At 39.4% G+C, this 144,179-nt stretch overlaps 3 protein-coding genes across 4 annotated transcripts in view; 2 read left to right on the top strand and 1 right to left on the bottom strand.

The window, feature by feature from the left end:
- Positions 1 to 29,673: 29,673 nt before the first annotated feature.
- Positions 29,674 to 102,826, top strand: stat6 (signal transducer and activator of transcription 6). The gene is made up of 20 exons (XM_002939709.4): positions 29,674 to 29,965; positions 64,160 to 64,298; positions 64,768 to 64,900; positions 66,756 to 66,839; positions 70,526 to 70,702; positions 71,774 to 71,922; positions 76,343 to 76,471; positions 77,557 to 77,745; positions 80,299 to 80,386; positions 82,023 to 82,145; positions 89,909 to 90,001; positions 92,180 to 92,380; positions 92,632 to 92,726; positions 93,036 to 93,172; positions 93,925 to 94,071; positions 95,949 to 96,012; positions 97,373 to 97,468; positions 98,503 to 98,589; positions 99,421 to 99,546; positions 101,500 to 102,826. Exons 2-20 carry the CDS (start codon positions 64,174 to 64,176, stop codon positions 101,618 to 101,620), a joined length of 2,364 nt encoding a protein of 787 aa, XP_002939755.1. The 5' UTR covers positions 29,674 to 29,965; positions 64,160 to 64,173; the 3' UTR covers positions 101,621 to 102,826.
- A 2,141-nt stretch (positions 102,827 to 104,967) lies between these two features.
- On the bottom strand, positions 104,968 to 128,989 carry nab2 (NGFI-A binding protein 2 (EGR1 binding protein 2)). Its single transcript, NM_001126669.1, is given in 8 exon segments — positions 104,968 to 105,223; positions 105,678 to 109,915; positions 111,765 to 111,959; positions 115,208 to 115,322; positions 115,714 to 115,765; positions 117,739 to 117,872; positions 120,182 to 120,977; positions 128,582 to 128,989. Coding segments are annotated over 7 exon segments (1,449 nt in total). The 5' UTR covers positions 128,635 to 128,989; the 3' UTR covers positions 104,968 to 105,223; positions 105,678 to 109,811.
- A 14,052-nt stretch (positions 128,990 to 143,041) lies between these two features.
- Positions 143,042 to 144,179, top strand: part of nemp1 (nuclear envelope integral membrane protein 1) — an 11,431-nt gene continuing 10,293 nt past the window's right edge. Inside the window, exon 1 of one of the 2 annotated variants that reach the window (XM_012957067.3) lies at positions 143,042 to 143,139. Coding sequence is in view for 1 of the 2 variants with exons in the window: in NM_001039743.1 (NP_001034832.1) it covers positions 143,368 to 143,467 (100 nt within the window). In the remaining variant the exon portion in view is untranslated. 2 annotated transcript variants of the gene reach the window in all.

Raw genomic sequence — 144,179 nt, 5'->3', positions numbered from 1 at the left:
TAATTGTGCTCAATAAGGCACCAAAACACATGTTTTTTCACAGCAAAACAAAACACTAGTGCAGTATTTTTTCTGGTGCATGGTAAAAAAATTTAATCACTGGCGAAAAAACTAATTTTGACAAAAACTACTACTGTACTAAGCGAATAAGATCACTCATTGCTTAAAATACTGTTGACTGGTGTTTCTTGATCTTTTTCGATGACAGGTTCTGCTATGGGACAGACCTGAGATTTGCTTTCTACTGACAATACTGTCACTATGGTATTAATGGCCCTAATCTAAGCAACTTTTCAACTGGTCTTTCTTATATTGTATGTTTTTATAATTATTATCAATCCTGTTATGTCTTTTTCCAGCCTATAGCTAAAAATGCTGCCTGGTTATCATGGTACAATTATGAGATCCTTTATCCAGAAACCCGTTATCCAAAAAGCTCAGAATTTTGGAAAGGCCAGCTCTCATAGACTCCATTTAAATCAAATAAATCAAATATTTAAAGAAATGTTTTTCTTTTACTCTGTAATATTAAAACAGGGCCATGTACTTCCCAGCTAAGATATAATAAATCTTTATTGGAGACAAAACAATCCTTTTGGGTTTATTTAATGTTTAAATGATTTTTTAGTAGACTTAGGGCCGTGACAGAAAAGGAGTTTAGTTGCCTGCAACAAATCTCCTTTGTTGCGGGCGACTAATCTCCCCGAAATGCCATCCCACCGGCTAGAATGTAAATCGCTGGTGGGATGGCATACGCGGCGCAGCGATTTGGCGAAATCGACGAAGTTACCATCCCACTGGCGATTTACATTCTAGCCTGTGGGATGGCATTTCAATGAGATTAGTCGCCCGCGACAAGGGAGATTTGTCACGCGACGACTAATCTCCCCATCTGCCACGGCCCTTAAGGTATGGAGATCCAAATTACAGAAAAATCCCTTATCTGGAAACCCCCAAGTCCCGAGCATTATTGATAACAGGTCTCATACCTTTACATAACCCTGGTAACCCTGAGAACTGGTTGAATGTGAAGGTTTAAGTGTGATGTTGTATTTATTTATTCAACAACACACTTGCTAAATTTTTTTGCTTTGCTTCCAGGCTCTCTACAATTCATCTTAAATGTTGATTCCATGACTGCTCTCCAATTGCCGGGGGGTCCATGCCTGAAATCTGCAGACCAAAAAATGTAAATCATTGGAAAAGCACAAAAAAAAATGAATACCAAAAACAAATTGTCAAAATCCTTCTGTCTACACCATACTAAAAACTGATTTTACATTACACCAGTCCTGTTTGTAAAGAGAGTTAAATGTTCATTATGCACATGTGAATAATGAGGCTCACATATTTTAATATTTTAGGGACAAAGCTTTCTTATTACTTGGTTTAAAGTTTAATAAAAATCAAAGAATCCAGAGGCTTTTTGTTACCTAATCGATACATATATGAAATATAAAACCTCAGAGTATTGACATATCTTTATACAATGCAATTAAAGATTTGCAGTAGCCCACAGAACTGAACAAAAGCAAATTTCCACTTGGTTACTATGGGTTACTGCACCAGGGAGAACTCAAGCAAGTTATTATCGTAGTCTATTGTGGCTGCTCCTGATACATTATTCTTTTATGAATAATGAGGCAATTACAGAATAAATGATTATTTGGCTATGCGAAGATGAGTGATATCTCAGTTAGTGTATTTATATTCCAAGTGGAAATGTACTGTAGTAGCATAACCTTCTGCTGCATAAAGAAGTCTTTGTGGTGCGTTTGTGGTGAGGCATAAAGCTCTCACGGCCATCTGACCTCTTGTCTTGCTTTGTCTATTATTAATATTATGCTTCTTCCATTGCTTTTATTGGTTTGTTTCTGTTTTTTCCCCTCTGTTGTTGAACTTTGCTAATATTTTGCCACCTTCTGAATAAAATACAATATTACATGTGTTACGTGTTATGCACCTAACAGAGAGTTACGCCTCACAGAGAATAACCAAACCCATTTCTAGCTTGATACAAGTAGCAGCTGCTATTCTCCCTGTGCCACATATAGGCATAACAAAGGACAGTTTTTGGCCCATGGAGTTCCTTGCTGGCTGCAACCTTGGACAAATATCCTTTCTGCCCAGTAGGCCATGGGAAACATTAGATAAATGTAAGGGGTGCAGTGTGCAAAGTGCAGTTTCAGACACAGATATGCATTGTTACTCATAATGTAGCATTTTTCCCATAAATGCTATGTGGTGTTCCTGCAGTTGCACCCAATGCATCGAGGCAGTTACAATTGCATATGCACTTTCATGTAAATTGGGTGCAAGGCATTTCAGAATGAGTTTAGGTCAAGTGTAGGGTAGCCCCAGGATTCCCCACTGACATAGATATAGTTGCACACTAGTGATGTGCTGGAAGGCCTGAAACCCACAGTTAAAGGTAGCCATACACGTAGCAATTACTATCTTTCCTGTGACCATTGGTAATAATAATGAAAATGATAATATCGTTGCATGTATGGGCAGCTTTACATAGGGTTGAAAAAGACCAGGCAAGGCAATTAAATTAGTCTGGCAAGATCTGTTACGCATAAAACCATGCTGGCACAAACTTATAGTATTGTGATTTGCAATGTATTCAAGTACCCTATCCCTTATTACCCCTTCCAGAAGCTTTCCTACTACTGATGTCAGACTAACAGGCCTATAGTTTACAGGCTGACATTAGCAATTCGTCCTGGACCTTTGTTTACCTTTGCATGTTCAAGTCTCTTGGGTGGCTTCAGGCCAGCATTCACACATAGTTTGCAGGTTGCTGGCAGGTTATGGCCATCTTCCCATGGAACCTGCAACCTTATTATACCGATGGTGAGCTTTGTTGGGCTAGGAGCGGGTGGCTTAGGGTCGGGTGTAGGTGCATGGAGGCATTGGCAATGTCAAGAAAGTGATTGGATAATGTTCGCTCTCCATTTTTGAATCACTTGCCTTCCTAGTTACTCCCAACTGATCTTTCTTTTCAGCCCACTCCTATTTACCTTCTAATCAGTCAATATATAACAATTTCCCAGAACCTAGTGTATAGAACCAAAACAAAAAAGAAAATGAAAAACAAAACCAACACAAATTAAAAACAGCTGGAAATGATATTAAAGGTCACATGTTTACTAACAGTGTTATGCAACTCACTTGTTTTCAAGTGACCAACAAAGGAAAAGGTCTTTGTGTGGGCCCTGCTCAAATCAAAATCATATTCAGTGTCATCAGAAACAGCTTGGTTGGCCCGTAGAGACAGAGGAAAAATCGTGATGATTCAGTGTCATCAAAAATGGCCAATGTGCTCCTTGAGTCAGAGGAAGGTTCATACCGCTGCAATGATCAAATGCTTTAGTCAGGCCTGTACTGAAATTCAAAATAGACCCTGGCATTTCAAGTAGATATGGCACAAACAGCCCCCAGCAGCCCACTCAGAGCCGGACTAGGCTGGCGGGGCACCGGAGAAATACCTGGTGGGCCACGGCCCTATTAAGCCCTGCCAGCCCAGTCCAAATACCCGCTGTGCTACCCTGGCCACTAATCTTCCTCCCCCAATGCATGCGAAGATAACTACAGTATACTGTACACACACTCGGGGGAGGGGGTTGGGCAGGCAGCAGGGGGCCCCTGGGGGTGTGTGTGGGCTATGGGGGTGTGGGAGCCCCTAGGGCAGCAGCCCCTGTGGGCTCTGTACCCTCTAGCCTGACCCTGAACTCACTAAATAGTACTGTCTATGGCATCTTACAGCAGCCCCTCTGGCATTTGCGAGAATCCACAGATTACCAGTCCGGGCCCAACTGTAGGCCATCCATATGTTTAGTTAGATAGTACAAAATTGGATATGAGGTCTCCCAGTCAATGACTTGGATACCAAAATGTCTTGATGTGTTGTATATATCTACAATATACCCAAAATTTATTTTGTGTTGATTATTCATTTTAACAAGAAGACTAAGGACTAAGGAAAATAATGAGTATATTAACTAATTAAACATTGATTTTGGGGACAAGCTTTTAAAATGTGCTGAAGAGAGGGCCGTCTTGTTCCATGTGTGAGAGAGTTCCAGCTTGTTCCGTGTGCGAGAGAGCACCGGCCTCTTTTAGCCCCAACATTCAGCGTGAAGGTAATTATGTAACCTGAAACCCAATTCAGAGACTGAAAAATGTTTACTCTTTTTATTCCTACCGCACTTTGGGATCTGTTTGTTACTTATTTGGCCCCTTTTCTGCATGCCGTTTTGCTGAAAGTTATGAAACTGACAGAAAATCACATTTTGTCCTACCCCAGCCCCAGACTTCATTAAACCAGGTTGTTTGGAAATGGCTCTCTGGCAGGGAACGAGTTGATGTTTGATGCCTAATTTAAACCAACTGTACAGACATGGCTGTAATATACTACATGCTTTCCTGGGGACGAGATCTGTTTTGTTTAGTGGTTGTTCCACTGTGTGTCTCGGAGCTTACAACTGAACAGTACAACATGGAATTCTCAGCTTTTCTAAATCCTCAGCATTGGGAATTGGGTTGTACCAATCACATTGTCACTGCTGCTCCTGATCAGCTGCCTAATCAGTCATTTGACTTATTATATTATATTGACTTAAGGCTATGGTCCATCTCTCCTACTCATTTGGAATTTGTAACTCAATTGCGATGTCAAGAAGTATATGAGTTGTATATGAGAATTTTAAGCTTTTGTACTGATTTGGGTCTGGCTTATTATCTATTACACTGCTGACTTTAGTTATATCAAATGCTGAAAAATGGAAGACTCTTTATACAGCAGGGCGTGACCAGTTTGGAAATATTTCACGGCATGCTGCCATGTTTTTTTTGTGCGTGTCAGTGCCTCTTACTGCACACAAACAACCCAACACACAGAGTGCCAGGCAACTGGGGTTTAAACATTTCAGGACGGGCAAACAGAAAATAGTTTTTTTGGACATCATGTGAGAGATCCCAGGTACATTCTTTGGGAAAGGGCTACGAATTGGGGCAGCCCCCACATGCCCCAACTATGTCCGAGAGCCCCGGCAGAGAAGCAGCTGTGTTCAAAGGGAAAGTAAACTTCCGCTGTGTGCCATAAAGTCATCACTGCACTGTGCAGGCAGCAGCATCAAGAGAGAGAGAGAAGGAGAGAGAGATTTCTGTTATAGCAAAAATAAAACGTGACACATGATACAATGCAGTACTTGCTTGAACCAAGAACACGCAGTTCATAAAAGTGAGCAAAAAAGATTATTTCTGCACATACTGCCAGTCTGAACATTGCACCAAAAGACTATGGTTGGGATGTATTAAGCAAAAATCAGACAATGTGTAAAAAATAAAAATGTTGCCTTTATTTTGTGATTGTATAATTGAAAGAACATAATAGGAAACATACAAGAATGCTATTTATTTGCTCATTGTGTGCCTTATTTTGGAGCCACTAGTATTGACTATACCCTCCTTTATATCAGGGTTGTGGAGTACTAGTCTTCTAGTTGTTGTTGACAATGAGGGCTATAGTTCAACAAAAGCCACATTTTAAAACAACCCTACTGTAAGGGATATAGCACCCCCTGTTGTAAAATATAAGGATATTATAAGTCCCAAACAGAGTGTGTTTATACAGGGCATGGTACTCTGAGGTGACATCCTAATATCATATTATTTATTATAATACACAGGGGTCAGTGAGTTGTGTGACAAAGATGACATCACTAAGCATCAATTCTAACCAATGACATCACTAAGCACTGATTATAAGGATATCATTTGCAGGATATCTATAGCTCTTGTGTATTATATAGATATTATATAATAGCCCTGTACCAAGGCAAATACACAGCTATCCTTGCCTTTTTGCCTTCCCCTTTAATTGTAATAATTTTGCCTAAGGATGTTTCTTATAAAAGATTTGGGAGCTACAGAATTAGGCGGCCATTTAAAGTTGTGACAGAAGGTACCCCCTATAACATTATTTTCTTATAAAAAGGGACACATAGTTTCTTTAATAGCAGTACAGATATCTACATTCCCCCATGAACACACAACACCTTCAGGGCAGGTAAAGTTACATTGCCAATAAATACACATAGGTGTGTGTATTAAAGCCATACTGACTCCCATATTTATAGGGAAATGCAGGAAGAAGTCCACTTTCTAAGCATCCAAAGTCAGTTGGGCCTGGAAATATGTCTGGCAGTACCATGAAGGATGGGTCCAGAGGATGACTTGGGCATATCTTTTTACATGCTGTCTATATGTCCTTAAGTAGGTGAGGTTAGCACACAGCTATATTTGTTTGGGGGAGCTGCAGGGACCCCCCTAGGGAATCTTTACCCTAAGCCAACCAATGCCTTAATGTAGCCCAGGTATCTAAAGTCTCAAACCAACAGTTGTACTTAAAGACCTTAAGTGACAAAAATGTGACTCTTCTGGGAATATTGGGACATATGGGCCTGTGCCTATCCACCCCCAATGGACCACCCTGCATACTGTATATGGTACCGTGCATTCCCCTCCTTAAAGGTCGCAATAAAGCATCTGCTTTTCCCATTTCCATGACTCAGATACTGTACACTAATGAGGAAAGGGGTTAAGGGAAAAATATGTTACAGCCACATGATGTCTTTGGCCCTCTCTCCCCTCCTCCTTTTGTCCCCAGAACATATGGGGCTCCTTTTCCAGTGTTTGTTGAGCAATCCTCTCACCGCAGGTCAGACCAGAGTAAGAACTGCCTGGATGTCTCCCAGATGTGAATTCTTTGTAGGATGAGAGAGAACTCAGCCCCTCCCCAATTTCCTGTGTCTGTCAGATGGAGAAAGGCTGTGTTTCACTTTCAACACTTTTTTAACCCCTCTGTTGCCAGCCAATGGGCTTCTCTGTTGGCACGCTATGGGTTAATTTGGCCCTTGCCCCAGGAGAAGAGACGGCACGGGCAAACTTTACTAAATACGTATGCTTGCCACATGCCCCAGCCTCAAATGTCACAACTAGTTTATAAAGAATCCAGCAAAACAGATTTGTTGAGTAATTTATTTTAGTGTATGGGGAAGGGGTGGCTGGCTCTTGCCTTTGCTCCTGTTGGTGGAACGGGTGGTATGTGAGTGTATGGAGGGGCTGCGTTGCGCATCCCATGAGTGCACTCTGCAGCATTGATCCAAGAAAGGAATGGCAGTAAAGGAAACAGCCCACTCTGCTTTCCATTTTAGATTTATTTGAACACTTTGTAGGCAGAAAGAATCAGAGCACCATTATATGAGTAAGGAATGCAGACTGCTGCAAAATATCAGCCTGACAATTTGTTGGATCCTTATGGGAGAAGTAATGGGAAGAAGACCTTAGGATGTATTTAGGGGGTATCATTCATATGGCATGAATCATGTTATTCTGAAGAAAAACAGCTGCATCATGTATGGCAGGGACATGCGCTTTCCTAATAACCAGTATTTGTTTTCTCAAGTCTAACTGAACTAACCCAGTAAAATCCAACTTCTACTTGGTTGTAGGGACTTTTAAAAAATGGGGAAAAAAGGGCATCGGCTGATAGTCCACTAGTATAGGGGCGGCCCATCATGTACCATTTTATGTGGAATCATGGTTAATTGAAGTTTCCCACAGTAATGGCAGGCCCCGAGCCACTGATTCCAAAAGTAATTTGGACATTCCATTAAGACAGAATATTGATATTCTATAAGACAGATCCTAATATCAGCAAATATGTTGTTGCTACGTAGGATTAGGGTGGTAGTGCCACAAACTGGTGTGGGAGGGCTATAATGGGCTCACCAGTACCTTAAAGCTTTTTAAATATATACACATACAGGGTTAATTTGTTCTCTGCGCAAGTTATTTAGCTCTGCAAAACATTTATAAATGAGTCCCTCTCTGTATGTGTTTATTTTTAAACTAAGAGCACAAAATGATATTCTAACCCCAACCCCAGTTGGTTATTGGTGAACAGGGTTTGAAGTCAAAGTGCATTTGGGGGCCCGCAAAGCAGTCAGGGGTGATTCTGCCTTAAGGGCAGGGGTCCCAAAGAATACTATGTTCTCTTACAACCACTCACATTTGAGTTCATATGCAAGCAGGCAGAACAATTACTATGACATATAGGATATGCCTATATACTCAAAGACTACTTCTTGGAGCACTCGCACAGCATCTGAGGAACTGGCACTTATTGCAGTGCCACCCACTTTATCCTGCAGCACTAATATTCTCCAATTTGTCTCTTGAATTCTTAACTTATTTCAACTGTACCTTGTATCTATTAGTATTTAATATCATACTTTGCATTTATCTATTATTGTAATAGCCCCTGTTTGTTGTATTAATTTATTGTTCTACTTACTACAGTGGTTCTCAACCTCTGGGTCGGGACCCCTTTGGGGGTCAAATGACCCTTTTACAGTTGTCGCCTCAGAAAACACATATTTCCGATGGTCTTAGGAACCGAGACACCACTCGTCATTAGGAAGGTTGAGAACCACTGACTTACTACTACTTACTACTACAGTGCTGCATACATAAGTAGCAATATATAAATAAAGATATACATACATGTAAAAGCATTCATGAGGCCTCTGAGCTTACAGTCCTTGCATTCATCATATGCAAGCGGTTTGCTGGGAGTAGCTTGGATATTTTTTTACACAGCAACAATAGCTATAATCAGAAGAATTAGAACTCTTGGAATGGTTTTGTACATAGCACCGGGATGCCAATGCATTTGAAAGCTTCAGTGTTTCAGCTGCTGGTAAATCACTTTGCTGTAATTAACTGGAATGTTACTTTGATACATTTGCCAACTGGTAAAGTTGTTTCTTTTTGCTTGTACAACCATGCCCTCTAGTGTCCAAAAACTTGTACAGCATTCTGTAAAATGGTCATTGCCCGATAGATTTATATCAGTACTGTCCAACATTCCCATGCAGTGTGCTGATTCTTATCCAATCCTTATTGGCCTGGACTATAAAGAAATCATTATATTCATCATCATGGACCTGATGAGCAACATTTCTGCGACTTTTTCTGTGCATACAGCTTTTTAATAAACATCATTTGAGAAAATTAGTTTATTCAAATTTTTAAAAAGAAAAAAATGAGACATGTTAGAGTTTTAGTATATAGATAAAGTATATGATAGGAATTTGTACTCAGCTCTTCTAAACCCAGGCCTAACCCGGATCAAAGTTAAGAAGGTACTTTAAGTAATACTGACACTAAGAAAACTACTATTCAAAATGTATATGTTAGTATAAATAATGGAATATAGGTCATGATGATAGTTTTTCACTGATAGGGCTGCTTTTGTAAGTAATTGTTAATTGAAGTTCCTAAACCTGACTGTCCCTTCTCAACCTGTCAGTTATAGTTTGTAAAGCTTAGAGAAACATGGGGGTTCAGATGGATAATGTAAAAGCATCAGGCACATACTTTTATGGCAAAATAATTACTAGACAATGTTATGATAAGGGTTTAATTTCTGGTGTCAGTATCACTTTAAGGACTCATGCTGGAACTGTGGCAATAATGGTAAAGGGTTAATGTTCTTTATCATTATTTATTGCTGGTTTATATGCATGAGTCAGTACAGAGTGGCATCATGTGGTACTTTTCTGTACAACAATTTTTTTACAAGTTTAACTAAAAATAAACCTCATCTGCCGAAGGGTGATGGCTTACAGGGTACTGTTTAGGATTACTTATCATAGTATTTTTTGCTGCATTAAAGCTGTCTGCTCATAGAACTTAATGTTATTTTAGTTTTTGCATTCCCATGAAAAATGAGGGCAAAATAGGGTAAACAATTTTTATTAAGGTAGTATATCTCTTAAAATTGACAAAGCTTTAAACATCATTTTTTAAAAATCTTTAACATAAGCATAGGGTGGAAATAAGAAAAAGTCTTCTAGACCACCGTTCTATTTGGCTTTATGCCAGCAGCCTGCTTGAATAAACTTTCACTATGCATAGGGGTCTAGGGAGATGTCCACCCAGTGTTATCAGAGATAAAACTGCTTTCCTGTCTCTACAGGGCCAGCTCATCATCCACAATACATTGGAACCCTTGTTGCTGCCGTCATCCTGTAGTGGCAGCACCCAGGGTCTGTCATTGTCATCCTTCCCTAAATCATCACAAGTGGCACCCACACCCAGCATGCCAGCCTGTGTCTTAAAAGCAATAGCCTACTGCCCTGCTATTTGGGACTTTGCCAGACATCCCTTACTGCATGCTAACTGACAGGCCTACAGGCTGAAAGGAACTCCATGGCAGAGCAGGTCCCCAGAAATGTTATAGTGTTATTGGAGAAAGGGGCAGGGCTTGTGGGGGAGTAGTGAGCTTTGGTTGGATTGTTGGCTGAGTTTCATTGAGAGCCTTGGTTGTGAGTGTCCTGGTCTTTTTTATTGGGGCCCCATTTTATTTGTTGGCAGCACCCTCTGCCCAGATGCCCAGTTGACCAAAGGGCTCATAATTGGGGCTCCTGGCAAAGGGAGAGCCTTGCTAACTTAGTAAAAACGGGGCCTGTGATTCCAGATGGCAACCCTGTATATAACTATTATATCCTAGGTGTAACTGTTGTTTCTAACTATGTACGTCATGTCAAAATACCTAGTAAATAGAATATGCACAAGTCTCCAAATGCTGAAATACCACTTTTACAGCAAGTGAGGGCCTCACTGACTGATATGCTCATTGTGCTGCAATAATTGTAAGTGCAACTTTTATGTATTAAACAAATTACTTTTGATTTTACACTATGGGAGTGCGCCTCTCTGTTTCCAAGTGGATCTAAGGAATGATGCCAGCAGAAGAATAGGATGACAATGGTATCCAGAGGCAGTGGAAAACAAACGTGTCTAAATACTTCAATAGATATGAGATAGGGGTTCTAATAAAGGTTGCTTTCATGGCCTTGCAGCTGCATCATTAATGTTATTTTTTTCTCCATCCCCCCTCCCTTCTTGGACAGAATTTATCTTTTGTAAAAATATATTCTTCCTTTAAGAACATCTGGTCTCCCCATGTAACCAGGACGCTGTGCCCTTAATTATCTCACACGCAGAAACCTATTTCCATTCTATGAACAACTTCAAGTTGCTTCCCAGGCAAATCTTATGCATGATTCTATCTACCTCTTTTGCAGTGGTTGTGGCTGGTGTCATACTATTGGAAACTTGTTAGTTATCCAAAAAATATAATGTAATTTTGTCATCCTTTGTATTTATACTAAGGTTTTTAAATAACCTTTTCATGCTTATGAGTTAAAGCCACCAGATTTTATTGATTTCATAAAATGTAAGGTGAATTTTGTTACTCTTATATTACAGTATATTATATATTGTCATAGATTATTATTTATTATTATTATTAACATTTATTTTTAAAGCGCCAACATATTCCGCAGCGCTGTACAATAAGTGGGTTTCATACATTGGACATACAGAGTAACATATAAAGCAATCAATAACCGATACAAGAGGTGACAAGAGCCCTGCCCAAAAGAGCTTACAATCTACAAGGAGGAAGGGTTGAGACACAAGGTGTGGGAATGGGCATGACCAGAGTTGTGAGAGGTGTGGCACAGGGTATTGCTAAACTAGATTAGGGTAAGCCTCTCTAAATAAATGCGTTTTTAGAGATCTCTTGAAGGCAGAGAGATTGGGAGAAAGTCTGACAGTTTGTGGGAGCGAATTCCAGAGAAGGGGGGCAGCCCTTGCAAAGTCTTGAATGCGAGTGTGTGAGGAGGGAATGAGAGAGGAGTTGAGGAGCAGGTCAGTAGAGGAGCGTAACAAGCGGGTTGGATGGTACCTAGAGATAAGTTCAGAGATGTAGGGTGGGGCAGAGTTATGAACTGCTTTGAATGTGAGAATCATTAGTAGTGATGGGCGAAATGTTTCGCCAGGCATGAATTTGCGGCAAATTTCCGCGTTTCGCCATTGGCGGATTGTTTTGCGAAACGGATGAAAAAATGTGCGCGTCCAAAAATTGTCGCCCGCGTCAAAATAATAGCCGCGGGCGACGAAATAATAGCCATGCGACAAAATAATAGCCGTGCGACAAAATAATAGCCACGTAACCAAAGAATAGCTGCGGCGACAATTTTTTTTGACGTGCGACATTTTCCCATGTTTCATCAGTAGTCGTTAGTTTGAATTTTATCCTGGATGGTAGGGGAAGCCAGTGCAGGGATTGGCAGAGTGGCACGGCAGAGGGATTGGCAGAGTGGCATGGCAGAGGGATTGGCAGAGTGGCACGGCAGAGGGATTGGCAGAGTGGCATGGCAGAGGGGGAGCGGCTGGAGAGGTGTATGAGCCTGGCAGCAGTATTCATTATGGACTGGAGAGGGAACAGTCTTTGGAGGGGAAGGCCAATAAATAGGGAGTTACAGTAGTCCAGGCGAGATATTATAAGAGAGTGAATAAGAATTTTGGCAGCATCTTGGGTGATAAATGATCGGATTTTGGAGATATTTCTTAGGTGAAAGTGACATGATTTGATAAGTGATTGGATATGAGGAGTGAAGGACAGGGCAGAATCAAGGATAACCCCAAGGCACCGGGCCTGGGAAGATGGGGTTATGGTGGAATTGTTAACCGTTATAGATACCTCGGGAACAATGTGGGCGTGGGATGGGGGAAAGAGAACCAGTTCAGTTTTAGAGAGGTTTAATTTGAGGTAACGTTGGGACATCCAAGTGGAGATAGCGGACAGGCAGGAAGAGACGCGAGTTAGAAGCTCTGGGTTGAGATCAGGAGAGGAAAGATAGATCTGCGTATCGTCAGCATAGAGGTGGTACTGAAAGCCAAAAGAACTGATTAATTTGCCAAGTGAGGAGGTATAGAGATTGGCCTAATTAGGTGTTGCTGATTCATAGGAACAAGGAATGTGATTCTGAGAAGTACAACTGGGGTCAAAACTAAAAACCATCAGAAACCTCAGTCTTAAAAGGATCTGACAAGACAGAAGCAAAGAACCAAATAGAGATGGGCAATTTAAATGTGCATAGCACCAAAACTAATTTGCTTTCACACCTAGGGCCATCAGTGTGGCATGTATGAAGATGCACATGAATGGAGGGGCACACTAGCAAAGTAAGGGAGGTTCTTTACTTATTTAAATGTAAAATCAAAATTGTGAGGTTTGATATAATATCTTATATTCTCATATCGATATAATCATATATTCATATATGCATGTACTTTGGTAACTTTGATATACTTCGATTCTTAGAATATCAGGTTCCATTTTAGAAATGTATCTCCATTTTTTAACTGCAAACAGCAAGGCTTGAACACCCCATAATAGTTGGTTTTCCCAAATAGTACCCTTGCATGGCTTGCACCTTGTGAAATATACGGTTTGAAAAACAACTTAATCTTCTCTGTGCACTGACGCATCTTTTTGTCCTCCTTAAATTCCTGTCCTGCACCTGCCATCCTTGAAGGCCATCCTTGAAACGAATGAGATCCTATTCTATTTTTTTTATAATAAAATCCTTTGTATCTGTACGTACACCAAAGGTATAAACGCTATGAGCATGTAAGAATAAACTGAAAAAGTTTGAACTTCCATTGTGGTTGCGTCCTTCTTGTTCCCGTAATTACGTCTTTGTCCTGGCAGGAGAGCTCCCTCAGGTCCCTACACTTACAGTCTGCGGTCAGGAACCCTAACAAAAATGGTTTTAGGAGTCTGTATATACAGGAAAAAGATTTCAATTTTTTGATATTAAGTTGCCAAGTTAAGTTGCATGGATTATTCGATTTGCTGATATAAGATTGTCAGATATTACTTAAATTGTATAATATGAATATTATATTGCTAAAAAATTCACACTGATCTTGTCAACTGGAACTAAGATCAATCAGGTTGATACTGAAGGCTGCATCCTGCTTCCATGACATAATACATATGCACACCAGCCAATCAGGTTTTCAGTGTGGGCAGATATTCAGATTGGTTGTTCAGAAGTCTTCAGTTGACTTTATTTATTGTTGCTAAAAGTTGCTTTAAAGCCACCATAATTACCTGGAGGTGTCCTAAAGGCTCTTTGGGTGGATTGAGAAGGAGGTGAGGCCTCATCTCTAGGGTTCATATGGAAGAAAAACTGCTGGTGAGTACATAAAACTTAAGCCAGGTAAAGGCATGGTTTGTATGTTAGAAGAAGAGGTGACTGAGTACTTACATGTGAGAGGAAAATATCCAGAAAGAAAGAATACCAGGAAGAGAGAATATGGGGCACTGAGAGATATTCTGTAGATTGAGCATGGGGATGAAAAAGAATCGTAAAAAGTATAAAAAACAATACTGGAGAATCAGCATAGGTCTTAGGGGTATGAGTAGGTCCACTGTGCATTGGGTACTAAGATGTAACATTTATACCCATCAAGATACAAGTTTCCAGGTAGAACGCATGTCCCTCAATATCTTTACAATATTATGAAGGATTTTGCAGCTTTGACTTTAAAGGTTAACTGTCACCAATTAGTGAGTCATGCATTTACACAGAGTGAACTGTTAGATTTGGCCTCCTAGGACCCTACAGAGAGCCTGTCATCAAGATCCCACTCCCAAAACAATTAGCTGTAGACAGTTACATAAATATAATAGATGTCATAAAAGCCCATTCTGGTTAAGGATGTGGAAGATACCAAAGAAGACTGACACTGGCCTATAAATGATTGGCTTGGTATTGTTGGCAGCACATGTCATGAAGCTTTAAAGAAAACATATGGGAAAATTAAGAATGTACTAGTGCATTATACTCCTTTAAATATAGAAGGATTGTGTTTAAAAAAGTTGTTTGAGATTTATTGAGAAATGCTTGTAAAACCCCACTAGTCCCGCCCATCTGTTCCACTTCCTGCTGGCTGAATTCTCTGGATGTTCAGGGTGCTCAGTACACTGCACTGTAGGATAGGAACCAATCAGCAGCTAGGCTCACCTGATAGGGAACTAATGCCTGTCTTTGCTTGTGTGACTGCAGGGCTGTGATTGGCTATCCCTCTCCAACTGTACTTCTGGCAGGGACCATTAGGACACACTCACCCAAGCGAGTGGATCTTCTCCCAATATCCCCACCTACGGGTGGGCGATATCAGAGGAATTTAGGCTAATTCAGTTGTTTGGCCCTGGGGCCAAACGATCGTATTATAATGACTGTAATGGGGCCAGGCGGTTTGGGGACTGCATCAACGAGCCGATGCGGTCTCCAAGCCGACTGAATTTTTTAACCTGTCCGATCGATTTCTGCCCGAATTCAGGCCAGATATTGGTCAGGCAGGCCTGTCGTTGCTGCTCCTACACGGGCCGATAAGCTGCTGAATCAGTCTAAGGGACCAATATCGGCAGCTACAATTGGCCCGTGTATGGCCACCTTAACAGTATCTTCAATGGTAAATTGCACACAAGTCACAACTCAATTTTTCCCATGGGAATGACGTCATTAGAGCTCCAATGTACGTCACAATAACTGTGCTAATGGGTGATTCACTAGGTGCAAGTTAGTTGCATGTCTATGGCACAGCATGCTAAGGTAACCCTGAAAGTAACTTGGATCTTTATCTTTTTCGCCATCTTGTTTTCTCCTTTTAATCTCCCAGTTCACCCTTTTTCTGCCCATTCACCATGTCTTCTTTCTTTTCTTTCTCTTCATTTATTTTCTCCTTCTGTTCTCTGTTTCAGGTCTACTTTTCATTTTCTTTCTTCTGCTTATAATCCTTTTCTCTCTACTTAATTTATGTACTCCAGTATTAATACCTTCTCTTCACTCCCCAGTCCTGGTTAGCTCCTGTTCTTTCTATTTTTGTACGGGCTACTTCTGTCTCCATTTTACTCCCCCTCTTGTAAAATTAGAAATTCTCATATATTATTCTCATAATATATAAATATTGCTGAACCACCATTTTGTGATGGTCTTGGTGGGCCTCCAGAAATCACCTGACCAGAAAATAGACAGAACTTGATTGGCTGATGCGATCTAACATATATGTGTGCCCTTGGTTTGTTTGTGTGCATTGTGAATCATTTGATCCAAGGGGCAGCCCTTACCCAATGGCACATACTGCTAAAAAAGTATATTTTTATGAAAATGGTTTATTTAGATGAAGCAGGGTTTTACATATGAGCTGTTTTATGCAATATATTTTATAGAGACCCACATTGTTTGGGGGTATAGCTTTCCTACTGCATTCTTGGGTGCAGGGAGAGGTTAGGCATGTCTGTTTGTATTCAGAGCCAATAGAGGACAACCATCATTTCATTTTTTCACTAAAAGTAATTTTGCTGGGTCCAGACTGGCAAACTACCATTTTAAAGCTAGAACAGCCGCTTTAGCATTGTAAAATCTATACCATATTCTTCATGCTAACATCCCACATATGTCATTGCTTTATGATGTTAAGTGGGGGCAGGAAAGTTCAACTTTAAGTTCAGTTTTATTATGTTATAGAACAGCAAATTCTAAGCAACTTTTCAACTGGCCTTCATTAATTATTTTTAATAGTTTTTGAATTATTTGCATTCTTCTTCTGACTCTTTGCAGCTTTCAAATGGGGGTCACTATTGCTCTGCCAGGCTACAGTTTTATCAATATTGTTCATTTTTGTTCCTTAGCTTTCTATTCAGTCTATGATGAGTTTCCCTTATATTCTATGACATATGGTAAAGGTTGTAAATATACTGTAGGTAGCACAAGAAGGAGCTAGACCCTGAATGCAAGACTCATTAGTGAAAAGAAGGAAGGGAACTTTAAAGAGAAACAGATACAGGTATCGGACCCCTTATCCAGAAACCCATATCCAGAAAGTTCCAAATTACAGAAAGGCCATCTCCCATAGCTCCATTTTAATCAAATAATTCACATTTTTAAAAACAGTTTCCTTTTTCCCTGTAATAATAAAACAGTACCTTGTACTTAATCCCAACTAAGATATAATTAATCCTTATTGGAGCCAAAACAATACTATTGGGTTTAATTACTGTTTAAATTTTTTTAGTAGACTAAAGGTAGGAGATCCTAATTACAGAAAGATCCCTTATCTGGAATACCCCAGGTCCCAAGCATTCTGGATAACAGGTCCCATACCTGTACAAGAATATTATACTGATAGAAAAGGAACATGTAACTAAGACAAATAAAAGTACAAAAACATCAAGATACCAATACCATGTATTTCACACTAAACTGACAGGGGATCTTCTCCTTTATATTAACTGTCAGTATGATATTTATGGGCATATTATTTGATGTGGATATTATATGGCATATTTTAACCATCTTTTCGATTTTTTTAATTTTTTTCTGTGATTTTGGAAATATTAGCATTTCTATTTCTATTCTATTTCTATTTCCAGCTTGCAGCTGAAAATACTGTGTGGCTGACCCTGACAACAACAACAAAAAAAAACAGTGACTGTGAAGGTTCTGTTTTATTGTTATTCCTTTTTCTAATTGCTTATCCTTCTTCCCAGGATCTATCCTTCTTCCCAGGCCTCTCTTCAATCCTGAATTTGAAACTGCTGCCTGGTTGTTCGGATAAGTAAGCCCTAGTAGCCAGATACCAGTTAAAATTCCTGGACTCAGCGTTAAAACCATACAAATACAAACTAAAGATTAATTTGTCTAAAACTATAAATTCAGTTTTAAGGAACCCTACCCCATTAAGCTGAAACCCATAAGGAACTGTCGCCCAAAGTAATTATTTACTTTATTACCAAGATGAGAGTTATCAACACTTGTTATTACTATTACCTTACATTAGATGGTGCTAGACTTCCATACTGCAATACAAAGCAAAAAGTAAAGCTGCAAAGGTTGTCTAATGTTTTCCTAACCAGAAAAACCTCAGACCAGTCCTCTTTCTTTCAGTTAACAATTTCCTCGACTACATCACAGTCAGAAAATGATCAGCAAGTGGTGCTGTTGTAACAAAATTCATTCATATTCAGTGTACATATTCCCCTTGATATTTTCCAATCTTGAAACAAATATGTACAAATATAAAATTATGTTTACCTGAGTAAATTATGAATTAAGCTCTATACCATGCATATATTGTGATGCAGGCTTCTATGTTATTTTGTTTAATCTATTATATCTGCTTACTCATAGACATAGGTGCATAAAACTATGGTTACGGGGTTCTGATCTATTGAAGGTCCATTTCTTCTATTCACCTTTGAAAAACAATTGTGCATTTGGTGTATCTGAACATTTACTAAAAGCGACATTTATGAAAACATGACAAGACAGTACATGGTTAATTACAGGTCTGTGTCCAGTATGAGGCAGTTGGCCAGGAAGAGAAGGCCTCCAGCAATGCAGAACAATTGTAAATAGCACATAAATCATGCACCTGTAGCCAGGGAGCCTTCAGATGATTGATCATTCAATAACCCTGTATTGCCTGTTTCTAAACCTTAATATAAGCAAGTAATGAGTGCAGCCTGCACAAAGGGGAACTTGCTTATAGATGCGCAAGATGCATGATATATGCATTAATGCACAAACACTGTAAATGCGCGGGGGGGTATAAAGAATACAAACACCACCATAATAATATGAGCCGAAACATTATACCTGTACTGTTGGTATAATAATTGCATACATAATATATGTTAATATATATATAGATAATTGTAGATTATAACCCACATGTAAATTATATATTTGTAGTAATATGTATATTATGCCACAAAATCATGCCACAATTATTTAACCCATAACACAATTCAGCACTTACTCTCTAATGAGGCCAAATGAAAAAAAGTACTAAAAAAACAAAAAGCCTCAATTTTTAAAATAAATCTATGTGATACCAGAGTAGATCCAACCCCAAACATGACATGGTGGAGTTTTAGTCTTAATTATGACCAGGTATTGAAATGTATTCACAATTTGCAGTGGGCAGTTTGCTGGACACGAGGATCTGAGATTTTCCTTGTTAATGAAAAGACCCCAGAACCTTGGGGTGTTGTCTACATATAATAAGAGATATCTTTTATTCTACAGTCTTTGTGGACTCTGGTCTGTATAAATGATCTAATCAAAAAGGCCAGCATTTCTACCACCAGGGAGAACAAAAGTGGGGATAGCAGACATACTTGCCTTGTGCCTCTGTAGAAAGGGAAGGGTTTAGAATAAATACCATTGACTTAAATTTGGAGCTCACTTTCCACAGGAAGGCTATTAAAGGTATTTAATTGTTTGAGGATGTGGGTAAGATCTCTCTGAGCTGAGCACAGAGCAGAAAGGCTACCTGTTTATGTTAGGGCCACTGCAAGGAGCAGAGGGAGCCCTTGACATAGCAGCTGAGAGTCTGTGGAACTGACAGGAAAGCCAGGAGGTTGAGAAATTGCCCCAGAACTAGTGTGCAGGGATACAGGGTTACACTCTGTACTCACTCTGTACAGCTGTTCTGAGCGCACTGAGCGTGTGAGTGTCACTAACATTTCTAACAGAATCCAACATGGGGAGCTCCTGTGACAACTTTGATGGCCTGGATCATTACTATTATAGATATGCCAAACCTATAGGCTGGTGCAATAAGTTCAGTATATAAAATATAGAATTTCTTGACATATTTATTCATTTATTTGCAGGCGAAGAATCAGTCCCTCCACTGGCATCAGAAGCATTGTCTATACCTGGGTGCAGGCGCACTTTCTTAGCTGGACAGGGGGTGGGGGTGACATCATGTGGGGCAGAGAGGAGGTTGGGCAGTGACATCACGAGGCGGGAGAAGTCAGGGCCATGACATCCTGCCCAGTTTTTAGATTTTGGGAGACCGGGCAGGAGGTTTTGACACGGCAGCCCTTCCAAAAACCGGGCTGTCTAGGTCAAAACTGGACAGGTGGCAACCCTATATCTGCCATGTCTGCCTGTACCCGGACAGAGACAATGCTTCTGCAAGCTGACAATCAGCCCCATATGACATTAGCCTTTAATTTATGAAACATAGTTCCAGAAATAACTCTTCTTAAGAAGCATTTTACCTTTGTTAGCCTTAACTTTCTATCTGTTTTTATTAAACTTAATAAAAAGAAAAATAAAACATAATAAAAAAAAATAATGAAATAAAACAAAAAAAGAGCATACAGTATCTGCATTATAGTGTATGTGATCCGTTACCTGGAAACCCGTTATCCAGAAAGTTTGGAATTACAGAAAGGCCATCTGCCATAGACTCTATTGTAAGCAAATATAAGCCCCAGGTCCCGAGCATTCTGGATAACAGGTCTAATACCTTTACATTTTTTCAGCATAGGAAAGAAAAATTGCTATTGTAAGCCCCCGTCAGAGTAGTGTATGACACACATATCCAGAAAAGACTCCTTGTAAAGAAGGATCTTACTGAGATCAACTAGGGATTGTTAATGGCACTTTAATTTCATGGCGCAACCAGTTTGCTTTAAAAAAATATTGTGTCACAATTTCCTTATTGACCTACTTCTCCTACTAGTGTCTCTTGTACCAATAATATGGCAGGTTCATATTTCCTTATTGTGGCCTTTAGTTTGTTGATATGCATCCGGAATGGTGATGCAGTTTGCCCAGTATAAGCAGGTTGTCGAGAACATTTCACAAAGTTGATTATACCCCTTGTATCTTGTGGAAAAGCATAAGGTTTGGTGCATGCAGTATATTTTTATGATATTTTAGGGTGACTGGAAGCTAGGGTTGCCACTTTTTTTGTTTGTAATAACAGCCTTCGGGTCAGGTGCGGGACTGTGACGTAAAGGGGGTGGAAATGGGTGGCCTGGAAGGGGAAAAGGCAAATGGGGCCAGGGAATGGGCAGACTAGGCAGGGGAATAGGTGGGGCAGAGGTGGCTCTGTGACTATAAAGTCTGATTACAAATTTACTGGCAAGTACATTGAACGTAAATTGGTAGCAGTGCTGGTCCTAGCTGGCAGGGGCATTTTGGCCCATAGCGCCGCCCTAAGGCTGCATTGTATTGCACTCTCTGCACAAGAGGAGACAAAATTTAAAATAAAAAAAAAAATCGAAATTTCGGCTTTTTAAATTACCACAGGTAGCTTTTTGCTGCACCTGGTAACTTCAGGGGCACTGCTGCCTAAGGCGAGTGTCTCAGCTTGCCTCATTGCTGCAGCACCCCTATTAGCTGGTGATTTACCAGATACGACAGTGCTAACAGTGTAGAGTAAATATAGTATTTCAAATAAATAGTACTGGTAAAGCAAGCTTCTTTATGACAGGAATTTTCTACCAATTAAAAATGCCAGAATTCAGGCTGCACTTTTTATCAGTAAAATGTCCTTTCAGACTCTTTCTTTCAATCCTCAACTTCCACGACTACATCATGGTCAGAAACAGAGCAGCAGATGGCGCTGTTGAAAAAAATGAATGTAATAAGTACTTAGAAAAGCACAATTTTACATTCTGTATTGTAACACCTTTTAGCACATACAATTTCAGGGGCCCCCATGACCTGGTATAACCTACACCGTTAGTTGCATCCCCTTTTCCCTTTACAGGTTTAACTGTAGCTAACACCATAACCTCCATTTCAAGTGTTTGTTGCAATCAGTTTGTAGAATTCAGGATTGCCAGATGATACTTCTGGAAATGATCTGCACATTTTGGGTTTCTTTTTGATTGTAATAAAGAATACAAAACAAACTTGCACAGATATGACTGTATAGAGGACATATTGTCATAAAAAGGTGTTGCAGACCTATACAGAATGCATGACTAGCAGTGGTAGTTTTTATGGCAGACAGTGGGTCTGCATCTGTAGCACCTATGCTCAGGAAAATGACCCTTCTGATACGTATTATTTTTGGATTCCTTACAGCTATTGCCAATGAATAAGCATGGCAGGTACATACTCCATTTATTTTATTTTATTTCCTGTCCTTTATATAGTGTCTACACATTTCTGCAGCACTTTACAGAGATTATTCATCATTCACATCAGTCCCTGCCCCAGAGGAGCTTATAATGAAAAGTCCATATCATATTCACACACCCTATGGTCAATTTTAGCCAGAATGAATCTGCCTGTATGTTTTTGGAGTGTTGGAGGAAACCAGAGTACCCAGAGGGAGCCCACACAGACAAGGGGAGAACATAAAGACTCATTACAGTTATATTTCCCTGTTGCTGCTAATAAGTCCTTAGTTGAGCCAGGACTCATATACCAACAGTGGTAGATTTGTCCTAGTGCAGTAACCCATGGCAACCAATCACATTTTTGCTTTTTTGTAAACATATCTAATCACTAACTGGTTTCTATATGGGATATTCCCCACGTGCAGATTTGCCAGTGAGCCCAAGCAGTGTGTTTTATTTCTCAATATGTATTTCTCTGCTTTGCTTGGTGTCTCTCCTTAGGGTCCCCCTTTGTAATCTAATTTTCATACCCCCTGTATTTGCTGTTAAAGTCAGAAAACTGTTGCCCGACCTTTATAGTTGTTTATTACAAGGTTACTAACATTTTTTTGCTGGACCCACAGGTGACTCCATATTTCTGTATAATACACAAGAGCCATGAATATCTTGTAAATGATATCCTTATAAACAGAGTTTAGTGATTTCATCAGTTATAATCGGTGCTTAGTGATATTGTTTCTGTCATATGACTGAAACTTGTGTATTATATATAAAATAATATATCAAATTCATTCTTTGATATGGTCATGGAACTCCTCAGTGACATAATATCCCTATATTTTACAACAAGGGGGTACATTATTCACTATAAATCTGTAACCTTGTTATGAGCTTAAGGGGCCCCAGTCTTAAAGCCAGTTCTGTGAGATTGGGGTGAGTGGTTTTTGCTGCCCTGGGTACCCCTAGGATGGTAACAGGCTGTCAGTTGCAATTGGTTCTGATACTGACCTGCAACATCTCTTCTCAGCATTATGGGTTTTTTTTGTTTCCTTTACTACATATTTCACAGAGAATTGATGATATGAGCAGCAGTTAATGTAGGGAGGTAGGGGGGAGTTCATAGTTGTGAGGGGATATACCTTAGTACTTTAGGGTTATGTAAATTTATGCAGAGGATTACTGGGTAATCCCTTTATTTCATAAAGTGCCAGCTGACTCTACCCAACTGATATCTGGCCAATAATCTGCCAGTTTTTGTGCAGCTTTGAAAATCTTGGGTAAAAACTACAGCATTGGTGCACTGGGGACCATACCAGTCAAAAGGTTCTAAAATTGTATATCTTATGTTTCTGTATTAGCTTTATTTTGGGATTATAATTTTTGTAAAAATTTGGCTAAGTAGAATATTGGTCCATAACAAGCTCTAGGGGCCATAATACATAGTAGCATAGTAATTTTGGTTGACAAAAAGACGTGTCCATTGCGTTCAACATTTTATGTCCATATGAAACCTGCCTAATTGAATGTTCATCAAGAGCAGTGCTGTCCAGCTTCTGTGGTGCTGTGGGCCGGAATTTCTCTAGCATATATAGTGGAGGGCCGCTAATGGAAGCCAGTTTTTACCACTCCCCTTTTTTAAACTGCACCCACTTCAAACCACACTCATGTTATTACAATAGTGGTAACACAGCAAAAACCTAAATGCCTGGTCCTCACTGCGGGGATATCAACCATCATTCAAATGTGAAAGAATTATATTATGTAATATTAAGACACACCCTTAAATCCACATGCCTCATTCTTCCCTGTGGATAGCACAGCAACCCCCAACACATAATTACACAACTAAGGGACCATTTAATGGATATTTCCAACTGCTAACAAATTCCCAGAACAAACCCCTGCCAGATTTTCCTGGCAGCTGCACACACAGGCAGTATAGGGCAAGCAGAGTCTGGCACACACAGTCAGCATAGGACAGGCAGAGTATGGCACACACAGGCAGTACTCTGCCTGTCCTATGCTGCCTGTGTGTGCCATACTCTGCCTGCCCTATGCTGCCTGTGTGTGCCATACTCTGCCTGCCCTATGCTGCCTATATAAGAAGTCACTTCAGAGTTCCATGACCTGTATAAAAGTGCTTGGCCTTCGGCTTTGTGCTTTTATAGGGTAAACTCAGTGAGTTATACTATTTAATACACAGCTTGCGTCACATACATCTTTAGATAGTGGGCTTGAAGAAAGTACATAGTTGAACTTCAGTTGTTGAAAAGGTCTGTGTGGTCAAATTTGGTATATGGTTCAGTGTACAGGTAACAAACAAGAGGATCCAAAGATAAAGCAAAGGGCACACAACAGAAAGGCACATATGGTAACAGAAGTCAAACCCACCCCGGGACTCTATATTCTATCAGCAGGCCAAGGTTGGCTGAGAGCTGGTTATTCAAAGCCAAAGAGTAAACAAACTGGACCAGGGCTAATGGCATCATTTTCTGTGGGACTGTGGTAACTGTTCTCTTGACCTTGTCTGGCTCATTTTCCCTGATTAGAATTTCTGCTGTGACAACAGCAATGACTTATAATTAATATGTTTTGAATACAGAGAAATTGTTGCAGTCTTTATCTATCTATCTATCTGTCTTTATCAGCTAACATTTATTGATGGGGTGCTTGTTTTGCAAGGAACACTTTGTTTTTATATTTTTGTAACATTCCAGTTGGATTCATACTTGGAAGAGACTTAAAAGCCTTTAAAGCACATCATTTTTATAATGTTTATATATCACAGTCATGAGAATCTGAGAAAAGATTGCTTTGCTAATCAGAAAGACCTGTGAATAATTTAATATACTGTATATGGAAAGTGTTGAGGTTACACGGTAACCATCACCATATTTTGGAACGTTTTTGGGAAGTCTTTATTATGGGGTATATTTACTAAATCGTAAAATTTTTAAATTTTTAAACAGGTAATGGATCCCCTACCCGGAAACCCATTATCCAGAAAGCTCCAAATTACAGAAAGCCTGTATCCAATAGACTCCCTTTTAATCAAATAATTCAGAATTTTAAAACTGATTTCCTTTTTCTCTGTAGTGATAAAACAGTACCTTGTAATTGATCCCAACTAAGATATAATTAATCCTTATTGGACGCAAAATAATCATATTGGGGTAAATTAATGTTTTATTGATTTTTTAGCAGACTTAAGGTATGGAGATCTAAATTACAGAAAGACCCCTTATCCGGAATACCCTTGGTCTCGAGCATTCTGGATAACAGGTCCTATACCTGTACTTTTCTTTTCAACAAAAGTGAAATCATAACCACGCCATTGGCAGTTAGGTAGAATGCAACGTGGTGAAACTTCGAAAACATACCTAGTATAACTCACAGTCACTGTAGCAATTTCAGTCTTTGGAACAATATAATAATAATATAATAATAATAATAATATAATATAATATATAATTACATCATGTTTTTTTGCCATTGTTATTATGGAACATTACAATTGCAATGGCAATTATGATATGTAGTAAATATGTAATATGCATATTACCATGAACATATAGCTGCCATATTGGCATGAACTTCGGTGGTAAAGGTAGAATTTGGCATCTTATCAAACATGTCACTCGAACTAAAGTAGAAAAATCACAGAACTGTGTCATCTGTAGACCTGTCAACCCTTTTCTTACATTGTTACCCACAACAACTGCAGTCACTGAATTTTCACTGTAATTTTATTTACCCACCACCACTGAAAAGCACCCTAAACTGTTGTTTACTGACATGGCCTGGGTGAGGTTGCGGTGTCTGTGGAAGTAACAGGGGTGCTGGGGTGGAATGGGGCATAACTAAGATGCATTAGGTTCATAATAGAAATGGATTAGTGTCTCTGCATATACAGTGGATTGCAAAAGTATTCGGCCCCCTTGAACTTTTCCACATTTTGTCACATTACAGCCACAAACATGAATCAATTTTATTGGAATTCCACGTGAAAGACCAATACAAAGTGGTGTACACGTGAGATGTGGAACAAAAATCATACATGATTCCAAACATTTTTTACAAATAAATAACTGCAAAGTGGGGTGTGCGTAATTATTCAGCCCCCTGAGTCAATACTTTGTAGAACCACCTTTTGCTGCAATTACAGCTGCCAGTCTTTTAGGGTATGTCTCTACCAGCTTTGCACATCTACAGACTGAAATCCTTGCCCATTCTTCTTTGCAAAACAGCTCCAGCTCAGTCAGATTAGATGGACAGCGTTTGTGAACAGCAGTTTTCAGATCTTGCCACAGATTCTCGATTGGATTTAGATCTGGACTGTGACTGGGCCATTCTAACACATGGATATGTTTTGTTTTAAACCATTCCATTGTTGCCCTGGCTTTATGTTTAGGGTCGTTGTCCTGCTGGAAGGTGAACCTCCGCCCCAGTCTCAAGTCTTTTTCAGACTCCAAGAGGTTTTCTTCCAAGATTGCCCTGTATTTGGCTCCATCCATCTTCCCATCAACTCTGACCAGCTTCCCTGCCCCTGCTGAAGAGAAGCACCCCCAGAGCATGATGCTGCCACCACCATATGTGACAGTGAGGATGGTGTGTTCAGAGTGATGTGCAGTGTTAGTTTTCCGCCACACATTGGGCCCGATTCACTAAAGTCCGAAATAAGGAGTGCTATTTATAGCATGCGTTAAAAATCTTATCACTTCTTATTTTTCGCTCGATTCACTAAAAGGACACTTGCCATAATTAAGAAGTGATGTTCTTGGCGTTATTTATCTTGCGACGACATATTATCAAGCAACGTGCTGCGTAAAATGTTGTGCGCTGCGTAATATATTGCTTGAAAATATGTCGTCGCAAGATAAATAACGCCAAGAACATCGCTTCTTAATTATGGCAAGTGTCCTTTTAGTGAATCGAGCGAAAAATAAGAAGTGATAAGATTTTTAACGCATGCTATAAATAGCACTCCTTATTTCGGACTTTAGTGAATCGGGCCCATAGTGTTTTGCATTTTGGCCAAAAAGTTCCATTTTGGTCTCATCTGACCAGAGCACCTTCTTCCACATGTTTGCTGTGTCCCCCCACATGGCTTGTGGCAAACTGCAAACGGGACTTCTTATGGTTTTCTGTTAACAATGGCTTTCTTCTTGCCACTCTTCCATAAAGGCCAACTTTGTGCAGTGCACGACTAATAGTTGTCCTATGGACAGATTCCCCCACCTGAGCTGTAGATCTCTGCAGCTCCTCCAGAGTCACCATGGGCCTCTTGGCTGCATTTCTGATCAGCGTTCTCCTTGTTCGGCCTGTGAGTTTAGGTGGACGGCCTTGTCTTGGTAGGTTTACAGTTGTGCCATACTCCTTCCATTTGAACAATGCTCCGTGGGATGTTCAAGGCTTTGGAAATCTTTTTGTAGCCTAAGCCTGCTTTAAATTTCTCAATAACTTTATCCCTGACCTGTCTGGTGTGTTCTTTGGACTTCATGGTGTTGTTGCTCCCAATATTCTCTCAGACAACCTCTGAGCAGCTGTATTTGTACTGACATTAGATTACACACAGGTGCACTCTATTTAGTCATTAGCACTCATCAGGCAATGTCTATGGGCAACTGAATGCACTCAGACCAAAGGGGGCTGAAAAATTACACACACCCCACTTTGCAGTTATTTATTTGTAAAAAATGTTTGGAATCATGTATGATTTTCGTTCCACTTTTCACATGTACACCACTTTGTATTGGTCTTTCACGTGGAATTCCAATAAAACTGATTCATGTTTGTGGCTGTAATGTGACAAAATGTGGAAAAGTTCAAGGGGGCCGAATACTTTTGCAAGCCACTGTATCTTTGCTAAAATAGATAACTGTGGCTACACTGTTTTAGCGTTACATTTAGTCAGGACCAGCAGTGCAGAGAATAGTGAAGGACAAACAGATACTGTTTATATAGTATATCCAGGGGCAGATTAACTATTAGGCATCCCTGGGCTATAGCCTAGAAGCCCATGTGATCATTGGCCCATGTAGCTAAATGATTATTTTTCAGCTCTACTCTTCCACATCTTCTCAGCTCAACACTTGTAGTATCTGTACCTGTTTTACTTACATATTATTTGCACTGACGTGCATGTGTGTGCCCATGGCTCACCGAAGCTCTCCGCTTTCTAAGCTGTGTTGAGTTGGGTTCACTGCACACGATTGAGGTCACCAATGCACGGCAAACCTGACACAGCATAGAAAGCACAGAGCTTTGGTGAACCTTGGATGCGCATATGCACGTCAGTGCAAGTAAGTAAAACAGATACAGAAGAGCAGAGCTGAGTAGATGCAGAAGAGCTGAAAAAAAATCATTTGAAAAAGCTACATGCCCCCCCATTCACATGGACCCCACATATATTTTTCTCCACAGATACAGCCTAGAAGGGGGGCCTGTACAAAATGTAGCATAGAGGCCCCACATATATTTATTCAGCCACTGAGTATATAAGGCATGACTTTAAAGGAGCAGTTCAGTATAAAAAATGAAACTAGGCAAAATAGATAGACTGGTCAAAATAAAAAATATTTTCAATATAGTCAGTTAGGCAAAAATGTATCTATAAAGGCTAGAGTGTGCAGATGTCTAACATAATAGCCAGAGCTCTACTTCCTCCTTTAGCAGTCAGTAACCAATCAGTGACTTGAGGGGGGCCATATGGGACATAACTGTTTAGTTAGTTTGCATTTGAATCTAACCTGCGTGCTCACAAACTAACTGAACAGTTATGTCCCATGCGATCTACCATAAAGTCAGGCCCAGATTTGTGGAGAGGCCACAAAGGCCCGGGCCTAGGTCGGCACAAATTGGGGGCAGCATGCCGCCCTGCTGCACCAAAATGTTAAACTTTTTCCCCCATACGGAGCAATGGGGACCTCTCCCCCACTGCTCCATATGTGAGTGTAAAGCCCCGCGTCGGAAGGGGGGGGTGATGGATGGGGGCGGCCTCTGGGCGTCCAGATTACAAATCCGGCGCTGCATAAAGTCACTGACTGACTAAGAGGTTAGACAGCTGAAAGCAGGAAGTAAAGGTCTGGCTATTATGTTAGACATCTGCCCATTCCAGCCTTTATAGATTACATTTTTGCTTTACCAACTATATTGCAAATATTTTTTTATTTTGCGCAGTCTATCCATTTTACCCAGTTTTATTTTTTCACTGAACTATTCCTCATCCAAAACATTATATTTATCTAACTCTTCCAAAGCAAGTCCTTGATGTACAGTGTCCACATAAATATGACAATATGCAGCCAGTAGAGGTTTGTCATATAGATTAATAAGAAGTCAGGTAGTGGGCCAAGCACAGCTGCAATTACCCCATGACCCCTCGGGCCAAACCATTGGACCAGCCCAAACAAGCAGATCTCATAATATACGGCCAGCTTAAGGGCTATAAAAAGATTACCAGCCAGTAAAAAATAATTTAATATGGCACTGAATTGCCTACATTAAATCAAGTACAAGATCAATGGTGATAGCATGCAAACCCATGGCATCACAGACATGTAAATACAATAACAGGGGCTTGCCCGCAGGGAGCACAATGGCTACAGCATTTCTGTAGGAAATAATAGTGCATCACCAGGGTAACCCCCCTTAAATTCTTCCATAACCAAACTTCAAAACAATGTGGAGATTTGTAGTGACTTTACAACAAGGGAGGGGAATAAGAAAAGCAGGAGTGGAAAGGAGTAATTTCCAAGCAGGCCACACAGAGGAAATTTGTGCAACTTTCTGGGCAGGGCTAATAAAGTAGTCCGTCTCTTGCTCACAACGCTGGGCTGCAGCCAGTTTTTCTGCCTCAAATCAGGAAGTGAAAACAGAAAAGAAAAAAAAAGAAAGAAAAGCCACGCAGCTTTGAGATCTTTTGACTTGCTCAGGAAAACGTTAGTACAAGCTGGGCACTTGGACTTGTTTGTTATCAGACATATTTCTGTCAGCCTCTGACATGGAATGAATAGAGAATCACGTAATTCTGGGAATATCTAAAAACAGAAGAGAAAGTGAAAGCTTGGAGGCATAAACCTTGGTGTGGGAGAGGTAAGGTGCCACAAAATGTCTGTCAAAAGAACTATAATATGTACTTGTCTATAAGAATATTGTTACTACTTCATATTGCTAGTACCTGACTACTATATCACAGAGCATATGCACTCCAATGTTAACATGGTCTGCCTGGGGAGTAGACTTAATGACCTGGCCTCTACCAGTAAATAACTCACGCTGCCGTAATCATTAACATGCTACCTCTTAATTATCTTACATTACCTTCTAGTACACTGACCTTTTAAATGCTGAAGCAATATTCACCGTCCCCAATCAATTTGTTGACACTGCTTATTGTTTTTAGTTATTCAAGCTGTTATTAATGTAAAATATATTTCTAATACATTTATAGTGACACCATCTCTGTCAAATGCTGTCAGTTGTATCTTTTATTTAACTTAACAAAGTGTATCTATATCTGTCTATATCATTTGAATTAAAGAATTGTATTGTTCTTGCTTGAGGAGAATGGGGTTGACTTGGAAGTGCCTAACTGAATGTAAACACAGCTAGGCCTCACTTATCTACACCACTTGCAGAAGGTCAGATTCAGCCTTTGCAGAAATGTTGGATTTTTGCAGAGAATTTGAATTATTGCTACTTTTCACTGCATGTTCCACCTCATGAAAGAATGAAGTATCTTTTTTTAATAAATCTTAATCTGATATAAGTGCTCTTTAAAGCCACTGGAGTATGTTGAGTGACTTGGTGCTAGTATGATATTGGCTTGCAAAACAAATTAGGAACATAGTGGCACTGTCTCAAAAATGAATTCTTCCCTGATCCTGTGTTCTGAGGACATTATACAGGGATGGATTTACTTCTGACTCTTATACAGGGTGAAGAGTAACCTCATTTTACAAAAATATAAGGATCCCCAAGTAATCTCTGTGCTGAAGAAGGGATTGCCATTTGTAGTATTGTGTTCATATATTTATTTATATTGGCCAGTGCAGGTTTACCTGAGTTTAGATACTGCAGAATACACAATAAACTAAATGCAATAAATGCATAAAATGCATAAAATGGAGTGCACAGTAAGAAAACTGATCTATAATATTTATCAAGTGGCAACTCCCATAAAGCAAAGGTTTTTGATCGATGTTTAGTAGTTCTGCATTACCTGAAAAACATACCCTTGGAATGCTGGATAAAGATTATATGTGCTTACACACTGCAGGCACTATATAACCTCTGCCTCGAGTTTGAAATCTTTGCTTTTGACAAGCAACGTGCAGTGAACTAGACATACCGAAACCCACAACATGAACATCAGCAATGATTCTGTATACCATTCACAATAAAGAGCAGCTGGGGGGATCGAGGCTCATAGTGTTGCACAATTACAGTACAGGAAAAAGAATTGTAGCATTAGGCATAGTGGAAGGCTATTTGGCTTAATGAAGGCCAAGTTAAAGGGATTCTGTCATGATTTTTGTGGTGTACTTTTTATTGCTAAAATACACTGTTTACATAGCAAATAATTCACTTTACTTTTGTTTGTTCAAGAATACAATTTTAAATGGTATTTTTTATTTAGTTAATAATTGGTGTGTAGGTGCCATCTCAGTGCATTGTGCCTGATTCTGAGCTTTCAGAAAGCGCTACACATTAGAACTGCATTCATATAAACTATTGTTTTTCCTGCTCCCATGTAACTGGAGGAGTCCAAGGACAGACTGGGAGCTGCTATCTTTCTACCTTCCCATTGTTCTTCTGATCGGCAGCTGGGAAGAGGTTGACATCACTCCACCTTGCAGCTTAGCAGTAAAGTGTGACTGAAGTTTATCAGAGCACAAGTCACATGGCTGTAGCACCCTGGGGAAATGAAGAATATGGCTAGCCCCATGTGAAATTTCAAAATTAAATATAAAAAAAGTCTGTTTGCATTTTTGAAAAACGTACTTCAATGCAGGATCTGCTGGAGAAGCTCTATTAACGTATGCGTTTTGAACATGTTTTTCCGGAATAGTATTCTGTTAAATATATATACATACATTATCATCTGATACCATTCTGATCAGAGGCGTAGATTTGGATGTCCCTTCCAATGTTAATTTAGGAATCCAACAGTGACGCCAATTTGTCTGTTACATTGGGTAACAACATAATATTTCAGCCATAGAGGCCTGTTCCATAAAAGTTTGAGTTGGGGGGAGATTGTAATTGATTCCTGAAGGGGCGTGTGTGCTCTTAAAGGCCCAAGAAAAGAAGTCTATCCTTCTCCCCAGGGGACCTCAACCTTAGTGGCATGTGAAAGAAAGAAAACAATGAGTCAGACAGATGTTTCCATCTCTGTATATTAGCAAAGAGATATGCCTCTGCTCCCTGGGAGAACTTGATGGGTAAAATATAATTTTATCTTGTCTGTTGGGCAATTCATTGTCGTTAAGGTTCCCCATCAAGTATTTAGGCTCTTCTTTGCATAATTATTTTAATACAGTTGAGAATATGGTGTGGTACCTTAAATGACCAATGTTTACAAATGACTCATAAAGTATTATAAACAATTTTATAATGTGCTAGTGTGTGGCAAGAGTGGTTCAAAAGGTATATTTCACTAAATTCGATAAATTATGAGCACAGAGACAATAGGTCCATTGTAATGCTCATTCTCAACAAGAAGGTCTCCAAGGGAAGATAAAGTCAGTAGTGCAAAATTCAGTTTACATTACTGGCTATACAGTAAGACCTATATTATACTTTTTCACCTATGAAAAGGGGACAAAGTGTAATATATTTGTGCAAAACCACACAATTATAGGCAATGTTTTAGCCCCTACTGAACCCTTTATCAAGCCTAGTGCTGTGCAAGACAACAACAAATAAAGTGGGGAAGGGTGGCAGGGATAGAACTGATGCAACCTGTAACTCATTGGTAACTATGTACACATATACCCCCTATAAGTAACAAAAGGCACAACAATTGCCATGGAGACTGATTATTGCTTGATCTCACTAGTCTGTCACCTCCTCTGCTCAGTTTTGTTAATTACCACTCCCCTTTTTGAAACCGCACCCACTTGAAACCACACCCGTGTTATCACATGACCATACCCATATTAATGGTTGTAGTACAGCAAAAACCTGCCATACTCTGCCTGCCCTACCCTGCCTTTGTGTGTGCCATACTCTGCCTTCCCTACCCTGCCTGTGTGTGCCATACTCCGCCTGCCCTACCCTGCCTGCGTGCCATACTTTTACTGTGTGTTCCATTCTTGGCTGGTTTGTGCCATACTTGGCCTGTGTGTGCCATACTCTGCCTGTCCTACCCTGCCTGTGTGTGCCATACTCTGCCTTCCCTACCCTGTCTGTGTGTGCCATACTCTGCCTTCCCTACCCTGCCTGCGTGTGCCATACTTTCACTGTGTGTGCCATTCTTGGCTGGTTTGTGCCAAACTTGGCCTGTGTGTGTCATACTCTGCCTGCCCTACTCTGCCTGTGTGTGCCATACTCTGCCTTCCCTACCCTGCCTGTGTGTGCCATACTCTGCTTGCCCTATGTATGGCACACACAGGCAGCCTACAGTGACACAATGCTGGCACTGTTCCTACAGTCTGCACAATAACTATATATTAAAAAACTTTTTAATTGCAGTACCACCTCAGTATATGTTCTTTTTGTAGTGTGAAGGGATTATTTGTGGGTTTCTACTGCTCCTGAGGTGTGAACAGGGGAACAATGTGGGTGATTACAGCCTGAGCCTGAGGTGTGAACACTGCAGGGGGTGAACAATACAGAGATTAAAAGGTGTGAACAACACAGGGGATTACATGTTTAAACAATACAGCCTGATTACAGCCTGAATCTGAGGTGAGAACCATGCAGGGGGCCAGTTAATCTCAGTACTGATACCATTTAAAGCTTACAAAAGAGTAAACCATCAAAGCAGCCAGACAGGTGGGGGGCCACACAGAGGGGGGTCGCGGGCCGCATGCGGCCCGCGGGCCGCCAGTTGGACAGCACTGTACTAAATCATTTGAATTTTTAATTGGTTCACAGAAACGGTTGCCACCTGGCCAATATTTCACTATCCTAGCTGGTAAAATACCAGCCAAGACTGGGGTTGGTATTACAGATTTGAAATGCCCATTTTTTTCCACAACCAGCCTGCCCTAATTCTCTCTGCCCACTCCCCCCATCCCCCTGACAGTTCTGTAACCCTGCCTACTCACCAATTTCCACCCAGTCTTCCCCCTATATGTCACAACTTTGCCCCCTTGCAAAATGGCCTTGCCCCTCCTGATTCCATCCCCACCCCTTACTTCATCATCCAGCACCTTTTTCCTGCCAGTCGGTAATGCCATGGACTAGGGTTGCCACCTTTCCCCCTCTGTAACTCCAGACGGAGGGCAGGGTGCAACATCAATGGGAAGTGCTGTGATGTCACATGGGTGGGGCGGTGACATCACAGGGAAGGGCTATGACAAGATGGTTGGCAATGGGGCTGATCGCTTAGTCAATTTCAGAGAGTCCAAATTTGGAAAAATGGTCTGTCTGGGTCAAAACCGAAAAAGTGTCAACCATAATACCCTGGACAAATGGAGGCAACACTACTTACAAAATATCTTGTCGTGTGAAACGGTGCTGGAACTGGGAGGATGATCAGTGTTGCGGAGAGTGGATATCTGTTTAGATATCTTCTAAGCCACACGGGTATTTTAAGATGAAAATCACAAAGGAGGATTCTTATATGTAGTAAACAATTATATCATAATGTCTCCCTGATTGTAAATGCAATTGTCTTTAATCAACCGAACTGTGCACAGTGTGGACAAAGAATGGTGCTAAATTTGTAAAAACTCAAGTGGTAGGAAGCCTTAACTAAACAATCCATCACGTTTGTGGCCCTTTTGTAGGCTCACACAGGAAGTTGTTTTAAAGCAGGAATTGCAGGTCAGCATAAGTGTTTTTTTTAAAGATGTGACCCATCAGTTAGGCTCATTGTTACTAAGCATACACTGTAACTGAATTTTCAAATAAAAACCCAAAGCAACAGAAAATACTAAATTATACAGTAATCTACAGTATCTGTTTATGCCTATCACCCTGATTGGGCGCTACAGGATAACAGACATTAGGGCTGATTCACTAAAGTGCGTTAATTTTTATTGCACGCTTTTTTGCGTTAAAATAGACGCAAATATTAACGCGCGATTCACTACAGTATTACCGTGTGCGTTAAGCCGCACATCGCATGCGTTAATTCACGTGCAACTGCATGCGTTAATTTGTGCACCGAAATAACAATAACGCATGATTCACAAACACTTAGACGCGCTAAATATCACATTTGTCTGTGCGAAAATTAACACCTACTTGAGGCAGGCGGTAATTATAGAAAAGTACAGTTAATGACCTTTTGGCAACACAATATGGACTTTGCAGTGTTATTTATTCAAGTCTGTGTTGGCCCTAGAGTGATGCAGCCGCCAGTTTGCAGGGGAATTATCATTTTCAGTACAGTAATTTTCCGAAGTATTGGCATGTATGGCTAACATGGCGTGTGTTTATTTATATGCGGCTACTATTTCTACGCGGCTACTATTTATATGCGGCTACTATTTATATGCGGCTACTATTTATACGCGGCTACTATTTATATGCGGCGACTATTTATATGAAGCTGCTATTTATACGCGGCTACTATTTATATGCGGCGACTATTTATACGCGGGGCGTTGATTAGCGCATGTACTGTCAAATAACACACGAAAATAGTCTTTGCGACTAAAATAACTCATGCAGTATCGCGCGTAAATTAACGCACGTATGCTTTTAGTGAATCGTGCGTTAAGTCTAGAAAATTTAGACGCGATAAAAATTTTACTGCATGCTATAAATAGTGCTCGTTTTAACGCACTAGTGAATAGTGAATCAGCCCTATTATTTAACAAAAAGGATTGTCTAGCATTTTCGAGAAAGTTATAGGTTAATAGGTACAAAAATCAACCAATAATATTGCTAATTTAAGATGTAAGGTCTTCCCACTAACTTAAAGGAATAAGTCATGATCTATAGCAGGGGTAGGGAACCTATGGCTCGGGAGCCAGATGTGGCTCTTTTGATGGCTGCATCTGGCTCTCTGCCAAATCTTTAATAAAAAAATAACGGGGGGCGTGGCCTGCATTTGGCGGATAGTAGACGTGTTCTAAGCCTTAGAACATGTCTTCTATCCACCGAGTGCAGTCCATGCCCTCCTCCGCATCTGGCATTCTTGGCACACACCCTACCTTGCCCCTGAACTCGGTGGATAGAAGACGTGTTCTAAGCCTTAGAACACATCTTCTCTCTGCCGAGCGCAGGCCACGCCCTCCTCTGCATCGCATCCGGCATCCTTGGGACCCACCCTACCTTGCCCCTGCGCTCGGCGGATAGAAGACGTGTTCTAAGCCTTAGAACACGTCTTCTATCCGCCGAGCGCAGGACACGCCCTTCTCCGCATCGCATCCGGCATCCTTGGGACCCACCCTACCTTGCCCCACAGCATCCGCGGCCAAACATACTGTATGACTCTCACGGAATTACATTTTAAAATATGTGGTGTTTATGGCTCTCTCAGCCAAAAAGGTTCCCGACCCCTGATTTATATGGTGCAGTTTTTATCACTAAATTAGACCATGTATATTACAAATAATTCAGTTTACCATTTAAAATTGTAGTCTTGAACGAACAAATGTATTTTTTTAATTGTAATATTGTGGCCCTTTTGTAGGCTCACACAGGAAGTTGTTTTAAAGCAGGAATTGCAGGTCAGCATAAGTGTTTTTTTTAAAGATGTGACCCATCAGTTAGGCTCATTGTTACTAAGCATACACTGTAACTGAATTTTCAAATAAAAACCCAAAGCAACAGAAAATACTAAATTATACAGTAATCTACAGTATCTGTTTATGCCTATCACCCTGATTGGGCGCTACAGGATAACAGACATTAGGGCTGATTCACTAAAGTGCGTTAATTTTTATTGCACGCTTTTTTGCGTTAAAATAGACGCAAATATTAACGCGCGATTCACTACAGTATTACTGTGTGCGTTAAGCCGCACATCGCATGCGTTAATTTATGTGCAACCGCATGCGTTAATTTGTGCACCGAAATAACAATAACGCATGATTCACAAACACTTAGATGCGCTAAATATCACATTTGTCTGTGCGAAAATTAACACCTACTTGAGGCAGGCGGTAATTATAGAAAAGTACAGTTAATGACCTTTTGGCAACACAATATGGACTTTGCAGTGTTATTTATTCAAGTCTGTGTTGGCCCTAGAGTGATGCAGCCGCCAGTTTGCAGGGGAATTATCATTTTCAGTACAGTAATTTTCCGAAGTATTGGCGTGTATGGCTAACATGGCGTGTGTTTATTTATATGCGGCTACTATTTATACGCGGCTACTATTTATATGCGGCTACTATTTATATGCGGCTACTATTTATACGCGGCTACTATTTATACGCGGCTACTATTTATATGCGGCGACTATTTATATGAAGCTGCTATTTATACGCGGCTACTATTTATACGCGGCTACTATTTATATGCGGCGACTATTTATACGCGGGGCGTTGATTAGCGCATGTACTGTCAAATAACGCACGAAAATAGTCTTTGCGACTAAAATAACTCATGCAGTATCGCGCGTAAATTAACGCACGTATGCTTTTAGTGAATCGTGCGTTAAGTCTAGAAAATTTAGACGCGATAAAAATTTTACTGCATGCTATAAATAGTGCTCGTTTTAACGCACTAGTGAATAGTGAATCAGCCCTATTATTTAACAAAAAGGATTGTCTAGCATTTTCGAGAAAGTTATAGGTTAATAGGTACAAAAATCAACCAATAATATTGCTAATTTAAGATGTAAGGTCTTCCCACTAACTTAAAGGAATAAGTCATGATCTATAGCAGGGGTAGGGAACCTATGGCTCGGGAGCCAGATGTGGCTCTTTTGATGGCTGCATCTGGCTCTCTGCCAAATCTTTAATAAAAAAATAACGGGGGGCGTGGCCTGCATTTGGCGGATAGTAGACGTGTTCTAAGCCTTAGAACATGTCTTCTATCCACCGAGCGCAGTCCATGCCCTCCTCCGCATCTGGCATTCTTGGCACACACCCTACCTTGCCCCTGAACTCGGCGGATAGAAGACGTGTTCTAAGCCTTAGAACACATCTTCTCTCTGCCGAGCGCAGGCCACGCCCTCCTCTGCATCGCATCCGGCATCCTTGGGACCCACCCTACCTTGCCCCTGCGCTGGGCGGATAGAAGACGTGTTCTAAGCCTTAGAACACGTCTTCTATCCGCCGAGCGCAGGACACGCCCTTCTCCGCATCGCATCCGGCATCCTTGGGACCCACCCTACCTTGCCCCACAGCATCCGCGGCCAAACATACTGTATGACTCTCACGGAATTACATTTTAAAATATGTGGTGTTTATGGCTCTCTCAGCCAAAAAGGTTCCCGACCCCTGATTTATATGGTGCAGTTTTTATCACTAAATTAGACCATGTATATTACAAATAATTCAGTTTACCATTTAAAATTGTAGTCTTGAACCAACAAATGTATTTTTTTAATTGTAATATTGATGTGTAGGCAGCTATCTCAGTGAATGCAACCTACTAGGGAAACCCTGGAGCCTCAATAGGCTCACCTTTAGTAGCTAGGAGCATGTAAGGGCACAAAAAGCTTTATGAATTTCTTCAGTTGTGCATCTATTTTGTTACTTTGCATTCGATACTTGCATTTGCAGCACCCTCATGTATCTGTTTCAGATGCTCTATGTATGCAGTATAATTCTCCTATTTGGGGACTTATTATTTAAAGGAAAAGGAAAGGTAAAAACTAAGTAAACTTTATCAGAAAGGTCTATGTAAATACAGCCATAAGCTCTCACAGAAAAGCTGCACTGAGTCCTCTATCAAAAGAAACAGATTTCTTGTCTCCTTTTTTGTAACCATGTTCTTTGGTACTGAGCTAAAGCCTCTAGAGCTACAGCAGGAAGCTATGAAGACCAAGCTAAAATGGCAGCTGCAATCTTAAACAAACGGGGGGCTTCTAGGGCTCTTTACTCAGTTATGGTAAAGCTTTCTGCAGAATAAATATAGCGTTCTAGGTGGCACTAATGTGGCGAATCAGTTAGCAATAAAATGCAAAATGACTTTCCTTCTCCTTTATTCAAACAGTGGATGATGTTTGAAACAAATTCTTATTAAAGAACTGATTTATATGAATTTATAGCAATACTGGGAGTCATTTACCTTCACCCTGTACACAAGTGCAAGAGCACTTAGGGGCCCAGATTCAATTGGAGATTCAGTACCTTGTGCAGAGTGCAATGCCGGCAGAAGCAAGGTAGTCCTGTGGCAGACAGTAACTAGAGGGCTCCATTGTCATCTGTACCTTCTGGCACTCCCTAACTTGCACGCCATTTTTATGCACTTTGTAAACTTCCTTGCATGAAACAAATTATCCCCACTGGCTCTATGCTATAAAGACAAATTCCACATTCTGTGGAATTTGTAAACTAATTCATCTTTTTAAACTTTGTGACAGTACACATGTACAAAAAGCAGAAATGGAGTGCAGATACTTTTATCAAATAAATATACCTGTACATAGTTTGTGTTTTGCATTAAAGGAGAACTAAACCCTAAAAACAAATATGGGTAGAAATGCCTTGTTTTTTATACTGATAATACAGCATCAGCCTAAGGTTTCAGAATCTCTATAACAGTAATGGTCCAGGCATATAAATTTATGCACATGGGGTTACCAATATGGTTTGGGTTCTGTTAGAAGTGTCAGGGACACTGTACATGCTCAGTGAACTCTGGGCATCTGTTGAGAAGCTGAGCTTTAGGGGTTGTCACAAATGATCAAGCAGAAAATAAGGTTTGTCTGTCATAGAAGGTGATGCTACAGGGCTGATTATTAAACTCTGGTGCTAATTGCACTGGTTTCTGAGCTGCCATGTAACGAGAATCTGAATTAAATACTTAACAACCTTGTACTGGGACTTTTATATTTTATATGTACCATATATAGTGAGTGGGTCCCTAAGCTCAGTAAGTGACAGCAGCACAGAACATGTTCAGGGAATCGGCAGAAAAGAAGATGGTGGGCTTCTGGGGGCAGTTTTGAAGGCACAGAGCTTCCCTGCTAAAGGGCTGGGGTTGCCTTGGGCGGGTACAGAAGCCTAAAACATAGGGGCTGATTTACTAATCCACTAATCCAAATCCGAATGGGAAAAATTTGGATTGGAAACTAACATTTTGCGACTTTTTCGTATTTTTTGCGTTCTTTTCGTCGCCGTTACGACTTTTTCGTAAATTGTCGCGACTTTTTCATAGCCGTTACGACTTGCACGAATTGTCGAAACTTTTTCGTAGCCGTTACGATTTGCTCGTATATTGTCGCGACTTTTTCATATTGAGCGCTCGTAAACGCCGGGCAAAACTTTCAGACTTGCATGATTTTGGAAGCCTCCCATAGGGCTCAATGGCACTCTGCAGCTCCAACCTGGCCCAAGGAAAGTCTCCCATAGGGCTCAATGGCACTCTGCAACTCCAACCCGGCCCAAGGAAAGTTTCCCATAGGGCTCAATGGCACTCTGCAACTCCAACCTGGCCCAAGGAAAGTCTCCCATAGGGCTCAATGGCACTCTGCATCTCCAACCCGGCCCAAGGAAAGCCTCCCATAGGGCTCAATGGCACTCTGCAGCTCCAACCTGGCCCAAGGAAAGCCTCCCATAGGGCTCAATGGCACTCTGCAGCCCCAACCTGGCCCAAGGAAAGTCTCTCATAGGGCTCAATGGCACTCTGCAGCTCCAACCCGGCCCAAGGATAGTCTCCCATAGGGCTCAATGGCACTCTGCAGCTCCAACCTGGCCCAAGGAAAGTCTCCCATAGGGCTCAATGGCACTCTGCAGCTCCAACCTGGCCCAAGGAAAATCTCCCATAGGGCACAATGGCACTCTGCAGCTCCAACCCGGCCCAAGGAAAGTCTCCCATAGGGCTCAATGGCACTCTGCAGCTCCAACCTGGCCCAAGGAAAGTCTCCCATAGGGCACAATGGCACTCTGCAGCTCCAACCCGGCCCAAGGAAAGTCTCCCATAGGGCTCAATGGCACTCTGCAGCTCCAACCCGACCCAAGGAAAGTCTCCCATAGGGCTCAATGGCACTCTGCAGCTCCAACCTGGCCCAAGGAAAATCTCCCATAGGGCACAATGGCACTCTGCAGCCCCAACCCGGCCCAAGGAAAGTCTCCCATAGGGCTCAATGGCACTCTGCAGCTCCAACCTGGCCCAAGGAAAGTCTCCCATAGGGCACAATGGCACTCTGCAGCTCCAACCCGGCCCAAGGAAAGTCTCCCATAGGGCACAATGGCACTCTGCAGCTCCAACCTGGCCCAAGGAAAGTCACGATACTGAAGTTTGAATGAATCCGAAACTTTCGTAATCAGCGCGATGGCTACGAAAAAGTTGCGACAATTCGCGCAAGTCGTAACGCTACGAAAAAGTTGTGACAATTTACGAAAAAGTCGCAACGGCTACGAAAAAGTCGCGACAATTTACGAAAAAATCACAAAATACCGATCATTACGAAAAAAAACAAATTCGGACGCTTTTCGGACATTCGTGGATTAGTAAATGTGCCCCATAATGTACAACATTTCTACCCTGCTGCATTGTTACTCCTAAATTCTCCTTTAAGGTTTCATTAAGTAAACCATCAGTGGCCTACCTTAAACCTGACAGTATTTTAACCAGTGCAGACCTGCAACCTGATATAATGTAAGGTTCAGTTATTTTTTATGGAAACCTCTGAGTAAAAACATGATCCAAGTGCTAAAAATATGCCTGCATCTAAGCTTCTGTTTTCAAAATAAGTGTAGTTTCTTTTTTTTGTTGTCACCTAGGCTTCTTCTGCCTTGATGTTATTTTATTTAAAATAAAATTGCATTTGGTCCACTAAAGACAAATATGTAAAACATACAGAACACTGTGCGAAAGCCTCCAGGCTACACAGGGACTGGAATTCAAAACAAATACACTACATAGCAGAAAGAGATCGTTATAGCTCAGTCATTAACCCTTTCGCTGGCAGTCGATTTGCCACAAATGTATATACCCACTGGCAAGTCACTTTTTAAGCATTTTGCACCTATTAGGTTTATCAAGGTTATTTTCATAGGTAAAACACAAGAGGGCTGATTCACTAAAGTGAGTTAATTTTTATCGCACGCTTTTTTGCACCAAAATAAACGCGAAAATGAACTCGCGATTCACTACAGTATTACCGCGTGCGTTAAGTCGCACATTGCATGCGTTAATTTACGCGCCGAAATAACACTAACGCATGATTCACAAACACTTAGACGCGCTAAATATCGCATTTGTCTGTGCAAAAATTAACACCTACTTGGGGCAGGCGGTAATTATAGAAAAGTACAGTTCATGAGCTTTTGGCAACACAATATGGACTTTGCAGTGGGATTTATTCAGTCTGTGTTGGCCCTAGAGTGATGCAGCCGCCAGTTTGCAGGGAAATGGGCATTTTCAGTACAGTAATTTTCCGCAAGTATTGGCATGTATGGCTAACATGGCGTGCGTTTATTCGCACGACTGTCTATATGCGGCTACTATTTATATGCGCTGACTATTTATACGCGGGGCGTTAATTAGTGCATGTTCCGTCAATGGCTAACATGGCGACTATTAATACGCGGTGCGTTGATTAGCGCATGTACCGTCAAATACCGGCCGATAATAGTCTTCGCCACTAAAATAACGCATGCAGTATCACGTGTAAATTAACGCAAGTATGCTTTTAGTGAATCGTGCGTTAAGTCGTGAAAATTTAGACGCGATAAAAATGTTACCGCATGCTATAAATAGCACATGTTTTAACACACTTTAGTGAATCGGCCCTAATGATGTTTATATATTATTTTAATTGGACTTACAAACGATTTGTAATTTCTCTTAAAATGTAAGCAGCATTTGGTCAAGCCAAATACAAAAGGACAAATAAGGCAAGATATCAGGACAATTATAGCTTTGCAATTTTTCACACTAAACATCTCCTTGCCTGTAATTACTCCCACAAGCCATATATTTCTTTTAATTGCACACTTTCAGCTATTTTGACATGCCGTGTCTAGATGCAGTTCCTCACAGAAGAAATTCTCCAAACGTTTAAATGTTTAACTCATCACATGGTAGTACAGCCCTGTTATAAGGAACAGAACTTGTTCAAATTCAATGTCATTGTACCCTATGAGCCACTGTACATGTTTTATTATAGGCAAAGGTGTTTTTCATAGCCATAACCCAATAGTGATAATGGCTTCATGGTGAGCTGTGTATGGTTTAAAACAAATGGGTTTGTATAAAAATTGCTCAGTATATCAAGCAGTAACCAAAAGACTCAGTTTGCACTACTTAATTCTCAGTGTTTCTTACCAGACAAAAAGAAAGCTTAAAGAGAGCTGCTCTCGTAGCCATTCACCATATAGTATGTATGTCCCTTACCATCAGGGCTGGAACCATGGGTAGGCACATGTATAGGGTACAATGGTAGGATGGGTGATACCTAGACACCTACCTCTGCTGCTTCTAACTCCAGCCCTGTGGTGAGTTTCAGATTGGCAACCGGCAGGGGGCAGCTATCATGTACAGAAGTTGTGGTAAGGAATGTTTCTTTAGGACAAGATGCTTAGGGAGTGGTTGGTCAGAACTGCCTGTTATATAACACATGTAAAAAGGTCCTGAAATGTAGTCTTTTCAGTATATTATAGCCAACACCATGGGGCCCATTTACTTACTCACGAACTGGCCGAATGCGTCCGATTCCGTTTTTTTCGTAATGATCGGTATTTGGCGATTTTTTCGGAAAATTATCGCGACCTTTTCGTTGCCATCCAAATGTTGCGTAAAATCTGGCGTTTTTTTCGTAGCGTTAAAACTTTTCGCGCCTTTTTCGTAGCCATTCCGAAAGTTGCGCTGCGATTTTTTCGTAGCGTTCGGATTCATTCAAGCTTCAGTATGGTGACTTTTCTTGGGCCAGGTTGAAGCTGCAGGGTGCCATTGAGTCCTATGGGAGGCTTCCAAAATCATGCTAAGTCTGAAAGTTTCGCCCGCCGCTTACGAGCGCTCAATACGAAAAAGTCGCGACAAGATACGAGCGAATCGTAATGGCTACGAAAAACTCGCGTTTTTTCGCGAAAATCGTATTGGTAATGAAAAAGTCGCGACAATTTCCGAAAAGTCGTAAAGGCGCCGAAAAAATCGCAAAAAAATACGAAAAAGACGCAAAATGTTCGTTTTCCAATCGGAATTTTTCCAATTCGGATTCGAATTCGTGTCTTAGTAAATCAGCCCCCATGTATAATAAAGTCACTGATACTCGTAAGTCTGTAAATATAAATATCTTTTCTAGTCAAAAGAGCTGACAATAAGTGGACAAGGGAAGGTATTGACAATAACATTTGATCATGAAGCTAAGAGATAACTCTTTGAAACAGAAAAGATATAGCAGAAAAAGAAACATAGTTTTGATTTTAATCCCCTGAACTCCCTGCCAATCTGCACAACTTTTTCGTACACTTGCGTGAAAAATTTGGAAAGGTTCTGCCGCTGTTTACAATCGTTTGGTACAAAAATTTTGTGACTTTCAGATTGCCTATATGATATTATCTTAACTAAAACAATTTGTTCGTAAGCATTTTCGCGATATTTGCAATCTTCAGAAATTATCTTATCCATTGTGTTTTAATGTTTTAATGATTTGGACCCATACACTTGTCCCAAGAGCTAATAATCTTGTATATAAAAATGCCTTACCCCTTAAATTCTTTATAACTGCCTGTCACTTTCTGGGACATGAGTGTACGCAAGACCTTTATTACTACACCTGTCCAAAGTTCTAGTCAAAATCATTAACCAACTTTTTATAATTTATGATTACATGGTATAAACAGTTGCCAGAATACCTGAGCCACTAGTCACACTGTGCAATAAGGGGTTCTGTGAGAAAAACAACAAATCAAAAGCAATTCAAATTATAAAAAGGAAAGTGATTAAACATTGTGAACAGTTTGAAATACCTGATTCACCTGTCACACTACCCACAGGCAAACACCAATAACCAACAGAAATGCAGATAAAATTTCAATAAAACCAATTAATAATTAATTAATAAAAGGGATGTTGCTAAACCTAAAAGGGGATGTTGACAAATTTTTTTGCTGCATGTCATTTTTTTTTTTACGCTTGCAGCAATTTTTTGATGAATTTTTAAGTGGCAAAACAATCTACCAATTTCACCGTGAATCCATACCTTCCGAAAAATTTCGCTCAGCGGTTTGGGTGAGTCCTTCAAACAAGGACTGATATCATGGCAAAAGGTGCAGAAAATGGGTGACAAGATCAGAAGCAAGCTAGACTGATTTGGGGTGTAGAGGTACAGGACTAGAACAGGGTTGGTTAGGAACAGTTAGCAGATAGGGTGGTGCCACAGTGCTCAGGTAACCAAGGTCAATGCTCAGGCACAGGAAATAAGGAGAGCAGGGCGTATATGGGGCAGGGTCAGCCCTAACTGGCATATTTATTAAAAGTTAGAGTTTACCATTTGATAACACTTTTAAAAAACCATAGGAATGAATTAAAAGTGGGTGAATTTTTCTGTTCACATTTAAAAAAAAATCTGCCCCCAAGTGTTTAAGCCTGTCCAAATGCATTTATAAAACAAATGATGACAAAGAGTTTGGAATTTGCTCCCAGGTAAACTCTTACTTAGGACCATTAATATATGAATATCTGCAGAAAGCGCCATACATACTCTGAATGTTTTCTATAGCAGGTCATAGAATAACTTTACATAAGACAGACTGATTTGTATAAGATCAGATTCCATTGCGTAATCCATTCTTTAGAACAGAAAAGATATGCACTGCTTCTGTAGGGTAATGGCACACAGGGAGAAAATTGGTAAAATCTCCCCCCTCGCTTACCTTTACAGCAATCAATTGAAAGCCCTTATGTTATTAAACATCTATACATCCATCTTTGTGAGGCTCATCTGTTATATTAATCTTTCTTTTACTTCTCAAAATTAAAAGCAAAGGGTAAGTAAGCTGCATTAGCAAAGTTAGTGATTCATTATAAAGGGAATATCGGTGGCTTTAATAGAAACTACCATAACTACATGAGTGTTGCAGTCGCACATGTACATGTAATCTACCCTACAATAATAAATATCTTTGCTGCTACCATGGAAGAAATATATATCTGAGGAATTCAGAAAAACAAGGGCTTTGTTCACTCAGGCTGAAAGCCCATACAGGTATTGAGTCTGATAAGTCACTACCTATGCACAGGGGGTGGGGGCTTGGAGTATGTTTTGAGTCCAGGAAGTGTACGGCAAGTGGTGTCTTCGAGCTGATGAAAAACACAAAAATGCCAAGCAAAAATATTTGTGTTTCTACTTATTGATTTCTAACTGTGGCTGAGGCACTTCCAAAGATCATTTTTCAAAGGTAACCGCCAATGGACCAGTCTGTTTTGGTTTCAGAAGAATTACATTTTTTGGTGGCTTGTCAATGTTGTGTGAAACAGAAAAGTGCCCTGTTTTGTGGAAACCCCTACTGTGAATAAAACACTGTTACATACTATATAGATGTTACATTGGGTGTCTCTGTACCTTTAAATTAAAAAAGTATTGCTGCCATTTGAGTCAATTCCCACACCATGAAGACAGGGGGAACTGGACCAACTGGCAATCTGGATAGCAAAGATGAGATTTGACGTTTTATATGATTTATACACCCTGTACAAGTTTGAAATTTGTAATTGTGTGTTTTGATAGTAGCAAAATGGAACCATTTCTCCATGCCACTTGACTCAAGTAGTCTATAAACTGTGGCACAGACATATTGCTTTTACAAAATGGCCCATTCTGGTCATGCTCTGAAAGATCTTATTTATTATTAAGCAAATGTTTATTTTGGCTTTGCTTCTCCTTCACATAGTTTTTTCTATTAGATGTAATAAAGGCCTCTTTACAGCAATTTTACTTATTGCTAAAACATTAGCCCAAGGTCAGCCAAGGGATAAATAAAAGAGTATGCTCAACAAACAGGGCATTTGGCTGACAATGAAAGACAATTGTTCATTAAACTACTTTGCTTCTTTAAAACCCTAACAATATCCATGATACACACTACAGTGGAAGTTTACTGGCATTAAACTACTATCCATTTTCCAATATCCCTGGCAATGCTTTCTGCAATTGGTAAAAAGGGCAAAACAAGCACTGTATATGGTGATATTTGGTTATACTGTACCATCATACCCATTTAAAATACCCAAGTTTCTCTATAATAATAATAATAATAAAACAGTACCTTTTACTTATTGGTAACTGGACATAAGGCAGGGGCCCCCAAACTTTTTTACCTGTGAAACAAATTCAGAAGTAAAATTATTTAAGGAACAATGCAAGCATAAAAAATAGCTTCTGGTGGTGCCAAATATGGACTGTGAGCTATTTTGTAGCCCCTATGTAGAGTGTCAGCCTACAGGAGGTTCTGTCAGTAAACCTGGTTTTATAATGCAAAAACTTGCCTCTAAGCCAAGAATTCAATAATACCCACCTTCTTTGAGGCCTCTGGTAAAATGCAAAATTGGTTACATATCCTTTTGTTATTCCATTAATATAAGCCCAGGAATCAGTTTTCATTGAGAATGAATACTTAACCATTAAAGCATAAACTATAGGACAGCATTTACAAAAATTCTTTGAAAGTCAGAAGCACAACCTACTGCTGCATATGATTTATGCATGGCCAAAGGCGGAACATACCAACTGGAACACACTTTTTACTGAAGGACCCAGGGAAAGATTTGCATATGGCTAGTAAACAGTGTCATTTCACCCTCACAAAAAACACATGACAGTTACTTTTCAGAAAAATGGAGGAACATTTTGATGTGAAATGCAAGAATGTAAAAATGTAGAATAAAAATCTCCCTGAAATGAATAAGAATCGATGAGACCACAAAAAAAGTTGTGAAATGTGGGAATATAAAATTGAGATTTGATTGTTGAACTTCCAACCCCCAGGCAAGGTCATCTGGCTACCAAAAATACTGAAACATATACCAGTTTGCTCAAGCAAACAGAGGTCAGACATACAGCCAGAAGCAAATATTTGGATTGAATTTTAGATTTGCAATGTTGCTGGTAGAGGTACAATGGTATTATCACCAAAAATAAAGGACATGTTTTCTTTTATGCTCAAGAAAAACATACACCTTCATAACCAAAAGAACTAGAATTTATTTTATTTTTTTTAAATGTAACTATAAAAAACGTTTGTACTAACTAAAAATAAATAACTTTCAAAACATCAGAGATGCAAAGAGAACCATCATTGTTTTTACATTTATTATAGTCTTCCCCCTGGGCCAGCCTCCCTCCGGGTTGACAGCTTTGTCTTCCGTGTAGTTGAACTTGGTGCTTATTTATCAATTTTTGAGTTTGTGAATTTGAGTTTGTTTTTCTAAATCAAATAAACTTGCATATTGAATGCATATCGAATCCATGACCAAGGGAAATTGGAGAATAGTGGTAAATGGTGAGGCGAAAGGAGAGAATATACAGGGGATAAAAGAAGGAGTAAGGGAGGGGGCAAAAAGAAAAGGGAGAAAGTTTTAGGTCAGGGTTTTAAAGTCATGTTCTTACTGTAGATCCACGTTTGAAGAAAGGGGGAATATATTGATGTTTATAATATTCTAGAAACTTTTTGAGAAGATGGAAAAAAAGCAATTATAGAAAAAAATCAAGGTAAAACATTTTCAGAAATGTCAGAAGAAACAAAAGAGGTGTTGAATGATAGAAAATACAGATAGAGTACTTAAATCTGCGGACAATGGAGGCAGTGTGGTAGAAATGGATAAAAGAAGTTATATTGAAATGCGTGCCCATTTGGTTATAGACCAAAAAATGTTTTAAATGGGGATGCAACACAAGTTTTTTAAACAAAATATGGAAGCATTGATAAACAAAGCAGAAAAAGATGGTGTAATTAATAAATATTAAAGTAATTTTAATAAAATTGGAGTATGATAAACTAGAAACATCTATGCGGACTCTAGGGGGCTGATTTACTAAGACACGAATTCGAATCCGAATTGGAAAAATTCCGATTGGAAAACGAACATTTTGCGACTTTTTCGTACTTTTTGCGATTTTTTCTGCGCCTTTACGACTTTTTGGAAATTGTCGCGACTTTTTCGTTACCAATCCGATTTGCGAGAAAAAACGATTCACTCGTATCTTGTTGCGACTTTTTCGTATTGAGCGCTCGTAAGCGGCGGGCGAAACTTTCAGACTTAGCATGATTTTGGAAGCCTCCCATAGGACTTAATGGCACCCTGCAGCTCCAACCCGGCCCAAGGAAAGCATCCCATAGGGCTCAATGGCACTGTGCAGCTCCAACCTGGCCCAAGGAAAGTCTCCCATAGGGCTCAATGGCACTCTGCAGCTCCAACCTGGCCCAAGGAAAGTCTCCCATAGGGCTCAATGGCACTCTGCAGCTCCAACCTGGCCCAAGGAAAGTCTCCCATAGGGCTCAATGGCACTCTGCAGCTCCAACCCGGCCCAAGGAAAGTCTCCCATAGGGCTCAATGGCACTCTGCAGCTCCAACCCGGCCCAAGGAAAGTCTCCCATAGGGCTCAATGGCACTCTGCAGCTCCAACCTGGCCCAAGGAAAGTCTCCCATAGGGCTCAATGGCACTCTGCAGCTCCAACCCGGCCCAAGGAAAGTCTCCCATAGGGCTCAATGGCACTCTGCAGCTCCAACCTGGCCCAAGGAAAGTCTCCCATAGGGCTCAATGGCACTCTGCAGCTCCAACCCGGCCCAAGGAAAGTCTCCCATAGGGCTCAATGGCACTCTGCAGCTCCAACCTGGCCCAAGGAAAGTCTCCCATAGGGCTCAATGGCAATCTGCAGCTCCAACCCGGCCCAAGGAAAGTCTCCCATAGGGCTCAATGGCACTCTGCAGCTCCAACCCGGCCCAAGGAAAGTCTCCCATAGGGCTCAATGGCACTCTGCAGCTCCAACCCGGCCCAAGGAAAGTCTCCCATAGGGCTCAATGGCACTCTGCAGCTCCAACCTGGCCCAAGGAAAGTCTCCCATAGGGCTCAATAGCACTCTGCAGCTCCAACCCGGCCCAAGGAAAGTTTCCCATAGGGCTCAATGGCACTCTGCAGCTCCAACCCGGCCCAAGGAAAGTCTCCCATAGGGCTCAATGGCACCCTGCAGCTCCAACCTGGCCCAAGAAAAGTCACCATACTGAAGCTTGAATGAATCCGAACGCTACAAAAAAATCGCAACATTTTGCGCAACTTTCGGAATGGCTACGAAAAAGGCGCGACTTTTCGCGCAAGTTTTAACGCTACAAAAAAATTGCCAGATTTTGCGCAACATTCGGAATGGCAACGAAAAAGGCGCAATAATTTTCCGAAAAATCGCCAAATACCGATCATTACGAAAAAAACGCAATCAGACGCATTCGGCCCGTTCGTGAGTAAGTAAATGTGCCCCTAGATGTAGACATATTTGATGCATGCTTTTGATCATTTAATGGAGAAGGAAAGGTAAAAACTAAGTAAGCTTTATCAGAAAGGTCTATGTAGATACAGTCATAGGGGCATATTTACTAACCCACGAACGGGCCAAATGCGTCCGATTGCGTTTTCTTCGTAATGATCGGTATTTTGCGATTTTTTCGGAAAAATGTCGCGACTTTTTCGTTACTAATACGATTTGTGCGAAAAAACGCGAGTTTTTCGTAGCCATTCTGAAAGCTGCGCAAAATTTGGCGATTTTTCGTAGCGTTAAAACTTGCGCAAAAAGTTGCAATTTTTTCGTAGCGTTAAAACTTGCGCGAAACGTCGCACCTTTTAAGTTTTAACGCTACGAAAAAGGCGCAACTTTTTGCGCAAGTTTTAACGCTACAAAAAAATCGCCAGATTTTGCGCAACTTTCGGAATTTCGCGTAAATCGTATTGGTAACGAAAAAGTCGCGACAATTTCCGAAAAGTCGTAAAGACGCCGAAAAAAATCGCAAAAAATACGAAAAAGTCGCAAAATGTTCGTTTTCAAATCGGAATTTTTCCAATTCGGTTCAGATTCGTGTCTTAGTAAATGTGCCCCATAGTCTTACCAGCTGAGCATGTACACTGGTCTTGGTGCAGGAGCGAGCCATTATGGGAACTTTCTTTACAGAGCTCAGCGTTTTTTCTCCTCTATGAGGCTTCTGATCATCTAAACGGGAAAATTGTTGAATTTGGATGTTTAGCCGTTGAGACCCATTGTAAATCTTAGAAAAGTCTCAGCGTTTTTTCTCTGCAGCTTTTTCCAAAAAAATCTGAATCAAGTTTAAAATAAAAAGTAGTTAGTAAATGATCCCCTTAGGGTGTGATTTATTGGGTTTGATTTAAGGTTTTTTGCACTTCGAGTTATGGTTTAAAAACTCGATTGTCTGGTATTTTTTAAGTGTAAAAACCCCAAAACTCGAATGTAAAAATTTGCCACGTAAAAGCATGTGAGTTTCTATCGAAGTCGATGGGAGCTGTCCTAGGCAAAGGCAAGCCATATTCTCAAATTCAAATTTTTTGAGTTTTTAGAGCTTGTATTCGAGTTATTCAAGTTTTTTTATTCAGAGGAGTTTTCCTTATTAATAAATAAGGGACCACTCGATATGCAAGTTTATTCGATTTAGAAAAAAAACTCAAATTCACAAACTCAAAAATGGATAAATAAGCCCATTAAACTACTTGCACTTTAATAGTGAAAGTTAAAACAATTGGTTTACATACACTTGGGGCGGATTTATCAGAATTCAAGTATGTGAAAAAAAACATGGATGTTACAAATAACTGCGCAAAACCCGTGCAACTTTTATTCTTAAATGCTGGCTTATTTAAGAAAAAACAAAACAGAATATTCTCGCTTGCGTTTTGTCTCACATTGGTGAGAATCACATTGTTCCGGTCATTCTTACTGAGGCTATTAAAACTTGTATGTTTTAATAACTGGAAAAATAAATAAATAAAGTTGTTAGAGACAATTTTCATTGACTTCTATTGAACCTCGCCAGCTTTACTTGCAGTTTTTTTCTGGTGACTTTTCAAGGATTTTTTTCTTTTATAAATACAGACTATTTGTAGAGGGGGGTGTTTCTTCGCGCTTTTTCTCAAGTCGTGAAAAAAATGCAAACTTGCAAAATGCAAAATTAGTCGTTGAACTATCACTATCGGCATGGATTACAGAGTGTGATGGTAGAAATCACCAAGTAGAATTAAAAGTATGCAAATCAAACATACTACACTATATTATTTTCTTTCTGCCCCTTTCTTTTCTTTTTTTCCCTTACTCTCTATTTTTCATTTTTTCCTTTTTTTGTCTGTGCTGATTTATCTTCAGTTGCAAAAAGGTGGCAGGTAGGCTGTGGTTTCTGGTTCTCATAACCTGTGTGACGTACTGATATAATTTCACACTTTCCTCAGAAAAGTAATGCCTGCTGTGAGTCACTCTTGGGGCCAATTCACTTTTTCTGGCCAGTCAGACTGTGTGATTGCATGAATTCTAAAATGCTTCGTCAGATACAGGAACAAAAATTATTTCCAGCTTCCATTACTACATTGTATTTTGGCTAGACAAAACAAAACGAAACTTCCAGTTTCAGTATTTGTTTTCATGTTTTTAATACCTTCTATTATCTCCTTACATTTTTTTTTTTTTTTGCTTAAATCAGTGCTGTCCAACTTCTGTTGTACCGAGGGCCGGAATTTTTCCGACGTACGTGGTGGAGGGCCGATAATGAAAGCCAGTTTTGACCACTCCCCTTTTTGAAACCGCACCCACTTGAAACCACACCCATGTTATCACATGACCATACCCATATTAATGGTTGTAGTACAGCAAAAACCTGCCATACTCTGCCTGCCCTACCCTGCCTGTGTGTGCCATACTCTGCCTGCCCTACCCTGCTTGTGTGTGCCATACTCTGCCTGCCCTACCCTGCCTGTGTGTGCCATACTCTGCCTGCCCTACCCTGCCTGTGTGTGCCATACTCTGCCTGCCCTACCCTGTCTGTGTGTGCCATACTCTGCCTTCACTACCCTGCCTGTGTGTGCCATACTCTGCCTTCCCTACCCTGTCTGTGTGTGCCATACTCTGCCTTCACTACCCTGCCTGTGTGTGCCATACTCTGCCTTCCCTACCCTGCCTGTGTGCCATACTTTCACTGTGTGTGCCATTCTTGGCTGGTTTGTGCCATACTTGGCCTGTGTGTGCCATACTCTGCCTGCCCTACCCTGCCTGTGTGTGCCATACTCTGCCTTCCCTACCCTGCCTGTGTGTGCCATACTCTGCTTGCCCTATGATGTGTGTGTATGGCACACACAGGCAGCCTACAGTGACACAATGCTGGCACTGCTCCTACAGTCTGCACAATAACTATATATTAAAAAACTTTTTAATTGAAGTACCACCTCAGTATATGTTCTTTATGTAGGGATTATTTGTGGGTTTCTACTGCTCCTGAGGTGTGAACAGGGGGAACAATGGGGTTGATTACAACCTGAGCCTGAGGTGTGAACACTGCAGGGGGTGAACAATGCAGACATTAAAAGGTGTGAACAACACAGGGGATTACATATTTAAACAATACAGCCTGATTACAGCCTGAATCTGAGGTGAGAACCATGCAGGGGGGCAGTTAATCACAGTACTGATACCACTTAGAGCTTACACAAGAGTAAGCCATCAAAGCAGCCAGACAGGTGGGGGGCCACACAGAGGGGGGTCGCGGGCCGCATGCGGCCCGCGGGCCGCCAGTTGGACAGCACTGGCTTAAATCATCAAGTTAGTTGGTTACAGGTATGGAACCTGTTATCCAGAATGCTTGTGACCTGGGGTTTTCCAGATAAGGGTATTTCTGTAATTTGGAAACATTTTGAAAATTAAATAAACCCAGTAGCATTATTTTGCCTCCAATAGGGATTAATTATATCTTAACTGGGATCAAGTACTGTTTTATTATTACAGAGAAAAAGGAAATCATTAATAAAAATGTGAATTATTTGATTAAAATGGAATCTATGGGAGATGGCCTTCCAATAGGGATAAATTATTTCTTAACTGGGATCAAGTATAAGGTACTGTTTTATTATTACAGAGAAAAAGGAAATCATTTCTAAAAATGTAAATTATTTGATTAAAATCTACAGGAGATGGCCTTCCCATAATTTAGAGCTTTTTAGATAACAGGCTTCCAGGTAAGGGATCCCATACCTGTATTATGTATTATAAGAAATGGACCAAGAAAGTCATATGACCAACTTAGGTCTCCCAGTGTGATAAACTCCATTGGTATAGTTCATCAGTGATACGGAGGGAGGTGGGGGTGCAGGATTTCAGGCAGCAAAACTCTTAAATTAGAGCTCAAGTTTATTGCTGTTTGTAGAGAGTTTATAGAAAATCGGTGTGGTGCAGGCACAATACGACACGTAACATCATAATAAACAACAAAAACATCATAATAGACATTTTTAGTCAGCTGCTTGATATGGACTTAAATTGAGCAAATTATTTATTATTTGGTTGGCAATGTCAGCTACTAACTTAGCATACTAAATGGTTAACATAATTAGACATTAGATCCATTAGTGGCAAATACCTTATTAATCTAGTTATCAGTGGATGATTGAGTTGGTTGGAGACATACACACACACTAGTTGGACTGCTTTGGTCTATTTTCAGATGCCTTAAACCTTATTACCCTAGGATAAAAACTATTCCTGCGTCAAAAAAGTCATGGTCACATCCAAAAAAGTTTTGTGCATCAAAAAAGTCGTGGGGTAGCTGTTTTCACAAATTTTTTTGCAGTTTTCTGAATTTTTCAGTGAAGCAGAACAGATTTGCTCATTGCTATTCCTGAATCTGGGGCATTTTGTTTTTATGCTGACTGGTCTCTTGTATCTTGTTTTGAATTATGAGACATGTTTGTACTCTGGTTGAGAGTGATTGCTGGTAATGGTGCTGATCTACCTACAGCGAGCCAAGTCATGGTCCCCCAGGTAGTGAGCACTTTTTTGGTTTAGGCCATTTCTGTTAATACCCTTTGAAACCAGAACACTGATGTTCTCTTTCCAGGACAGTTTGTTCAGATTTGCTCAGGCACAAAAATTTAATTTGTGAATGATCTATCGCTGTCTTCTCTGAGTGAGTGAATTATATTTCTATTATATCTGAAATCTATTATCATTGTCTTGTTTTCACTGTATATAGGTTTAGGTCATTGTCATTTTGCTCTTTGAGGCTACAATTTTATTTTTATTGTTACTTTTTATTCCTTATCTTTCTATTTAGTCCTTCTTTTATTCATATTCCGATTCACACTACTGCCTGGTTGCTAAGGTGAACAAGACCATAGCAACTAAATAGCTGCTAAAATTCCAAACTGGAGAGCTGCTAAACAAATAAATAAATAAATAAATGAAAAACAATAGCAAATTGTCTCAGAATATCAATGTCTATGTCATACTAAAAGTTTTTTTCAAGGTGAACAACCCCTTTAACTGTAGTTGGGTTTCAGGTTGCCCTACAGACTAATCATTTGGAGGTTTCAGGATGGCCTACATATATATAATTGGTATATAATTGGTGCAGCTGTGAAAAAGTTTATAGCTTTAACAGTACAGGTCATACCAAACAGATCCACTTGTTTGTCAAGGCTGTCAAACAAGTATATCTGGGCTTAATTTGACTATCCATATGCTGGGCCAAATGGGACTGAACCAATTATTGGCCCTAGGGCCACTGGATGCTTCTCATCCCTTGGTATTTTCAAAACTGCCTAATTGATATTTGTCTGATTTTCAGGCAGAAATCAGTCGGCAGGTCCATTGGTGGGGCCAATACATAGGCACACTTCTAACTTGGTTTGAAGGGGCGAATCAGCATCTTAAATCTGTGCATGTATGGCTACCATTAGTGACTGTTCTGTCATATTTGCTTTAGTTTCCATGCGGTACCTTTTAGATAAAGCTCAAAACTAAAGCATGGGCAAGTATGAGTCACTCCATGTAGTTTGTCTGTTTAGCACCTTCAAGGTGTTCTTAAATCAGTTTTTTCATTGTGGGTGACACATACCAACATGATATGCCCTACATTGAGTTCCTCAATGAAAGTTCTGACAGAGCTAACCTGTTTTCATTTTTTTAAGAAATGTTGAGAACAATGAAATGTGTATGAGTCACATTCTATAGTAAGTAGGAGTCACAGTCTGTGATGACTAAGGCAATCAATATCCTTGAGCTCAATGTTCCATTTTTGATATTACTATCAGAGTTGCAGGAAATATCTTTAAAGGGCTTGTAAAAAAAGAGTTGCCCGTACATGTTCACCACCGGTTTCTAAACAAAAACTGTATTATGTGCTAGCAGAATATTATACTTAAATAATTGCTAATTATCTAGGCCTCCCTTTCCAGGGGATCTAAAGTTTGAAAAACAAAAAACACATTGGTGGGCAGGGGCTCTACTGGTCAAAAAAGCACAGATGGTAAGCCTAATATATACTCACAGCCCAGGGAACCAATTAGTGATATTCCCACACCTTGTGTCTCAACCCTTTCTCCTTGTAGATTGTAAGCTCTTTTGGGCAGGGCCCTCTTCACCTCTTGTATTATTGTGTTATTGATTGCTTTATATGTTACTCTGTATGTCCAATGTATGTAACCCACTTATTGTACAGCGCTGCGGAATATGTTGGCGCTTTATAAATAAATGTTAATGTAATGTAATGTAATACTGATGGTTGCTAAGCGATTCCTGCATTGTTGCACCAGGAGGAGTTTCTCCTGACACTATTATAACCAATGCATCAGAATTAGTTCACTTGCACTCACACATTGGTGCAAATCACTCCAATTACACTGAAAGTTTTCTAAGTCCAGCTGGAGTAAGTTCTGATGTCCATGCGATTCTTTAGATGTGAGTGGGCTTCACCTATTGAGGCAGCATGCTGAGGGAACCCTGGAGCGGTGGATGGGTGGGGAGAGTGGTGTTGTACAGTAGAGGAGCAGTTGAAAAGGGACATAGGGGAAAAGTTTGTGACATTTAGCAAAGGGGAAAGAAGAGAGGGACAGGATGAGAGAAAGGGGCGAGCCAAAAAGAAAAATGTGGTGGGCTAGGAACAATTGTCCTTTTGTACTTTTTGTCCTGTGTCTTAAATACATAATACACCCTGTTAACTTTTTACAAATTATATCCACAAACACATACACTTTGATTTCATTTCAGTAGACTGTCGATTATATATTTGACTTCCTAAATATGCTGTACACTTTATGTAATTTCTGTAACTTTATTTCCACACATTAAAGACACTTAAAATATCACCCTCTAGTATTTGTTGACCATAGAACTTACACAAGTTTGTTAGAGATACATTAAATTATTACACTCTCATTATGTAGTGTTTTACAGCATCTCTTTTAGGAAATGTCTGTTTGTCCTTTGTTCATATTTATTGCTGTACAGAACAGTGGATTAGAGGGCATGCTCTATAGCAGGCCAGACAGTATCTTTTGCACTATAGACACTAAAGGGGCAATTAGTTGCCATGACTTTTCCGGCACAGGGTACTGTAAGTCACTGCAACTAATAGCGCACAGGTTTTTAAAAAGTTTTTAAAAAATAATCGCTGCGTGGGTTTTTGCCCTAAGACATGCGGAGCCGTGCGGAACAGCCATGTGGAACAGAGCTGGCAGCGTTTAAAAAATTAATCCTATAATCAAAAACTGTGTGTGGGCCAAGACTAAGGTACCATGCAACAGCAACAGCAGGTGGTCACCTAGTTAATGTGCAGCATAAAATAATCTCCTGCTGATTGCTAGGGTTGGCATTTGGGATCAACAAGGATGGTTTTCTGAAAACAGAAAAAGTTAATGTTAAACAGAGTGCTTATACTATATTAGTCTTTAGTGTAAATGGCAGTAAGAGGATGTAAAAAAGATTGTTATCTACTATGATAGCAAAGTGTGTTAGAGCATAACAAATCAGCACAATATTGCTACAACCAAAGCAAAGTTGGCAGCATCCCAACAATATGATTTTGTATGTAGAGGCTGTGAAGTTATTATTATTGTTTTTCATATAGTGATTAAATATAGTATTTTTTTTGCTGTATCAATAACAAAATACATTGCCTTAGAGAAACTAAAACTTAAGTCTTATTAATTTAAACTTAATGTAAAAACATAGACTCTACGTTGCTTTCTCGAAGGTGATGTTAAATGGTGTGTTATGTGCACTCTATGAGAGAAAACAAATATTTCCCTATCTGTATTTGGTGTATTGCTGCTTTCCCTTGGACAGTCTACAAAACCATAAAGTAGTGTAGAACCTGTTCAGTAAATAATACATACCGGTAATAGGTTGAAAAAGATCACAGCCAAGTCTGCCAAGTTCAATCCCTCCAAAAGAACCTCCACTACACATATATACTCACACTCATACAAACCTATCTATGCACTTGCATGTCTATCCTAATTTTGGATGCTAGTAGCCACTCTTAAAGGCATCAATAAAATCTGCTATCGCAATATCACCCAGAAGGGTGAACTGCATACTTAAGGTGAGGCCTTACAGGGACCTATAAAGAGGCAAAATTATGTTCTCATCCCTTGAGCCAATGCCCTTTTTATGCAAGACAGCACTTTATTTGCTTTAATAACCATGGAGTGGCACTGCCTTTATTGGTATTGGTATTGTACTGGTATTTATATAATTTCTGCCAAACTAGATAACTTTACACCTCATTTTCCAGTTTGCTGCCCAGTTTCTTAATTTAGTCAAATCACTCTGCAAAGTGGCAGCATTCTACATGGAACGTGTAGTTTTGCATATTTAGTATCATCAGCAAAAATAGAGACGGTACTTACAATGCCCACCTACAGGTCATTAATAAACAAGTTAAAAAACAAAGGACAGACCTTGCGGTGCTCTACTGACAACACTGGTCTAATTAGAAAATGTTCCATTTACCACCACTCCTTCTGGGTGGTACTGTATCAAATGCTTTAGCAGTCTCAGTAGATCACACTCACTGTCATTCCAGAGTCAAAGTTTCTGCTCACCTTCTCATAAAAGGAAAATAAATTAGTTTGAAAAGATCTGTTAAGCATAAAACCATGCTGGCCTGTAGTTTTCATAGCAGCACCACATTAGCAGTTTGCCAATCACTCTGCACCATGCCAAACCTTAATGAATCCTAATAAAAGTGAAGAGGTTTGGCAGTCACAGAGCGAAGCTTATTTAGTTCCCTGGGATGAACACCATACGGTCCCACACCTTTGTTTACCGTTACATGCTCAAGACTCTTTTGAATTTCCTACTGTGTGACCCATGCATCAGTAGTTATATTACTAGAATTGGATGTAATAAAAAGGAACCCTTCATTAGCTGGTTCTTCAGTTGTGTAGATGAACTGTTTAGAATTCTAAACTGTTTAGAATTTCTGCTCTCATCAACCCTGACATAATGTCAGCACCTCTCCTTGCTTCATATTTTTACTCTTTACATATTTAAAAAATAATTTTGGATTAATTTTGCTCCTTGCTGCAATACCTAATGAACCTAAAGAAGGTTTTGGCTGTCCCAGCTAACTGGAATGCTTTAAAAACACATTGTTTCTTACCAACCTTGACACTAACACACTTGTACTGGCAAAGTTTGCACATCTACAATTTAAGTTACTCCCTTATAGATTTGTCTCTGCAATATAATCTAAAAGGAGACTATGTCATGATCACTTTTTCCTAATTGCGCAGCCCATGCAAATGATAGAGATCCATATTATTAGTTTATTACTGGGTCCAAAAGAGAATCATTTCTAGTAGGTTTTTTGACCTGCTGAAATAAAAAGTTTTCATTTAGCATATTTACAAACCTTCTAGCTTTTTCTGACTTGGCCACCCCATCACTACAATCAATGTCTGCTAAGCTCGTTGTCTTCATTTATTTATATGATGGCAACAATTTACACAGCACAACACAGGGGTCCTTTAATAGGAGTTATTGAAAAAAAATAGGATAGGTGGGCCCTGCTCAAAAAGGCTTACAATCTAAAGCAGGGGTCGGGGACCTTTTTGGCTGAGAGAGCCATAAACACCACATATTTTAAAATGTAATTCCATGAGAGCCATACAGTATGTTTGGCCGCGGATGCTGTGGGGCAAGGTAGGGTGGGTCCTACAGATGCCGGATGCGATGCGGAGGAGGGCGTGGCCTGCATTCAGCAGATAGAAGACGTGTTCTAAGGCTTAGAACACGTCTTCTATCCGCCGAGTGCAGGGGCAAGGTAGGGTGGGTCCCAAGGATGCCGGATGCGGATGCGATGCGGAGGAAGGCATGGCCTGTGCTCGGCGGATAGAAGACATGTTCTAAGGCTTAGAACATGTCTACTATCCGCCGAGTGCAGGCCACGCCCCCCGTTATTTTTTTTATTAAAGATTTGGCAGCGAGCCAGATGCAGCCATCAAAGAGCCACATCTGGCTCGCAAGCCATAGGTTCCCTAGCCCTGATCTAAAGGATGAGGCAGCAGACATACAAGGCTGTTAAACACAATTATCATAGGCTTCAATAAACAAATTGGTCTTTATGGAACAGTTGAGCTGTGGAGAATAGGTGTTTAGGAATCATTTGGGGGGGAAGAGGAGAGTCTGATAGGTCATGGTAGGAGATTTAAGAGACAGATATAAAGCTGGCCATACACGGGCAGATCCGCTTGCTTGGCGATGTCACCAAGCGAGCGGATCTTCACCTGATATCCCTACCTACGGGTGGGCGATATGGGGTAGGCATGTAGGCGAATTCGATTGTTTGGCCCTGGGGCCAAACGATCGAATTCTACACGCGGCAATGGGGCAGTCGGTTCGGTCCCTGATGCGGTCCCCGATTCGACTGGATTTTCTAACCTGGCCAATTTCAGGCCAGATATCGGTCAGGCCCCTCGGTTCTGCCCCTACACGGGGCGATAAGCTGCCGAATCGGTCCAAGGGACCCATATCGGCAGCTTCTATTGGCCCGTGTAAGGGGACCTTAAATTAGATAGAAGTCTTGCAATTGGGAATACAGTGAAGACATTAGAAGTGAAGGTTTGAAGTAGAAAATAGGGAGTATGAAAGAGATCAGAGCTAAGATTATATGGAGGGCCTTCACTGTTAAAGGCCTTGAATATGAGTATTAATATTTTGAATTTAACTTAAGTGGAATAATACAACATAATGATTTTTGCTGAAATAAACCAGATTATCCTGCATATAATAATACAGTTCTCCATTAGGGTATCTTCACTCAAGTAAATCTTGTAATAGTAATCTGATGGACTTTTTTTATAAGAGCAGTTTTGTTTATTTATTTTATACTGACATGAAAAGGATTCATTAACAGAAGGGCAACTGGTTTGTTTATTCAACTTGCTCAAATCAGAAAAATGAAATGAACTTGCAAAACGCCAAAAATGGTGAGAAATATCTAAGCAGGAAGGAAATTAAGATCAGTTAAGAAGAAAATATATTTATTGTGATGAATCAGCTTGATCTAAAAACACCAGCATTTCAGTGTGTCTTGCAATTCAAGATTTTCAAGTTTACCTTAAAATAATAACAGCCATAAGGAATGTTTTAAATAACTGCTTTTATTCTGTACAATTAAGTTAAGGGGTGATTTTTACCTGTCGTGAACATATAGAAATAAGTCTTTTGCTTCCTTTTTTGAAGCTCTGACCCATTTCCCATAAGTACCCTTGCATAAAGCAGTGATAAGTTTCCATGCTTTAGTCGCTACTCAGCCCAGCTGGCAGAAGTGACCAGCAGTTGGCGCTGTTGATTTAGTTTAATGGCATTGTAAAAATTGCTAATATCTTACATTTTTTTTTTAAAAATTAAGGCAAATTGACAGTGCTTAGAAGAGCGCTCTGAGAAATTTTACATGAATTTGTTTTGAAGGATTGCATTTCTTAAGCCAACAATGTTGGCCAGTGTAGTTCATTTTGTTTGCCTCTTTTTACAACCTTCTCCACCCTTAAAAGTTTATTGCAATAGTTTATTCCACATAGTGAGCCCTATTTATCAGCATATTTGTATGTATTAATACTGTATTTAGTGGCTGAATTGGTGTGAATGCTCCTTTTGCTTTTGTTGCTTGCTGAGCAGGAAGGCGCAATGTTGCATAGCTATATATCTATGCTTTGCTTTTATTTTGGGCCTTTCCACATCTGGTGTCATAAATCAGTTTTGCTCTAAACTTTGACTCATTCTCCTTTGACCAATGAGAGAGTAGCCCACATGCCCAAGGCCAGTAGCAAATGCCCTAAGTTTCTTAACTCATTTTACCATTATCCCTGTTCATATAGGGTATGCAGGAGAGATTTTCCAGAGCAATCTGTATCAAATAATGGATTACTTTCTGTAGCAATAATAATTTTATTCAAAAGGGAAATGGGGAAAATTATCTGTTTTAACTTCATGGATAATTTTAGTTACACTGGACATTGCTTGTAGAGTTCGCAAAACAGAGGCTGGTGCTGACAATAATGTTAATTTATTTTGTAGAACAGGTATGCGATTTGTTATCCAGAAACCCATTATCCAGAAACCCCCAAATTAAGTAAAGGTCATCAGCCATAGACTCAATTTTAATACATTTTCACTGTAATAATAAAACAGTACATTATACTTGACCCAACTAAGACATCTTTTATCCTTATTGGAGGCAAACCAATCCTACTGGGTAATTTATCTAATGCTTAAATTATTTTTTTTAGTGGACTCCAAATGGAGATCCAAATTACGGAAAGACCCCTTATCAAGAAAACTCCAGGTCTCAAGCATTCTGGATAATAGATCCCATACGTATACTACATACCACTCATATTATACTGCTTCCTAAAAAAGGACTACTATACAGTACACAGCACAGACAGCTATACATGTACATTACATGCATCTTTGCTTGATATTTTTGAAAACAAATATGGCTCAAATATTGTATTAAATGTTTTACACTGATCCAAATAAAAGATAATTATGATAATAAACATCACTGGAATTCATGAACTCAGTTATAATCAGTGTAATGCAAGGTCCATCATTTCATATGATTTGAGAACTGAAAGTGAGAACTTGGAAAGTGATTGCAGACTCAAATTCTCCAGTCACAGGGGAACAAGCCAAAAATACTATAATAATGAAACAGCACAAACCCTGGGTATTTAGGATCAGAAGCAAGAAAATCAGTAAATAAAATCTAAATAATAGGAAGCAGAAAAACAGACAGGTTACTTATCTCTCTTGGTGCCATGTAATATATAATGGTAGCATTATGAAAAAGGAACAGTAAAATGTGCACTAAGAGACTGTGGAGCCAATTTATTATTTGTGGAATAATTACAGCGGTTTAATGGTAGTAAAACACTTTTGAATGAATGCTATCCCAGCAAAATGTACCAAAGGAGATGAGTGATTGTCTATTTGTGCTATGAAGAGTACAAGTATGTTTCTTTATTTACAAAAATCAATGTTTGCTTAAAAAATGGTTGTAGCAAAGTGACAGGGGCATGGCAAAAAATGTGCACATATCGTCCCATTTCAGCCATTGACTGTAGGTGCGTCAGATCCCATATTTTGCATATTTCCTATATTTCTTACTGAACATTTTCCCCATTTTAATAAAACTAAAAGTAAAAAACATAAAGTTTTTATCATTGAACTTATTAAAGACAAAGATTGATTGCTTACCACCTAACTTTTCAGTTTGATAGCACTACTTAGTGCACATCTCTGAATGCTACATGCTGCACCTAGTCATGTCCTACCAGGCTCCCTATTCCCTTAAACCCAACCACTCCCTAGTATGCCCAATTGCCTTTGCAGGTACTCAAATAGATAGACAGTTGAGAGGTATCCTTATACAATATATTCTGATAATATTACGGAAATTAGGCTGATTAGTTCCAGTATTTAATTTGTTACAGAAAGGCTAAAATAGGAAGGGCAGTTAACATTACAGGTATGTTTCATGTATTTATTTATTTTTTTGCAGAACCCACAGATAAAATGGCCCAAGTGTCTCTCTGGAGTTATGTGTCCAGAATTGCTCCTGATAAGTTTGAAAATGTGTACGGGGAATTTACAAAAGAAGTTCGGAGCCTTCTTGCTGAATACTTGGAGAACCAACCCTGGTATGTGAAATTCTACCACATTCAACAAATTGGTATCATGCAAACACAAGTAAGATAGAGGCATTTTAAATGAGATTATTCACAAATAATGTTATATGTAGCATAATCATAACAAATTTAACATTTAAATAAAAGGAAATCATAGGATTTTTTGTAGCACCTCCAATTTAACCAGTTTGCCTGTATGGGGACTATATACTGTACATATATATATATATATATATATATATATATATATATATATATATATATATATAACTTATATACATATAAATTTGGCAGCACTCTATTTATTAGGGTCAGTTATGGGGAGACGCTTAAATATCCCCTCCTACACCCCTCTATTGTGCCAGTTAGTGCTTTTGCATTTCTTTCTGAGCTCTTTATCAAAAAACTTCATTGCGATGCCATCTTTGAAACATAACTGCAAACATCATTTAAATACAATGCATGTTCGTGTTGCTCACAGGGAGTATGTTTCTGGGTCAGATTCTTTCTGCTTGGAGTTGGCAAGTACATTAATACAGAGTTTATTGGAGGAGCTTAGGAAGATCTCCAGAAATAGTGGAGCTGCAGTTCATTTGGTTCATCAGAATATACAGGTAATGTGTTACCCACTACTGGAATATTTCCTGCATGCATACAGTGCTCAGAAAAAGCTTCACTTTGCACCTTGACTCTGAGTTTTTGATGCTGCTTCTGTAATCTTTTTTGCTCCAGTTATTTTGGCTTTGACCTGGCTTGTTCAGTATATCTACTGGATTTACAACTATTTCTAGCCAGGTCCCAAACTAACCTACATTTTCCCCGGCATGTCATGTATATTGATTGATTATTAAGCACATCCATTATTGTTGACAAACGATCTGTGTGTTATTGCACTTATCCAGACTAAAATGTACAGGTACAGCACCTGTTTCAAATTCTATTTTGTAAAGAGCCCCATGTTAAAGCAGCGTTATCTTATACACCCTTTTCTACAGCGTATTGATGTAAAGTGAAAGCCTTTATTTTACAGCCCAAAGGGAACTTTGGCAGTAGCTATTAGCTTTTTAGCAGTAGCTTTTATCTATTACACAGAGATCATGTATGTAGTTATATGAAACCTACATTTGAATAATTCTCTTCATTACTAAAGTCCTACATTTCCAAGTTTCTTGAAAATCTATGGTAGAGACCATAGGAACTCAAGGGAGAATCCCTAAAACCATATTTCAGGAAGCTGTTGATTTCATAAAAGAGACTAGGAAACTGGGAGACAGACTGGGACATTGTAGAGTGTGCAAAGAACAGACTGAAACAAGCAAAAGTAAGCAAAGGTCTGGATTAAACTAACAGAATGGAGCAAGCAAAGATTATACAACTGAGCAGACAGAAACAATGTAGAACAGAATAGGACAATGCATACATTGGCAGGAACATGATGAAGTTGGCAATAAACTAGGCAGATAGGAAATCTGCTTGGCTGGAAACTAGACAAGACTGAATACAAGGGTCTTTAAAGGAATTGCAAGAGCCAGGACTAACAAGAGCTGAAGTGCCCAGGCAGCAGTCCCCAAGCTCAATTGGGCAGGGGAAGGCTTTATAAAAGGACAAATCAGCTGTGATTGAGTGCACCTAAATATCCAGTGAGACCATTGTTTGTTTTATTGTTACTCAGTTGTGGCCATTCACATCCATCATGGGGTTTGTTGTATTATTTTAGAGTTATATAGCCTGTTGGTAAAGGGGTTATGCAGGGGTGTTAAGCAAACATCTCTGATGTTGTTCCAGAAATTGAAGCATAAAACATTGGTCTTGACTTGCAAGAGTTCCTGGGAAATTGTCAATTAAAACCTTAATAGTTGCATAGTTATTCTGAAGTTATTGTTGCATTGAAACACCTAATTGGCCTGGATTTACCCACAGAGAATATAATTTAGGATCATTACTCCAAACATGTTTCTTTAGTGTTCCCTTTATGGAGCCTGCTGTTATATTATATGGAAGCAAGCATTTCTTAGTGCCCAAATGCACTACTTAGCACTCATACATTTCTCACTAGTGGCCATCCATAGTTTGTGCAACTGTGATCTGTGGCTTGTGTGCTGCACTGGTAGGTATTAAGTGCAGAGCTCTATTGTACCTGCCTGTGTGCATTCCGAATGACATGCAATGTAAGGGAAGTGCCAGGGGACACCAAATTTCCTTGAATCTTCAGTGCATACAGTCTCTGTCCTACTATCCTACAAATATTTTCACATGCAATCTCTCACTTCTGTCTGAAAACAGCATTATCCATTTTGTTATTATAATCCTATATACTGTATATATAGATCCAATAAATCTAATGTAGCAAAACAATAGGTAGATGGGTTTCCAACAAATTAGAGTTCATAACTTTTGTGTGCTCGTATAAAGAAAAACTGATCTGAGTATTTCTCATTTGTTGATTGTGTTTTTCATTTTTGAATGCAGAGAATATCAAAGCAGGATCCAGTGCAGACAGTGCTGCAGATTAAACATCTTTTGGAAAAGGAAAAGTCGGTGGTCGTTAATCTGGTAAACATACATATTGTATAAAGTCATAGAAACAAATGTTAGGATGTTAGGAAAGGAAATTCAGTAGCTTTTCTGTTTATCCATATCTAACATCAGATTAATAATCCAAGATGGATATAGTATTATGCTGTTCAAGTTTTTGTTATAATCATATAAACCTAATACATATTTTTACCAAACTTTTTTATTTTGCATTTGTGTTTGTCTCTTATTGTGACCTGGCATTTCAAAGTCACAGAGGCTCAAACAGCATCAGTCTGGGGCAGGTTACAGAAGCTGCCATTGTTCTGAACTTCAGTCCAGAGATGCTGGACGTGTTGCATAGTTCTTGGACAGGTTGCAGGTAGTTGAAGTATATGAATCAAGAAATGTAACTCCAACCTTATGTATCCTGTGCATAATACCCAGAGCAAAATATCAACCCTACTAGAATATATAGTGCATGTAAAATGTAACCTTAAACAGTTTAAGGCTCCAGAGTGATGACCTATAAAATCAATTAAAACTACTTCATTCAAAAATTCAGACACATGGACATGCTGGGTTTTGGGTAGATAACTCTACTCAAAGAAGTTGCTCTAATTATAGTTATTATTTAAAAATACCTCTACTGCATCTAAGCAAAAGGCAAAACAATAGGTGAATAATGAAGAGGCGGGAGCCATTTTTTCTTCGCAAGTGTATTGCCTGATAAGCTGTCTAGCAACATGAACAAATCGAATTAAAGCCTTTTTAATATGGGACAGTGCTGTGAGTGCACTTTCATGATCTTTTTACACAATCTATTTTTTTCCTTTTTTTCTTTTTTAATAACAGCATTTTAGCAAACATTTTTGCTTTTCAAGTGTAACACAAGATAAGCTGTCTAGCAGTGATAACATATAGAATGAAAGCCTCTTTAAAGGACATGTAAAGCCTACATTTGCCTACAGTGTATATCAGTTGGGCATGTCTCCCCCCAACCAAATGGCATTATTTGTACTGCATATATCCTCTCCGCTTGCCAGAACCATCACATTTTCCTAAAGCAAATAGCAGCTTTCACCCAGATACATAATCAGTTACATTTAAATCTGCAAACAGCATACACACACACAGCAATGCCATCTCTTCCCTGGCTGCTAGACTGGAGGGCATGTTTAGTAATCTGAGCTTAGAATAATTGAGCATGCCCACAAGCCAGAAGTCAAAGCAAATTCCCGAGGGGGGGGGGCGAGTGGGTTACAGGAGGAGAGGGAAATATAAGTGATTAAGGAGATGTTGCTGCCTTACTATTAACCTCTGGACAAACAGTGTGGCAGGTATTGAAAGACTTCAAAGAGGCTGTTCATTGATTACATTTTTGTGTGTGGGGTTTACATGTCCTTTAATATGGGACAGTGCTGCATAAAAAGTTTTCCTCCATGACCTTAACTGATACAATAGAAGAGAGTTTTAGCTCAGAATAAAGTCTATTCTGGTCACCTGTTTAAAAGAAAACATCTTATTGGTTGCTATGGGGTACTGCTCCTGGTGCCTTTTATTACATATGGGGGAATGAGTCGTGTCATCTCTAAGAATGTACATTCCACACTCATTTCATTGCTTACCTTTACCTAATTCATAAACACAGAGCAGATTTATGTGGGGTTAAAGATGCAGAAATGTAAGGAGGCCCCTGAAAACCATATATTTTTGGAAATTACAATTTCACACAAATCCAAAATGGGTGAATATTTATTTCTACTCCCAAATTGCAAAGCTTTCCTAAAGTTAGCAGCTTTGACAGCATTTATGAAAATCGCCTAAATATGTTGCAATTTGCCTCGTTTATCTAGCACAGATGGAGTATGTTCACCTTGGGGCCCCTAAATGCCACATACTTGAGTAAACCTATAGACATTGGGCATCAAACTGTTTAGTGAACCCCTGGGGTACATAATTAGGATGTTTTATCCTGGTATCTAATGATATGTGGGAGATAAAATGCTGCAAAGTGGAAGCTTTGAGGTGATTTTTGGAAATGTAATCAAAATGGACAAATTTAGGAAAGCTTTGGGGCTTGGTACTTTGGAGTAGAAAGACATGGGTACCCATTTTAGATATCTGGCTTTCTGGGGTGAATGTTCTTTTTTGTAGCTTTACATAAAATGATGTAAATATTTTGATTTTGCATGAGCTGAAATGACAGAAATGATAGAGCATATAGGGGTATTTTTATTGTCACATACTTAGGTAAATCTATGCACATTGGGCATAAATCTGTTCAGTGAACCCCTTGCGTTCATATTTAGGATGTTTTATCCTGGTACCTAATAGTATGTGGGAGATAAGATACTATAGACTGGAAGCTTTGAAGTGATTTTTCAAAAATGTCAAAAATTTTGATAAAAACCAATAACTTTAGGAAAGCATTGCAACTTGGTAGTTTGGAGTAGACAGGCAGTTCTACCTATTCTGGATTCCCCAGAATCTGTTATTTCTAAAAATGTATACTTTTCTGGGATATATCTCTGTTAGTGGAATTATTGGCCTTGAAATCTAAAGTATGCAGCTTTCTGAAGCAGTGCTTTGGAAATTTGGTAGTGTACTGCTGAGAGTTTTTGACCTATACAAGTGAGAAATTTCCATAAAACTATATATATTTGGTATTGGCACGTTTCCAAATCAGTATTTTTGTGCACAAAATAATTTTTGTTTCTGGTATGTGAGTTTATATTATGGAAAATATTATTTTTTTTAGACTTTGGAATTACACAAAACTTCTAGCATATTTTGAAAGCCTAGGTTGTCCTAAAAAAACAATATATTGTTTTCCTGGGTAAACTAAAAGTCCCACCAAGGAAAGGCCCCTAAAGTGAAAGAGTGCAAAATATTCTGGCAATAAAAGTTCCGCTTTGACCAAATCAGCTGGCAGTGAAAGGGTTAAAGAGCAAACATGATGTCTGAGCCCTTGTGTACTTTACTCGCCATTTACACGTAGTGCTTTATGTTTTTTGTCTGGTTTGCTGCTGGAAGGTAACCTTTGCTTTGATCGTTACACTATGGAGATATTTTTAGATGATTAGCTCAGAACAGATGTGAGAACATGTTCAGTGACTTGTGACTAAACTAAAAATATAGTAAGCGTTACGACATGATTGCATAGTAATTGTTTCAAATGATATTTGAATTGCCTATTTTGCCTATTACAAAAGCTGAGAGAAGTAAAGTATTATAGTAGTAATGGCAGTGTTGTAAATAAAAGTTGTTGGGCCTCCAACAACACAATCACTTTTGCAGTTTCTACAAACATAATCTGAAACTGCCCATAACCCAGGACTCTTCTGGGTCTTCCACACTCCAGGGATCTCCAGCAGCAACTGTTTGTGCTCCTTCTGTTGCACAGGTTCCATAACTATGAGGCTTTGTGGTAAATTACATTTAGAAATAACTTAAACAACACTGAATATTTTTAATCAATTTATATTGGGATGTTGCTCAGAATTACATATTCTGCAGGCAGCACTATATTCGTGGGGGAAGTAGTTTATATGTGCTGCATATGCTATTGGTGGGGTAGGGTGCAAAGTGTGAAAAACATGGCTGCTTGCACTAGCTTTTTTCACTTTGCATCCTGCCTGCCAGGAGTGTTACCCTATAGGCCATCTGCACAAATCATCAAGAGTGTATAGTTTTTCAATGTTTTTCATTTTTTTTCCATCTAGTTTCCACGCTCAAATGTGAGCCTCATCCAGAAAAAGGAAGAAATGCAGTTCAATGTACAGATAATGAAGCTAAAGCATAAACTCCAGCAAGTTGCAATGGTTCAACAACAGTTAAGGGATTCAAAGGCGAACATGAGCTTCCACAATCAAATGCATGATGTGGCAAGTTTACATATGGTAAAGCTGCATTAAGTTTAAAGGTGTAAGACAGAAAGAGTAGTTGGCATGAATTGGGCTAATTCAAGATGAAAGACAGTACTTGTTATATAGCACTAATCTCTGTGCATGCATACTTATTTTACACTGCAATTAATGCCAGGGTGGTCATCTATATATTTTAGTTGCATTTTTATTGTCCCTGTATAGTTTACTAGCCTAGGAGTTTTTCCACAACTTCCCTTTTGCATCTACTTAAAGGAATACTAACACCAAAAAATTAAAGTGTTTTAAAATCATTAAAATGTAGTGTACTGTTGCTCTGCACGGAAAAAAAATTGTGTGTTTGCTTTTATATAGTTTATATAAATAAGCTGCTGGGGGGAGTCATTCAAACTGGAAAAAAGGAGAACATGTCCAGGTTACATAGCAGATAGCAAATAAGCTCAGTAAAGTAAAATGATGTTTTACAGAGCTTATCTGTTATCTGCTACGTAACCTGTGCCATTTCAACCTGTTTCAGTTTGAATGGCTACCCCCATGACTACACAGCAGCTTTGTTTATATACACTATAGTAGAGTTAGTGAAGCAACTTTAACCAGTGCAGAGCTACAGTACATTATATTTGAATTACTTTGATACACTTATTTTTTGCCGTTACTGTTCCATTAATGCTTATATATATATATACATATATATATATATGCCATGAGGGACCCTTATGGTGCCACTGAATGATTCACAATTAATACATATGTAAAAAAATGTTCAATTTATCACATATGATTGCTACATAACATGGCTGCCCGCGCCGGGCCGGTACTAGCTGAAAGCAATTTCATTGTGACAGGTGCTGCTTAATGCACAACATATCATAATGTCATATATATATATATTGATAATGGGTGAGCACAGAGGGCCTCTTGTTTCTGTTTGTATCAATTTTGTGGTCACAGCCTTCTTGCACCCCTGCCTAATGGTATAAAATTTAGTGGTGAGCACAAGTTCCCCTTTATATATTGGGCACATGAATGAATGTGTATATATATATATTATACTGTACATATACTCAGTGTAGATTGTGTCTACAGCAATGGGAGGTGCTTGTAAAGGAATACTTTCAACTCTTGGAGAGCGCTCAAACTCAGGCCCTTAAAAGGATCGGTATCTGGAAAAGACAGCAACAGCTTGCAGGAAATGGCGCCCCATTTGATGAGAATCTGATACCCCTGCAGGAAAGGTAAGCAAGCGGAAATTCTTCTGCAATGCTATTGAAACCATATTAAAGGGGTCAATTGTATAATTATTTTCCCTTTAAGGAATGCTATCATCACATTATTTTCCTGTCTTAAACATTTTCCTTTCATTCTTATTTATTACTATGAGTTGGTTTATTACTATGAGTTGGTTTCTTTCCCTTGCTAAGCTTCCATACCCCAGTCACTCCAGTGAGCAATAATTATTTGATACTTTAAATTTAAAGGAGAAGGAAAGGCTAATAAAGAGTTAATCTCAAGCTGCGGGCATACCTTCAGTTCTCTCAATACTGCCCTTATGTCTCCCCATATTTCACCTGTTCAGATGATCAGAAGCCAAACAGGAAGAAAAAACGCTGAGCTGTGTAAAGTAAGTTCCCATAATGCCTCACTCCTGCACAGACATGCAGAACAAGTGAACATGCTCAGTTAGTTACACTATGGGGCACATTTACTAAGACACGAATCTGAACCGAATTGGAAAAATTACGATTTGAAAACGAACATTTTGCGACTTTTTCGTATTGTTTGCGATTTTTTCGGCGTCTTTATGACTTTTCGGAAATTGTCGCGACTTTTTCGTTACCAATACGATTTGCGCGAAAAACGCTAGATTTTGCGCAAAATCTGGCGATTTTTTTCGTAGCGTTAAAACTTGAGCGAAAAGTTGCGCCTTTTTCGTAGCGTTAAAACTTAAAAGGTGCGACGTTTCGCGCAAGTTTTAACGCTACGAAAAAATCGCAACTTTTTGCGCAAGTTTTAACGCTACGAAAAATCCCCAGATTTTGCGCAACTTTCGGAATGGCTACGAAAAACTCGCGTTTTTTCACACAAATCGTATTAGTAACAAAAAAGTCGCGACATTTTTCCGAAAAAATTGCAAAATACCGATCATTACGAAAAAAACGCAATCGGACGCATTCGGCCCATTCGTGGGTTAGTAAATGTGCCCCAGCTTCCTGATGATTGGCTCAGATCCACATTCCTAAGGGGGGAGTGAGTTCTTAGCATTCTTGAGGGAGGGGGGAGCAGGAAAGAGCAGAGAACAGAAATCTGCCTGTCTCTGGCACAGGAATTACAGACACAACTAATTGTAATTTTGTAAATAATTGTGTATTTTGTAAATAATTTTGTAAATAATTGCGTATTTTGTAAATAATTTTTCAGAGAACTCAGTACAGCATTTCTGTAAGTGCTTATGGCTGTAATTACATAGACCAGTGCTGTCCAACTTCTGAGGTGCCGAGGGCCGGAATTTCTCTCGCATACATGGTGGAGGGCCGATAATGGAAGCCAGTTTTGGCCACTCCCCCATTTGAAACCACACCCACTTCAAACCACACCCATTTTATCACAATGGTCGCTGCAGGGATATCAACTATCATTCATATGTTAAAGAATTATATTATGTAATATTAAGACACACCCTTAAGTCCATATACCTCCTCCCCTGTGGATAGCATAGCAACCCGCAGCACATAATTACACACCTTAGGGACCATTTAATGGCTATTTCCAACTGCTAACAAACTCCAAGAACAAACCCCTGCCAGGTTCACCTCCCACAGGCAGCATAGGACAGACAGAGTATGGCACACACAGGCAGCACTCTGCCTGCCCTATGCTGCCTGTGTGTGCCATACACTCCCTGCCCTATGCTGCCTATGTGCCATACTTTGCCTACCCTATGCTGCCTATACACAGGCAATGGGGGTGATTACAGTCTGAGCCTGAGGTGTGAACACTGCAGGGGGTGAACAATGCAGGGATTAAAAGGTGTGAAAAACACAGGGGATTACATTTTTAAACAATACAGAGGGATTACAGCCTGAATCTGAGGTGAGAACCATGCAGGGGGCCAGTTAATCTCAGTACTGATACCATTTAAAGTTTACACAAAGTTAAAGGAACAGTAACACCAAAATATGAAAGTGTATAAAAGTAACTAAAATATAATGTGCTGCTGCCCTGCACTGGTAAAAGTTGTGTGTTTACTTCAGAAAGTCTACTATAATTTATATAAATAAGCTGCTATGTAGCCATGGGGGCAGCCATTCAAAGGAGAAAAGGCACAGGCACATAGCAGATAAAATACTATTGTATTCTACAAAGCTTATCTGTTATCTGCTATGTAACCTGTGCCTTTTCTCCTTTTTTCCAGCTTGAATGGCTGCCCCCATGGCTACACAGCAGCTTATTATATAAATTATAGTAGTGTTACTGTAGCAAACACACCAGTTTTACCAGTGCAGGGCAACAGTGCATTATATTTTTATTACTTTAAAGCTCTTTCATTTTTTAGCGTTACTGTTCCTTTAAGCCATCAAAGCAGTCAGACAGGTGGGGGGCCACACAGAGGGGGGTCGAGGGCCGCCAGTTGGACAGCACTGACATAGACCTTTCTAATAAAGCTTACTTAGTTTTTACCTTTCTTTCTCCTTTAATTCACAAATTCTGACAGTTGTCAGAGGGATAATGAATTGTTTCTTCATACCTGCTTACCAGGAGCCAACCTTTGAAACATTGCTGCTTTAAAAAGTTGGCTGCTTTATTAAAGGGGTGGTTTACTTTTAGGTTAACTTTCTGTATGTTATAGAATGGTCAATTCTAAACAACTTTTCAATTGGTCTGCATTGGTTATTTTTTTATAATTGTTGAATTATTTGTCTCCTTCTTCTGACTCCTTGCAGCTTTCAAATGGGGGTCACTGACCCCAGCAGCCAAAAACTATTGCTCTGTGAGGCTACAGTTTTATTGTTATTGTTACTTTTTATTGCTTATCTTTCTATTCAGCCCCTCTCCTATTAATATTCCAGTCTCTCATTCAAACCACTCCCTGGTTGATAAGGTAATTTGGTGAACCCTAGCAACAAGATAACTGCTGATTTACTAAACTGGAGAGCTGCTAAACTTAAAGCTAGAGCAGAATATCACTCTCTGCATCAGTGATCCCCAACCAGTGGCTCGTGGGTAACATGCTGCTCCCCAACCCCTTGGATGTTGCTCTCAGTGCCCCCGAACCAGGTAGTTATTTTTGAATTCCTGACTTGGGGGCAAGTTTTGGTTGAATAAAAACAAGATTTACTACCAAATAAAGCCCCCTGTAAGCTGATAGTGTGCATAGAGGCTCCCTAATAGCCAATCTTAGCCCTTATTTGGCTCCTCCATGAACTTTTATGGTGCTTGTGTTGCTCTCAGTCTTTTTACATTTGACTGTGGCTCACGAGTAAGAAAGGTTGGGGATCCCTGATATACATCATACTTAAAGTTAATTTAAAGGTGAACAACCCCTTTAATTGATTTATGTCCCCTTTAAAATAATTACCACCTCTCTCCAACAATTTTATCAGTAGAGATGTAGCGAACCTCACAAAAAAAGTTCGCGAACCCGTTCGCGAACTTCTGCCAAAAAGTGCAAACTTTTGCGAACTTTGCGAACCCCATAGACTTCTATGAGAAGGCGAATTTTAAAACCTAGAAAAGCCATTTCTGGCCAGAAAACTGATTTTAAAGTTGTTTAAAGGGTGCCACGACCTGGACAGTGGCATGCAGGAGGGGGATCAAGGGCAAAAATTTCTCTGAAAAATACGTTGTTGACACAGCGTTGCGTTTTGTGCTGTAAAGGGCAGAAATCACACTACATTTCTAAACTTGTGTAATAAACTGCTTTTACAAGGACTATTGGGTTATAGCAGATGAGATCAGCAGGACAGTTGTCCCCAGCAGCTACATACAGAGCAGTAGAAAGTAGATCACTAGTCAGCAAAGCTACCTAAACTGTCCCTCAAATCACTGCACAGCTCTCTCCCTATGCTAACTCATCAAGCACACACAAACAGAATGTAAAATGGCTGCTGGGCTTCGGTTTATATATGGAAGGGAGTGGTCCGGGTGTGGTCCAGGAGGGAGAGCTGCCTGATTGGCTGCCATATATCTGCTGGCTCTGGGGTGAGAGGTCAAAATTTGGCTCCAGCTAAGGCGAACCCAAAATTGCGAACATCGCTAAAAGTTCGCGAACTTGCGAACACCCGATTTTTGTGCGAATTAGTTCGCCGGCGAACAGTTCGCTACATCTCTATTTATCAGTAGAATTATTTCTCAAACCTTTAGATTGATCTTCTAATGTTTGTTTACACAATACTTGTTTACCTGATGGCCATAAAGGATGGTGCTTAATAGGGGGCATCATAAAGAACGAACACTATATATGAGCAAAAGGTAGAACTACAAGCACATGCAGATATATATATATATATGAATATGAAACCAAACATAACTTGACCCTGATCCTCATGTGCTTCTATCAGATAAAGAGACAATCAGCTCCACTTATAGTTATGTATTAGCAACACTATTTAAAATTACCTATAAACAAATTTGGTACCTTTATTTTTCTCTTTACAGGATGGAAACAATATTTGCAATGTATCAAGATATTGATCGATTAGTGAAGGACTTTAGTTTAATGGGGGAGCAAGTGCCGCCAGGGCTTCCCGAAAATATGAACTGTTCCCTTCGGACTCTTATTACAAGGTCTCTGTTCCCTTTTCAGTTCTGTACAGCTTGCACTTAATATTGTGAGGCAGAGTATCATCTTCCCTTTTATCAATGTTTGGTGAGAGTAGAAGTGAGTATCAACTCTACTCAGAAACGTATTGTGCCCTCTGTAAATGTTATACATGACTCAACTGCCAGGCTAACTTCTGATAAGAAAATGCAGATTTACTCATTATATTTGTATTGTATCTTTAGCAGCTTTGTTCATTTTTGCTGCTGTCTTAATATTTGTGTGCCCTAGTGTAAATGTACTCAGATTTGTTTTGTCTTTACTGTACATCATGAATGCCCCAAACCTGGAATAGCAGAGCTGCCATTTATATTATAAAGTCAAGCACGCTTATACACAGAACTACCATAGGTGTAAGGAGCACATACGTTTACCTATGAATAATGGAATGGAGTTAGCTTGATTTGCCTTTTACTCCTTTATCTGCATTTACAGTTTGAGAAAACAAAAACATGGTAGTGAGTCCATTTATACATGGGCATCCACTTTGTGTAAGTTATTAAGTCAAATAAAAAAGAAATCGAAGCAGCAGCATGCACTCACTATACTCTATACTGATATAATTACTGCAGCAACTCAGTCCACTAGTTGTTTGAACCCAGTATTACATTTGGCAGAAACCATAGCGAGATGCTCATAGAGGAGCTTTAGATACAAAGATTTATAGATTTGCACTACAGTACAACCCCCATTTTATGTTTTTTAGGGGACCAGAAAATAAAAAACCTGGGAAAATGTAAAATCGGGGAAATGCATCATATATTGGTAGGACCACAAAAAAAGTGTAAAATGTGGGAAAACTTAAAATCAGGGTTTGTAAATTTGAGGTTTCACTGTATTTACACACATCAGCATAGATGTTAAAGTCAGTTATTTTGCATAGGGTCATGAAGGAACTGCATATAATAATAATAATCACCTTTTTGTTATTCAGTCTTCCATGACTTTTGTGTTTATTATATGACTATGTCCTATAGTAAGGAGTATTTTTGTTACTAATTTCATATAAACTGCTGAGTTTTATATTTGTTTTGCTCTTTGCTGTCTGTAGTTCCCTCTTGGTTGACAAACAGCCCCCACAAGTACTGAAGACACAGTCGAAGTTCCAAGCCAGTGTTAACTTCTTGTTGGGATCTCGACTACTCGCTGGTGCTGCCAAAATGCCTGTAGTGAGGGCAACTATCATTACAGAAAAGAAAGCACAGGAGCTCTACCTTACATCAACCAGTGAGACCTGGAAGTAAGTATGCAAAGGTCTGAATATTTGTTGTTAAATTCTCCATTGTTCTTTTAAGCACATCTGCTAGTATTGCAGGAATTAGATGGTAGCAAACAGCAACATTTTATGAAACTCAAACTTTGCAAAGAATTTGACTTTTTTAACATTGGTAAACGATGGACTTGTTCTTTGTACACAAGAGATTAACATAGAAATTAATGGCAGAAATAACCAGTTGGTCCAACTTGCTTGTCCAAACACCAAGGAACTATAGATCAGCCTGACAAATACGTATAAAGCCACAATTCCTGCTATAATTTAACATTTATACATGGATTCCCTTAAATCATCAACAATCTAGGGTCCCCCAAACAAAGACTGAATACCTGTAAAGTACAACTGAGAATATCTTTATTTTTCAGATAGTCCACCATGGGGTCCGTGGGTCCCAGATAAACATGATGAAGCCTTAACTGCCCATCACTCGCAGGTTCAAAAAGGGCCAGTAAGGATCAGTACTGAAAAACTGAATTGACAAACTTTTCATATGACTGAATTTAACAACTTTACAAATAATTAAATCAAGCTATATTGTAAAGTATTACAAGATAATGAACAATGGGTGCTTTGCTTTTGGGCTGTGCTCTATTGTTCTACTGGTTGCATACATTATTCAAACCAAACCTCTGTTTAAGTATGCAAAGGTCTGAATATTTGTTACTTCCCTGAGTATCTTGATGAAAAAATAATATCTAAAGAAGGAAGCCATTCAGGAATAAAATAATCTCAATGTGGGTTCTACTTCATATTAGATGGCAGTAAAGGCTTCCAAGACAGCAGTAAGGGGAAGTTTGATAGGTGCAATAATATAGACTATAGGAGAAGCCATATGAATGGTGGAGGAGGCCAAGAAGCCATTTTGATGAGTGATGTGTGCAGTATTACGGACCACTGTGGTTAAAAACAGGTGCATTCTGGCTTAATTTGCCCAAAACATACCACCAATTACAGCAATAACTGACATAATGAGAAGATGGTAAATGTATCATCTAACTTATTGACATCCCGCTACCCACACTAGTTTCTAAAGTGCATGCTTTCCACTGAAAGGATCAGGAAGGTTGACTATGAATATTTTCATTCATCCAGGTCATGGTATACCTAGTATAAGTAAATCTAGAGCAACTGGACTTTCTAAGTAATCCTTGAAGATGTTTCACTACTCATCCAAGCAGCTTCTTCAGTTCAACTGACTGGTATGGGAAGTCCTCAACATATGAACTCTTCCACTAATCCAATCACAATGGCACTATGTAACTCTTCAGAGAAGTGACACCTGAAACTTACAGAGGTGTGACTACTGTGGATTTACTTTGATATGATTACCAAAGTATCATACAACTCATAGAGACAGGTGTTACTTGTTAGAGTTACATGAATGGTTGTGTGAAGAGATCTGAAACTGCTGGGGTACAGATGTTAGAACAGCATTGTCTGCTACGACAGAGGGTGTCGAAAGCCCCCACCTCTGTTTAGGGATGATTTCTCCACTTTAACATGAATAGCCTCGTTTACACCTCTTTGAAACCAGCGGTCTTCTTTGTCCAAAGTTTGGACGTCGCTATTCTCAAAGGAGTGTCCCTTGTCTTTAAGCCACTGGCACTCCTACACTCACTACACTGAACTGCATATACCACATTGCTTTGTTTTTCCTTTGGTGTTGGATCCTTTAGATATACAAGTTTTTTTCTCTGTGTGTTTCTAGGTTTGAAAAACACAGGGATGTGGTGTTTGATGAAAATTTCAGGCCCAGTATTGGTAGCCACAAGCTTTCAGTGCTCCTCTGAGACGTTTGTGTTGCTTGTCCTTGGACTCTGTATCAGTTGTCACACTTTCCTCCCTGTAGTGTAGAGTTCTAATGACACCCAGTTTGCGTTCCAGTGGATGGTGGGAATCAAACAAAAGATATTGATCCGTATGAGTGGGTTTCCTGTATACTTCTGTTTTTAAGTTACCCCCCAGCTGCTCGGATGAGTAGTGAAACATCTTCAATGATTACTTAGCAAGTCCAGTTGCTCTAGATTTACTTATACAAGATAGATCAGGAAGGTTATTTCTTCCCTGGCCCAGGTGGGTTTCTTTGGAGCAAAGGCTTGACAGAAATCTTAGCACCCAAGTTTCAGGCCACTCTGGCAGAGGGGTTTAAGAGGTCCTCTCCTCCTCTTCTTTTCTGAGGCCCCTCTTGGTTTAACCCAAGGAGGGAAATGACCTATATAATGATCTTTTTAAATTCACATATATAACAACACTGGTTTGACAGTGCTCCATATAACTGGCATTCAGCCTGGACAAAACAAGCATTTGCTCTGGTCATAGAACAATCTCAGTGTGCTACAAGGAGAAGAGCAGCTGGAGTTGTAATTACTGCAGCCATAAGGATGTTTTTAGAATAAAATTATGATGCACAAGAATACCGTATTTCTAAATATTATTTGACAAGCAATACTTTCCTAACACAGCAACTCTCAGTTGGTTCCAGCAAACAACACTAAAAAAGTATTTTTCTCATTACAGCGAGGGTGCTGGTGAGATTGAGAATGGAAAATCTGTCCTGGAGATTGCGCCAAACTCCAAAATGTGTGGTGCTGTTTTCAAAAACATGGTATGATAAATACAAGAAGCAACTTTGTTAGCTATTATCTTTGCTTGTTGTTACATCTCTTGCCCCATCTATTTATCCATTAGGGTAAAGTACACTAGGGATGCACCGAATTCACTATTTTAGGATACAGCCAAACCTCAAATCCTTTGTGAAAGATTCGGCCAAATATTGAACTAAACCCGAATCCTAATTTGCATATGCAAGAAATGCTAACGAAAGGGGAAAAAAGAAATAATTTTCAACTTCTGTGTTTATGTGAGAGAAATGGCACATGATTTTAAGGATTCGGATTCGGTTTGGGCAGGACCGTGGATTCAGCCGAATGCTGCTGAAACAGGATGCATCTTGACCGAATCCCAAAATGAATCTTTGATTCTGTGCACCCGTAGAAGACACACAGAGCTATTAGTAGCAGCTACTTGTCACGGCTACAAACATAGACAATGCTGATCATTTACTGATAACTATCTCTACATGTGTTTTAGCAGAGGCAATTCTCAGTATTGTCTATGGCAGAGTATTTTCTGGCATTTAGTAGCTGTGACAAGTAGCTGCTACTAGCAGCTTCATGTGTCTTCTAGGGATGCACAGAATCAAAGATTTGTTTTGTGTGTCTTCGCCCTTAAGGGACATTAATATATAGAGGACATTGAATATGATCTCCAGATACCAACCAAAACACTTTATCTTACTATCCAAGACCAAACAGACTGCTGCTAACATGGCTACCAATTCCATTCCATAAAGTAAAACAATCTTTCTAATCTTCAGTTACTCTTTGAGCCTATTAGGTCTGTAGCATGTACTGTCTTTTTTTCTCTTCTATGATGTCTTCCCCTGCCCATGCTACATTATGCATTGGTTTCAGACTCTTCTGCACCTATTTTAAAGATGGGTCAATAATGATAGGAAAGTATATATCTGAAATTCTACAATACTGGAATTTTTGTAAAAAGTATTTTCCAAAATAATGCAGATTAGTATGTTAAGGTGGGCACAGTAAAACAAGTCAACAAATATGAAATAAAAGATAAGTTACAAAGGTAGTTGTATGTGCAATAAACCCAGTGATGAATATTTGCACAACCTCCTCAATAACAGAATAAGGAGGAGGGGTGGGCAAAGTACTGAAAAGCATTTTATACAGTTAACTAAGCAATAAAAGAATTAAGTAATAAAAAGCAATATTCTAATACACTGTAGTGAAATAATACATATATACATTGATACATACAAGATGCAGTTTGCATTTTGCACACTGCCTTGTAGAACTGCTGCGGGCGTCTGTGCTGTTTTGGAGCACAGTACCTTGCAGCTGCTTAGAAGAATATATCTCTAACTGCATTCATCAGTGCTACATTCATGGGGGGAGAGGGGGCAGGTAGGCATGATCTGGAGAAGAAGCAAGCCCCAATAGGAGGTTTTCTATATTATTGTAGATTTTAATATATATATTAATATTTTAAATATTAATATTGTAAATTAATATATTTACTCATGGGCTAGCCTAGGTAAGTAGGAGTATTGAGAACTGCAGATAGCGCAGAATACCCAGTCCAGAAAACTGATCCTATTCTCTGCTTTTTTCCCCTGCATTTCATAAGCTGTATCTGATATGTACTTCTCATTCATCCAGTTGCTGAAGAAGATAAAACGGTGTGAGAGAAAGGGATCCGAATCAGTAACGGAAGAGAAATGTGCCGTGCTGTTTGTAGCTGAATTCAACCTGAACTCGATAAACACAACTTTCCACATACAAGTATGAGCCCACATTGCCTATTTGCTATTGTTGCTGTTTTGCTGGGTGAATATGTTAATAAAAGCTATCTCTTGCAGGTTTAGAACAATGTTTAAAGGACAATGCTATCACATAATTATCACCCTTTTTAACTATGCCATTTATTTTTTACACAAGGGGGCATATTTATTATGCTGTGTAAAAACAAGTGAGAAAATTTGCCACACATTACCAGGCTTCACCATGTAACGTTTTTTCTTTCACCAGAACTTACATAAAATAACAGCGTAAAATCTGGCATTTGGATCTTCTCCGTTTATTTTACACAGCTTTTTACACCGTTTTTTCTGCTAATTCGTTTTACACAGTATAATATATATGTCCCTTAATGTTATAGTTTTTTTTTCACCTTAGATGCTGGAGCTGACCTTACAAGGGAGGATTTAGTACTAACTGATAATAACCAATTTCCGGGCTATTTGACAATATAAGTGGGGTACGATTGATGGATACTTGTTCCATTTTTTACCATCAGAAGAAAATTATCTTTTTTTGCACCAATAGAAGAAAAGAACCAAGGGTTCCATTGCTCTACAGGAACCCCTTCATGTGCAGATACAGAGCACTGGAAGTATAAACTTCACTTTGTGCCTTGGGCTATCGCACATGTCAAAGGGGATAGCTGTACTTAATTTATCATACATTAAGTACAGACTCCTTTGCCCCTTGCATCCATTTGCATTCCTGCATATAGTAAAATGTTATTCACTATTGGGTTAGGCACAGTGGGAATATATTTGCTCTAAGATGGAAATTACATTGGCCTAGGTTACTATTTCATTGAGCTCCGTGTCGTCATCTTTTCAAAAGGTCCTGGAATGTGTGTGCAATATAGTGAATATTAGAACTCACAATGAAACAATACTTTTAGTTTTTTATATAGGACATAATCATCTGAAACTGAGTCTTCAGTTTCTGAGGGAATTTAGATGAATTTTATTGGGAGCTGTCTTGGTTTTAAGGACAACCCTAACAAGGCCAAATGAAAAAAGGCATAACGGGAACTGGCAAACTTATTTATGTCCATTTGTCCATCTGCTGAGATACAGTTTCCAAAACTGACACAATGAAACAGGCCTCAAAAAGAATGTATGCACTTCTGCAGATAGCATGGATATGTCCCAAGACTATTCTACTCTGACCTGCTGCTATTCACTGCAGATCAGGAAATGTCATAAGAATGTCAAACTTTTCCAGTCCTCTTGCAAGGGAATGTCATGTGGGATTCGACCCAGAGGAACAACATGAGGAAACCATATTAGAACAACCAGTACCACTATCCAAGGTACACGTACATTTTAAAAATATTCAGCTTTTGGCAAATGTATTGCTGACACAGCTTTATCAACATTGGCGACACAGTAAAAACGACACAAGAAAATGCATAATATTCCCATGGTTTTAATATAAATCATAAGACTGACAAAATTCAACAACATGCATTTAAATGTAAAGGAAAGGTTGAAATCATGGGGCGTAACAAAAGTTAGGCACCCCTATGATTGTATTTCCTTACCTGATACCCCAGGCCGGTGTTTCTGTCAGCAAGGATCTGCCTCAGTCCAGGGTTCTTCTCAGTGAGTACCACGGATCAATCATCTTCCTTCTTCCACTTCCTTTGTGAATGTGCATATGTGCAGTAATGTAAAAAGTAACATTTAACAAAAATGCTGGCTTTTTCCCTATACTGCACCTGTGTTTGCCATGGGGTGGTGAAAGAAAGATGAAGTGGAAGAAGAGGATTGCACTGTGGTGCTCGCTGAGAAGAACCACGGGTTGGGGGCAGATTTCTGCCAACAAGAGCTCTGGCCCAGAGTATCATATATTATTATATATATATATATATATATAATCAGAAACAGCTTATACATTATTTTCCTTATCATTTGCCCATAGTTACATAGTTAGTTAGTTAGTTACATAGTTACATAGGGTTGAAAAAAGACCAGAGTCTATCAAGTTCAACCCTTCCAAGTAAACCCAGTACACACAAACAAACTATACTAACCTATCTATTCATTCACACACATAAACCATATATACCAACATTAATACTAACTAACTGTAGGTTTTAGTATCACAATAGCCTTGGATACTATGCCTGTTCAAGAACTCATCCAAGCCCCTCTTAAAGGCATTAACAGAATATGCCATTACAACATCATTAGGAAGGGCATTCCCCAACCTCACTGCCCTCACCGTGAAAACCCACCTACGCTGCTTCAAATGAAAGTTCCATTCCAATGAAAGAACACCCCCCATCTGCTTAAAATCCTCTCTAATGTACTTGTACAGAGTAATCATGTCCCCTCACAAGCACCTTTTTCCAGAGAAAACAACCCCAAACTTGACAGTCTAACCTCATAGCTTAAATCTTCCATCCCCTTTACCAGTTTAGTTGCAGTCTCTGCACTCTCCCCAGCTCATTAATATCCTTCTTAAGGACTGGAGCCCAAAACTGCACTGCATACTCAAGGTGAGGCCTTACCAGGGACCTATAAAGGGGCAAAATTATGTTTTGAAATATAATTTTGCCTCTTTATATGTCTTTGGTAAGGCCTCACCTTTTATACAAGACAGCACTTTATTTAGTTTAGTAGCCACAGAATGACACTGCCTGGAATTAGACAACTTGATATCTACATAAATCCCCAGATCCTTCTCCATTAACACACTACCATTTAGTAGATAGCTTGTGTTTATATTATTTCTACCAAAGTGCATAACGTTGCACTTGTCCATATTGAACCTCATTTCCAATTTGCTGCCCAGTTTTCCAATTTAGTCAAATCGCTCTGCAAATTTAGACACAATTTAGTGTTGTCAGCAAAAATAGAAACAGTACTTTCTATGCCCACCTCCAGGTCATTAATAAACAATTAAAAAGCGAAGGACCAAGGACTGACCCCTGCGGTACTCCACTAACCACACTGGGGCTGACCCCTGCAGTACTCCACTAACTACACTGGTCCAATTAGAAAATGTTCCATTTACCACCGCTCTTTGTAATCTACCCTTCAGCCAGTTCTCTATCCAATTACAAATATTATGTTCTAAGCCAATATTCCTCAATTTTATCATTAACTTTCTGTGAGGTACTGCCCATAGTCGTGGGATCAGCACCAGTCAGCTTAACAAGAGAGAATGCTCTATTCCCTCTTTGTCCAACATGTTTTCTGCCTTACACAACATACCACACATTCTCCACCATCAACCTGCCAGAAGAAAGCCTATATTTGAACAGTTTCAGTTCAAAGTTTTTATGGGAAATGCTTTAGGATCTACCCAGGCAAGGCATGCTGAAGAAGAGGCATACCCCAACTAATGAGCTCCACATAAGGGAAGAAAAGAAGAGCATTTTTGCAATGAATGTTGCATCAAAAATGAGGCATATGGATACACAGCATTGTTGCTTTGCTGAATCTCTAATTGCTGATACACTTTGGAAGGGACTAAGGAATATATTGCACAAAAACACAAAATGTATTGCTAATACAGGTATGGGATCTTTTTCAAGAATGCTTGGGACCTAGAGTTTTCAAAAAAAGGGGTCTTTCCATAATTTGGATCTCCATATGTTACTAAAAATACATTTAAACATTAAAAACACCCAATAGGATTGTTTTGCCTCCAATAAGAATTATCTTAGTTAGGATCAAGTACAAGGTACTGTTATATGATTACAAAAAAAAGGAAGTCATTTTCAAAAATTAGAATTATTTGCTTAAAATTTGGCGTAATTTGGAGCTTTCTGGTTAATTGGTTTCCGGATACCAGATCCCTTAGCTGTAACTATATCCCTTACCAAAATAATTTCATTATCCTAGCTGTTATTCATGTCTGCAGCCTTATAGCATGTGTACAGAAACTCAACCCATATATGCTTCCCCCTACTCCTCTGCTATAAATAGTTAATACAGCATTGGTTTTAATGATATTTTGCTTACATATTATTTTTAGATTTATTTCAGTTTAATAGCTGAAATGTTATTTTTTCTAATATAAATTGTAACTTTTTTGTAACACTTTGTACTTTTTCATTTTAGACTCTTTTGGGTTATGTTTATATTTTTGCTTTGTTGTAGCTTAATTTTTATAGTTTAAAATATTGCTTATTGTGCAATAATTGCCGAATGTGATTTCAGTGGTTGCAGAAGCATATAGAAACTACAGTCAGGCGTCCATGGTTTCATTTCTCTCAAAGAGCACTCATGGGGCAGGGTGCTGGCTTACTAGATAGCACTTCTGCATTGTATTTCTGGGGCCCTAGATTCTATTCTGGTCTATACACTGCTGCATGGAGTTTGAATGTTCTGTGATTGTGCGCTTTATCCAATACTCATACATCAGACAGGCTAACTGGCTTTTGGTTAAATCAACCCTGGTATGTAAGCTCCACAGGGGTAGGGATAGATTTGAGGGATCAACAAGCCACATAAACATGTTAGTGCAATATAAATAACAGATAATAAACATTGGTGGCAGTATCTATGTAAAGTGTTAAACAATCCAAGAAAGAAAATATCTTTCCCTCCCTGTTCAGTCAGCTTTAGGGTGAGGGCACACAGGGCCTATGGCCCACTTCTCTCCACCCACGTTTTGTAGGCAGTTGCAGAAAAGCGCACCCACTCCTGTGTGTATCTCCACTGACAGGCACAGCATCAGCCGGAGCAAAGATCAACATGAAAATGCATGCTTTCTTGTTTTTCAGGCCGATTTCCACTCATTGTAGCTGCACTCGGACTGACACTGTCCCTGTCAGTGTGGCAACACACAGGAGAGTGTAGGAGGGGATACGCTTCTCTCTGCCTCTTTACAAAACGCAAGCGGAGAGAAGTGGAACATACGCTGGGTGGCCTTTACTCACATGCTGTGTTTTCTACATCGCTATCAAAGGAGAAAATGCAGAACCTCCTTTAACAGAGCAGATTTTGAACAGAAAATTGAGCAAAGTTGCCTACATGTGCAGTTAAAAAGGCAGATATGCTCCTGTCAATACCCACATATATGGGGTGGATGGGGGCCCAATGTGTTATCCTGCTGATGTTTTTCCGCCAGTGGAGAAAACATGTGTCGTCAGCCTTACATTTCTATTATTGTTTGACATGCCAGAACTCATCTTTCCGCTATCAAACCTAAATAAAACAAAGACCCAGTAAATGCTCATGAACCATTTAGATAACTGATCATGTAACCTTTTTTTCTGAAGAAATGCAAATATGTATTAGCATATAATTAAACACATTTTTTTCTGATGACAGTGTCTGATGACTTAACAAAACATAACTTTCAACCATAGCATACAATTTGAATCTTTGATTTTCTAGTATTACATTGACACCAAATCTATTGTTTTTATTGCTTTTGGCCAGTCCTATACAACTTGTGAATAAAGAGACTGCACCTATTAGGCCTATCATAGGGGTAAATATAATGCACTTCTATATAAGAGTAGTCTCATACATTTTAATTTGATATAGTTTATTTATTGTTACTTACAGTGGTGTGTTTAGAGGGGATTTCCAGAGCCAGAAATACTCCCAGCTGGCACTTCTTATAAGTAAAGCATTGCTCAGTCATCAGCTGGCATTCACAGACTGTTAGCTCATCTGATGCCAAGCACTTAGTGCTTCAGCTTCCCATCTGATAACTGGCTGAAGTTCTTGGTCGAGGTAGCAGGAGTTTTAGATCTGAATCTCCTTGGATTAAGATCACACTTTGCTTCAGCTGCTTGTCAGGTGCAATATGCTACGTGCCTAGCATTAGTAGAGCATAAGGAAAAAGTACAGGGAGTAAGAGGGGCAGGCTGCAAGTGCTACCTGATTAAGACTTACTTTCATTGCAAGAAATTGTCTTAGTTAACAATTAAAGATGTTTTAACCAACTTGTATAATTCAGGAAGTTGGAATGTCTCTGAATTTGCTCCTACACCTTTAAAATTGCAGTTAGTATTTTTAGTAGACACTTCGGGGATCTCCTGACAGAAGCTGGGGAATAGGGAACCTACAACAAAGAGTTGGCATCTATCCCTTATTAAAGCTAAAAAGGGAAATTGTGGTCACCATTAGAACTATTTTTATATAAAGCAGTACTGCAATGACATAACCTTACACTACACTCACAAACAAATGATCTTCTGCACTTGTTCTGCACTTGGAAATCTCTTTGCATTGCTTCAGTAATCTGAAGTCGCGCAAAGTTTTCTCCACAGGCAACTTCATGCGGCTTCGGATTACCGAAACGATGCAAAGGCCTTTTTACTGGCGACTCCTATTGTTGCCCGTGGAAAGCCTTTACAGGAAAAAGACTCCCCCCACTATCTGCCTATAATCCCCTCTAATGTACTTGTACAGAGTAATCATGTCCCCCTCCCCCAAAAGTGTCTTTTCTCAAGAGAAAATAAACCCAACCTTGACAGTCTAACCTCATAGTTTAAATACTCCATCCCCTTTACCAGTTTAGTTGCAGTCTCTGCACTCTCTCCAGCTCATTAATATCCTTCTTAAGGACTGGAGCCCAAAACTGCACTGCATACTCAAGGTGAGGCCTTACCAGGGACCTATAAAGGGGCAAAATTATGTTCTCATCCCTTGAGCAAATGCCTTTTTTTTATACAAGACTTTATTTGCTTTAGTAGCCACTGAATGACACTGACTGAAATCAGACAACTTGTTATCTACATAAATCCCCAGGTCCTTCTCAATTAAGGATACCCCCAACACACTACCATATAAGTTGCACTTATATTATTTCTACCAAAGTGCATAACTTTGCACTTTTCAACATTGAATCTCATTTTCCTCTTTTTAATTTTATCAAATCACTCTGCAAAGTGGCAGCATCCTGCATGGAACTTATAGTTTTGCACAATTTAGTGTCATCAGCAAAAATAGAAACAGTACTCTCTATGCCCTCCTCCAGGTCATTAATAAACAAGTTAAAGAGCAAAGGACCATGGACTGACCCCTGCGGTACTCCACTAACCACACTGGTCCAATTAGAAAATGTTCAATTTATCCTTTATCTAGTTATCTATCCAATTGCAAATATTATATTATAATATTCCTTAATTTTAGCATTAACTTTCTGTGAGGTACTGAATCAAATGCTTTAGCAAAGTCCAAGTAAATTACATCCACTGCCATCCCAGAGTTGAGGTCCCTGCTCACCTCCTCATAAAAGGCAATTAAATCAGTTTGGCAAAATCTATTACGAATAAAACCATGCGGGCAATAATACCAGGAGTTGTAATGGTTAGCAACCCATCATCAGGCAGCATTTACTGGTTACCTAATCGCATTGGGTAGTAAGCTTACCAGACTTGGTGGAAACCTTTTTTATTACATTATTTAGGGCCTCATGTTAAATACAGATAACTGATTTTACTGAGTACTAAATTGCCACATTTTTGATATCCCCCTACAACAATGCAAAAGATGACAGACAGACATGCCAAATAAGACAAGAAAAAAATACTACTTTAGGCCTAAAGACAACTGGATGTTTTGACTCCAGTGTCCCCAAGGCAAACTCTTCCTAAAATTCTCAATCATACATATCACATTCATTTAAAAAGCAATGTGATGTTAGGTGCAGACGGGCATTCTGACTAACTGCATTTTCCCTGATAGCACTAGATGGTCAAAACACTGGGTGCAACATAGGCTTTAAGCTTTTGCAATGGCTAAGTCCCTTCACTACTGATGTTTTATTCTCCTTTGCAGGCCTTATCCCTACCTGTAGTTGTGATAGTTCATGGGAATCAGGACAACAATGCTAAAGCTACCATTTTGTGGGACAATGCTTTCTCAGAAGTGGTAAGTAAATACAACTCTCACAAATAAGAGCCTTTCTTATACATTTGATTGTAAATTGCAATTCAAATTGTTGTTTTATTTATTTATTTATTTATACAGGGTGATATTCACAAAGTAAAATATTGATTTCAATTTCAAAAGTTTTGAGGAGCTTAAAGCCACTTTTCCACTTGCTTATTTCCTGATTATGCCGAGGCCTATCTACTTTCTTCCATCCATGTTATTATAACTTATTCTCACCCTAAAGTATTGATCTGAAAACCCTTTGCTGTGTATTATCAAACCCCTATAGAATATAGAAGTAGAAAACACAAGGTCTAGAAACTTTTGAAACAAAAGAATTGCCTCACAAATATCATAGATGGTAATATAATAAATGGTCTTAAATTTGTTACTTGTCTAGTAACATCTAACTGGTTGCTATGCATTAACAAATGCAGTTAAACTTAAGACTCATTAGTACATAACCCAGGTATGTCGCCATGTAATTGTTTATGCAACTTTACACTAGAAGAACAAAAAGAACATTATTGTACAATAATAGTAATAATAGTATCAATTTACCTTTCCTTTTCACCCTCCTAGCTGCAGAATTGTTTAGCAATCATTTAGAGAAAGGACATTCCAACCTGAAGCATGTCCCATGAGCAATAAAAGCTAAATTGCTTTATTATTCTGCTGGAACACCTTAAAGGTGTTGCCTTGTGTTGCTAGGTTATTTCTCGGCAAAGTATGCATATTGTTGCCAAAATCCTCTCCATGCTGCATTAACAATTAGCAGAGTCAATAAATAGTATAAAAAAAGAAAGAGGATCCTAGCAGTAAATAACTGTAAATTAACTTTTACCTGGGTTGTGGTTGTCTTTTATGGATTTGACCCAAAACATGCTGTGTAACCGCAACCCTATTAAAAGGTCATCTATAGTTACAGGATTTACTGCAGGAATTTTCCTTATTTCTTTGCTATTCATTGGCTGTGCTACTTGGTAGTAAATGAAGTACTGTAGAATGATTAAGGGGTAGTTTATTGCTATAATCCACTCAGTTGTGGCTGGATTTGGTGATAAAGTTGATAGGAGAAACACTAACCTGCTGGGTGTCAAGTTCTGTTTCTACCACATGTTCACAAACCACACCAACCATCCTAAAACAAAAGGAATCTGTTGTCTATTCTAAAGCTGGCCATACACGTGGCGATCTCACGATGTTTCGTACGACCGTCGGTCGCACGAAACATCGTCAGATCCGCCACACACCATTCAGGGCTGAATCGGCAGGTAAGGAGGTAGAAACAATAGGATTTCTACCTCCTTCTGCCGATTCAGCTCTGAAGGGAGAATTTTGGTCAGGCGCCTTCTATGGCGCCCGATCAACATTTTCTAACTTGGCCGATCGGCGAGCCGACCGATTTCAGCAGCTTCCTGCGATATCGGTCGGCTCGCTGACATGCCATACACGCACCGATTATCGTACGAAACGAGGTTTCGTACGATAATATCGGTGCGTGTATGGCCACCTTAACAGTCTTGCCACTGACACCTATGTTACTGTTTGATATAACAATAATCATAGAAATGCACAATTGTGCAATCCTAAGAATTTGTACTTAAGTGAAAGGACTAAGTTTATGACCATGGAATGGTTTAATAATTGCATATTTTAATTGTAACCCTTTATTACAAAAGATCTGTTGCACAGAAGAAAGAGCTATTAGTTTACTTTAGGGATTCACCAAATCTGGATTCAGCCAAGATTCGGCCTTTTCAGCATGATTCAAATTCAGCATGATCCGAATCCATGCCTCTGGCCAAACAGAATCCAAATGATTAAAATCACGTCACATAAACACAGAGGTTGAAAATTAATTTTTTATAACACGCTTTGTGTGTGATTGCCTTCCTTATCCTATGCAAATTAGGGTTCTAATTTAGTTCAGTATTCGGCCGAATACTTCCCAAAGGATTCTGGGTTTGGCCAGACCCTAAAATAGTGGATTCGGTGTATCCCTAGTTTACTTATTAGTTCATCAACTATGAATGATTCTATGGAGCTAACCTGTACTAAAACAATTCAACTGTGGCAATAGATTTTTTTCTGATCTCTGCTAATGAGCATCTCTCCAAGCTTTTAGAAGGCAAGTAGTCTGCTATTGTAAATGTTTATGTCTTTATGTCTTAGGAACGTCGCCCCTTCTTTGTTGAGGAAAAAGTGCCGTGGCCCAAGATGTGCCATACTTTAAATATGAAATTTGTGTCTGAAGTGGGTACAAAGCAAGAGCTGCAAGAAGAACACTTTGTTTTTCTTGCCCAAAAGATCTTCAATGACAACAGCTTAAGTGACAACAAAGACCGCATGGTTTCATGGACTCAGTTCAATAAGGTAAGGAGACCTTGATGAGCCATGTGTTATTCTAGTATGTGAGAGTACCATCGTGCTTGCTTAGTAATGGATCCTGACAGTTATTTCAGTTCTTTTAGCAATATACTCCACTAAGCAATATTGCATGTGAGGTTCAAGTAGAGTGTTTATTCCTCATTAAATTGTTGGGGTTTGTACATACAACCAATCATTTTTTTTTAGTATACTTGACTTTTAGAAGATTTTTCATCCTTTTTTTTACTTTTTTAAAGGAGCCTCTTCGGGAAAGGAACTTTACATTTTGGCAGTGGTTTGATGGTGTTGTGGATCTCACCAAAAAGTGTTTAAAAGATTACTGGTCTGACAGGTGAGATAAATGTGAAAAGTATATCTTATGTTTGCTACCCTAGGGGCCATGCATTGGCTGTAAGGCTAGGGTCTCAGAATCATAATTAAAGTATTTATCCCTTGTTCCTTTTGTCCCATATTTCACACTTACTAGTACTGCATAAATAGTCTTTTTCCTCACATTTCTTAACACATCCCCAATCTTTGGGCTGCTGTAAGTGTAGCAGCTCTCTGTGTTTCTTCCTGAAAGTCAGTGTATGAATAAAGAGATGACAAAATCCGAGCTACCGTAGCATGCTATTCTATGTGACTCTTTTTTATGCTTCAGGTTAATTATGGGCTTTATCAGCAAGCAGTATGTTCACAATATACTAAGTACTCAGCCTGATGGAACCTTCCTCCTGCGTTTCAGTGACTCAGAGATTGGTGGCATCACCATAGCACATATTTTAAAGAGAGAGGATGGTGAGTTTTCCTGAAAACAAAGAATGTTACAGTTCCGCATATACAATATTACAAACCAAAACATCCCCAAGTGTAATTTTTGTGTCATCTTTAATGGCTATTTAATTGTTCCTAGACAAAAAAATAATTTTGGATTGTAAGCACTTACCTGATACCCTGAAGCAGTGCTCCTGTTAGCAGAAACCTGCACCAGCCCAGGGTAATTCTGGAGGAGAACCCCGGTGCGATCCTCCTCTTGCTTTATCTTTCTTTGTGTGGGTCCCTATGCGCAGTAGAGTAAAAAGCTGAACTTTAAGAAAAAAGTCGACTTCTTCATTCTACTGCATGTTCTCCTGCCCGCACCCCAAGGAAAGAAGATCCCCCACTGGGGATCAGCTTCTACAGAATTACTCCAGACTGGTGCAGTCTTCTGCTAACAAAAGAACCAGCCTGGGGTATCAGGTTAGTGATTACAATCACTGGGGGTGCCTAACATTTGGCAACCCCCAGTGATTATTCCTTTTCTCTCTCCTTTAAAATAAATCTTCCTTTATTGGATTACTGTGTTCAACTGCAAAATCCACTTCCGCTCTTTTTGAAGGATTCATTTATCCCAATTCCTTCACACCCTGGATGGGTTACTCAATCAATCCCCAAACAGTGCATTATTAAGGGGTCAAATTTTACCGAGTACTACATGCCTATAAAGTGTACACACTGCTAGTATTTTATGCAGTTCTTTACATCACTATATTTATTTTGCTGTTTTTAAGGTTCTGCTCAGATCCAGAATATCCAGCCATTCACTGCTAAAGATCTGAATATCCTTTCTCTTGGTGACCGTGTCAGAGATCTAAAACAGCTAAAATATTTGTACAGTAATAAACCCAAAGATGATGTCTTTGGAAGACACTACTCAAGTATGTAATCCTTTATAGTGTTTCTTGTTAGTGAGTGTATTGTTAGTAGGATAAACCTATTACTTGTTGCATTCTTTTCATGCTTAGCATTGACCTGGTGCATTTGTGTTTAATGCTGCTTTTCCTCCAAGATTATGATAATTATGGGGGAAAAAAAGGGACAAAACTTGCTCAAAGATAATAACTAGCAACTAACAAAATATTTACTAATTACAGTAGAAACACAAAGTGCAGACTGGTTGCTAGGGATTGCTGTGCCCCTCTTATAATATATCCCCTAAATATATTTCTCTTACAGTATAATACTGTTAAGATTTTTTTTTTAATGTTAGCAATAGTTCCCATAATTTATTACAAGTAGGTAGAGAATGTATTTATCCTCTTGTCTAATGTAACAAAACCTCTTTAAATGGCAGTGGCATTAAACTGTAGCTGTTTGTTGCTGAGGTGGGAATGGCATGTGGGATGTTGCAGTTCAGCAGAGTCTAAAGCTTACTCTAATGATTAATGCAAGATTATGGACAACCTGATATTATTGTGCTGACACTGATGATTACAGAGAAATAAAACATCCTAAGCCATCCAACATTCCATCATAAACAATGCCTCCCTTCCGTCTACTAAAAAATACAAAGGAGGTTTTGGGAGCACAAGAATAATGGAAGTGCAATTGCCCTGGTCAAAATTGCCTCAGAGAAAAATCAGTGCTCATCCCCTGCCCTAACTAGTAGTTTTATCTGTGCTAGTGAATACATTTTCATAAACAGGAAGGTTTGGTTACACAAAACACAGAAAGAAATTGCCAGCGCTCGGTCTAGCCCACGCTGTAGCATTGACGTTAGGAAGGTTTAGTTAGAATAACTAGGTGATTATAAGCCACAATACTGCCCATTGTAAACCCCATATGGTGGCCTTAACTATCTACTTGTGGCCATGTTTTTCATTAGCTGGCACCTCCAAGCTTTGTTGGATAATCTGCCAAAGTCTCTCACAGGCAGATGCTCTCCTGTTGTAGTTGTTGTGTTGTAATGAAGATGAGAGATCTTTAAGACCAAAGCCCGATTTTATAGACACAAGACCAACAGGTTCATAGTGCAAGAGGAGTTTGGTCTGTCTTCCATCTCTTTCTTCTCCTGTGGGAATAAATCAAGCATGTCGGTGAAGCTGCTGTCAGGTTACTGTTACAGCAGACTGCATTGTGAATTGCCTTCAGCTGAAAGAGAATCCAGTCCTTCGATTCACTACAGCTATGGCCAGCACTGCTACATTTCCAGATCCACTAAATTGCTATTGCTTCTTCATATTGCTGTCTGAACCAGCCTGTTCAGAGGATAAGTTCCATGTAAGCATAAGGACACATGGAAGCGATAAAGATCTTTGTGTGGAACAGTGTAATATATATGGTGATGGTGTGTGGTGAGTTTGTACAGGTAAGGGATCTGTTATCTGGAAACTTGTTATCCAGATAGCTCCAAATTACAGGAAGGCCAGCTCCCAAAGACTCCATTTTAATAAAGTAATTCAAATTTTTGAAAATGATTTCCTTTTTCCCTGTAAAAATAAAACAGTAGCTTCTACTTGATCCCAGTTAAGACACAATTTATCCTTATTGGAGGCAAAACAATCCTACTGGGTTTATTAAGTGTTCAAATGACCTTTTAATAGACTTGGCATGGAGATACAAATTACAGACATTATCTGGAAAACCCCAGGTCCTGAGCATTCTGGATAACAGGTCCCATACCTGTATTTGTGGTATTTTAGTACATTCACAACTACGGCTCTCTACACAGTGTGCTAAGCAAATCATTTACTTTGCAGTTTAGATCTGTTTTACAAATTTCAACTTTGCTGCATTAACCTCCTTATTTACTTAGAAAAAACATCAAAAACGCCAGATGGATACACCCCAACACTGATAACATTAAAGGTTGCTGGCGGGTAGGTATTCACTGATGTCTGAATATATGTATCAGATTTGAATAATGTTACCCAAATGTCAAATCCTCCACAGATATGACTGAGCAACAAGCCAAACCTAAATCTTCATTTATATAATAAATTATGTTCTCAAAAATCTGTTGTAATCTGAATAAAAATGATTGTCCTCAGCCAAGCAATATACATTCTAAAGGATCCAAATTCACAATTAGTTCATGACACATTGAAAGCAAAATAAGTAAAAAAATTTGCGGCAAATTAATTATCAAATAAAACAATTGCTGGAATTTGGAAGGAAAAGCAGTTGTACGCCTTCTTGTGGCAAAACAAAATAAGATATCTCACCATGAACCTTGACTTTCTCTATCCCATTATGCAGAAAAAATATATTCAAACAAACCAAAAAAGGTAAGGGGTCATTTATGACCACAAGCACAGTTGCGCTCCTACACTTTTCCCCACAGTGACTTGTGCACCAACCAATTCTTTGTACTTTGTAAATAAAGCTGGCCATACACGCACCGATACTATCGTACGAAACCTCGTTTCGTACGATATTTGGTGCATGTATGGCATGTCGGCGAGTCGACCGATATAGCAGGAAGCTGCTGATATCGGACGACTCGCCGATCGGCCAGGTTAGAAAATTTTGATCGGGCGCCATAGAAGGCGCCTGACCAAAATCTGCCGTCAGGGCTGAATCGGCAGAAGGAGGTAGAAATCCTATTGTTTCTACCTCCTTATCTGCTGTTTCAGCCCTGACGGTGTGTGGCGGATCTGACGATGTCAGATCTCCACGTGTATGGCCAGCTTTACATGGCAAATGTACTCACTACTCACAGTAATCAGTAATCACAGTGCACTGCACTTGCAGATGTCTCAAGAGCCTATGAGATGAAATGGCATAAGGGCGATTGCACTGTGCCTGGGGCAATTGTGTCTGACTGCCAAAATTAATGGGACTGCATTTTGTATTTTGTCACTAATCCAGTGCTTGTCATGCAAGTGGCGTCTGCACCCAAATCTTTAGTTGCAAGTGCAGCAGCACTTAAATTAGAAAGGAAGGCATGAAAGACCAAGCAGTGCGCAAAAACATTTATATGGAAGTGCCTTTAATGAATAGGGTTTAATGTGCAACTCACTGCAGGAGAAAAGTGCAGGAGCGTTAGTGTTCTTGCGATCATAAAAAAAGCCCTATAATGTCTTGGAGAGGGTCACTGAGGAATGGTGTATTCAAATTGGCAGGAAATCAAATATTTCTTTATGGAAACACTATGTTCATTTATGCTACACCCATTGGTTGCTTTTAAGCTTTATGTCTACTCAGGTGTTGATCAGGTATCTTTCTTTACTCTTACAGGGACACAGCCAACCCAGCTAACCCACAGCTCAGTAAGGAACCAACATGGCCAGTAATGTCTAGTATGTCACCACCACCACCACCACTGCCAAGACAGTAAGGGACAGAGAGAAAAGTTACCCCAGTTTCTATGTCTGTTTCCAGTGCTGTGTGTTACCAATTTATTTACAGGCATCTACTCTAACAATAGCACATTGTTTCAATTTCCTCTGCCATTCTACATTATCCATTATTCATTTCAATGCTTAAGGTCTTCCTGTCCCCTTATAGGAATGGCATAATTTTAAAATTATGGGGACATTTCCTAAGAAGATGATGAAAGCAAGTAACTCTGAGTGCGGTATAAATGTGTTGCATATTTACAAAATATAAGGGTGCTGGATAAAAAATTCTATGCTCAGTAAAAGTAAAAGTGCAAAGGACATGCTCAATCAGGGCCACCATGTGGGCTGCACGTAGTGCAAGGTAGGGGTGGGTGGGGAGGATGCCTACTTGCCTTTGTCCATCTGTTTCTCACTAATACAGTGCTGACCAACACAGTCAATGCTGGGAAAGCAAATGCCTGTGGCTATTTGCACACATCAGAATACAAAAGGCCTATTGCTTTTCCATTTCCCCCTGTATCCTTGCTATATTGCTGATGCATTGAGTGATATTATTGCTTGTAAATGTCTCAATATATTCTTAGCTCTCAGAAATTGTACCTAGGAATACAAGATGAACTGATTACCAGAGCAGATTAATCTATCAAAAATGCTTGGAACCTGGGTTTGGATACGGTGTTTGCTATAAGCGGATCACCGTTATTTTAAGTCTACCAAAAAAAAAAAATTTAATATTAAATACACCCAGCAGGACTGTATTGCCACCAGTGTGGCAGGCAGCTTAGTTACCATTAAGAACAGGGTACTAATTTCTTTTTACAGAGAAAGGTGAAACCATATATATTCGGAATTATTATTTGCTTAAAACTCCAGTCTGGAGTTTCCTGCATCTAGGGTTAACGAGAATTCCTACCTGTACTCCTGTGATGGTGCCTTCAGTACATGCCCTGTTGGTAGGGGTGCTGAGCCCTGTAGCAGCTTCTGATATTTACTGTCTGTATTTCTCTAACATGCATTTATTTTTAGGCCACCTATGTTTCTTCCGCAAGTTGAAGACCCTTCTACTTTTCTACAGAACTTCCCATTAGCCCAACAAGGACACATGTCTAATGTGTAAGTTAACCGTGATTTCTTAATAAATGTAGTAAATAACATTTATTACAGTAATCATTGTGCTGCCTTTCACAAATATGTATCTGTATAAGTATCGTTCTCTAACAAGGGTTGTGCTGGTCCTTCCCTATGTTATGTCTCAATTATTAAAGGGGTTGTTCACCTTTAAGTTACCTTCTAGTATTTAATAGAATGGCCAGATCATATCAACTTTTTATTTGGTCTTCATTTTGTATTTTTTATTGTTTTACAATTATTTTCTTTCCTCTTTTGACTTTGATTCCAGCTTCCAAAAATGATTGCACTTTGGGGCTACATTTTCATTGTTACTTTTTTATTACTTATCTTTCTATTCAGACCCACTCCTGTTCATATTCCAGTTACTCATTCAAACCACCGTCTGGTTGCTAGGGTTATTTGGACCCTAGCAACCATAGAGCTGCTAAGATTCCAAACTGGAGAGCTGCTGAATAAAAAGCTAAATGATTAAAATAAACACAAATATAAAAAAATGAAGACCATCTGCAAATTATGGTGACTATGCAAAAACATGACCAGATTTAACCTCCAGCTTGGCAAAGCCCTCTCAGCATCGCCAACAGATTTTGGCTACTGAAGTGTTTGCAACAACAGAAAAGAAGCCATACAGTTTGGCCAACTGCCCAATTATGAGCTAAAATGACTGTTACAGGTTATCACATTGTATTTCAAGTCAGAAATTGTATTTTTCAAGAAAGAACAATAGATCATTCACTATAGCCTTATAACTTATATAACAATGGATTTGAAAGAAAAGAGAAGGCCTTCTCACTTCTTGCTTTGATATTTCAGGTTGCCTTATCCTGAGGGGTGCGATCCAGGATTGCAGTGGTCTGGGCAGAACTTCATTCCTCCAGTGCAACCGCAACCCTTTGCCCACCAAGAAATTTTCCGGAATATCAACCTAAATACAAATGAGTAAGTGATCTAGCTAACATTCCCCTTATTTGTTTCCTTTGCAGGAGGCTAGCAGTAGGAAATGGTTTTGCTTCCCTTTTAGACACATGGTAGCTAGGAATGTTGGCCTCTGCTAGGGCTGTGACACATGGGGAGATAAGTCGCTGAGCGACAAACCTCCCTTGTAGCGGGCAACTAATCTCCCCGAAATGCCATACCACCGGCTAGAATGTAAATTGCCAGTGGGATGGCATACGCGGAGCCGCGATTTGGCAAAGTCACAGAAGTTTCCTCTCAAGGCAAATTCAGCGACTTTGGCAAATCCCCATGTCACAGCCCTTAGTGTTATAATGGCCCTAGTATCCATGTATAATATGCAACCTACTGTTTTCCTGCAACCTACAGTTTTCCTGTTGGAATACCTATGCCATAGAACTTTAACTGCTACAAACATTGCAACAATCGGAGGCTTTAATTGGTCAGTACAGAGATCAACAATAACCTTATTGAGTAAGTGCCCATTTTTAAATCTCTGGCTTGGAGACAAGTTTTGGAAGCACAGAGACACAGTTTTATTCCAAGCAGAACCTCCTGCAGGCCAGCAACCCACATGGGGCTACCAAATAGCCAATCACAGCCCTTACTTGGCATCACCCAAAGAACTTTTTTCATGATTGTGTGGCTCCCCAACACTTCTAACATCTAAATGGGGCTCCCAATAAAAAAATGTAGACTGTCCTATTCCTTGTAACTTTGTAGTTGGCCTTCATTATTTATATGTTAATGGTTTTTAATTATATGCCTTCTTTTTCTGTCTCTTTCCAGCTTTTAAATGGGGGTCGCTAACTCCAGCAGCCACAAAACTATTGCTCTGTGAGGCTACATTTTTAAAAGTTTTTCATTAATTTCTTTCTATTTAGTCCTTCACCTCTTCATATTCCAGTATCTCATTAAAACCACCACCTGGTTGCTAGGGTAAATAAGACCATAGCAATCAGAAAGTTGCTGAAATACCAAACGTAATGTCCACCAAACACAAAGCTAAATATATGAATAACCACAAAAAAAAGACTGATACTGTCTTGATTTTTATGGGGTACTTTTTATTTCTAAATTACACTGTTTGAATTCACTCTACCATTTAAAATGTTATTCTTGAACCAACAAATGTATTTTTTAGTTGTAATATTGGCATGTAAGCTCCATCTCAGTGCATTGTGCCTGAGCTTTCAGAAGTAGCCAGTGCTAAACATGCACTCCCATGTAACTAGAGGAGTCCCAAGCTGGACTTGGATTTCTTACTATTGAGTGCTATTCTGATACCTACTGGGAGCTGCTATCTTGCTCCCTTCCCATTGTTATGCTGATCGGCTGCTGGAAGGGCGGTGATATCACTCCAACTTGCAGCTCAGCAGTAAAGTGTGACTGAAGTTTATCAGAGCACAGGTCACATGGCTGTGGCACCCCACCTATGCTCGTTCCGGCCCTACTCCCAGCAGTTAGGTGGTTTGAGAAACAGGGGTTTGTAGCTAAAAATTGCTGAAGATTAGACAACATTGACTTCAGAGAGATGAACACCATTACAGCAAATTATGAGAGGCTTATACATGTTGGATATTGACTTTTCATTAAAGTGATTTTTAGTTATTTAGCTTCTATTCAGCAACTCTCCAGCTTGGTATTTTAGCAGCTATCTGGTTGCTAGGTTTGAATGGTTTGAATGAAAGACTAGAATATGAAAAGGAGAGGGTCTAATAGGAAAAAAATTAACATTAAAACTGTATCCTCACAGAGCAATAGTATTTAGCTGTCGGGGTCAGTGACCATCATTTGAAAGCTGGAAAGAGGCAGAAGAAGAAGGCAAAAAATAATAAATAATGAAGACCACTTTTGGACTACGTATGTTTTGCTGTATATTTCTTATCCCTGTACCTCTCCTCTGACTTACGAATGCTTTCTGTCTTGTGATGGTAGTATCAACATGATTGAAGAACTGCAAACCATGGAGGATGCCTTAACGGGGGATTTCAGTTCATCCCATGTGCTGGGCCCAATGAGCATAGCACACAATACAGAACCCAACTGGATGGAGTGAAAGCAAATAGCCGGACTTACTGCAATTATGTCTCTCCCCATATACAGTACATAAAAAAACAATAAGCTCTTTCTGTATTAAATAGACGATGGCTTCTGTGAATGTTGATTTCTAAGTGCAAACCAACACCTTACCACTTATAACTGCTTACAAAATGTGGCTCTTGTTTGAATAACTTTCCCTTTTTGATAAAAAGATGATATTTAGCATTATGGCAAAGTGATTCAGCTGGGAAGAGGTTAGTTTTAGGAATGCAGGAATATGAATTCAAACCCACGTGAATCAGCCTACATCTTGATCTGCAGCTTTCTGGCAAAGACTAGGCTGGGCTTCACAGCATCTGGTGTTGTGCGTGGGCAGCAATAAGCAGGGTGGTTTGCAGGGCTGACCTTTCCTGTGTGTGTGTAGGCAGCACTCCCAAACACTGAATTCCTTTTGCAGAGAGCTAGGGGCTGGGGATTTCTGAGTGCCTGCCTCAGTGCCATTTAATAGTATTTAATGGTTTTATAGTTCAAATGCACCTTAAGACTCTCCCTTTTGCAAATTGATCCGAATCATTCAGTTACAATAACTTTATTACTGGAATATCTATCACTATGCCACTCAGAACAATTGCATTGTACAGGCGTTTGGCCATTATGCTCAAGTATTGATTTTCTGTACTCCCCGTTCTACCGCTGCCAAGCCAAAAAGGAAAAAGTGAAATGAGGAGCACTGAGGCACCCCCAGGCTTTCAAGCATGCTTTTATTTCCATTCGGGTGAGCAGACCCAACTATGCTGGAGAATATCAAGATGAAAGGAGCTTGATGTAGTGGATTGGAAAATCTTGAACAGACCTGCAAGTTTATATTTGGAAGAATAATTTGCCCTTTGAATCTGGAGAAAGTAAAGTTGTTGGCTGCATCTGTAGATGTCTGGCATAGCACCACTTCTATAATCATTAATCCATCATAACTCAGCTAAGGAAATATAAGGAACTGCTTCTGTGAACAACCTATTAATAAGCAAAGTAGTAACAAGAGCTAGTGTTTGCTTGGCCTAAAGGAGTGGAACCAGAATATACAGACTGCACATGAGAAGGGAAACCACCGAGATTTATATTACTTTGATATTCAAGATTATTCTACCTTTATTATAAGAGCAGATGTATTGTAAAATTGAAACATGTATATCACAGTCATTTATTAAATCTTGTATTATTTGTCTTGGGTTTCAAATGATTTTGATGCCAAAAGCCATGCCTGCAAATATTTGTTTAGCAGCATACAGATGCCAGGGATTCAAATCCAGTAGTAACAAGGGGAATTCAAAGTGCCCTAAAGGCATTTACATACAATATCCACGTAGCGCTACTGAAAATTTGGCACTAGTACTGCATGTAAGTGAGGCCTAATCCTCATTTGTATGAAAAGCAGAGGGAATCCTGGAAAATCCTGTTTTGCGCCTAAAGTTTTCATTTTCATGAAATACCCTATAGACTAATGGGGTTATGTAATAAAAGACACTAAGGGGCACATTTACTAATCCACGAACGGGCAAAAGCGTCCGAATGCGTTTTTTTCGTAATGATCGGTATTTTTGCGTTTTTTTTCATCGCCGCCGTGATTGTATTTACTGGTCATCTGTTAAAATGCAAACATCTTATTGGCTGCTATTGGTTACTGCTTCTGGGCAAATGTAGTGCTTTTCTTTACATATGGGGGTAAAGCTCATCTCATGGGGGATACTTTTATTGTGGAGACACTTCCCTGGTTCTATAATACATATGCTGATCAGAACACAGTACATATGTTGACTAGATCTGTTATCCAACAAAAAAAACATATTGGAACAAGCTCTTGAATACAGGAATGCCAATTCTCAGTGTTCTCTTTAAATAAACTATTTTTTGTTTTTTCCATGAAATAATTCCACAGTACCATTTAGTTAAGCTACTATATGTGTGTGTTGATGGAAAAACAATCCTTTTGGGCTTCTTAATGTTTAATTAGTTTTAGTGCCTGCCCTATATTACTGGAAGACCCCCTTATTAAGATAATAGATAACTGTACCTTTATAAATTCCACATGAGCTTAGAATTAATTATGTCTGCAAATTGCTTTAAGTTGTATGCTGCCTTACAAAACATATATAAATGCACGTTTAATTTGCCATGCTTTGGGTTTCTTGGGCATCCCATAATACACATCTCATATACTCCATGGCTCTATAGATTTCAGAGCAGCCCTGCTTACTGTATCCCTCATTTACTCTATATTCAGCCTATGCAATATAGACACAGATGGTACATCATCCATTCATAACCCAGTCTCTGTTCTCATTGAATGGCTGATGTGTATTGAGTGCTGTGTTTAGCAGGTATTTCAGTATATCCTGATTGCCAGTCAGTTACAAGGCACACGACCTTGGGTTCTTGTGCAATGCAGCTATATAACCATTAACTAGTCTTACAGCATGTACAGTAAACCTAAGATCCTTTTAAATGAGCTGTTCACATAACATTCCATGAAACAAGTATTACAGCTGAATATTTGGTGCATCACCTGTCGGTTGGTTCTAATCTGTCGGTTGTAGCTAATCTTTAACTACGAGTAGGCGGGTTGTGATACCTCCACTTTAATCAGCTTGCTGAAAGTGACTGGGATGATATCCTAGAAGCAGCTGAGAGATGTAGCTTGTCTGGACCTGCTTGTAATGTACAGAATAGGTTTCTGTACTGTTGCACTTGATGTCTGAGTATGATGGGAGTGGTAGCACATGGGTAAATTCACATACTATTTTTCAACTGTACCTGTACAGATTCCTATCCCATGGATTTAGTGTGATAAATAAAAGGTATATGGATCATTTTACATATGAAACACATTTGTTAACACTGGCTTTTAAACAAGGTACAGGTATAAGATCTATTATCCAGAATGCATTAGACCTGGGGGTTTCTGCATGAGGCATTTACTTTTTTGTTTGTTACCTGTTTGTTATTGGTTCAGACAGTGAGCACATATAATAATATAATATGTAATATAAAAATAATACCTTGAAAGTGCAATTGCCACAAACTCACCAGTTGAAAGTTGCAGATAAGGTACCCTTACAGGTAAAGCAGAGACATAGTTGAGGTCTGGCAATGGCTCTTAGGCAGGAACAGACACGAATTCAGAAATCAGTAAAACAATATAACTCCGGGCACCCATACTGGCAATAAAAATTATACTGTACAAGTTCTTTATAAAGCTTGTTCTTTGCTTATTACTTTTAAAAAAAAAACTTGCATTGCCCTTTGGCAATTCTGAATATTCCTGGAACACAGGGCAATAAATTGCTCATTAAAATAAAAACATCCAAGGCCGGTAAACTACAAAATAAACTTTATTGTTTCAAATAAAATAAATATTCTACTGTACAAGAAATAAAAAAGCTAACACAGGAGGTTCTACAGAGAACATAGACATTACAGTTGCACATTAAGCTGTGATACTGTCGTAAGTGGGTGGAGCTTTTCCTCTATTGCTCGTCAGTTACCTTAATACAGAGGGGCGATTTACTACTGCTCATAATATTTCTCTTGTTCACCTTACCATTCAGAGTGCTCCTCTGAGCAATTTACATTCATTTTTAATCTTAGTGTTTTTTCTGTTCGCAGTTTTAGAGAGTTTTAGGCCAGAGTGTCAGCCATACAAAAAGGGCAGACTCATCAACATTCAAATTCAAGTTTTTACCAAATAACTCGAATTAGAGATTCCAAAACAAGATTCTAGAGCGTTCTAGATTTAAAAGCTCTAATGTAAAAATTCAGCATCTCACAGCTGGTGAGTTGATGTAGAAGTGAGTGTGGGGAACTTTTGAGTTTTTTGGATTACAGAAAAAAAGAAAAATTTACAAATTCGGATTTTGTGCCTCCCTCTGTCTATGCACTTCCTGTATTTAGTTAACCCTTGGTTGTTGTTGGGCCTCGGTTGTTGTTGGGCCAACAATCTGGTATGAGCGGTCCAATATTGCAAATATCTCAAAGACTTCTTAAAATTAAAAATGAATGTAAATTGCATGTTTAGTCATTTTACATTTCATAAAAAACGTAGATTTTAAGTTACATTTCATTCACTTTTCCCATGCAGAGAATTTTTTCCTGTAAACTATTTCAACAGGGCAGGTATTTCCATTATTTCCCATATAGTTTTGCTAACTCCCTGTTGGTTATTTCTACCAACTCTGATGTAAAACATATAAGTAAGTAAGTAAGGTTGAAAAAAGACACATGTCCATCAAGTTCAACCTTTTATGCCTATATATAACCTGCCTAACTGCCAGTTAATCCAGAGCAAAACAAAACCCCCATCTGAAACCTCTCTGATTTGCTGCAGATGTGGAAAAAATTCCTTCCTGACGCCAAGAAACCTATAATTTTCTTGATTCATAAAGTTGAGGAAGATGTGTAATAACAGGCATCTATATAAGAATTTTATTTGTAGGGGATAATTTTTTTACTCTTTATTCCATGGAAAACAAAAGTGCCAAAAAATTGTTGCTGGAAAAATAACTAAAGTTTTTTTCCAGGGGAAAAATGTAAAGGAAGTGAATTTATTTGCCATGGGGAATTAGTGAAAAAAAAAAGAACTGAAAAAAGTCAAGGCCCAGTGTAACAGAGAAAAAAATGAGTCAAAAAGTTTAGTGGAAGTCCGAAATCAGACACAATGGGGGAGATTTATCAATCCACGAACGGTCAGATCATTTGTTCGATTGGACCGTTCGTGTTTTCTGCGACTTTTTCGTTCCTGGCGTATTTTCGCCAATTTTTTCCGCGTTTTAACATGACTTTTTCGGATTTTCGGAGTTTCGGATTCATTCAGGCTTCAGTATTGTGACTTTCCTTGGGCCAGATTGGAGCTGCAGAGTGACATTGGTACCAATGGTTTTCCTGCATTTTACGATCGTTTGGATACGAAAATTTCGGGACTTTTGGATAGCCAATACGATTTTTTCATAAACATATTTGTGATATTTGCGATCTTCAGAGATTATCGTATCCAATCCGAATTTTTCCCATTTGGGATTCGAATTCGTGTCTTAATAAATCTGCCCCAAAATGTCCCATTTAGCAGCAACATTGATATATTGTTGACTAATTTGGTTTTTATCTGGTGCACTATGCACAAATCACTAACATTGCACCCACTTATTCAGGGATTTTATGAGTTGCTGAAGATATTCAGCCTTGACTTCAGAATTTTCTCATATTTCCTTGGGAAATCTTTTAGCAGATTATATCTGTGCTTTACACCATAAGTGGTCAACGAGGCTGTAGGGATCTCCTGTGTAACACAGTCATTTGGCGACTGTGGCAGGCTGTGATGTGAGCCTCTGTTGGCTACTTTGGTCAATAATATATAACCTAATTGGCTTGTTTGGCCATCATCAATGGGATGAATGTGCCTATTTACGATCAGCTTTACCTAGGCAACAACACTAAACATACATGCTATGATTTGTAGCTCAGAAATGGTTTAAACAGCCCGTTCTGGGTACCTTTGAATGTGCTGTTATTTTATAATATTTAGAATGTGTATAAAAACCTCTGAGTAAATTACGGAATGTAGAGAGTAAATGAGAAAACAACAAGCAAAGCGCACTGAGTGAGTTTACATCAGACAAATGTAACTATTTTCACCTTAGGTGAATCCTGAAGGACATTCTTATTATAATCAAGTATTTAATAAAGTTCCAAAATATTCCAGAGAACTGCACAATTAAGAGTAGCACACATACAAACACAGAAACACCACCATCTATAATGAGTGAATCCAGAGACTGCATTCGTCTAATGTATGGCCCTCCAACTTCTCAGCCTCATCACAACTTCCAAGGAGCTTATCACTTCCTTCCAACTCCAGGTATGGGATCTATTATCCAGAATGCTTGGTTATTCTGTAATTTGGATCTCCATACCCGCTAAAAATCTGTTAAACATTAAATAAAGCCAATAGGATTGTTCTGCTGCCAATATGGATTGATGCAGCTTAGTTACCATCAAGTACAAGGTGATGTTTTTTTTTTTATTATTATTATTATCATACATTGAAATTATACTCTTAAAATGGACTCTATGGGAGATTGCCTTCCTGCTGCCACGTGAAAAGCACTAGGGGCACACCCCTGCCTTCCTGTAATTAGAAGCTGCTTTCTGGATAGAGGGTTTTTGGATAAGATCCCATAACTGTAATATATTTAGTAGGTGTAGCTCTTCCTTGCAAATGAACACACTTTCTAAGTACTAGCACTTGAATGCAGATGCCAAACTGTTAAGATAACTTTGTGTGTTATGCCTTAAAGGAGAAGGAAAGGCTAATGAAGAGTTAATCTCAAGCTGCAGGCATACCTTCAGTTCTCTCAATAGTGCCCTTAAGTCTCCCCATATTTCTCCCGTTCAGACGTTTAGAAGCCTCATAGGAAAAAAAAACACTGAGCTTTGTAAAGAAAGTTCCCATAATGCCTCGCTCCTGCACCAAGACCAAGACCCATGTACATGCTCAGTAAGTTTGACTATGAGGAAGCTTCCTGCTGATTGGGATTCCTGCTGATTCTTGAGGGAGGGGGGGGGGGCAGAAGAGGGGAGAGAGGAGAGAGCTGCGTGTCTCTGGCACAGGAAAACAAAGAGACAACAAATCCTGTTTCTTTTGACAGGAAACTCAGTGCAGCGTTTCTGTGAGTGTTTATGGCTGTATTTACATAGACCTTTCTGATAAAGCTTACTTAGTTTTTACCTTTCCTGCTCCTTTAAAAGACATAAAGCAAGTAGATTGTCCATACCAGGAGAAGATATATATATATACGTGTGTTCGTGTTCATTCAGGTGTTACCTTCACTGTGATTTTACAGTAGGACCCTGTTTCACTAAACATAAGCATGCCAAGGCAATATTCATTGTAAATTACTTGAACTGCATACTTATTTTTGAGAAAACACATTACATATATGTTTGTCACCGGTATTAAATGATATTGATTCTGTATGCTGTATAATGAGTATTCCTAGATATAAGCAAGCTACAGATAACCTCTATCACTATAACACTACACTAATTGAAACCGTATTTATGGAGTGCTGACAGAGCTATACAATGAGAATCACACACTGTACATGGACTTGGAACACAAGGAATACAGATTCTAAGGCCTAAGAAAACAGACAATCCAAAACAGAAACTACTGCTAGTTGTCTTGCTATATACTAATGCCTACTGGTATTACTATTCTATACTAATCCCACAGCCACCACCCCTGCTAGTACAATGTTAATGAAGTCTTTTGATTGCTAATACAATGCTTCTCAGCTTCCATGGCTACTCTACATTGAATGTCAATATGAATGACATATTTTGCCTTAACATGGCACAAATCTATCCAAATAATTTACATGCATTGCTCAAACAAACACTGGATTTCCTCTTCATTTCTGAACAGGTTAATATTTACCTTTCTTTAATGAATCAAGTCCTTGATTGGAAATACAATGGCCAATAAAAGGACTGACATTTTCCAAGCCTTGAAGTCCCATGCAATTCTTTTAGTGGCCCTTAATCATTTTTATAAAAAACATTTTCCGTGCTTCATTGCAATCCATTGCATTCCTATTCAGTAAAATGAAGCCTTAACAACAATGCGGTTATCACCTGAAATTTTAGGAAATATATTGAGCAGTGTTTTTACATTGCCCGCTTATTTCCATTAAAATATTGCAATTAGGCCACAGAGGGTAGTTTATTGCTTGATTATCTTCTTCCTCTTATTATCGCTAATAGTCCAAGTGGATATCCCAGATGAGGACGTTCATAAATCTTTCATGATCACTGGAACTGTAATAAATCTGGCGTAATGAAAGGTGGCAAGCCTTTACAATGGAATCCAGATGCAGAGGTTATATACGCCATACTGTTACTGCTTCACCAGAAGTATTATTCTATATTAATCCTTAGCTCTAGCAACTTCAGATTTACTATAAGGTTCTAAACTCTGTGGCACTGTAAGACTTAATGGTTTTGATTAGGACAATGTCTGGACCATTTTCTCATACACCATGACCATTGCTAAAACAGAAACACGAATCCTTGTCTGCAATGGTTTTGCACAGTTCAAGGTAATTTGATTTATACGTATGGTCCTGTATGCAATATGGAGGCAAAGTCACTATAGATGTTTAATTTTCTTCATCCTGGCCCTTGCAGTTTGGAGTTCTTAGCTCTGTGATCTGGGGTGAAACCGGCAGGCTAGGGCAGCTTTCTGATCCACCATCATCACATTCTGTTGCAGACAGGAGAATATGAATAATATTGTAAAAAATCACAATTCAAGATCATACAGTTATGGTCAAAGTGATTCATTTGTGCCATGAATATGTGTAAGGCTGCATGCAGCTCGTGAGCTTTAACTGATCTTTATAAGAAATGAAAATGGTTTTACAGCAACAATCATTGATGACAATAATTTAAGACAGAAAACAAAACCATTGAAGCCTTGAAAAATTCTCTATATATAGATATAGTGAGAATACAGTGGCACCCAAAGTAAATTCAAGCAGGTATGTAGTACCTGTGTGTAGGGGTTTACCAAAAACAGGCCCTTAGGACAGGAACCCCTAGGACAAGCCACAGGGTGGTGATAGTAAACAGGGACACTGGGATGACTGGGTGGTTAAACAGTTAACAGGGTGTATACCTGCAGTTCGGGATATGGCCACAGGGTGGTGCATAGGCCCATATAAGGGGATGCAGCCATGTGCTGTGGGTCAGACATTTTGGGGACTGCTCCAGTAAGGAGTACCCCAGGTATAGCTTAGTGTTAGAAGTTCTATAATAGATTGCTCTAGGAGTAATATGTAGGACGCCAGGAGTTTAGAATGGGCGGACATTGCCCCTCCAGGAGTGGGAGTGAGGTTAAGACCTCCCGGCATTACATCAGCCGGAGTGCAGGGCCATAAGTGGTTAGGTAGGTGGACAAGGTCACCGCTAATCCAAGGAGGCTGGATCTGAGGGGGCTTGGGCGTGAGTACCGGGGTGGGCTGCCTGTGGTGAGGCTGCCTAGCGTGAGTACCGGGAAGGACCCCAAGAGGGGGTGCCTTCTGGCGTGAGTACCGGGGAGATCACCTAGAAGGAGACACTTGGCGTGAGTACCGTGAGTTGCCCAACAGGAGAAAGCACTCAATGAGTAGTGAGGAGATAAAGCCCTGCATGCTGTGTATAAATAATATGTGCCACTCCTGGAGAGGTCCTGCCCTAATAAACGATTCATCTTATTCATCATACTCCGTGTGTATCTGACTATTTCCTGCACAAGGATCACCTATCTGCCGGTAAGCTACTACCCCAGGGAGGGGCAAGGTACTGGGGGCTGTGTGTGGATCCAAGGCAGAGGTACTAGAGACTGTTAAGTTCCCAGGGGGTGGATTATAGTTCCACAACACCATCCCTGGGTGGAGGCACGCCATTTAAGGGAGAATCCCTTGTTAACCCCCATAGTAAGCGGGGGCTCAGGACTCCTGTAGCGCCAAAGAACAAGTAGTCAGCAGGTAGCAGCACAGAATAACCAAAAGTGGGCTACATGTGTTTTATTCAAAGCAGGGTTTTCCACAAAACAAAGCAGATTTGAAATTACACAGACTATGCAACAAGCAAATTAAAGCTCATTTTCCATTGGCAGTCTGTGTATGTAGGAAACCTGTCTGTGGATTGCTCTTTCATCACTATATTATTCAAGAAAAACTACAGATATTTAAAGTTAACTTTTAGTATGTTACAGAATATTATATTAACATATATCTTATATAGGTTTTCTATTATTTGCCTTCTTCTTCTGCCTCTCGCCAGATTTCAAGTGAAGTTCACTGACCCTGGCAGCCAAATAACGTTTGCTCTCTAAGGCTACAATATTAATGTTATTGTTATTTTTTATTACTTATCTTTATATTTAGACTTTTTATTATTTATATTCCAGTATCTTATTCAAACAACAGCCTGGTTGCCAGGGTGCTCCTAGCAACCAGATAGCGGCTGACATACCAAACTGGAGATCTTCTGAACAAAAAGCTACATAACGGAAAAACTATAAAAAAAAATATTTATTATTTTTTTTATTATATATTAGTGAACCTTACCTGAAATATGTGGGGTACCAGGCAAGCAAAGACTGAGGCGGCCCATGCGGTCACGTGATACCAGTCTGGCTAATCGTAAACCCTCATCCATTAGAGTCTGCTGGAGAATTTGCCTACTCCATGGTGCAGGATGTGACAGGTTAAGGGAGAGGTCTGTGGGGCCGCTGGGAGATGTTGGGATTCTTATGGCCACTGCTGTAGGGAAAAGGAGTAAAACATTCATTGCTGGCGTTCTTATAAAACAAGGGTCTACAGTAGCAATGAGCAAATTCGTCTTTCTTCACTTCACTGTAAAATGTGCGAATCTTAGAAAACATTTGCAAGACAGCAAAAAATTCTCGAAACAGCGAAAATGACCCGCGTCAAAAAAATTGTCTCGCAATGTTTTTTACACGTGGCAAATTTTGGAGCCCATTTCATGAAAAAATCTGCCAGTGGCAAAATCCATGCCTGGTGAAAGATTTCACTCATCACTAATTTACAGAATTGGTGTTGGAATGGCTCCACTCAGTAATATCTGTATTATAGTACAATTCAGTTGTGGCCCTGACCTACTCACTGAGGGGACTACCTGGCTGGCAGTAATTGCAGGCTTCCCCTTTTGTCTGTCTGGGAACTATCATGTAGTTCCTCGGAGCAGGTTGGGCATGGCATTGGGGCTGACACAAGTTTTCAGGGGCATGTAATGGTGCAAGAGTAAATGAAGCCTTTGTGAATGACTGGGCAATTTCAGTGCTTTACAAATAAACTCACAATTGTAGATGAGCCTTAATAATAATAATAATAATAATTATAATGTCTTAATAATAATATGTCTGTTTCCATTTCAACAGTTTACGAAATACATTACAAACATGTCTGCAGGCCAGATGAGGGGGTGCCAGCATAGTAATTATATCACCATCAGCATGACGGCTCCCATTCAGAACATGCATACAGCTGTCACACCAAGTACTAAAGTCCTGGATATTAACTGGCTATACCACATTCTTTCTAGGAACAGACACAATAAACAACTACCAGAGCTCATACTGTGTAACTAAACTGTGGACTCATCTGTACATGTTAGTGTTGTCTAACTGGGGTAAAGGTGTTTCATTTATTCAACATACAACCAATAAATAGGAAATACATTAAAATGCATGCACACTATTATATTTTTTAACTAACTCTATCTCCTTATAAAGGAATTGTGTAACTGTTACAGTTTTCATATATTCCTATATACTAGAAAAACACCTTTCAGTTGAAAATAAATCAGAAAATGCTTTAGTGAATTACAGGAAAACTCAAAACCGTGAAAAAAGTGACATTTCTTAAAAAAAATAAAAGTTTCAGAAATTAAAAATATTTACACATGAACCATTCCATTTGCATTTTTAAGTGAAAATGGAATTGGCTGCAGTGTGCAACGTGCAACTTTCTGATAGAATTCACCATGTTTTGTGGTCATAAAGCAGTGTTTTGATCCCTGAATTCCAAGTGCATCTGCCACATTTTCAGTTAGGGTTGCATTACTTTTGGAGCTAAAACAGTATTAGTGCATATGTCTGCTGTTCCTATAAACACAACCTGCTTTGGGAACCCTGGAATAACTGGTATGTTCAGGGTGGCAGTAGCTCCAGGCAGGGCCGGAACAAGGGGTTGGCAGAAGAGGCACCTGCCTAGGGCACCACGGTGGGGGGGCGCCAGGCAAGTACCTCTTCTTTCACTTACCACTAGTTCTGGGCCCATTCCCCCCCCCCCCATTACAGTACTCCCCACAACCCTGCTGCCTTGTGTATGAGCGGGGGGGGGGGTGGCAGTTTGGGGGTATGGGGACAGGATGGGGCGGGGCGCACAGGGTCCAGGGTTCCCTTGTGTAGGGAACTGGTAAATTGTACCTTTTCTAACTCCGTGGTCCCCTAGTATTGGACAGCTACGAAGGGTTGTTAATGTAATGGGAAGTAAGTCCCTTGTTCCTTGGTCATAGCATGACCCCTTGTGCAGTTCCACAGTTTGGCCATTAGGTGGCACTGTGATATAAAAGGCTCAGCAGCCATGAGGCTGGAAGCCATTTTGTGAAGCTCTCTGCCTGAGCAAGCAGGCAGAGAGATACTGTGGAAATCTAGGAATAGGTAGGTTCAGAAAGAATAGCCAGCTCCTGTTATAGATCACACTAGGGGGCACATTTACTAACCCACGAACGGGCCGAATGCGTCCGATTGCGTTTTTTTCGGAATGATCGGTAATTTTGCGATTTTTTTCGGCGTCTTTACGATTTTTGCGTAAAAACGCGAGTTTTTCGGCGTCTTTACGATTTTTGCGTAAAAACGCGAGTTTTTCGTAGCCATTACGAAAGTTGCGCAAAGTCGCGCCTTTTTCGTAGCGTTAAAACTTAAATGGCGCAACGTTTCGCGCAAGTTTTAACGCTACGAAAAAATCGCGACTTTGCGCAACTTTCGTAATGGCTACGAAAAACTCGCGTTTTTACGCAAAAATCGTAAAGATGCCGAAAAACTCGCGTTTTTACGCAAAAATCGTAAAGACGCCGAAAAAATCGCAAAATGTTCGTTTCCAATCGGAATTTTTCCAATTCGGATTCGAAATCGTGTCTTAGTAAATCAGCCCCTAGGTGTGATAGACAGGCAGGGCTATTTAGTGAGCAGCATTTTGGCTCCGACCAGGAATTGTAAAGGGATTATAATCCCGGGTATAATACTGCCCAGAGTAGGGTTAACAGTGTACAGACCTAGGGTTAGATAGTGATCACCCAGGTTCCACTGGAAGCATATACCTGAAAGCTGGGAGTTAACCCATTGTACCCTGCAGCTAAAGGGTTATTCTGACTATGCTGTGTAAGTACTGCCTATGCTGTGAGATGCTACTACCTACCTATTCTATGCTGTAATTACACTATAAGTGGCTGTGTAAATAAACAGTTCATGGTTTCAAGGTTAAGAACCACTGGCGCCCATTTATTGAGAAATACAACAACATATATGCCTGGCCTCCATATAAAGTGAGGGCTCACCCCTGAAGGATACAGTCTCATCCTGGGTAAAATACGGTGTAGCTTGTGGTAATAGAAGGGCTAATTTACTATAAGCTTACACTTGTATCAATAGATAAACTTTGCAAGGTTTAGCAAAAGAGGTGGAATGGATGCAATGGCACTCAGCACACCTATACGGAAGTGTTTGGACATAAGTACGAGTTAAGTAAGAGTTTCTACTTCATTAGTCATTTTTAAAATGAATGCAGATGCTTATTTAGACGAATAGTACAGAATCTACCTATTGTATAATGTGCTTCAGCACATTGTAAGCTTTGGTAATTGATAGATCAGCACAGAGGCATGTACAGCAGTGACTTTAATGTTATTTTGGGGTGTTTGGATCCAGGTATAATTTATTGTTGCAGAGACAATATTGGATTATAGGTGTCACAGAGAACACGGTTACCTTGCAAACTGCCGTCCATGCTCTCCCCTGACATACTGCCACTGCCTTCTTCCACACTGTGGCGCATTGATACAGAGCCACTCTTTGTGTCTAGCTGCAAAGGCATCTCCACAGCCTGGACATATATAAAAAGATAAGAATTAGTGCCTCATATAATATAAATGGATAATAAGAACTTTCTCTCTTCTCCTATTGAAATACATTAAAAATATATTGATCTTTGTGACAAAAGCAATTGTAAAAATATTGTAGAAAAGAAAGAGTTCAATGAATGATTATGTATATATAGCTTCTAGATATATTCAATAAAAAATAAAGATTTGTTTTATCCACTAGTGAGTATTAGTCACAAATTAGTGAGGAGAAAACTGCATCAATGTCTCTAGGGGAAGCTGACTGGAGATACGGTTTCCTCACTGAATTGGATCTGACCCTTTTCCTGATACAAAGAAGGATCCTTTCATAATAAATATGGTACTATACTGCCGCTATACGCAGGTACTTACCTCTTGCTTAAGGATTTTAGGCTGTGATGCACCAAGTTCTTCATTATTTGGTCTAAAGGATGATAAAATAAGTTAAAGTGACTTGAAATTTTTTTTTTTTAAAAAGTATCAATCAAAACATGAAATGTGAATAAATACAATGTATATTAAAGGAAATGTAAACCTGAAAAAAATATCTCAAAGCGCTATTCTAAGGAGAAAAAGGTAAAACTAAGTAAGCTTTATCAGAAAGGTCTATGTAAATACAGCCATAAGCACTCACAGAAGTGAGTCCTCTATCAAAAGAAACACAGGATGTCTTGTCTCCTTTCATGTACACATGTTCTTTGGTATCAGACAGCCTCTCTCAGAAAAATCATTCAAGGCATGGGCATGAGTCTGCTCAGTTTGCTCCCTCTCCCCCTCCCATCAGAATTTTGCTCCCCTACCCTCAAGCTACTGAGACCAAGCTAAAATGGTAGTTGCTATCTAGGGAGCTTCTAGGGCTTTTTACTCAGGTATAGTAATGCTTTCTGCAGAATAAATATAGTGTTCTAGCTTGCACTATTGTGACAAATTTATTGGCAATAAAAATGCCTTTCCCTCCTTTAACATTTTTACATGTGCATTTATTTATTTATTTTTTATTTTGTTATTTAGCTCTTTTAAAGCTAAAATAATGAATTTTGTAAAAACCTCATCACCCTCTGGTCAGATTCTCAAGTTTAGAACATTTTCAGAAGGAAAACAGAGGCCACTTCTGATGTTGCTCTGCTCAGGAAAGACATAAGAAACCTGCAGAAGTGCTTAGAACAGTGCTCTGAGCAATTGTATGTTTACATTTCCATGAAGAAAAAACAATCACATTTTAGTCATTTAGTGGAATGTTATCATTATGCAGCTTTAAAAACAATCATCATCAAGGTTTTTCTTAAAACTAAGGGCATTTTTTCCCCACTCTGTTACCTAACCTAAACATGGCAAGATTTTGTTTTAAAAAAAACACGATTCTGTAAAAAAAGATGGAAAGGAAAAATGGTAAAAAAAAATGTGCTCTATTTAAAAAAAACAGCGAAAGCTCTGATACCAAACCCCGATTATTAATCAATTAGCCCCTAGGTATCAGGTTAATGTAGCTGTTATTTGCCAACTTCATCATCATTTCCATCTTTACAGAAAAGTCTATGAGTTACTGAGCAGGGAGCATAAAATACCTATAGGCTTTCTGATCTCTTCCCTTGGTTTTAAAGTTCCAGAGGATGTAGCCTGGATTATACAGGATGGGAAGAGATTAGCAGCAGCTCTGTTTCTAGTAATATTACAGCCTTGCTTTATGGGTGAGATTCTACAGAAAGTCTTCATGTAATCTAAATGAAAAAAGCCTTTTATTGTCAGAAATGTCAGAAAGGTAAGCTTAGAAAGAGGAGCCAAACTCAATAAAATTGAATGAACATATATAAAAATGAGAAATAAGGCTCTAAGTGTCATGACATTGTTCTTTTAAAAGAACCCCACAGGCATAAACAACTGCATCATTACAGTGAAGAGGAGACAGAACACAGTCCAATATAATAAAAACGTAGCAACAGGTGCAAAGAGAGAGCAGGATATTCTTGGTAAATGTAGAATCAGCATTTTGAAAGAAGGGCCTACAGGTCTCTGGCTATAGCACTGCCTATGCCTTTATCTGTTTCCTCTGGCTGACCTTAGCTTTCTTATCTCTTATACTCTCCTAGGTAAATGTGTTACAGTCCTATCCAGGAAGCCGTGGCATAAATACAGATGATCTGTTCAAGGGCAGAATCAAGTGTAGTGTAAGACCATGGTTCTGATTCTAAGCCTAGAATTCCAGCCCCAAACAAGGCAGGGCTGCTACAGGAGGTTGAGTCAGTTGCACAGGGGACACAGATCACAAACAGTTAACAGAAAGTGGTTGGCTGTAGTGGAACACTTGGGTTACAGAACTGAATGAGATGGATTAGTAAAAGACACAAAACACCCTGCAGACACAGCTTGAACCCATTTACAATGTGAAGCTGAACAAACCTGGAGCACTTAAGAGACGCCAGATAAGAACTCTCCCGGGCAGCTTGCCTTGCTAGTGAGAAGAGCTCTACCCTCCGTAGGAGTAAGGTGTTATCTCTCATACAGCACTGGGCCGCTGCCTCATTAATTGTGAGCTGTAGGGGAGAGTAGGAAGCAGAGATTTTAGTTTGTGCTTAACATTTTAATTAAAATATTAAAGGAAGTGGAACACTAAGAACATCATTTTAAGAACGGATTTATCAATATGTGAGCTTACTCACCCACGTTCTATTCATTCCTATGGGATTTTTAGTAGCGCATTTATTAAATGCTGACTTCTAACTTAATAAAAACACTTCGAGAAATCCCAAAGGAATGTATAGAACTTGGATAAGTTTTCATGCATTGAGCTCTAAACTCACATTTTGATAAATCTGCCCTAAGTGAATTGTTTCTAGCGCCAGGCTAATGGCCTCAGGAGATACTTAAAAACGTACGAACGCTCCGAATGCTTATTTTTCGCACTGAACGTATTTTCTGCGACAATTTCGTACCTTTGCGCAACTTTTTCGTACTTTGCAACAAAATTTGTGCAACAAAATCGTATTGTCGCGCAGAGTATGAAAGTTTTGGATTCATTCAAGCTTCAGTATCGCTCAATACGAAAATTTTGGATCACCAATACAATATTATTGTGACTAATACGATTTTTTTGTGATATTTGCGTTTCGTGATATTTGCGATCTTCAAAAATTATTGTATCCAATCCGAATTTTTCCCATTCGGGATTCGAATTTGTGATTTGATGAATGTGCCCCTTGGTATGTTAAAGAATGTCCTATTCTATTGGTCTTCATCTTATTATAGTTTAATTTTTTGCTTTCCTCTTGTGACTCTTTCCAGCTTTCAAATGGGGGTCACTGACCCTGACAGCCATAAAACTATAGCTCTGAAAGGCTACAATTTTATTGTTTTATTACTTATATTTCTATTTAGGCCCTTCTCTATTCATATTCCTGTCTCTCTTTCAAACCACTGCCTGGTTGCTAGGTTAAATTAGACCCTAGCAACCAGATAGCTGCTGAAATTCCAAACTAGAAGGCTGCTGCACAAAAGCTAAATAATTAATAATCTGAAAATAATGAAAAAATAAAGACCAATTGCAATTGGTCTGCATCTGATTGGTGGCTATGGGCAACATTACTAGAGATATTTATCTCCAGTGTTAGCAAATACACCCTTTATTGTGAAGGAACACCTTAAACTTTCAGTTGTGTCAGTCCTATCCTCAGGATTGGACTGGGCTGCCGGGGCACTGGGAAAAAGCCAGATGGGCCCTGGCTCTAGTGGACTCCGGCGGCCCAGACCCGATTCCCCACAGGGAGTTCCACTGATTCTCCGGTCTCCCTTCCCCGACGCGCCGCAGGTAAGTTTCATTTATGCGCGCTCGGGGGAAGGGGTTGGACGGGTGGGGGGGCCTGCGGGGAGGTGTGTGAAGGCTGCAGCGGGGGCCATTGGGGGGTGCAGGGGCCCCTGAGGCAGAAGCCCCGGTGGGATCTGTATACCCCAGTCCAACCCTGCCTATCCACCTCCCATTCTGAATTGAGAAGAGTTGTACCAATTGACAGGGGAACCCTGGAGCTACCACCACCTCCAGACCTGGGTCAATAGACACAGCGAACTTGCCTCTAAAGAACTGGGCGCACGTCACTCTATGGCAAACACTGGAAATGATGCCAACAGGACCTGGAAAACTTTAAGCGCAATTGCATTCAGTTTACATTAAAGTGCAAGTGTAGTTGTGTTAACTTTGGTGGATCAGCACAACAACAATTCTGGGAAAAAGCTCTGCATTATGAGAAGAAACCATGACGGTTGCGCAAAATTTACTTTGCTCACTGCTTTTACAGTTGTAATTGAGCCCTAATATGAGCAACAAAAGAAATGATGGCTGTTTATGACAGGGTCAGATTCCAAAAGATTCCTTATCCTCCCTCCCCAACCACATCAGTGACATGTTGAGGAGGGTTCTGTGCAATAGTACCAAAACTAAAGAATTGTCAGTGAGGCTTTACTTTTCCTTTGAATAAAGACTTATACAATATATTGACATTATTTTCAAGTGGCTGTAAAATGTCTTTCTTTCACCAAAAACTGAAAAGTGACGGTTGAGTCAGAATTTAGGCAGATTTCTGTATGAGCATGGAAAAAGTGTTTTACACCAGTTTAACACCACTTTTACTCCAAAAAATCTCTTTCTGTCTATAGGAATTTGTGGTCACAGTCTCATTGCACCATGACCTAATGGTTTAAAATTTAGTGATGAGCACAACTTTGCCTTTTTTACACACAATATGGGAAACATCAACACCAACTCATTACACTCTGAGCAGCTCAGTAAATTCTATTGGTACCTCAGCTAAAACAATGAAGAATTAGCAGGTAAAAAGAAGTTTGTGCTGACCTCATGCAGTGTAAGCCTCTTTCCTTCCCGTCTCTTGGATTCACTCCGTCCATAGATGGCACTGTGTCTGCGAATTTCACGTTCCTTCCTCTGACTTCCATTGCCCATTTGGAAAATGTGTCCGAGTGAACGACCCAATTTCTTGTTCAACTTTAGCATTGATCTGGCTTCACTGATATCTCCTCGTGGCAGTCCTTTCATTAGTCTATCCACACTATCGGACACGACCTGGGCTAGCTCAGGTTCTAGCCTTTCCCCAGGTGAAGAATATTGATCACCTCCATTTTCTTCCTCACCAACTTCTTCTTCATCTGCATCATCTAGCTCTGGGGAAATCTGAGCAGTCCACTGTCTCCTGTCTAGCTGGGAAGGGGATATTTTCTCAGCTTGTTCTAGAACAAAATTTCCAGGGCTTTTGCACTGAACTTCAGGGACATTGAGATGCCCATTTGTATTTCTACCAATTCGCCCCACTGTCTCTGAAATTTTGAACAATGGTATACTGCTGCTGACAGGTATATTTCCCAAGGCAGGCTGATTAAACAATCCTGGATTGGTCGCCCAATCTCTCAAGGCTTTTTGTAATCGTCTGACATGCAATGGTTTTGTTGCCATGCCAACCAGAGACATGATTTCCAAAAACTCATCCTCACCCGCCTCACAAAGCTGCTGCACATCATCTCCCCCCTGCTGGATGAAGGTGTCATAATAACCAAGCAAGTTGGCTCTTTGGAGGACACGGTACAACTGCAGTTCACCCAGGGTGCGAGGAAGAATAACTGGGTCCGTAGTGATCCTGCAAGACAGAAATTTATAGAAATGTTACAAAAAAACTTGTTTTAAATGTTTCTGGATATATGACTATAATGAGAACCCAATCAGCACTTCTACCTAGAAAGCAGCCCAATACACAAAATGAAAGAAAGAATTAAATAAAATGGTCCTAATATTCAACAAGGCAAACCAAAATACCAACTTAACAACCCAACTGCAAGGTCTGTATCTGGTAACAAAAACATGTCAAAATAATCAAAAATCTAATGCCTCATTGAACAATAACATGAGAAGAATAAGATCAATAACAAAGAGCAGAAATAAAAAAAAAATACCATATACAGTATAAATGGAAACGATTTTCAATAAATGCCCAAAGCAGCAAAAAAATGATCACAAAACAAGCCAGATATGATGCATCAACTATAACTAGAAAAGTTGTTTGTCATAAAAAATGAACTTGGTTCAGCAGCCCCATAGCAGTATTGGTGGGAGTTATTGGAAATCATCTCAATATTAGCAAATAGGTGACATTTGTCAAATAAGCTGATTCTATTGGTACTTATTAATTCTGATGCAGAATTCATAGCTTTTATACACAACAGAATAGAATTACTATTTAGCTTTGTATTGTGAATGTTATATTACTATATAAAGCTGGTCCCTAAGCTTAGGTAACTGAAAACAGCCTATGGCATTTAATGTGAGTCAGAAGATAAATAATATAGGAAGCTACTGGAGGCATCTTGTGAGGCACAGAATAACTGCTAAACAGGGTTGCCACCTGGCCAGTATTGACCAGCCTGGGCAGTAAATGATCAGCTAGGGCCGGCATAGGTATTACACATTTACTGGCAATGTAATTGCTGGTAAATTTTTAATGCCCTATAAATCATTCCCTCACCCCTTATAACCATGCTCCACCTATAAGCCTGTCCATTTCCCTATCCATTTCCTTGCCCCATCCAATTTTTCCCTGCCCAGCCCACTCCACCCATCTTCCCTCCCGTTACATTATGACCCCCCCTTCCCACCCGAAGGCCAGTATTATTGACAGAAAAAGGTGGCAACCCTACTGATAAAGTGCTGCTGTGGATTTGGGCTGGGTAAGTTTTGCGTAAGTATACATTTTCTTTTTGGAACTTTAAATCTCTTTTAAGCATAATACAGTAGAATTATTCAAGGTTAAATGACAACTTTCACTGGATGTAACCCTATGGAACAGAGTAAAAGTCAGACAGGCTTAAAGGCTATTTGTTCGGGGAGCACATGGGTACTCTGGCCACCACTGAATTCTTCAAAATGCTCTTAGTTTGTTCCTTGCAACTGTTAATGTTTCAGCAGCCATCGGTAACAAGACAGGCATCCCTAGTTAGTAAGCTGGCCATAACACCAGAACTCACGTTAGTCTAGCAGCTTTAGATTTTCTTTAGATATCTCCAGGCTATGAAGAATGATCTGTTACATTTTAAGCTGGCCATACACGTGGCGATTTTCGTTCTTTCGTGTGATCACTGGCCGCACAAAAGATCGTTCCAACCCTCCACTGACGTTCAGGGCTGAATCGTCAGATATGGAGGTAGAAACAATAGGATTTCTACCTCCTTCTGTAGATTCAGCCCTGAAGGCAGATTTTGCTCAGACGCCTTCTATGGCGCCCGATCAAAATCTTTTAACCCGCCCGATTGGCGAGTCGACCGATATCAGCAGCCTTCTGCGAGTTGCCATAGACGCACCAAATATCATACGAAACGAGGTTTTGTACGATATCATCGGTGCGTGTATGGCCAGCTTTACATTGTGATTTACACTCTCATGATTAGCAAAATAGTACAAAGACACACTGCTTCCTAACAAGCATGTAAGCAAATGTTTTGCAAAAGTCTAGTAACCAACAGCAACCAATAAAGTAGTATGTAGTTGCTATGGTTTGCCAGACCTGGTGCAAACTTTGCAACTTTTGTTATATTCTCCAATATATTCATGTAGAACAAAGTATTATATACAAGGACATATAGAGTTTCAACACTCTGCAAAGGTGGGTGAGAACTATGTGCTTGCTGGTCAGCATTCCCCGCTTGATACTGCTACTTGCAAGCAATATTTCCTGTTATGCAAGGTGTCATTGTTGTGTAAATATGTACAATTTCTCGTGAATATGTGCTTAGGATATAAATAAGAAAGTGCTAAATACCACCAACATGCTGCCTTAGAGCACATAGTTTATATATATATATATTTTACCACTTTTATAATTTTCTGTTGTCAATGATTTATCTAAATCTGAAAGAGAATATTTCTTTGTCTAAACTGAGCAGATGCTTGGTAGCAGGCTATGGAGACAGTTGCAGTGAAAGTAGTAATGACTTTGATTTTGGTTTCTGCTCTACTACTGCTTTACAGTATGACCCATAATTGTCTACTGTGTTTTGGGTAATGCCTTCGGTCTTAGATTTGGTTCCAAAACTGTGAAACAGTGACAGGTTTTATTTTGCAATGTCCCCTGATATGGGAATATTGATTCAGTGAAGAGATACTGCTTTGCCAAAGAGAGGACAGCTAGTACAGTCATTATATTGTTTAATAAGGCCTAAACCTCTAGAATGTAACCTATCAACTGAGGTCTATCAATACAGGTATGGAACCTATAATCCAGGATCCTCAGGACCTGGGCTTTTCCAGATAAGGTGTCTTTCCATTATTTGGGTCTCCATATCTTAGGTCTACTTAAAAAGCATTAAATAGGACTGTTTTGCCTGGAATAAGGACTAATTATATCTTAGTTGGGATCAAATACAAGGTACTGATTTATTATTACAGGGAAAAAGAAAATACTTTTTTAAAGATTAGCTTATGATGGAGTCTATGGGACATGGTCTTCCTATAATTTGGAACTTTCTGGATAATGCATCCTATACCTTAGTGATGTGTGGGTTGAAAAAAATTCGACCTGCACCCAACTCTAACCTACTTTCTAGATATCTGCACATGACCCATCCTACTGTGCTGCATCCATTTATACTGCATACCTGTGCCCCCAGCCCCACCTCTGACATCACAGAGGGGGAGGGGCAGGCGTGCATCTAGAAATAGACGCTGATGGAGGCAGCAAAGGGTCGCAGGCAGGGTGGGCGACAGGAAGAGTTCGACCCACACACGCCTGTGACCCGCATATTTGCTGTGTGCGGTAAACCTGCAGCCTGCACATCATTATTATACCTGTATTAATAACTCTGGGTTTCTGGGTGTCAACAAATAGATTTGTTGCCCAGTTCTTTGACACAAGACGTAAATTCCAGCAGAGCAAAACACGGTGTGTGTGTATGTGTGTGTAATGCACTCTCTAAATTTATCATGCTGCAGTGGTGTGTGTGCATGTTTGTGGGCATGTGTACGTATATGTGTGTGTGTGTGTATGTATGTGTGTATATGTGTGTATGTGTGTGTGTGTATATGTGTATATCTGTGTGTGTGTGTTTATGTGTATATGTGTGTGTATATGTGTGTGTATGTGTGTATATGTGTGTGTATGTGTGTATATGTGTGTGTGTGTGTGTGTGTGTGTGTGTGTATGTATGTATGTGTATATATGTGTGTGTATGTGTGTGTGTGTATGTATGTATGTGTATATATATGTGTGTGTGGGCATGTGTACGTGTATGTGTTTGTGTGTGTATGTGTGTGTGTATGTATGTGAGTGTGTGTGTGTATGTATGTGTGTATATGTGTGTGTATGTGTGTATATGTGTGTGTGTGTGTATATGTGTGTGTATGTGTGTATATGTGTGTGTGTATATGTGTATATATGTGTGTGTGTATATGTGTGTGTGTATGTATGTATGTGTATATATGTGTGTGTGCGTGTATGTATGTATGTGTATATATATGTGTGTGTGTATGTTTGTGTGTGTATGTATGTGTATATGTGTGTGTGTGTGTGTGTATGTATGTATGTGTGTATATGTGTGTGTGTGTATGTATGTGTATATGTGTGTGTATGTATGTGTATATGTGTATATGTGTGTGTATATGTGTGTGTGTATGAGAGTGTGTGTGTGTGTGTGTATGTATGTGTGTGTGTGTGTGTCTATATGTATGTGTGTGGGTGTGTGTTTGTGGCCATGTGTGGGTGTTTGTGTGTGGGTGTGTGTGTGGGCATGTGTGGGAGTGAAGGAGAGGACTACCACTGGAACATTACATTCTCATTACTCTTCTTCTCACATTGTCATTTTCCTTCCCTTTACTTCTTCTCTCTGCCCTTCTTGTTGTTTTAAACCTCCTCTTTCCTCCCACTCTCAAATAATGTTTTTTTAATTCTCTTCTTGCTCCTTACATGTGTTTAATACCTAAACAGCTTCTCTAACCCACCTCTCCTCCTTTCCTAATATACACAAAAACTTTCTTTGTTATCTCAATCCACCTACTTAGCCAGCCATGAAATCAGAACACCAGCAGGGTGTGTGTAAGAATAGGTGTTGCCTCAATCTAATAGCACCCACATACATTCCCACACAAGAAGCTTGTTTGCCTCGCTGCCGTACATGGAATATATAGAAAAGGAACAACAAAGCCATCACTGCAATGTATTTCCCCTTTGTGTTACTTCTTTTCCATTTTTGGGATAATCCTGCATAACTGTTGTTTAGATGTGATGACTGCATAACTGTTGTTTAGATGTGTATACTGTTGTATACTGAATGGGTATTTAGTATATGTTTAGTGGATATTTAATCTTTCTTATAATTTATATAAAATGTACATCTTGGTTGCTAATAATTCTCACTTTGTAGTAAGTGTCTCTAGGACCCTGTAGGTGTGGATTTTTGTGGGCGGGGGGAACGGTACAATGAAGGTAGGCTACTGAAAATTTGGTAATAAGGGGTCTAAATGAGACCACAAAAGTTCTTTATTGTATATTTTGCCGATATTTTCTTATAGAAAATAGACCCCATACCTGTACATATAAAATGCTCTTTTTGATTGAGGTTTATTGAAGTTATTTTGTCTTTATTTTCAATTTTGTGTTTTTAGACCTTCTTACTAAAGCAAATTGTATTCCAAAACACGTCCTATAGCCAAACATTGTTCTGACAATAACGAAATGTTCTAGAAAAAGTGTGGGGACACCAAATTGTATTCATATCTAGCCTAGGGATGCCCAAATTGCATCTGATTGGTAAAAAGATGTATAGCAGTTTAGAATATCAGTGGAAGAGAGGCAGTCTGGGCATGAAACACAGACCTGAGCCAATTGAGATATCACTACATTTATTTGGCAGGAGACATTATTTCTTTATAATACACTAGTAATGAGTAAAAATATAGCCCTATAAACAGTGTATAGTGATGTCATCAGTTAGAATCAGGCCCAACTGACTCACTGAAACTTTGTTTCTAAATTAAGGCTATAAGGAATCAACTTGGAGTTGCCTGAACAGTACAGGTATGGGACCTGCTATCCAGAATGCTCTGGACCTGGGTTTTTCCAGATAAGGGATCTTTCTACTAAAAAATATTTTAAACATGAATTAAACGCAATAGGGTTGTTTTGCCTCCAGTAAGGATTAATGATATTGTAGTTATGATCAAGTACATGGTACTGTTTTATTATTACAGAGAAAAAGGGTTTTATTTTACAGAGAAAAAGGATTTCATTTTGAAAAATTTGAATTATTTGCTTATTATAGTCTCTGTGGGAGATGGCCTTCCCATAATTTGGAGCTTTCTGGATAATGGGGTTTCAGATCCCATACCTGTATACACTAAAAGCACTAAGACTGAGACCCTGTGCTTTATATTGTCATGGAGTTCTTCAGTGAATTCTTATATAATTTTATTTTACAGTAGGGGATACATTATTCCCTATATAAATGTTTTAATTGCATCCACAGAAAGAGATATAACCAGAAGACCTGTAATGCAGTCTTTTCTTGGATCATATCCAACATCCAGATGCCAGAGAAAGGAAGAGTACATGGCCTATATACGCTGGTGATAGTTACTTTTACATATTTATGACAGAGTGCTTTTAGTAATGATCTTAGTTGTTCTGATAAAGTTGTTCTAGAAGTGCTGTAAATGTTACCTTTAATAATTACTTCTATTACAAACAAGAATTAGAGCAAAATGCATTTATTTTGGTCCATTTTGCCGAGTTTGAGCTTAATGCCACTACTTCCCATTGCTCTGTAGGTGCCAGTCTTCTTCAAGCAAACACAAATATAGTCACACATTCATTGTACAGGTATGGGATCCCTTATCCGGAAACCCGTTATCCAGAAAGCTCCGAATTACGGAAAGCCCGTCTTCCATAGACTCCATTTTAATCAAATAATTCAGAATTTTAAAACTAATTTCCTTTTTTCTCTGTAGTAATAAAACAGTACCTTTTAATTGATCCCAACTAAGATATAAATAATCCTTATTGGATGCAAAACAATCCCATAGGGTTTAATTATTGTTTTGTTGATTCTTTAGCAGACTTAAGGTATGGAGATCCAAATTACGGAAAGACCCCTTATCCGGAATACCCTTGGTCCAGAGCATTCTGGATAATGGGTCCTATACCTGTACTAACTTTCCCTGGTATCCTCCCTTGTGAATTGAAAAAGATGATCTCAATATACTAACGAAGCAATTTTACACGTATTACTCTTTTTATATAACATATTAGTCTTTTTTTGCACAAAAACAAGTAATACAAAAAATGTTTTCACAATTGTGTCTGAATAGCCCATTTCTCAACCTCCTTCCATGACTTATTCACAATGAGCATTGTGAACATTAAACAACAGGTCTTTGAAATAGCACCATAGGATTTACAGGTTATTAGACTACTATCTATATGGTGCAGCACATTTGACAGTTAAGAGATTGTTAACCATTCTCAACAGTCCGATGGAGCTTAGAGAATTAGGTACCTGTTAGCAATTATTCTGCCTTTATGTTTTGGGGGTGTGGGAGGAAACCAAAGCACCCAGAGAAAACCTACACAAGTATGGGGAGAACATTCAATGGGCGTCCTGGTTGAGTTCTAACAGAGGACCCTATAGGTTCAGCACACACTGAAACTTTTTATTTATATTTTCAACATAAAAAAGAAAAGAAATCCCCTCTACACTATTGCTGGTATCATTGGTATATACAAGTTACTGTACAAAACATGGCAAATGCCCCCATCAATGTAGCGTACATCAGTTAAGCACAGCAGTTCTCAAACCTCCAGCATCACATTTCATTACATACTTTTTTGGATATACAAACAGGTGCTAGGAACTCTCACCTCAGACCAGGACTGACCTATAAAATGATTGGTTAAAGATCCAGTGCAGGAATATGCAACCCTGGGCACTTCAGACATTGCAGAACATCACCTCCAGTTGTTTGATTGGAAGAATGCTGGTGAAGTTCTTCAACATCTAAGTGTCCAAAGTTTACTAATTCATGCTCTTGAGAGCCCTGGGTGCTTGCTTGCCCGTACTGTAAATGACCATGACTGTTAGCACAACTGGAAAAAAAAGGTTTGGGACCCACTGACAGTGCATTCCACACTGTTAAAGTTATCAAGCAATGACACAATGACCGTGACCATTCCATATTAACCCATTTGTTGGCTAACTTACGTGCCTTGCTTTGGGCGGTCGTTTCAGTTCTTCTGCTCTTGCACCTCTCTCTGCCATGTATAGGGAATTCTTCTGCATGTGCCACAGGATAACCAAGGAGTCTGAGCAAAAGTTTCCCCAGGAAAGTGACAGCTCAATTCAGTTGTTTAATTGATGTTGCTTTTTCATTGGCCTGTCCTGTTCCTGCCTCTGCTCTTAACAGGCTTTGCCTTGGGATTTAATTGCTTATTTTCAGTTTCAGTCAGTTCCGACCATATTTCAAATCAGCCTCTCACTCTTCTCATGTAGTGTCTCACACATCTGTCCCGTATCTCTTAGCTTATGTCCTTCACCTCTGTTCCTGGCTCCTGCCTTTTCCAGTCAGTACTATTGTTTTGTGTCTCTAACTTACTGATTTAGAGGAGTTCTTCCCTGCCTGGGGTTGGCGAGCACTCACTGCTGTTTCCCACCCACATACACATTGCATCGAGAGACTTTCTCTGTGTGTCAGGGTCTGTGTAGGAGGACTGGGGGAAGGGCCACATTAAAGCTTCCATCACAACAGCAATACAATACAGAGGCAAGACTGGTCCTCCTATAACCATTTCTGTGCTGGAACTGCCCACACACCACAGCCCCGCACAAGAGAGGCAGCATGATATCATAGTTCCTTTGCTGCTGCAGATAGAGAGGAGCCAACTGTGAGATAATCTTACTGGATATTTTAGATAATGGTTTGGAACTTGGGGCATTTATTAAAGAACTGTACAGTATGGCTGCACTTGCATGGGCAGCACAAAACCTTTAGCAGCCTCTGAAGAGATCTGGTTGCTGATAAACTACAACTCTCATCCTCCTCCAGTAGCTGCTGGTGGAAGGTAAAGTTTAACATCTTCTGGAAGCTCACTGGTCGTTCATTCCAGGTATATGCTCCCATGTCTGGAACACTGCCCTGCAGCACATCCCTTATGCAGTTCACTCTGAAAATTTAATCTGGGCGCATTGCAAGGTCATTCTTTGTGATTTTAATATGATTTTATCAGTTAGATTAGTCGCGCTGCGACAAATCTCCATTGTCGTGGGCGACATCTCCCCGCAATGCCATCCTCCTCCGCAATGCCGCGTATGCCATCCCACCGGCAATTTACATTCTAGGCGGTGAGATGGCATTGCGGGGAGATTAGTCGCCCGTGACAATGAAGATTTGACGCGTGACGACTAATCTCCCTGTGTGTCACTGCCCTTAGACAGGTAATGCATGTAAAACAAATATGAAATTCTGCTACACAATTAGCATGTAAATGATATGTGTGCTACCCTATAAATTAGAATAGGGTTTCATCTGCGTTTCATATATTAACATTGGAGGTGAGGTTGAAAAAATATATGACAATAGAGTACACAGGGTTGGGCTGGGCCGGTGGGACACCAAAATTCTCCCCCAATCGAGGCAAAAAAAGTATATGGCACGCGGGGGGAGTGGCTGGCAGTGGGTGATCGTGCAGGTGGCGGGGCCCCTGGGGTAGCAGTCCTGGTGGGTCTTGCATACCCCAGTCTGACCCTGGTATAACAGCCTTTTGCATAACTCTCAGATGATCTAGAGCAGGGCTGTCCAACTGTTGGCCTGCGGCTGGACATGGACCTCAAAAGGATTTTTATGACCCCCATTCTGCTTAGGGGCTAAACACACTTCACTATATGGCATCATCTTTTTAACTGAAATTGTACCTCCAACAAGCTGTATGAAATATACAAGCTCCCTTTAATGAGTGAAGTTGACATATATAATATAATTATAATTTGGAGCTTTCTGGATAATGGATTTTCCAGTTTTTGGATAATGGATCCCATACCTGTACACTACACTCGAAACAGACATATATGTGTTTATTGGGTAGTACTGACACAGCACACACCACTACTTGCAGAGCACACAGAATTTTTTGTATCCATTTGTATTATTCAGCACATGCTTAGACCTGTCTATAACACTATGAATTGGTACACTTACACACAGTGGTCCTTGCACTTTTGCAATTTACATGAATTTTCTACATTCAGTGGTTTCTGAGATTAGCAGTTTTAGACAACTATTATCAGGCTTTCAGCTCATAAGCTCTCTTTGAAGGCCAGAGTAGACGCCACTTTAAAAAGAGATAAATGTTATATTTTACAAACCTATTCATCCATTGGTAAAATCCCTATCATGGCCACCTGTTAAGCAGAGGAAAGCATACAAAATCCTTCTACTAACATTGAAAGCCCTTCATTCCTCTGCTCCTCACTACATTTCTTCACTTGTCTCCCTGTACATTCCTGGCTGTCTCCTCCTCTCCTCTCACAGCCCCCTCTTTTTATACCACCCACTGCTCTCTCTCATCTAAAACCTTTCTACCTTGTGGCTCCTTACCTCTTACACCATATATGTCAAACACAAGGCCTGGGAGCCAAATCTGGCCCACCTTGCTGTTTTATGTGGCCCTTGGTGAGTGTGTCTGACCATCCGGCCTGATCAATTTCCATTTTCCTCACATAGTAACTAAGACTAAGGGGTATATTTATCATGCTGTGTAAAAAGTGGAGTGAAGCATTACCAGTAATGTTGCCCAAGGCAGCCAATCAGTAATCAGATTTCAACAGTAGCAAAGCATCTATTGGCTGCTATGAGCAACATCACCGGTAATGTCTTACTACACTTTTTACACATTGTGATAAATATACCCCTTAGTATCTTACGAAGTATATTAATAAAAAATTTGGCCCGCGACTTAGCCTGTGTTTTAGATTTCGGCCTCCTTATGTGATTGAGTTTGACACCCCTGTCTTACACCTACCTTATGTCGGTATAGTTATACTTATTTATTACTATGCTTGTTTTTTTATTATTTATTATTATGCTTGTTTACTCTTCTACACTGTCAAATTGTACAGTGCTGCGTATTCATGTAGCACTTTTTAAATAATGTTATACATACATACACTTACAAATCAGTCCTTTTTTCCACTTGCTTTCACATCCAGGCAGACTGATTACAGTTCTTTCTTTTAGTTTTCTGTCTCCCAGCCTCAAAACTCTCTGCTTTTTGTTCTTTTACCATGCTCAGTGTGTGGCACTCATATGTGCACTTCTTATATTGCAAGTTCCTGCAACTCATCACTGGAATTTACTTACAAATGAAAGAAGAGTCACCTGCTCCCATAGACTCCATTTTAATAAAATTAACTTACAAATTTCATGTTTCTCTGTAACTATAAAATAGTACATTGTATTTAAACCCAACTAAGAGACAATTAATCTTTATTGGAGGCGACACAATCCTACTGGATTTATGTTTAAATATTTTTTTATTTTTAAAGTATGGTGATCCAAACTACAGAAAGACTCCTTATCTGGAAAACCCCAGGCATTCTGGATCACAAGGTACTGAAGGTACTGTTGCAAATTTCTCATGGGATATTTTTAAAGTATCAAATGTCTGTAAACTTCATAGTACTCCATAACCTATTCCCAGTCTAATATCTGGGGAAAACCATTCAGTCTTAGTTCAGCCCTAGTGCATGTGCACTGGAAACTCCCTGTGATGGGCGACAAGCCCAACACGCCCTGTGCCACTAATACCAACATATGACGGGAATTACTATTGCTTCCAAGTGCTTCAAGACTTTATTTAAACAAGTAAAAGTAAATATGTATGAAATACATAAATTACAGTTAATCCTCCATTAACTGTCCACCCCCACTCAGTCTCTTGACAATAGTATGATTATGAATGCAACACTACCATGCCCTTAGAATACTACTGTTGAACGGGGAATACAAGTGATTGTGTAGCATCAATGGAAATAATAAGTTCCCTCTTGCCCTTGCAAAAGTTAAGGGGGGGAAAAAGGAAGCCCAGAAAATGTCAAACCCACACATATACCGTGGGCTGGGATGATGAGCCGCAGGAGGTGACATCAGAGCACAGAGCCCAGCAATAGAGGGGGATAGTGGGTGTACCTGCCTGACAGATGTCACACTTATACCAATTAACCATTTAGCTACACATGCGCATCAAGGCAGATCTTCATTTCTAGAATTACATATGCAGCTGAGTAGTCAGATGAATTGTAGGGTCAGGCCAGAATAATGTGCATGGAAAAAGTGTGGTTTATATTGCAGATACTGGTTTCCTATGAGGGCAGTTAAGCTTTCCATATCACTTCTTATCAATGCTTATGTATCTGGTGATGGGGTCTATTGAAATATGTCAGTAATAAAATATGAAGTAACTCCCAACTGTCCCGATTTTTAAGGGACAGTCCCTCTTTTGACAGCACAACCCGCAGTTCCGGATTCTTACTGAAAAGTCCCTCATTTCCCTTTGATCTCCTGCACTGAAGCTAAAAAAAATACAAAACATAGAATGTGGTGATCCCCATGTATAGCTTGTCGTATCTATTTATTCTGCCCAAAGGCCAATTGGTTGGATAAAGTAGAGAGTCAGCCAGTATATGGTCACCATGTTTGAACAACTTGTGTCTTCCCAGGAGAAGCTGAATTAGACACCCCAACAATCTCCAGTCTGGGGGTGTTATAGGGTTTGGAGTTTAACAATACCTGGAAGGTTGCATGTTAAATATCCCTGATCAATAAATTGCTGTTTATTAATAAATAGACATACAGGTGTTGGACCTGTTATCCAGAATGCTCGGGACCTGGGTTTTTCTTCATAAGGGATCTTTATGTAATTTCCATTTCAACATTAAATAAACCCAATAAAATTGTTTTGCCTCCTATAAGGATTAATTACATTTCAACTGGGATCAAGTACACATACTGTTTTATTACTACAGAGAAAAAGGAAGTCATTTTGAAAAATTTCAATTATTTGATTAATATAGAGTATATAAGAAATGGCCTTCCCGTAATTCAGAGCTTTCTGGATAACGAGATTCTGGATAATATATCCCATACCTGTACCACAGACTTAAATAGCAAAACTCTTTGCAATGCACCCATAAGGAAGATCTGATGTATTGAGCTGCTTAAACATTAACTCTATATAAGATTTTATTATAAAGGGGAAGTCTACTCATCGGTATGCATTTGGAACCCAAGTGAACAATATGCAACAATATTCAAAAATACATACACACACTTCAATGGAGCTTTCCAAAACCAACAGAATAAAAAACAACATATAGAAGGGAGAGACAAAAACAGCCATAACAAATCTAAATTGCTAAGTTGTTAAAATAAAGGAATCTTTATGCAGAATACATAAAAAGGGGAGTCTAATAAATTGTTTTTAAGGTAAACAACAGTAAAAATATATATCAGCAGACACTGAGAATGTTAAACTGTCAATGTAAATAAAATTAACTCAGTTTCAGGTTTCAAACCTTTACTGATAAAATCATCTATAGCCATCTCAATAGCCATTACTGATTAATGACCTATTAGAACATTCTAAGGCTAATGGCACACTGGTAATTGTGCCATTAGCCAATCCATGAAATGCCATTAAATGTACAAGGGTGCATGTAATTATTACATGCCATTAGTGATGGGCAAAATAATTTGCCAGGCATGGATTCACTGTGAATCTCCTTGTCTTGCTATTGGTAGATTATTTCATGTAATGGGCAATAAAATTCACTGTGTAAAAATTCACAGTGAAACAAAAAATTGTCACCCGCGTCAAAAAAGATTTGTGGACTTTTCGTGAAAAGACAGATTCACTCATCACTTCATGCCCTATAACAGACAGTACAGGTATGGGATGCCTTATCCAGAAACCTGTTCTCCAGAAAGCTCCAAATTACAGAAAGGTCCATAGAGTCCATGGAAAATAATTCTACTATTTAAACATTATTTGCTTTTCCTCTGTAGTAATAAAATGGTACCATGTACAATATACTAACTAAACTGCATGAATTCACATGGAATCTATTGGGTTTATGTAATATTTAAATCATATTTATCAAGTATCAGAAAGATTCCCTATCAGCAAAACCCCAGGTTCCAAGCAATCCTGATAATAAATCCTATACCTATATTTATAGAGCTGTGTTCCCTGATTGCAAATGTTAACTTGCCATTTAATAAGAATTCACCAGTGTCAGGATGGGATTTGGTTCAGCAGGCGGAGGGCAAAAGGGACCAATTTTGCAGAATGCACTGCACAGTAAATTAATAGCCCTAATATCTCATTAGTAAGAGAAATTATCTGCTAGGTTTGTGCGAGGAATATTTCCTTTGCTTCCACCAGACTTCCAGCAGGACAGAAGCAGACATGTTTCTGGCAACAAACATAAGGTTCTGCAGGGGTTAAATATGAACACGTACAATGGGCGCACTGGCCTGCTGGATGTGCAGAGCTGATGGACCCTATCATCCTGTGGGTACTTTTTTCACTGTCTATCACTCCTCTTTTTTCCCAGTACACAGGCATGCTATTTTAAGCCGGCTGCATTTCATCTCAGTGCATCTACGTGTCCTTGTGCCCACACTCTCCCCTGACGCACTTCCTTCCTCCCACAGACCAAGAAATGATCTTGCTGCCAATTTTGAAGTTCTCTAGCCACCCACAGTCCTCCATCCCTCCGGGACCCCAAACAACCACAAGCCAGAGAATAATAGTGGGAGGGGGAGGAGAACAGCCAGAGTGGGTTCAATTAGAACATGTTGTGTAGGTTTATAAATAACCTCTATGATTTTCCCTCCCTTTCTTATTCTCATATTGCCAAAATGTGTAAATTCAAAGGATCCTTAATCATTTTAAACTTAAAAAAGAGGAAGACTTTATTAATAATAATAATAAACAGAACTTACAGTAGCAAAGTGGCTTTTGTAATGCTCACATTCCAGCTTTATATTTGCTAAGGATTTGTGTATTCCAAAAAAGGGACACAAATAAGAAGAAATGACAGATTAGACAAAATAGACAGATGTGGGTTATCCTCTGGGTTTTTTACCCTTTGAGACACAATTAAGTGAGCATAGCTTACTCAGTGAAGCTCCATGTATTTGTTGGAGTGGAAGTTACCATACTGCTTATGTCTGTACAGTACTGTATAGTTTGTGCCTGTACATTAAGGGTGAAGACATAGTATTGTCTATTGCAGGTTATTTTCCGGCGTTTAGTAGCGTGACTAAAGCTGGCCATACACGCATCGATAATATCATATGAAACCTTGTTTCGTACAATATTCGATGCGTGTATGGCAACTCGGCGAGGCGACCGGTATCGCAGAAGGCTGCTATCGGCTGACTCGCAGATCAGACTATGTTCAGGGCTGAATTGGCAGAAGGAGGTAGAAATCCTATTGTTTCTACCTCCATATCTGACGGTTCAGCAGAGGGTTGGAGGGCTGAACGTCAGTGGAGGTTGGAACGATCGAAAATCGCCACGTGTGTGGCCACCTTAAGTAGCTCCGTGTGTAAGATATAAGTTGTCAGATGTACTGCATTTGTTATTGCTGTGTATGGAGAACTGACTTCATCATTTGCACAAGTGTTTTATCTGTAACTGTATCTAAATTAAAATAAGCTAATAAGCCTTATTACAAGAAGGCATTTAAGTCTTTATCACTATATTAAAAGATATTTTGAGTATAGATCCTTTTGCATAATTTCCCCACTCGGGCAAACTGAATACAATCTCAAGAATCCAAAATAAAGAGTGAAAATGCTGTGAAAGCCAATGTACTTCTCTTGGGGTAGGGCAATGAAAATAGGCCAAAATCTTAGATGAATTCAGTGTACGTTACAAATATCACTACAGTATCTATTAAGTAAAGTGCAGCTGTGTTGTTTTCAAACAAATACCGGGCAAGCTGCCCATGACTATTCCAGTTTGCACTCATTAAACAGGATTTGCTGTAGCGATCACTGCTGAAATTGCAGAACTGCAGAGCTGAGGTTGCTTGGCTGGTCCAGAAATCTGGTCACTTCACAAGATCATGGATCTGTAAGTGCATTTGCATTATAGTCGTTGGGTGACCAAAAATTAGAGGATTTTTTAACCCCACCCCACAATAGCAACCAGATAGCTGTTGAAATTTCAACAGAAAGCTGAACAGAAAGCTAACTAACTTAAAAAAAAACACAGATAAATAGAAAACAGAAATAGCACATTGTCTCAGAATAACATTGACTACCTCATACTAGAAATTAATTTAAAGGTGAACAATCCCTTTAATAAATGGCTTTGGTTACCTTTAGTTACTGTCTGTTACCCTGTTGCTATGTGTGTTTCTGCTGGATTCCTATATAGAGACTTATGCCTTACTCCCAAACTCTTTAGAGAGTAGTAGTCAGCACCACACCTTGTGATTAGTTAGTAGCAGTGCAGGTTCCCCAATGGCCACTTTCCATTGGCATATCCAGATACAGAAGAACAGGAACAGCACCTCTTGTCTTTTAGATTAAAATGCCTTTATTGCAGATTTCTGGGGCAAACAACAACAAAGTCAAGCTTGATAAAAGGTCACACATGGCCTGAAACGTTGCTGTTGTTTGCCCCAGAAATCTGCAATAAAGGCATTTTATTCTAAAAGACAAGAGGTGCTGTTCTTGTTCTTCTGTTACTCCCAAACTCTGCCTACCATGACCTTTGCCTGGACTTTGACTTGAATTTGATTAATACCAGTTCCAGCACTACCTACATTGCCTGTTCTGTCTTACCTGTTAAAGGTAAACTATACCCTCAAATAATGTAGGTCTCTATAAAAATATATTGCATAAAAAAGCTCATATGTAAAACCCTGCTTCATCTAAATAAACCATTTTCATAAAAATATACTTTTTTTTAGTAGTATGTGCTATTGGGTACTCCTAAATAGAAAATTGCCATTTTAAGAATTAAGGGCCACCTCCTGGGATGAGGCCCGGATTTTTGGCTAGGCCACAAAGCCCCGGGCCTAGGGCGGCATAAATTTAGGGGCAGCATGCTGCCCAGCCGCAAATGAACACCTTTGGGTGCCCCAAACTCAAATACGGCACTGCCTGGGATCATAGGATTCACAGTGCACACAAACAAGCCAAGGCACACATACATGCAAGGCTATATCAGCCAATTAATGGACAAAGTTCTGCCTTTTGCTTCCACACTACTTCCTGTTACAATTAGAGCTGCATTATTTCTGGTCATGTGATCTCTGAGGGGGCACAATGTTTGTCAAAATTCTAAAACTGTTATGACAGAGAACAAGGGTAAATTATAAGTGTTTCATATCTCCTGAGTTTATACACAGATCTCACACAAATATAGGTCTGAGTGAATGATAAATTCATGTCCTTATATGTGTCATGTAAGATTTATATTTGTTTCATTTACATGATGTTATGCATGACATCAGTACATTTCCATTCATTTTCAACTTTCTTCATTGGAGACTGGAAAGGCTGCAGAAAACTTACAAGGGCTGATTAATGAACATAGTGTAAGCGCAGCTGCCAATGTAATGCAATGCATCAATGCAAAGTATATATGCAGAGGGAATGCTGTTTTTAACATACCTTTACATGCTCTCACACCAGCCAAGTGAGGGACAACTCCCAGCAACTCCCTGCTGAGCAGGCTTACATGCGACTTTTGCACTCAGGATGGGCCCTCGCTGTATAAGTGGAGGAAGGGTGTCGTTGACTTATAATTTTCAGGTGGAATAAATAAAACTGGGTGCAAGTGGTTCTTAACTTTATTGAATAACAAGAGTTAATATAATGATGCCAAGTTATCCTTTAAAGTCTATATGCATCTGGTCATGTAATATTAACAGGCTTCTGCTAACAAGTCACAACAATAGGGGGAACTAAGTGGGGTGGTATACTGGTAGTCTAATGCTCTATGTTACAAGGACCAAATATGGAGTAGCTTCAGATTTCCTGTTTGCCCTTTATAGAAATAACAACAACAAGATTATAACAACAAGCAAAAAGCATGTACAGCCCACAGGCTGACTGACTTCGCCGGCGGGACATCAGGAATAAACCTGGTGGGCCCTGCCGAACCAGGCCCACTCCTGGCTTCCCGCCAGGAAACTTGGACACTCCACACCCACTCCCAATTGGGGCTGCAAGGAGGAAGTAGAAGGTAAGCAATGGGGTGGTGGTGGAGGCTGACAGCAACTGAATGAATTTGCGACCGGGATGGGAAGCCCAGAGGTGGCAACCCTGGTGGGGTCTGGATACCCCAGTCAGCACAAGCCCTGTTCTCTATTCATTAAACCCACATTAAACAAGGGGACTGACTTCCCTTTTAATATCTAGGATATTATATTCTCTTATATTAAAAACTTTTATATTTTCAACAGAAGCTGGACCTTCTTCTGTTTAACTACCCAAATCTATTTTATATACATGCAGCACCTCAAGGGACAAATGTTTCTGGCCCTGAGATATCTGGTTCACATAATCCTAGGAATCTGAATTGGAAATGTTGGTCCTCGGAGAGTTGAATGGTAGCACTGTAGTACTAAGGTGAAAGGAAGCGCTATGGTTGTTCATTCACACAGAGAGACCTGTGGCTGCTATATTTAGAAGGTGAATGACGTAAGCAGCAGCCTACGTGGGTTAGCCTCTCAACCCGCCAACTTGCCTGGAAACTGTATTTTTTATATGAGCATCTCTCTACTGACAAAAACTTTGCCTGTAGAACAATCATGATTGTTGTAATCGAACATTCTTACATCACTGATCAGATTTTCTCAATGATCGGCATGTGTATGTCAGATTAAGCATGCAAATCAGTCTTGTGACCCAACATTCAGTATATAGATTGTTAGCTCTACGGGGAAGGGAACTCCATCCTCTTGTGTCTTTGACTCTTAACTTGTTGCAGCTGTATTTATCTTGTATTTATCTGTATTTATTGTTATACTTTGTATTTATCTATTATTATCTTAATAACCCCCTGTTTGTATTAATGTATTCTACTTTACAGCACTGCGTACATAAGTAGCGCTTTATAAATAAAGATATACATACATACATACATAGCATTATAACACTTCCTGGTAATTACTATTCTATGTTGGAGAATGAAAATTCACTGTATTAAGGTGTTTATATGGTAACCCACTATAAACACCATGGTATCCTGTATTTAGATTCGGCTTTCAGTAACAGCCTGTGGCATCTGTCTTCAAATTAACAAGAGTAAAAACATAAACTATATGAATATAGGGTAAGGGGGGAGTTAAACATCGTAGGGGCCGATTCACTAAAGGTCGATAAAATGAGCGCTATTTATAGCATGCATTAAAAAATGTTATCGCTTCTTATTTTTTGGGACTTAACGCTCGATTCACTAAAAGGACAGGCGTCATAATTAAGACGCAATGTTCTTTGCATTATTTAACTTGCGATGAGCGTTTTTCTTGTGTTATTTCCCGCTGCGTGCGATATATTGTGCCGCTTGCTATATTAGCGCATGATTTTACGCACGTAACCATTACTTTCTGAAAACTACTGTTCTGAAAATTACCATTTCCCTGAAAACTGGAGGATGCATGACTCTAGGGCCAACACATACTTGAAAAAATCCCACTGCAAAGTTCATGTTGTGTTGCGAAAAGCTTAAAAACCACAATTTTCTTTAAGTAACACCTAACAGAAGTAGGTGCTAATATTCGCACAGACTAATGCAATATTTAGTGCGTTTAACGCTTCATATGTGATTGTGAATCATGCGTTGGTATTATTTCTATTTGCTACTTACCACAATGCGAAGTAAATAACGCATTGCGATGAATCAGGACTTCATTTTCGCATGCTTTTTAACTCAAAAAAGCATGTGATAAGCGTTAGACCTTTAGTGAATCGGCCCCATAGAGTTTTAATAGAATAAAATAGCATTTTGGGCTGATAAAGGACCAGTAGCCCAACAACTGAAAATGATTACTTAAGCATAGTTGTTCATACCTTTTTCATATGTATTTTTGTCCTTGCTCCTGCCCTTTAAATTTCATCATTTACAAGTATAAATACTGGGTTATATAGTAAATATTCTGGGCACAATGTAATGATCCTCTAAAAGTGGGTTGAGTATTGACAAACCTGCTGCATGGCTGTAGAGCTCTGTGAGTACTGTTTTTTTTGGTCTCTGGCCCTTTCTGCTGCAGCACCTGCTGAGTTTTAGCTCTACTAAAGGCTACCAGTAGATGGAAAGTCAATAAAAAAAAGTCAGAGTTCTGGCCAAAAATCAGGGCAAACAACAAAGTTTCATGTTTTATATTCATGTTCATGTGTTGCTATGTCCTAACGACTGCACTGGTACAATTTAGCACCTAGAAGTAAATGGGTCAAAATGGGATAAGGCATAGTAAACGCTCTAAAGTCTGCAGCAAGTGTTTTAGCTACAGAAATAATTTGGTGTTCCCATTCTGACTATAGGTATGCTTTTACATATATACTGCTAGATACTTGAATATGTCTCTGAAAGTGAAAAGATATAATTTACAACAAGATGCATTTAGGATTTTGGCTACAAGGAACATACCAAAGTGGAATTCTCATTAGGCTAGTGTTAATGTTAGAGGAGTTTTCATTAGGCTAGGGTTAATATTTTGGAAATTGTGGTACTGCCATCTGCTGGTCAGTTATAAAATCCACATCTGAATAATCATTAAATAATCTAAGCCAGGCTAAACCATATGGTGTGCAAGGTGGCCCAAGATGTTTGGCGAGCTGAAATCTAGTTATGGTCAGCATAATTAAAAAATTGTGTTCAGTAAATACTGCTAGTTAAATAAGATGTATACTAAAAAATAATTTAAGTCCCAGGGAGATAGTGAGCAGGGAGCTGTTTTTCTGTTTTGTTTTTTTAATGTGCCAAGCAGGTTTGGGGAGGCTTAGCCTCCCCTAGCCTTATTGAAAATCCGCCTATGTAACTTAACCATTTCAAACTTCTAAATCCCATCCATCTTATCCCAAAGCTCTCTTGAAAAAGGCATGGAGTGCTTAGTAATTTGACTTGTTATTTTGCCTCACACTCCTGTTGAGCTGCTGTGTCTTTTACCCCTAATTATAGAGCCTGGGTTTTAGCAACTACCCTGAAAAGTATTTTGTACTTACTGGTCAATGTCAATTTTTGCTTTGATTAAGCTTTTTTTGTAAAACACATGAAAAATAGAATTTTGACAGGTATAACCCATTCTTGTGTATGAAGAAAAGGCCTTGGATACTTTTTGGAACTAAACAGTTGACACAATTTCATGCATTAGACAAGTACTAAGCTGTTATTTATTACTATTGTTTGTAACAGAGTTATGGCAATGGATTTTTTTCTTAAAGAAAACATACTGTGTGAAAATTAAAAATGTGCCAGTGTATCATACTCCATTAAATACAGAAGGAATGTTCTAAGAAAAGTAGTGTTTCAGGTTGATTTATTGAAATTTTTCCCCAAAATCCTACTAGTACCACCCATCCGCTCCACTTCTTGCTGCCTCCTTTCCCAGGCTCTTGTTTTCTGTATGTACTTGGGCAAATAAAACCCTTTTTTTACACAGCTTGCAATATCAGTGCGCTACTGGATTTTTTTGCTCCTCTCCCAGGCTGTGCAGGGAAGCTAAGAACAAATCAGCAGCTAGCAGGGGCGATTCTGGACATATCGCCGCCTGAGGCGGCTCCTGGATGGAGCAGGTCCGGGGGCGGTGAGATCGCTAGTGCAGAGAGCGCAATTGCGCTCTCTGCACTAGAAGAACTGGAAATTCGGCTCTTAAAGTTACCAGGAGCGGCTTTTTGCCGCCCCTGGTAACTGGGGCCCTTCTGCCTAATGGCAGAAGCGCCCCTGGCAGCTAGGCTGACTTGATAGGGAACTGAAGCCTGTCCAGAACTCTCAACCCCTCCCCCCCTCATTTCTTTGGGATTTACCCGAGTTTGGTGGCTCTCCCCAGTTCCCCTGTCCCCAGCCGCATTCTCACAAATTTTTCTAAGTTTCACAGATTCCTACTCAGATAGAATTTTTTGGCTTCAGCTACGATTTTGTGCATGTGTATGACATCGCTTCCAGGTTTCGCCCAAAAAAATCCCCAAGCAGCAGAGCTGTCAGGTTGCTTGTGTGACTGCAGGGCTGTGATTGGCTATCTCCCTTCCACTGTGCTTCTGGCAGGGACCATTAGGACACGCCTACAGCTCCTTTGAAACAGGGAGTATCTCTAAGGAGCTTCAGTAACATAGTCTTTATTAAAGATATTAATTTTTGGCACAAAGTGAAACCAGTACCATATATTATTCATTATTGCCAAAAAGACTAGAGGGGGTTTTAGTTATACTATATGCCTTCTTTAATCCCTTACAAAACATGAACTAAAGTCCTTTTATTATCTAACTTAAGGTGAAAAAAAGACTGCTTTATATTGTTGCCAATGACATCGATGAATTCCTCTGCGTGTAATAAAAACTGGCCACAACATCAGGGTTTCATCATATTTAGCAGTAACTATTCCGCCACAGCAACAAAAATTGACAGCGAGTATTAATAATTTTACGACATTTAGTAACGTTCTGATCACATGACTATGCCGTAAGACGTAGAGGAAGAACGTGAAATGATCGTTCCGGGTTTGTCGACTTCCTTACCACGTGACCCTCCTGTAAGTATTGGGGAAGCCGTTCAGGAAGCCTTTAGAAGTGCAGGACCCAGTGGCCACTTCCGCGGTAGCTGGAAAATTGAGGGAGCGGATAGTGTAGAGAGACGGCATACTGTGACTGGGCGGAGTCTTCACAAGTCAAAGCGATTTGTAGTTCCAGCATCTACCTTGGTGACCGCAACTTGCTTGTGTTCCAAGCCTCGATTCGGACGCACAATTCAAGTCTTGATTATGGCGGGAGAAGTGGAAGGAGAAGGCTGTAGAGTTAGTTGGGGAGTTTTGGTAGCCTTGCTGTTATTACCGCTGCCGTCATTATGTTCCCTGACCGCAGGTAACGTGTACTAAGCTGTCAGTCTGTATTTATTTGTAATTTACCTACAGCTTATGGTTGTGAGTATGTAATAGGCCTATTTTACCCCTTTCACTGCCACGCTTTAGTGAGACTATACTCTTATTCCATTGGCCACACTACATTTCTAGATGAATAATACTGTTAACTTCCGCCCCCTCCCCCCCCCAAAAAAAGTGTTTTTCTTATACACACACAGTGTTCTAAGCAATATTAGTAACTATCCGGAAAACCTTTGGTCCCAAGCATTCTGGATAACAGGTCCCATTCCTTTATGGGATCTGATATATGTAATGCTTGGGACATGGGGTTATTCTGTACTTTGGAGCACAGTACTGGCTGATTATTTCTGAGAAAAAGTCAATTTGTAATGAAATTAAGAATAGCTTGTTTATATAAGACTTTGTAAGATAGCAGTGCTGTATTTCAGTTTTGGTTTTTACATAATAAATCCCATGCCAATGTTTCATAACAGATGTAATAATGAGATAAATAGCAAGGTAACAGACAATGTGCAGTAATAAATATGGGTTCACATATTTTAACTTTTCTAAAATGCTTTTTTTTTTTAATTGTATTTTGTTAGTTGTCCTTTAAGGATACATCCTTTCTTCATAATAGTTATATAAAGGTATATTGATAGAAATAATTTTGCAAACTGACATGTCTACGGAGAGCATGCATGCAATCAGAT

Source organism: Xenopus tropicalis, chromosome 2, assembly GCF_000004195.4.
Source record: "Xenopus tropicalis strain Nigerian chromosome 2, UCB_Xtro_10.0, whole genome shotgun sequence".
Classification (NCBI taxonomy): Eukaryota; Metazoa; Chordata; class Amphibia; order Anura; family Pipidae; genus Xenopus; species Xenopus tropicalis.
Note: the sequence above shows the minus strand (reverse complement) of the source record. Positions and strands in the feature narration are given on the sequence as shown.

Excerpts from the sequence above, each read along its gene's own strand:
- stat6 (XM_002939709.4), top strand. The coding sequence starts at position 64,174 with ATGGCCCAAGTGTCTCTCTGGAGTTATGTGTCCAGAATTGCTCCTGAT. Across the intron at positions 76,472-77,556 it reads CTTCGGACTCTTATTACAAG|TTCCCTCTTGGTTGACAAAC; the intron begins GTCTCTGTTCCC and ends TGCTGTCTGTAG. Across the intron at positions 93,173-93,924 it reads TATTTTAAAGAGAGAGGATG|GTTCTGCTCAGATCCAGAAT; the intron begins GTGAGTTTTCCT and ends GCTGTTTTTAAG.